Raw genomic sequence first — 130,000 nt, 5'->3', positions numbered from 1 at the left:
GCGACCATTTTTGGACAAAACACAGACTGAAATCCAGGGGGGTACATACTCTACCCATTGCCTACCTATATCTTTATACCTATACCCCTTTCAGATATCAAAGCCATCTGCAGAACACAGGCCCATCCGGACAGGAAAATAGGTAAATTCGTCTTTGTCAGAAGTCAGCAACCAGGTTTTAACGTACAGGGCTCATCCTAGCCAATAATGCCATCGTGACTAATGTCTTGGCGTGTGATGCGTTCTAGCTTGAAATCGCGATAACGTATGAGTGGTGCGTGATGTGTGAGGCTTGTCAACTTCAAATCGCTCACATGTATGAATGATACATGATGCCTGAAGCCTGTTTACTTGAGCTCGTTTCTATGTGCACGTATTTTTCGCGCATTTGAATGTTTAGTTAGATAAACACTGTGTAGTAGTCATGGCTGACAATTACTCCTTGTTTAATCCGCTGAATGCTGGTGACCTGTAAAAACTGTGGTTTGCTGTTTTAACAAGCGCCCGGGTGGCCGAACGGATACCCTTTGCTGGGGGGGGGGGGGGGGGGGGGGAGGGAGGGGCAATTTGACTTTCCCCTGGGATCTTAGGAACTTAGAAAGCTAGAGACACCAAATTTACAACGTGTGTTGGCCTGTACGTGAACACACTTAGGTCAACGTTTGAGCCTCCTAGGTCATGACCTTCGGGTCATATATGGTCAAACAATGTCAAACTGCAAGTTGGTCCCCAAAATGCTCTCAGAACCTAGATATCTGTTCCAAGCAAAAGGTCACATGCTTATTCATGGTCAGCAAAGTTGATTAACCTTTCGAAGGTCGTGGCGAACAAAATCATAGAAGACTGCTTTCAGTTTGGTATTTGAATAGGCGACAAAGATTAAGCTCCGCAGTATCTTCCTAACACGAAATGCTGACGTGGGTCATTTTAGGTCAGTGACCCATTTTAACCCACAACAGGTCCATGAGGGATGTCTAATACGGTCCCTGTTATCGATAAATCTGAAATAAGCACCCGAAACCACTCCACACAGCAAGCCCTAGAGTAATAAAACATGCTGGTCTTGACCTAAGTCTGAACTTTATACCTGACCCCAGGTCAATGTAATTTGGTTATTAAATTTCTGCGCTGCCTGCGAAAGCATCTCAGAGATGTATGGCTCCGACTGACACTCCGTTGTTTCATCAGATTGAACGATTCCCTTGAAATTGACTTCAATGAATCCTGGCCAGACTTTGATTTACCGTCGGTCAGTGACCTTACAAGGCACATCCAATTTTTGGATGTCACACGATCTGCTACTCAATTTTCTACTTATGTAAAATTTGGCGCGGCTACACCGCGACGTTCGAAAACCATTCCGGAAAAACCCTCGAGGGCGTGAATTTGACCCCCACACCGGGCGCGTGTTTAGAAAGACAAACGCAACCTGGAAAATCGAGTGGAATGGACAGGAATTTTGAAATCATTGGTGATAATCGCTTCAATTAAGGCATATAGCCGAAATATCAAAACATCCTCCCCCCCCCCATTCCCCTGCTTCTTTTACGAGGAATAATGCTATTGTTACTCTTATCCATTCGAAGGAAAAGACCTACGGCTGGTCCGTGACCAATGTTTGAGCGCCATTCAGTGATCCTGCACTATTGCCGTCAAACCCGGACGTCTCGTGGCTGCGTAGTATAGTAAATCATATGCCAGTATCGGCGCAAATTTTACGACTAGACCATGCGTTCACATGTTGAAATGTCATTTTTGTCGCCTAACACCGGAATGTGAAAAAAATGTACCCATAGGACACAAAAACCGGGCGCTTCCGAATTAGATTAATTTTCTCTCCACGTTTAGAGGCCGGAGTCCCACTCCAAATCGAGTTGGTGCACAACATTCGTGCAAAATTACAGAATGTGCTTAACATGCGACCTGGTGGCCAGCTGAATATCCTCACAGACGGTAGGAGGGTCAATTTGGCCCGCTGGGCTCTAAAAAAAGCAAGGCAGCTATAAGCACCAAATTCACAGAGTAGATTTACTTGCATGTAAACTCACTTGTGTCAAAATTTGAGATTCCTGGGTAATGAACTTAGAGTAAATAAGGTCAGATAGGGTCAATTCCAGATTGGTGTCTCAAGTGCTCCCAGAACCTCTTATGCAACCGTCGTTAAACTAGATACCCGTACTAAGCAAAAGGTCAATGAGGTCGATGACCTTACAAGGCACATCTATCTTTTACATCAAAAGATCCACTATCCAATTTTCTAGAACTATGTGAAGTTTGGCGCGGCTGCGCCGCGCCGTTCGGAAATAATTATGGAAAACCTTCGGGGGACGGTGCGGATTTGACCAGCTCCTGCCCCACCCGAGCACGTGTTAAAAGCTAGTTTTTACCAACAGCGTTCAGACAAGCGCACTAGAGCTGCATCTTTGAAAAAGCACATACCTGTGAAGGCGTTACATGTAAGCCGCACAACAGCGCAAAGGATGTTTTGCCAATCGAAACCTCCTGTTGGTATTTACGTCCCCTTGATCCCTCAATTTTGCTCTTAATGATCGTAGCATTTCTATTACAAATCGATCACGCTGACCATGTTACTGCAGCCAAACGTTTCATTAAATTTCGCTAGCTGCCTTGATGTTATCACAAGGTATGTCAGGCACTCAAAAACTGTTCGAATCGGTTGGCAAGCATGATGAGCATTTTCATTCCACACGTCACGACATCAAAAATGACAGTTGCAAAAACTCGAAACCGGTACCAAAGCTAAGTACAATACTGATAGGGCCAGACTCAAATTTCAGATGCTTAGAAGTAAGTTATCTTACAACTTGCGACCACTAAAATAACTATCTACAGTCCAAAACAACAACTTATAACCACCAAAAGTTGGTTTAATTTGCATAACATATGCCTTGTTGTTCGCATATTCTTTCAATTTCGAGAAAATAAGCCGTGAAAACTATCCGCCCGAGACGCATGCACTTCCCATCATCATTGCTTGTGAACAAAAAATAAGAAGAATTAAAGGAGAATAAATAAAAAGAAGAATTGTCTGTGGTCATATTCATGAGCGGTCGAGAAAATCAGACAGTGCTCTAGAATTGCAGACTTTAGGCGTAAACAACATCCTATGAGGAGGAATTTTTCACTCCTTTTCCCCGCATTTTATGTGAATTTTTCACTCCTGCCTGACATTGTCTAATCGCGCATGCCAAACTCCTATTTCTCTTTCTGAGGTTTTCAGGTGTCATCCAAAACCGAGCTCACTTGAAACCACCAAGCATAAATCATGCAAAAGGTACTGACTTTTTGTTTTGGGGAGCAGGAAAAAGCCAGCAAGTCTCCTGTGGACCAAGTAATTGCTCTGTTTTAATCCATCGAGTTTTGTCATAAGACAAATCATGATGCCACAAGGCATGCAATGGAATTATTTTGTTCCATATCCTTGATTATTTGCCCCAAATTTCTTGAAGTGGTCCTCACGGCTGCTTCAACCAGATGTTTTCTATAGTTATCATGGTTCGCTGCCTGGCAAATGGCTGTACTGTACATATGCACACAATTTTTAACACAGGGATACTCTAAGCTGCACAGCAAGTATAATCTGAGTTAAATATTAGTATGCAGCAAATAGGCCATCCCATTTAAATTGTGGAGCCAACATCTTAAACTCTGTCATTAAATATGAATAAGCAAGCCTAAATAGATGCCTTTGCTGCAGCTGAAAAGACAAGCAGCAGTACTGGCATGGCCATCTAAAAGGTATATTACTTTTGGAGAAGAGAGATTGTTTTGTGGAGCATGCCCATTATTGCCCTTGCCAAAGGTTAAGCATGGCAATCAAAATAAGTTGTTCAAAGTGATTTAAAGTGTTTTGATTTGTGTGTTGTCAACTTTGCCTGATGTCAACGAGCATGCACAAATGAACAATGAAAACGCAAGTTGAAACCAGTCAAAAATCAGCTTTATCATGTTGTTATCACGAGTGCTGCTGTCAACAGATAGGTGACCTGAGATCATGTTCAACATATGGGCTACTCTAAGTTAGGTTATGTTGGTTAAGTGCATGGCAAGTGGCAATAGGAATTGTGCAAGAATCATTAACTCACAACTGCTGCTGTGATCCAAATAGGGTAGACAGGATTATATGAAGTAAGGCCTCTTTAGGTAAGGCATAGTTAGGCTACTTTCATGGAAATAAGCATTGGTCTTTTGCCAGAAACAATGGAAACATATTCGTATTCCCTGACCCCATCTTAACAGAGGCCAGAGGCATGTTCATTGTGTTTGACTTGGTGATGGGCTGATGTGTAAGAGTCCAAGGTTGTTTTTTATTTGAGTGTTTTATGCTTGTGGAATTTTCTGTTGTTATTTTGTTATTGAATTCCTTTGCTTTGTTTTGTGTTAAAGGTGTTGTGGAAGGGAAGTGCAAAGTGCAGCATTAAATTATTGGTGTTAATAATTTTGTATGCTCATTACACTGTCATGAAATTACTATGCTTTAAAGCATTCTGTTTCACTTAACTGGCCTAAGATTTAAAAAGCAGAACAGTTTTGTCAGATTTCTGATATTATACCTTTGCCAACTTGAAATAGATCTCCTTGTTTTCTGAAGCATCAGTCTCGAATTCCATAGGAATTCCATAGGTTCCATCTTTTGTGAATTGATTTTTTCACTCCCGCACGATCTTTTTGCGATGGAATTTTTCACTCCCACCCTAGTTAAAAAGCGATTCTAGCTCCCTGAAATCAGAATGAGGGCGTGATATGTTTCACAATCAGGCCCGTGATAGCAGTTCTGTTCTTACTCACAAAGTAGGCAGTCCAAGACTATGCATCGAATTGTAGCAATGCAAATGCTGTTGACATTCGATGTGTGAGCTAACTATCCCCAGACAAAAGGCAATAGTCATTCTTCAAGGGGACGTTAAGCCGCTGTAATGTACTGAACAGCTTCTCACTTTCGACAACCGCATGCGTTCAGGGCTGGATGCCTGCCAGGACCAGTGGACCAGGCTGCACCGCTCAGTCGCTCAGGCCGTGTCGATTCCAGCTCAGCTCTGCTACATTTGACCATCTGCGCGTGACATCATTCCCGCCGCACACTGAATGGCAATCGCTATCAGCGAGCTGAGCATGGTCGTGATGAGGGTCGGAGCAGCGGCGATGCCGCTCGACCCGTCCAACCGCCACGCTGGCTGGCGCTGAGTCAACCTTTTTAGGCCTTCTTTTCGCCAGATTAAGCCAGAAAGTACATTTGGAAAAGATGTCGCCGCAGCGGGCCCGGCAGCCTCTGGGTGTTCTATTCCCTAGCGCAGTAGGCTGCTGCCAATGCTCCGGCTCAACTATATACAGTAAGAACCATTATTTGTGTCGATACCAGTTAAGTATTGCTTGCCAAAAAATCATAATAAGCATATCTTTCCTTTCTCGAGATAATGATTGATCTGCGACAATCTTCACTTAAAGTGGATTGTGGTGCTATTGTTCCATCGAGGGTGCTCTCCACCGTATGCGATGATTTCTCCCCAAGACGTGAGTCCCTTTCCTGAGCAATGCCTCTCCTGATCCCAACGCGTTTTCTGTTCAGGTACGGTGGTTGCCTGACGGGCTGGTGGTTAGTGGCCGTCGCGGTCATAGCACGCTTCGCAGCTCTGCGAGTGCAAGCTCGGTTATAGCCGTTGTTGTTGATCGTTTCCGTTGAAAATAGGCACATCGTCACCACAGGTATTTCCTAACCGCACCGAGCACGTCACATCGCAGCTTGTACGTTCAGTGCGATCACCAGCACTTACAGTCACTAATGCCGGTGTCGAGTGTGTGTTCATCGCCGCGATCGAGCAGCACAATGCCGGACCTGGCGCCGGCACCGGCCATGCATAAATGCATGAGGCCGGCCGGTGTCGGTCAGCGCGGCGGCCTGCACCGGCGCGGCGAGCACGTGGGGAGGGGGGAGGGGGGGGGGACCGGCGACCGATCGCCGGGCTGTGCTGCAGCGGGCGGCGACCACCGGCTGGCCGGCGCACAGATACTTTAATTGTAAATTATTCAGCATGGAGTGTATTGGATGTTGACCACGTGATCACCAATGGCCGGTGGCCGATGTGCCGTAAGAGAACAACAAAGGCACATTTTGGTGACGAGCGAGGCCGTGGCCCGGTCGTGTCTTAACAGCTCCTAATCGCACATTTCGTAGCTTCGTGACGCCCAAACCTGCAGTGGCCCGGACTGGCGAGTCACGCTATTCCCGTATTTATACCGAAACAGCCACCGATGGTAACGGCATCCAGTTTTGAGCCAAAAAGCGCATGTTTAATGAATGCTGTAATATTTTTGCAGAATGAACATTTATTCCGGTAAACAGCCTGTTATTTCCTGTCACTATACATCATCTCCATAATGTTACCTCCACCATCCTGCTGACATGTGGGACAAAACATTTTCTGATTGCAAAAAGGCTGAGGAAAGCTAGCTTTGGATCTCGTTTTTTCGGTGTGGTAGGATACAAGTCGGACACATGCCGGTCAGGGCGAGATCGGACAATCGTGCCGACAAAAACACGGGCCGTTACGTTCGACTGCTATCGCGTACCCTAGCGCAGACTATAGATTACTCCGTCTTGAAGTGTTTTAAGAACTGATGTCGGCATCCGCAACCAAGACGGATAAGGACTCGACACCATCTGTCAGGTGTAGATCAATGTAAGCTTGCTGCCTCCATATCCACAAACGCCCTCTACGCTCTTCAACTCAAAGGTGCGCTAATAATGGCTCGCCAAGCGGTCACTACCATTATAACACAAGCTGGCCCCGAACATGTCGCACTGTGGCCAAAAGTGAGAAATCGGTCACGAAAACAGCACCAACATTTACCCAGCATATTGTCACCAATGTTCACACAGACTCGACAAGCTTTGGGCACAGTCTCGGGAAACGCTAATAAGCCCAAATTGAACCATTTTGCTGGCTGCAATTACCATGCCAGGCACGCAACCAGACACTTTTGAAGTGTTCAGTGTAATATGTTCGCTAGTTCCAGCCTTGGGCGCAACTCTTCTTGCCTCAAAGTTAAAAAGTAATGAAACAGGCATGAGGAACAAGTTGGTTTTCCCATTGCTCTTGCATTGGTTTGGTAACCGATGAAATACGCAATTATTCGCTCCCCTTTCCCGACAATGGCTCGTCTTGGCGGCATGTGCCTGACAAAAGCGCCCCTGCCTGACAACAACAGCACTTCCATTAGACAACAGGGCCTAAAATGTTTCAGTTCAATTTTGCAAGAAAACTTGGATAACAGGTCAGGTACACTTGCACAGTATTAAGCAACATAGATAAAGTTGGGCCCCAAAATGTTTAATGTCGCTACAGTGCTCACTGCAATACAGGATATTGATGAACAATGTGTGTAATGATTTCCTGGGACACGGGATATCTTCACAAAGTTTCTAGTGGGACTAAAATAAGGCATCCGGATTTCCCCCGGAATCCGGTACATATTTAATTACGTGGTAAAATCCCCTGAGACTCAGTGTCCGCTCATGCGATCCGCATGCCTGTCAAGAAATGCGCTTCTAGAAAGTGTAACAGCAAGGCCGTCAAGTTGAAAACCGTGTCAATCTTTGTGAGATAACCACTCGACCAATGGCCTCGTTGGTATGCTCATTTACCTTGCCACCGCGCCCAAATTACATGCCACCTTGAACTGGCCCTTCAATCTACCAAAAATCCTCCTTTACCACGACCAACAAGACAAACGGATAACGTAAACCTGGTGCTGAAGTTTCATATCATGAATGAGACACGTTGCTTGCCTCACTGATGCACCTAAATCACACTTGGCTGTTTCCACCACCCCTTTGGAGTCACTCCGCTTCGCGTGCTTGCCAGTCGCCCATGACACAAGGCCCCACATGACACTGGATTTGGGGTATCAACGTTTGTATTGCCTTCTGTCTTGCCTGTACCGACGCCATTTTGTGCGAGCGAACTCTATGTTGGAATCACAGAGCAAACACTCCAGATGTGTCAAGTTCCGGTAGGATTGAGCCCAGAACTGATCAGTGCCCCGGGCCATGACAAAGTCGTCCTGAGCTGCCACAAGTGGTCCTGTAGCCATCCTAGATTGGTATGTGTGTAGTGGTTCCATCTTGCTGGAACTATGCATGACCAGCTCTAGCTACATCCACCACTCTTCTCGAGATCGTCTTCTGGACCTGACTATGCCGTTGTCCGTTGGCAGCAGCTGTTTCGTCCATCGTTGGTCCCAAGCGGCAAGAGTCCAGCAATAGCTCGCGAGCCGTCTACACGTCAATTTCTGAACTTCGGCTGTGAAGGGCTCACCCGGAAACGCCTTTCTGTGGTCACATTCCTCAATAACGTCTTTAGGTAGTCACATTCCCCAATAACTATAGCTCTGGGGGTTAAGGCTGCTGTTAAACTTGAAATCAGCTTCGTCAGAACGCCGGATCCGCTGCAGCCAGTCAGATTTTTATTTTGCCCTGCTTTTCTCGCAGTCCTCGGCGCATTCTCACCCTGTCTTGGTTTGCAGCCTACAGTCCATTTCTGTGAGAGGTGCATCTTACGAGGAAACATGCTTGGCTCCCCCATCTTTATCTCCAGTGTTCATACTGGGTGTCCATCGAGCTCTTGGGTTTAGTGGCGGTGGCACCTCGCATGGTTTTGGAGCAAAGGGTCTTACACTTTTTCATTGCAACGTCAGAAACAACTTGGGACGTTCAGCGGCATTGCTGCGAATGCCATGAACAGCACCATTATCTTTTAAATTCAGAACTGTCAATGCTGCGGCTTTCGTAAGGCGATGACATCATTAAAAATGACTTCAAAAAGATCGCAGTGTCGCAACAACGCCCTTTGTGTCTGGGAATGAAACGACAACAGACGTGATGAATCCCCACGAGGTATGCTGCGCAGTGTGCTTGGGCATTGAGTGACCTGCAGCCGTTTGAAGGGGCTCGTGAATGCAAAAAAGGGGAGCTCCACGCCCCTGCCCGAACAGTGGGCATCTGTGCCTGCCTCCCCTTCTCCTCATCCTCCCTGAGGCGCTGCACCTTTTGCTGCGCTGCACAATTGCAGACAAAGCCTTTCATGCATCTCGCCGACCAACCATCGCCAGCGACAAGTTCATGACGTATTTAGATGCGGCGGGCCGTGCGAGTTTAGGCAGCTTAGGCACCGGTGTATGCCGCGGCCGGTAGTATGTCTCGGCAGCGAATCGTGATGTCATGCAATTTTTTCCATGGTTGCAGTAGACGGACTCAACAATGCGGCCCATACGAAGAAGAATGCACGATGCAAGAATGCGTGATGATCGCAAGACATGTACGGCGTGAAGCTCACCGCCCTGAGCTGAATACCGCACAGCTGTCTCCCCAACTAATCTTCATTGGGCTTTGATAGCGTCAGATCAGAATCCTTTTCGAAAATCATTTATATCGTTACCATGTGCTCACAGCACATATCATCGTCATAGGTGCGCATTATAATGCTGTGCGATCGATGTGACTCATTCCAAGATGGCTGGCTGATAAACGTCAGGACGCGCCGTCGGCGAGCCGCTAGATTCCCGTGCGCGTACCGTCCGATGAGGCGATCGTGATGTATTTTTCGGAAGGATTTAGACGAGGTATTGGTATCGCGGATGGACCAACTGTTCGGGATATCATCCTCGTTTAGTGTGTTAGTATGCACACACTAGCATACGAGATGAAGGCTATAGTTCGAGCAGCTATTCCGTCCGAGATAGCTATGAGTTTTGTTTGAAAGTTAACTACGATACATTTGAATTCATGCAGCTAGCATTCGTCATAAGACGAAAAATATCTCCTATGCCAAGTGTGCTGCATCACATAATAAGCGCGAATAATATGATGCATAATATTTGTATTGAGAAGAGTTTGGAGGTGCAAGCATATAACAGCTGTCAAAAATCTTGAAAATTTAAGTAAACTGATGTGACTACCCAGAGCCTGCACGCATCAGCCATCTTCTCGCATGTAATTCACCTTGGCAAAAAGTCAAAAAGATAATGAACAGCCATGGTTCCCTCTTCAAAAAGTTCACAATGCAGACGGAACTTTTTAACCGGCTTTGCAGCCATATTTAATCTGGTGTCAAACAGTGAGCTTTTCGCCGGTTTGTGGACCACATCTGTCCGAGTCCAGCTAGTCGGAAATTTCAAAAATGCTTTGCAGCATGTAGTTTTGAGAGCGCGATATGGCATGTCCTCTTATAATCATACGCAACCAAATTCTCGGCAAGAATAGCAAACTTAATAAAATTTGTTAAGCACGCCGCGCATTCCATACAACATGGAAACGAACAGCAACAGCCCTTGTACAGAAATGAACCAGCTAACTTGGGGAGAGCAAAGCGTCAGGCATAACACTGAGGCTGGCGAAATGTGCAAATTTAAGCAGCCTTGAGCGCAACGCTGCAAGTCAAGCGATTCGTACTTGAACTATGAGAACTATGATGAACAAATTTCTGGTGGAGCGGCCCGACCGGGCGTCATGTTTTGTAGCGGTTAGTATTTTTCCAACCACGGCTCATGCAAGTTACATGCTTGCATGCTTATATCATTTACATGCGCCTGGGAGTCTAACCGCCGGGCTTTAACCTGCGCATGCGCGCTGGGTACCCGATCGGGGTCCCCCTTCCCACGGGGCTCCCGGCCCACTCGTGGCTGACGCGTGCGGCCTGCCCCGGACAAGCGGGGTGTCGCGAGGATGCGGGGTGAAGCGAAATAGAGGATAAGAGGGACGGATGACAATCACGAATCACTTTTCGTGTTACGTAATATAAGAAGCTGGACATGATTGGTAGTTGTCACGGAAATGAGACTTATATTTGAATAACTTAAAAAAGTGCCATAACGAGCATATGAAGGCAAGTAAGCTCCTTAAACTCATGAGAAAATGTGCAAAAATGCCACGAACAACGACCAAAACACGAGCATGTAACGATACTGAGCTCAGCAAACACTTCCGGCACTACCACCACCGTCTTTCGGCGAGTTGAAGTAGTACATATGTGTGCTAGGGTGGCAATCTCGCACGGCCAGTATGGCAGCACCTTAACGTCATACAAATGTTCTATGATGCAATCAAACAATGATGTATTGAAACACACATTACTTAATTGACGAAGTTTGTCATCTGGAGCAGTCTTTTCTATTAAAAAAATGTTTCAGTCGTTAGAAGTTAGCTGATTTCATCCCATGTAATGTTTGTTTCAACATCTTCGAACGTGGAACATTTCCTTCAAGTCAGCATTGTGGCGGTGGCTCAGGCACTCCAAAAGCATACAAAGTGACACCCCTCAATGGTCGTTCTCGTTTGTGACGAACTTTTCCTTCTTTTTTACCTTTTTTTGATCCGCCCTATCGAACACTAAAGAAGCCTCTCACCTGTTTTTGAGCAGTGGGTAGAACACCAGGGGCACAGTATGGCTCCAGGTCAGGGGCTGAAGGGCCGTTCTGTCCCAACCCGAGGTGCCTGCTGGCTGCCTTTCTGGCGATACAGGGACATGCCTGTATGGAGATTGGTCGCCTGCCTGACCCGGAGGTTCCTGACCCGGAAATTTGGGCTCGGATCGACGCAGGGCTTCTCATTGAGGCAAAACATATCACTTATCGGTGCAGGTATCTATTAATTGGCACAGAGACACCAGTTCAGCACACGGGTCTCCAGCTGATATGGAATGGAGAGCTCCCAGTTCTGTAATGAAATCTCTGACTGACTGAAACGCGGACCTGACCTTCTATTGTTTCATTATGGACTCTCATCACAAATGATCGCATCCACTTTCATCGCCAGAGGTCCCCACGCAAGAGCCTCCCTAGCATTCTGGATCCAGTCTCTGTCCCTTTTCAGCGAATGTTACCCTGGCTGACTCAGAGCCCCTTAACGGCACAGAACCCTCTGTTAGGCATTGCGGGCCGCTGACCGACACAGGAGCCTCATTGTTTCAGGGGTCCTGACCGATGTAAATCGCGGGTCCCGGCCTTGTAATTGCGTGGAAAACGGGCTCCCAGACCTCAGACCGACACGGAGCCGATTATTCGTTGTTGGTGGTCTCTGCCCAAAATAGAGACCAAATCGTCTTAGGGTATCGCCAAACGGCGTACGAGACTCTCTGACTGATTTATCAAGGGCCCGGTTCTGCAGGCAGGAGGACTGAATGTGACTTACAGCGAGCCCTTCGTACCTTCGAATCAAGCACTTGATCGAAGGCCCCTCTGTGGGCCCCTTCAAACACTGCCCTAGACCGATTCCGGGTTCCTTGTCATACATGACGCTCGTTACCCACTGTGATCCCCAGATCTACACGGGGGCCCCTTCATTGTCTCAAGGCCCGACCGATGTAAATCGTTGGCCAAATCGTAGGCCCCGACCTTATCCCTGCTTGGGAAATGGGCGCTGAATCCTAAACCTGACGTTGGAGTAATGTGGTGGCGAATCCGTCGCGTGTCACGGCCGATAAGCCTCGACCACAGAGGTGTAGTTTCGAAAAATAGGCTATGGGGGCTCAGCGGAGAAGCCCTAGCTTTATGTACATTTAAACAAGGTCAGATTTTCCGATTTGACCCACTTTCCTCTCAACGCAATGGAATGTGATTCGCACCCAACTGAGTAGCAAACTACAACACTGCTTTAATACGTTTCCTTCGCCCCGCCTCGGCGGAAGATGTTGTCGTTGGGTATCATCATCATTTTGCTTGGCGTCGATCGTCGAAACTATTTTCGATAACTGACGCAGGGTCGATGTTATCTGACTTCAGACGTTGTTGGACGTGTGCGGCTTTTGGAGTGAAGGGCGTAAGTTTTTGTGCGCGACAATTAAAAGCTGCCACGGAAACCTCCGGCTGGTAGCCGTAAGGCGGGCTGCAGACTGCAACTGTACAACGTAGCACTCGCGTTAAGCATGTTCGACACGGCTAATGCTGTTTTGGTGGTCATTGTCGGACGACTGTCACTACTGGGTTAGTCGGCCGTTGTCGATCGTCAGGTTTTCACCACTGTTTCATGGAACATTCACGTCGCGTTGGAAGTTGGTACATTTCAATGGTTCTTTTGAACGTTGCCGGCAAAAAAATTGTCCACGTTTTTGGATGCCAGCCTTCGACCGGTTTGTTTTCAATTCTCGATAAGACATGTTATCGTATCGTGGCAAAATAACGCAACTTACTGCGGTCCGTGAATCTTTAAACATCATTGAATAATACCAAAACACTCAGACAATAGCACAAAACGATATGACATCCAACACGACACATTAATCGTGCAACTAAAAACATGCATCATGCAAGAAACCCGACAAAATACTCAAGTAAACACGGTACGAACGCGGAGCTATCACGGTATGACTAACTCAGTCAGATGCACTCAATCAAACATGACATCGCAGTTTTCCTTTTCTTTGTTCCTTTGACCTGTGAAACAGTTAGTAGAAACCTTTGGATTTGAGATAATCTATACTTTTCATTTGTAATGCCTTACTTGTACTTTGGCTCCAGAAAGTTGGGGAAGCCAAGCTCACCGTTCGGGGCCAAATGGGATATTTGGGGGGGGGGAGCAGTGGCCCACCCAAAATAATACAAATCGACACACGTGGCTGAATCCATGGCATGACTTTGACCTCCCGTAGGTCAGCGTGTGTCTCAAGTCAATGGTCAAGGCACGTGTTGCCCTCAACACCCTTCAGACGTTATTCTAGGCTTTTCGGGGTCCCAGCGGCCGCAGACCGGCAGGCTGTAGCACGTGCACTTCAGAGTCAAGAATTTCGAGAGATTTGTTCGAGAGAGAAGAATTTCAGGGTTTTTTTATACAGCAAGCCACAGTTTTTTTTTTACAGGACACCAGCATTTAGGGATTAAACAAGGAGCGGTTGCCAGCTATTAACACGAAACAGTGCATGTCTTAGAGTTAGAATACACGTAAATACGCGTACAGGCAAATGAATGCAAGCAAACAGGCATCACGCATCACGCTTCACTCAAACATGCAAGAGCATCGAAGTAAATAGACACCATACATCACGCATCAATTACACATCCAAGTGATTTCGATTGAACAGGCATCACGCGTCACGCGTCATGCATCACTCGCACATGTACACGATTTTGAGCTCGTACACATCACACATCAGGACACATATCACGTTCGCCTAATCGGTCAGGATGAGCCCTGCACGTTGAGATTTGGTCGCCGACTTTTTATATGAATAGATTTACCTCTTTTCTTGTCTTGGTGGTCCCGTGCTCTGTAGATGACTTTGAGCTCTAAAAGGGGCATAGGGCCCATGCCTCCTTCGATTTCAGCCTGAGCGGGTTTTGCCAAAAACTGGTCACTTAGAGGGGTATTCCATGTTTTGTTTTGAGCGTCTCGTAGGTGTTTATTACATCTCAAACGAATAGAACGTATGCACTTCCCGACCTAGACTGTGTTCCTTCCATGTCTTTTTACACAGCTTACACTTGCTTTCGTAAACCACGTTTTTTCCGTGCAAACCCCATGAAACCCAGACTTACATAAGTGGCATCTATTGCCACCCGGGCGCTTAGGCTTCGGGATGGAATAATTCACCAGAGACTTTTTAAGGCTATTGACGTTTTTCCAAGCTATGCGTACACGCAGTTTTGATTTTTGAACGACGCGTTTGATTTTCCAAAGCACATACTCATCCATGTAAGGGAACGTTCAAAATCCGTCGTTCGATAGGACGTGTTTCCGCCTCCTACCATCCATCACCCCACGCGCTCTAAATTTTCTAAACTTCTTCCAACATTCTTCCTAAATGTAACAGAGAGTATCCATTGCCCAGCAGTTAAGTCCATCTTTTGTTTATGTTATTTCTTTCCTTTTCACTTGTTGATGAGTTGTTTAGAGCCCCATGGGACATGTTACGACTAACATGATAGATATCGTGATAAAGAGCTTCGTTTCTAACGTTGCGCGGATGTTCCTGCTTTCCACCGTCACAAGTATGAGTTGCTATCCGACTCGCCGAGCGCCAGCGACTGTGCTAATTCGAATCTGAATGTGCGGTGGTAGACCCTTGCTGCTCTGAAACGTTAATATCTCATTAGTACCTAGCTTATGACGTCACAGGGGTCATTAAGAACCGCGGAACCAAGTTCTCGTGTTCAGAACCACAAAGTCTGCGCACTAATTGCTAATGGCTTCCACCGATCTACACATTTGCGTGCGTAATTATTCTTGGACAACAAATTCACAAGACCGGACAAAACAGAAACAGTGCTGTCACGATCCCACCCCTCCCCCTCGTCTTTTCAGTAGGGCACACCTGTGCGCATTTTTAGCAACGTCGTATGACCCAAGCTAACTCACCCATCGACAGTGCTTTCTACGGGCGCAAAATGACCATTGCAATCGGCGTGTCCTAAAGCATAAATTAACAACGGCGCTTCCTAAAGACCATTTTCAAGAAGCATGCATGGCGATGAGTGGGCTCTTTCATTATATGTCTTTTGGTAAATGTCCACTGATGACGTACGGGAGCCCCCGCACGCAAAGTGGCTATGCGGTCGATGCGGCCCTAAACACCAGATTGAGAGCTCCTTTAAAACAACTATCTGCGCTGTAGCTCTTGCAAAAATGTACCCTCGCACAAGTGAACACTCGCGAATATTCCGCATCGGCTCTGCATGTAGACTGACTTGGGGAGAAGTTCAAAGGCCATCTTATGATGTTCGAACTTTATTGATCAAGTGAAGTAAGATATCACATATACCATAACCTAAAGGCGGTTCATTTCCCAACCCACTTGGTGTAGTTTGCAAACATGGCCTCCTGTTTATGCAACATTGAAACACCACATGCGAGTACCTTCAGTGCTTCGGGTATTACAAAAGCGCGTTTCGGAACCTGGCCCTAATCTCTTAAATCCTAAGCGTCAGCGACGCAAGACAAACACAGCTTTAATAGAACGGACTGCAAAGTCGCAGTGGTATAAGCGTTTGTGTTTGCACAAGGCAGACCACTCACGCTCGAGCGTACAAAACTCATCTGCTGGTTTGAGCCGTCTTGAAGAAAGTTGGCCGATGTAATGCGAAGCCAGGTAAGACACGGTATGTGAAATACTTACACAGGGTGGTTGTCTGATGTGACTATTTTCCGTCCGGTAGGAGTACGGACAGCCGTGCAAGAAGATGGGGAATTCTGGCTAGAAAACAAATGGAGGCACCTTGGACGACAAACGCTTTCGATCGTTGGTGGAGATTACAAAGTGATCTCCTGGGACAAGCTGCAGTCTCAGCTAAAAAAGAACATCCTCAGGCTGAGCGTCATTGCATGAAATCAGATTAGACCAACTAATTCTGAACTGAATGGTCACGATCAGCGGCCAGGATGTATATATATATATATATATATATATATATATATATATATACATGCATATGTATATATATGCATATATATACATATGTGTATAAATCTATTTCTCTCCCTCTCTCTTTCTCTCTCCATCTCCCCTCTCTCCCTCTCTTTCTCACTCATCTGCCTCTTCCGTTACAATAGATCATATCTCAACACTTTTGTTCGTCACTTCATCCTTAGCAAATAATATTCTGAGCTGGACTGCGGTGCCTTGACATTGTTGTATTTTAAATACAGATGAGTACAGTGACAAGAACATCATATTGATTGTCGACACGACAGGTCTGTCGTGTTCTTATGGCAGGGGAACATCAACACCCTCGACAGTGGGCAGCAGTCTCATCAATATCCGACCAAATTGAAGACAGTTGTTGGAAAAAATCCTAGCTGTGTGAAGCATGAGGAGAATTGCTTTATCATGGTGGACGGTGTGTAAAAAATGCGCCAAAGGAGAAAGGCAGAAGACCGGCAAATTTAAGCGAAACTCAATGACAATGACATGCAAATGTCATATGACCAGTAAACATTGCCAAAGCTAGTCGCCAGGAAAAAATGTCAACAGTAGATGGACTATTGGAAGGATTATTTATTACCAAAGGCTCGGTCACGACGCATTTATTTCGAATCATGTCGCAGGCAAGGCTTGTCCTAACAACAGCTAACCTGGCGATGTGTAGCCGCATTGATCGGTTAGCCACACACTTCAGTAGCTCGGCCCGGTCCGGTCCAGTGCGGCACGGGCTGATCCGGTCCGGTCCGCCCCGGTGCCCCAAGTTCTGGCGGCTACGTTTTTAAGGGGCTCATATCTGTGCAGCCGCTAACCGCCAGGTCGCTCAGCTTTCAGCAACAAGTACCACATTTATTTGAACTCTGGGCTGTAATTGTTCAAACTCTTGTGCGACCAAGCTTGTTTGTTTGTGTGCATTCCACCAGGTCTGCGTGGTCAGGCTTAGTCTACAGGGGCATTGCAATATCACCACAAATTAAGGCTCCCCATCCGCGTGCCACGGCGACCGGAAAAAAATCGAAAGTCGCTAAAGGACTGCAAAAGACAGGTTGAAACCGGAACGTCCTGATCTCGGCCACCCCGGGATGGCACACGGCCAACGCCGTCTCATGATGGAACAGCTGTGAGTCGATGGGCGAATCGGGCACTTGCGCGCGCGAGCCCAGCCGATGGATCCTCCGGCATTGGGACAGTTTGAACGGTCTGTGTGAAATCTCCGTAACTAGGAATGGTGAACAATAGATCAAGTAGATGATTTATGTGAGTGCACTGTCTGTATATGATGGTCAGCAAAGATGTATGGCATGCGTGGAAACATCGAACTTGACGTCCCAGTTACCGTTAAACCCGCGATGACGAACTTTTGCTGAACTGTATCGTGAATCACAAAGATGTATCGATGTTGGTAATTCTGTTGCAATGTTTATCTATGCGTTTCGGGCATATATAATTTCCTGGGACAGATTGATGAATACGGCATTTACGGGGCCCACTTTGTAGGGAACTTTCCCATGCGAAATACACGCCTCGGATTCAGTATGCCTTCTCGGCTTTCGAAAGGTCCGAGATGTGTATCATGCGGGCAGAACACATGCAACGGTCGAAGATGCACATCTAAACGAAGAGCATGTACGGGCAATGGGCCACTTACCCTGTCATAAAACGGGGCCGGCGTAATAAGTCTGTCGGCGGCCGGTCGGTGATTCATGGCTGCAGGCACAGGGCGGCGGCTGATCGGATGGCGGATGGGTGTGTGCAGCAACAGCCCGCCACGCTACTGGCTGCCGCTCCGAGCGACGCCGCCGCCATGTTTTTCACAACTGATGGCATCACACCGGTTCTTGTGTTGGAGGCTTCATTCGCCGGCGTTTTTATAGCTCTGAGACGGATTGCAGCCACAGAGGATCGCCCGTCATGGCTGTAATCGGATGCGTCCGTAATCCGCCGGCTCAGCTATGTAAAACAGCCAACAGCTCCAGAGAAGGACAAGGGGCATCATGACTCGTTCGAGCTCATAACAGGCTGAGATGAGGTATGATATGCGACGGAGACACAGAGCATTAGTCAACCAGCGCGTCAAACACTAACACGCTCATTTGAGAGTCAGCATCTTCTACCTCCATTGATCACGAGCAAGGTCGCAGACCAAGCATGCCTCAACATTAACTAGCTGGAATGTTGTGACTTCAGCGACTCGACCCGGCCGCGTCTGGCCAGGCCCGGCCCGGCCAGTCACGTTGACCAGCCGGTATCTCTGCAGTCCCTGATGCAACCGACCCGCAGTGTCCAGCATCAGGCTATGCTGAAGGCATTTGTGAGCAAGCTGTTGGATAACACCGTCTTTTGGGAGCGGGAGGTTAAATTTTTCAAAACAGTTTGACCTTGCACATTTAATGAAAATTAGAAACGTCGATTAAGGAGGGAAACCAGGAGGAAAGAGTAGGAAGGAAAAGGAACCTTCAGAAAGACCGAAAATGAATCGGAAACAAAAGCCACACATCCGTAGCTTTCTTAAGCCACGTTTAGAAAGGAAAAAAAGAAAATGAGCCGGGTCGATCCTAGATAATCGCCTTGGTGAAGCGAGCTCGCCACGGCATCAGATGAACAGAGCCCGACGGTGGGAAAAAACGGACAATCGGTTAGCCTATGTCTGAACACCTGCGCACAACCGGCCAAGCGCCTACAAGCGGGTTTTTAACGGGTAGTATCAGATCCCTACAACAAGGGAAAGTAAAGACACAAAACCAACTACGCCTTGTGCAGGCAACTGTGCTGTATACAAATCCGTACACCAGCTCAGCCCTGTCCTAACCATAACGACGCTTGTGGCCGATCGACAAGTGGCTAATATCCCTTTTTCGAGACCCTCTCTAGAATACGTTGAGGTCGAGGTACGTAAAATACGTTGAGGTCTAATACCGAGGGAGATGGCCCGTGATACATAGTAACTGTATCGCCATTGCACATATCGTGTCCGCCCCGGTGGCTCAGTTGATAAGAGCGCCTGCCTTCCGGTCCGCCCGCCCGTGGCAGGGTGGGTTCGAGTCACTTTCTGGCGCTCGCTATTTGCCCTTGGCAGGTATGGCCTGCGGCCGGCGGCAGCGGTTGCGCTAAAGGTCAGTTGACGTCAGAGGGCAGGACTGACCGTGCCGAGCATTGCAGCACGTTAAGCGTTCGCCACTGAATTTTGCCGTTGCCTGGAATTGTGCGATCGGATGGTGGAGTCAGGGCTCATACAACAAGCACTGCTTAGCGTGAGCGCTGACCCCAGAAATGCATGCATTCAAAGGGTTCGGGTCAAGTTTATGAAAAATAAAGACCACCATCAATCGCTACCCCCACATCACGCAGCAATGCTTGCTCACACAGTCGGCGGAAATGATGATCATTCCCGATTCAGCCGCTTGAGTGGCCGAATTGCCGGGCCCGACCCTTATCATGACTATGCCCGTGGTGAGCCGAGTTCCAAGCCAAACAGCACCGTTTGTAAATTTGTTGGCGGACGCTGTACGTGAGTGGCATGCTTTGGCTGCTGAAATCACGGCAGACTTACGTTCTGTCGCACTGATATGGACTTGTCTGTAGGTTTCCACAGCCGACTGCTCCATCCGATCGTGTTTCGATATCAGCCACCTGCGTGGTGATAACACCTACCACCTACGAGCCACCTACGTGGTGATAACACCTACCACCCTACGAGCCACCTACGTGGTGATACCACTCACATCCATGATCACTTCCTCTGTCCGTTATCGCAACACCGGTGATGCATATGTTATCGCTAGGATCGTTAACACATTTATACAAACGTTAAATTTAACAGCGAGGTCACAGGACAGCAGGGTGTGCTCCAGCAATGCATGGATATTTGTGACGGTAAGGCCTCTCCCCGATAATGGTTCTGGAACATGCCTCAACACATCGGCATTTTTGAGAATGCAATCTCCTCTGAATGATGTGCTTTGCATCACATCAAAGAAATACATGTTTTGCCCTATTTCATTTCAACTTTTCAAAGTGTTCGTGCCATACAAGCAGACCCAGCCAGGCGTTTACTACCACTGTTTCAGTCTGAGTACACCAGAATTGAGCTCCCTTGCACCGGCTCCAGGCGAAGCAGTGACCAAACGACTACAAGCCGCAATCAGTGCTTTTGAGGCTTGCTCCGGAGGCGGCCCCTCCGAGCGGTCCCATTCGCCGCGCCGGCCGGGGCGTCGGGCAGCGCCCGGCGAGCGGTGCGACGGCGCGCCCTTTTTGTGAGCACGCGGGCGCTGTGCTGCGTGGCGCGGCATGGCGCGCGACGGCCGGCCACGGTTACGCTTCTGTTCGACGCCGCATTCCCCGCCAGCCGGGGCGGCGTGCGGGCGGCGCGGAACCGCGCCGGTTTTTGTCCCGGCAGCCGACGTCGCCTGGGCGGCGCAGCGCAGCCCTTCCGCTGAGCCGGGGTACCCTGAGATCTGCTCTTCGTTGCGGACGACCCATCTGGGATGTGGATAGATGTGGTGTCACTGATTTGTACGCGGCCCGCACAATGCAGCACGCTGGAGCTCAAAATGGGGGCGGCGGTTGGAGCAGCTAATTCAATCACAGGTTGCATATAAAGTCCAGTGTTACCGCAGCCGCACATGGCTGCTTCACACCGTCATTGTCAAGTCACTAAGTTATAGCTATCGGCATTAATCACGCCATCCACAAGCAGGCGAGAACCGCCATTTTTCCGATATGCAAGAGCGGCAGCACGGGCTGGCCTGTTGCCAGCCGGAGCGGCATCAACCGCAGCGACCAGAGGCGACCCTGTGAGAGTGCGAAAACGAACAGACACCACCCCGCTCGTCATTTCCAAGGTAGCCAACGCACATGTTGTCCCACAAGAGGTCACATCGTGCCGACATGAGTCTCCAGAGGTCACACCATGGCGACAGGGTTCTCCGGAGGTCACACCATGGCGACAGGGGTCTCCGGGGGTCACACCATGGCGACAGGAGTCTCCGGAGGTCACACCATGGCGACAAGAGTCCCCAGAGGTCACACCATGGTGACAGGAGTCCCCAGAGGTCACATCGTGCCGAATGGAGTCTCCAGAGGTCACACCATGGCGACAGGAGTCTCCGGAGGTCACACCATGGCGACAGGAGGCCTCAGAGGTCACACCATGCCGACAAAAGCCTCCAGACGTCACACCATGCCGACAGAAGCCTCCAGACGTCACATCATGCCGATAGGAGACTCAGATAACCGGGATTGAGCATTCCATCAAATGAAAGAGGGTTCATGAGCACATAAGACATTTATGGCACACATCAGGCAGCATTTATTCCGTAGGAAGTTGAAAGAAGACCCAAGGGACGATCCAAAGAAGGCGCCTTTCATGCATAAAGTTTCCGTGAAGTCACAAAGTCATGAAAATGTAGTCACCATGAAAAAACACAGCAAGCCCTGTCAGCACAAGAAGAGGTCCCGATCAGAAAGACTGGAGGCGCCACCATGCCATTTCCTAAATTCCTTGTTCATTGTTTAATAGCTAGGAGGAAAACGGAAGCTGTACTGATACTACAGCTACAAGCCTTAGTCGGAGCAGCCAAGGCCACTCAAACAATTAAATTATCAATGGTTAATTCAAAACTGCTAACAGATTCCACTCGATTTTTCAAACATCCCCTTAAACCACGAGCTACAGTTTGAACAGGTCACCAGCACTCCGGGGACTACACAGGGAGCACTTGTCAGCCATTTTTACTCATCAGCGTACACCCAAATAAGGATGAAAAGGCCAGAACATATGCGCATACGCAAGAGAACTCAATAAGTAGCCATCACGAAAACCAACGAACGATTTCAAATAAGAACGCATTATGCACTTAGGCATTGGGTATCCATGGAGTATCTATTGACGAAAACTACACATTGCTTTAGTGCATGGAGTACAGACACGCACAGATTACGCGCTTGAAGAAGGTTTAGATTTCGTACAAAATCAGCTTCCCAACTTGGCCTGAACGATGAACCATACATGGGACGGAAAGGGAGTACCACATTTGGACACGCTTATAATGGTAGAAGTGAGAGCAGCCTATGATGTTAGAAATAAAGCTCTAAGTGAGGCCACCAACATCGATATAATTCTGCACTGCAAATCTGGCATCCAATCTCCACTACGCACAATACAATAATGACTATGTTTCTTGGGGCTTTAACAATACATTACATAGGAGAAAAAATAAAGCAAGAGCGTGAAAAACATATAGGCTTTGCTGTTGGGTAACTGATTTCCTCAACGACATTCAAGGAGATTATCGGGGCAGGTAAAAAAACATAAGGCATGCGGATGGGTGGCGAAGGGCGGTCAGAACCGGAAAAACGGTCTTCCAGATGACGGCTTCTCATCTCTTGACCTGCTGATAAGGGGGTCGATACGGACCCCTCTTCTTGATGTTTTTTTTTTTAAGGAAGCCTCTCCGGCATATCGTGCAATTGGGCCTAAATCTGTGGTAGCACACAGACACCAAAACGTGTCCATAGCTTTCTGATTTCTGGGTAGTTACGTGTTTCAGGAACATGGTATGGCAACCCAAGGCTGGATCGGGAAGCGGGGAGCGGCATACGAATCCGCAGACCGCACACATTGGGCCGGCATTGTTACATTACCGGAGCTCTACATGCCAAACTGATACTCAAATCACCAATACCAACTGTGAGGTATCTTGCTGAGATTTGTCCTCGTTTTTTCCACCAGACGCACCTTGGTTGCACCGTACCCCCGCCATCCGTCCGCGTTATGAAAAAGGCAGATCAGGGCGTGGCTTAATACTGCCTTACACGGATGAGTGCCTGTTTCTTCAAACTACAAAATATCGTTATAATATCAAACACATCGCTACTACATCAAAACATCGGTCACATATAGGCAGAAATGATGGAAATAAGCCAAAAAGGTGTCTACTGAAATCTCCCATCTCGAAGGCTTTAGCCAGTGCTGGGTAATTTTTATCACATTTTCAAGGAGATTGTACGCAGAAAATGTGATTTACGAAGTTAGGTGTAATTTGTGCGAAATAGTTCGCATGAGCGTGATCTTTATCGGGAAGTCTACGTCATACACGGAGCACAGGGCCATTCAGACAGGAGGACTCGTGAACTCGCTGCAAGGCTCATCACGGCTGGTTGGACGAATGTGATTTGTGCCTAAATAGATGTTTACGTGTAATGCGTAATTCTTTGAAATCGTTTGTATGCATGGGTCACGGTTACTGGATCTACAGAGTATGTGAACCTGGCAACCAGCGACGTATTCCCGGGGGAATGGGCTTTCTACTGGAAACGGCGTCTTATCGGCTAGATCGCTGTGCTGTTGCAGTTTCCCTTAATAATATGGCCTCGTATATAAAGTTGATGAAATACAATTCAAGAACTTGGTGTGTGCTGCAAGATGCTGGTTCAATTTCGCTGCTCAAATATACAACGAAGGTAAACCAGAGCAATTTAGTAGATATGTCTGTAATATGCCAAACATTTTAGAAGTGCTAAATTTGATACCGCTACAAAACCATTGTTGCTGTTGTTATTATGGTCACGGGCACGGGTCTCTGCAATCTTATAGCACGGCACAAGTTTGCGGAATAAAATTTAGACGATAAAAGCGTCATTTTTAGCTGATTCACATCGCTAACGATTTCCTGCGCGGAATCGTGGCGCGGTACACCATGAAACGAGAATACGGCGATGACCGTCTCATCATTATTTCACAATAAAATCAAGACAAGACGCGCAGTACGGCGTGGTTTTGTGCCTGGCATAAAGTGTCTTTTCAAGATTTCGGGGCTGGTTGGAAGCATTTTATTGCAGAATGGAAACGATCGTGCCCAAGTCTTTTGTGTCATATGGGGCATTCACTACTCGTGTCTGGACACAAAAAATGTGTTCATAGTATCTAGCTTCTGAAAAGTGATCTTTTTAGGAGCTCTACATGGCAATCTTCAGCCGGCGCGGGCGGCGGACGATAACTCACAAGGCTGCCGTTCGGCGGTGACAGGGCGTTAACTGTTACAGTAACAGAGCCCTTCATTATAAATTTATGCTCCAAACACACAAAACTAGATGTCATAGGCTCAGAATGAAACAGTTGACACGTTTGTGTAACTTTCGTGGCGGGTGCGTTGCGTCGATTCACCCTCCCCCTCCCCCGCCTCCATCAGTTTGTGTTTAAAAAAAATACAGCGAGTCAGAACAAGGTTTGAAGCTTTTAATCGGCATTCAGACGAATGCCTGGCTGTACCCTGCTCACTCATGCAGGTGCCAAAAGTGTTGACAAGCGCTAATTTTAAGTGTAAATGATGATGCCAAATAACTAGGCTCAAAATATCAATGGCTGGACAAGACGTTGGACAGAATCCTGGCCCTAAACAATACTTTAAGCCCCAAAACTGCACCTGCAAAGCTAGCAGCAGGTCTGCATCAAAGCATCGATCAAAACTCCGGACCACCGCAATGCAGCTAAAAATTGGCAGGCTAATACAAGCTTAGAACCTGCATCCCGAACTGCGAAAAGCCAAGTTGGACATGCAAAATTTGACGGGATATTTTACACCCAAACTCAACGTTTTAAAAAGCTTGGGCACTGGTATAGAGTACAGGCTTTGAACTTCATCAAAACAGTCCGCTCTTGTTGACCTTGAGCCTCAACATGAAATACTTCAGGCAGTTGTGAATACCTACTTTACCTTTTCAGGTTTTGAAATCGCGTGGGCATAGCGTTATTAGCCTTGCAATTTGTAGCGAGATCGTGAGCCCTGAATAATGATGTTCAGCTTGATATAAAACTGCTGCTGATTTGGCAGGCGTTCCAAAACTTGGCTTAGCCTGGGCCAGGCGTGCCATAGCGCTCAAGTTCTCGGCGCGCTGCCAGGCCATGCTTTTGATGGGACAAATCAATGTAAAATGCTATCAAGCTATTATTACAGGTATGCATGCTTACATAAAAAAACTCAGCGCAAATTTCGACGATTGCGTGGCTGATGATAGGTGTAGACGAGTACAGGCTATTATATCCGTTTAAAGTGCATCATAAGAAACGACGTTTGGTCGTCCTCTGAAATAATACATTTGTTTCGAAAAGATGCTACAGTGGGTTCTGGGAATTGGGTTAGGTGATGCTCAAAGTGCCTGAAAAGAGGCCCCGCCACTGACTGATTAATGTGTAAACATTTGACCAGCAGTCGCAGCTTCGAGCCGACTGAACTAGGGTCTCACCTTTCAGCTTGTTGGATGGAGAGAGAGGGGGGGGGGGGCCTAACCAGGTTCCACGTCCCGGCATGCTTCCTGGAGCTGGTAACCGCGCTTCTGGGCCGCGTGATCTGATGCGTAGAAGGCAGGCGACGCCTTCCCGACTACAGCGTGCTTTTCAGTTGACCTGGACGCAGAAGCTCCTGTGCATCCCCGTGTTTTCGATGGGGACAGTATGACGCCTTGCTTCTCCTCTGCTAATACCCTTTTGGTAATATCGCTGCTTCCTCCGCCTCCGTCACTTTGTGCCTACATCATTACCTGGCATCGTGTTATATGTCTGTGTCGTATTTCCATCTTACATGTGCTTCATATCCGGTACATCTCAATATATACACTGAAGTTACTAGTTTGCTGAGGCTATGATCTTTCTGCATATGGCCTGCATATCACACATGGGCAGGATTGTTGTTTGTCGGGACGAGTTATTCTGTCGCCAACCTGTTCACCTCATGTTAATGGTGAGTTCGAAATGTCACATGTCGATATCACGCGTTCAATATCCAGCCAATTTTAAAGGGTTAAAAGTCTCAGTCATGCCAAGGTAACTGTCAAGTTTCAAATTCAGCGTCAGACTTAGCAGATACACACATGTAGGTGACCAATGCAGTCACGGAACATCAGGTGACGCTTAGACTAGAATGTCACGCAGCTGAGCCGAGAATATGCCTCGGTGAGCAAGCAAAATAAAGGTAAGGCATTGACATGCAAGATGCTAAGATATTTCGAACCTAGCAAGCGCAGCTTGCATAGCGCAACACGCAAAAAGCTTAGAGGACCTAAGATGCAGGTTTCTAGGAAAACCGGATAAGTATCATAATCCCACAAAAAACACTAGCGCCAACTAAAAACCATGTGTTGGTATCTGTGGCGCAACCTAGGTTAGCGCTGCAACGCCTATGCAAAATAACTTGCAATACAAAGCTTGGGCACTGAGCTTTAAAAGCACACCTGGCGTACGAGAGAACACACGTTTTGTTTAATGCTGGAAGCATTTCAGCCGTCTTTACCTCCTCAATCTGCCCCAAGGCTATCTCTGAAAAAGACCCTTGCCTATGGGCTCATAATGCTGTGACTTGTCCAGGTATGCCGCGGTGACGTAACGGCGGGGATGCCAGATAAACTTCGAGGGACCCTGTGTATGCGCGATGGATTTTGAGCTTAAAATCTGTGGTATTTGCACGTATTTTCTAACATTTTTATCCTTAGATATACAGTAAATCATAATCATGGAAGCCAGTTACTTTCTGCATAGTCCCCGAAATGCTGACAACCTGTTGAAGTTGTAGCTTTCTGTTTCCAAGGAAGCTTGAAAAATCGAATAGAGTGGGCTGGCGGTTTTTAATTGAACTAAGAACAATTGTTTTCACAAATGTTTGTAGCCGAAATATCAACATCTCCCCTTTCATCTCAGTTATTCAACGAATAATAACGAAGTAGGTACTACTTTTATGCATGCATAATTTTTTTTAGCAGCTGCACTACACAACTTGGAAGTATACACGCATTTATCTTTCACCATGCGACATAAAGAATAAATAACGCTAGGTAGACATTTAGGACCGGTTCAAGCCTGCTGAAGCTAATCAAAATCGTACACGCCTTGAAGCATTCAGTGCCAGTATTTTGTCAACCTGGTTCTTGTATGCGGCTTATTTGTGGGATTACGAATAGCTAGTAACATGGCACACTTACGATTTGTGGTCATTGCGGTAATTGCTAAACTGCCATTTCCTACGGTTTAAAGAACAGATCCAGAACGCATCATCCATCTCTGACCAACGTTCTTTCGCATTTAAGGTCTTCTCTCTTTCTGTTCGTGCCGTGAAGTGGTGAAATATTGCAAATTTAATTATGCAAGCGAGCGTAACGCCAGCAATAATTTGGCATTGCGGTGTGCCGCCGTACCTGCTGTAAGTCAGCGTTTATGACGGGAGGGTCCCGGCAGCGGTGGGCAGGCGCTGACCGTACATCCCGCATCGGCCGATGAAATAGCGGCCCGGTTTTATCGTGTGCAGGGAGGCCGGCGGCGACTGTACGCCCGCTGCAGCCGGGCGCGGCACAGCAGGGTCACGGTCTCCACATCCCAGGCAGTCGGCCTCATCATCCCCGTCAGTCGGTTTCATCATCCCCGGCAGGTGGTCTCAACACCCTCGTAAGTTGGCCTGAACAGACTTCGGCAGCTGGCTTGAACATCTCCGGCAGTTGGCATGAACAACTCCCGATAGTCGGCGCGCACATCGCCGGCAGTTAGTCCGGTCTGAACATTATCCAGCAGTTGGTCCCAGCATCTCCCAGCCGCAAGTCTGGTCTGATTATTCCGGGCAGTCGGCCTCAACATTCCCCGGCAGTCGGTGTGGTCTGAACATTATCCGGCAGTTGGTCCCAGCATCTCCCAGCCGCCAGTATGCTCTGATTATTCCGGCAGTTGGCCTCAACATTGCCGGCAGTCGGTCTGGTCTGATTATTCCCGGCAGCCGGTCTGAACATCTGTCAGCAGCAGCTTTTGCTGACAGATTCTGCCCTCGATCTGGAATTTTACGATCGGATGGCGGAGACCAGGGCTCACACAGGGACTGCTGAGCATGGGCTCTGACCCTAGAAATCCATCCATCTGAAAAGCTCGGAAGGAATTTGTATGCAAAAAAAGAGGTGTTCATGACAGCTCGAAGAGGCTTGAAAGTCACGAATTGGTATAACCGTTAAAGAACGAACCATTAAAGCCGACAAAGAACGAACCGTTAAGGAAAGTACTCGGAAGTGACCTGTGGTGGGGGCGTATAGTACGCAAAGTAACAATGCGTACGAGTAGTCGGCAAGGTGTGTAAAAAGTGTGCAAAAGTATATAAAACATAGTTTGCTCTGGCCTTGTCTCGTCTCGTCTTCACGTTTGCTAGTCCAGGCACGGGCCGCAAGAGCACTCTTCCCGGGCTAAGCGAGGGCAAAGACTCTCTCAGCCTCCCGCACTTCGTGTGTCCCTGCCTGGCGGCTGACTGGAACTACTGAGCAGCTGGAGGGTCATCGTATGCATGGCTTCCGACGGCTGGAGTCAGTCTGAGCTCCGACGGCTGGAGTCAGTCTGAGCTCCGACGGCTGGAGTCAGTCTGAGCTCCGACGGCTGGAGCCAGTCTGAAATCCGACGGCTGGAGCCAGTCTGAACTCCGACGGCTGGAGCCAGTCTGAACTCCGACGGCTGGAGCCAGTCTGAACTTGCCCGTCAACTGAAGTTGACATGAACGACTCCGGACACATGAGGCCAGGCAGCGCGTTCCTCGACAATGACAGTGGGCATGGAAGGAGCTCGACTGATGGAGTCGACATAAACGTCCCCCGGCAACTGCAGTTGCTGGCGCAGCAGGAGAACACTGTTAACCTACCGACAAGCAACGTCCACATGCCATCGGGAGTGCATCAATGGGCTCCTAGCCCCTCAGTCCTAGTTATTTAGTTTCTGCCAGTTGCTCAACTACACAGCCCATTGGACCATTATGTATGGCATACGGGTAGATACATTTTCTGTCACACACATAATTCTTTAATTGGACTTTGCATGTCCAAGGATCCGAGAAACCAATTCAGTGCGTTGTCCAGAACCGGTCCAGTTGGGTCGTTTCTTTGATAACACTTAGCCTTGGGTTAACGATGCGTGCACCAATGTCGCGATAATTGCAGATTATGAAAGATGTACGTGCAAGTGGGCAGCATAATGCATTTTACGCGCGGATTGAGTGAAGGACTTTAACACGCACTCGGATGGGGTCAACTTGATCGCCCAAAGGTTTCTCCGGAATGGTTTCCGAACGGTGCAGCGTAGCCGTGCCAAATTTTGCATACCTGTAGACAGCTGAGAAGCAAATAGTTTTGAATAAGAAATTTCGATGCACCTAGTCGCCAACCTTTGGCGTCGAAGTCAGCCCATGGATTCAGGGAAGTCATTTTCTAGAAATCTCTCAATCTGATGCAACAACGGAATGTGAGACGAAGCCATACATCTCTGAGATATTATATTAGGCAACAATGTAATTAAGTGAGCAAATTCCATTGACCGAGGGTCAGGTATGAAGGTCAGACCAAGGTCAAAATCAACCTGTTTTACTACTCTAGAGCTGTATGGGGTGCTTCCTGGTGCTCATGTCGAATTTATTGATAACTGGCACCCCATTATGCATTTTCCATTGACTTTTCAGATGTCATAATAGGTCACTGACCTAGAATGACCGGGGTCAACATTTTGAACTAGGACCATACCGCCTAGCGTAGTCTTTGTCGCATTTTCTAATGCAAAACTCAAAACAGTCTTGCATTATTTTGGTAACCATGCCTTCAAAAGGTCCAACAAGGTCACTTTTCTGGTGCTCATTTCGAATTCATTGCTAAAAGAAACGCATTATGCATTTTCCATGGACTTCCTAAAGGCCATAATAAGTCAATGACCTAAAATGGCCCAGTCAACATTTTGTTTTAGGAACATACTGCCTGACGTAATCGTTGTCACCTATTCAAATGTAAAACTAAAAAAAAGTTTCGCATGATTTTGGTCCCCATGACCTCCGAAAGGTAAAACAAGGTCACTTTTCTGGTGATCATTTCAAATTTATTGATAATAGGAGCCCCAGTATACATCTCCCATGAACTTTTAAAAGGCCATCATAGACCACTGACCTAAAATGACCCAGCCAACATTTTTGTTTTAAGACACACTTCTAAGCGTAATATTTGCCGCTTATTCCGACGCAAAACTCAAAACACTCTTATATAATTCTGGTCACCATGGCCCTCGGAAGGTCCAACTTTAGCAGTCCCGAGTTTAAACTGTTATTGACATATCACACAAGTGGGGAGGCAATTGGAAAACTGATGCACTGGGTTCGACAGCACATTGCCACTTACGTAAAGGAATGCATATATACTCCTTTTCGCTTATGCAATAAGCGACAAAGATTACTGCTTAGCGTAATCTTTGTCGTTTATTCAACTGCAAACCTCAAAGTAGTCTTGTAATGATTTTGGTCACCAAGACCTCCGAAGGGTCAAACAAGGTCAATGACCACGTACCATTTTGCTTAAACAGGTAGTTAGTTTCTGGAGGCACTTAAAACACCAACTTGGGAGTTTGACCTTGCTTGACCTGACCCAAAGGCCATAACACAGGAACGTCAAATTCAGACTAAATCGAGTTCACGTAAAGGTCAATACACCCTGAGAATTTTGTGGCTCTGGCTCTCCTAGTTTCTGAGATCTCAGCTGGCTCAATTGGACCCCTACCCGAGCGAAGGGTATCCAGCCGGCTTCCCCAGAGAAAGGTATCCAGCCGGCCACCCGGGCACGTGTTAATGGACGCCAAGACTGCGCGACGACAAGTGCGGTGTTGCACACCTATGAACTGCAACGATTAAGTGTAGCGGTGGAGTGTAACGGCGGAGTGTAACTGGTGGAGTGTAAGGGTGGAGCAACAGAACAGAACACCCTTTGGGCGATATGCTGATGAAAAGAAACAAAACCAATCCGCACGTATATGTACACGTTTGTTAGAACACTCAAATATTATCACATTACAATGACCTGACAAAGCTGCTTGCCAGCATAACGTTTTGATATGGTGTCATAAACAATGCGTGAATGAATACAATGTATCACGTGAACGCGTTGAGCACGGGGAGAACGCTCAGCCACGAGCGTGTTTCTCAGGGGAGAACAGGGGAGAACGCTCAGACACGAGCGTGTTTCTCGCTCCCGTCGACCGCACCCGCGGCAGCCCTGGCGCGCGGACGCCGCGCCGCTGACAACTGGCGCCACTCTCGACGGGGTCCACCAGTTGGTGGGGATGGGAAGCTCCGTCAGCGCCTCTCTGAAACAAACCAACGACAGGGCGTCAGCAAAACTCTCCGGAACAGAGCAGGCTCGTGCACGCTATGAGGGCGTCGCACATCATGCTTCTCATTGACATGGTGCGCAGGCATTAAATATGTCGAGGGTTACCGTGCTTCTCAAAATATGTCACACGTATAATAGGCTGAAGCAAATATCGACGAGGTGAACTATGACGAACGAGTGTACACGAGCATCCCAGCCCTCAATAAAAGCTGGCTACATTTCGAAGTTAGACAATCAAGGTTTCCAAAATCATAGGCCACCAATGTGGTATAGCAGGGTTCAACGTGTAACGTTAAATGCGGCCTGTTTCCACACAGAGCCGGGACGATTTTTTTCTGTGACACAGGTTTCCTGCTACGACAAATATTCTGCTAGGCATATTCCTTTCCATCGGTGGTCACCACGCTCCACACTGGACTGGTCGCCACCAGACACGTTTCTCGGCTGGCACCACCGACAGCAGACAGATGTGCGGTCGAGTCGCACTGTACATACATGCTGATCCCTGGACATGTCTGGGCTTGCAGGCCATAATCAAAATGGTTGACTGCAGTGGGGTGACTGCATAACAAGCGGGATCAGAATCCATGCAATACGTGATAAACGGATACTGTATAGCGTGGACCCCAATCTGAAAGCCACACTCGCAAATATTTAAACAACCGATAGTTTTTTCCAGGATGGGTGGATAAGCGGGCATTTTTAGCGGGCGTTTTTGCTTTATACATCTGGCGACTCGGTATGCACATGGGCCTCGGCCGAGATGGTAGTTAAGATCGACGGGGATGACGACATAAATCATAGAGCCAACCGAGCGTGGCGTCCGGCCGGGCGGCAGAGACAAATAGTGTCGGCGTGCAGCCAGGGTCAAGCGGCGTCCAATGCGCGCCGCACCGCGCCGCGCCGGTCCGGCCGGCGGGGGGGGGGAGGGGAGGAGGCCGAGGCAGGAGCGGCCGCGAGCCAGCGCAGGGCCAGCGTCTCGAGCAGCGGAGCGGGACGAGGAGTGACGCAGGCATGTGTCAAGACGTGTAGCGCATGAGCTTTGCCGCGCCGGGATTGGCTTCCTGGGGGGGGGGGGGGGGGGGGGGCAGGGCGTCCCGCGGCCGATGTCTGCTCACCTGCCGTTGGCATCCGTGACCTCTGACAGGATCGGACACACCAGTCTTCTGCACAGCGAGATCGCTTCGGCTTGCAACCAACTCCGATAAAGAATCTCCCAGCGACGCAGCACAACGGGCACCATCCGTTTGAATGGTCCTTGGCACGATGCATCACGTGCAATTACAACATGCCGCCTTTTCACAGATGAAGACAACGTGACTAGATGATGCCATCACAGCACTCGCCAGCAAACAAAAGCACAGCACTTGCCGATAAGCTCGCGAGGGGCCGCCACCACCGTCGCGACGGCCTTTCGTTTCACCTTGCCCACAGCCCTCCGTGCGGAGGAGGCGGCGTCCTGGCCGACCGGCGCCGCCGCTGCACGGCCCGGCCGGCGCCGGCCGGCGTCACACGTACTCGGAGCAGAGCGGCTGCGGCGGCGGCGGCGGCAGCCGAGGCCGGCGGCCCGGCAGGCGCGGCAGCGGCCGCCGCTCCAGGCTGCCCGCCTCCGAGCCGGACCGGTTGCCGGAGTCGGCCGAGAGTGGCGCGCTGTCGGGCTCGGTTCGAGTGCGGGCACCGTGCGGCCCGCGGGCCGCTGCCGCCGCCGCCGCCTCCGTGGCCCCGCCTGGCTCGACCGGCGCATCGAGGCCGGTGATCGGCGCCCGGACGTCGGCGGCGGCGCGGCGGCGCGGGTCGTCGCCGTCGGCGCCGGACGGCGGCGGCTGTCGGCCGGCCAGCGGCAGGCGACGGCGCACAGCGGCGGCCGGCTGCTCGGCCGGCAGCGGCTCGGCCGGCGGCCGGGGTCGACTTCGCTCGCCGGCAGACGCGTCCGAGTAGTAGGCGCTGCTCGGGTCCGAACCGGCCGACTCACCGCCGGCCGGGCCGTCCGCCAGGTAGCCGGCGTTCTCGTACGTGCCGTCGGGCAGCAGGCGGCGCGGCTCGCCGATCTCGCTGTACGTGTTGAGCAGGTAGGGCTGGCCGGCCGGCCGACTAGCCGAGTCGCTGTTCAGCTCGGCGTAGACCGCGCTCTCTTGGTCAGACGTCGCGTACGGCTCGGCCGGGCGGCCGCGCTCCGGACCGGCGGCGGCGGCTGGCGGCCGGCGCGTCGCCCGCCCCCACAGCCGCTGCCTCCAGCCGGCCGGCCGTCCGGCCCCGGCCGATTCCGGGGTGGGCGGCGGCAGCGGCGGCGGTGGCGGCGGCGGCGGCGGTGGCGACTCTTTCGGTTGGTGTGTTGTCGCCAAGGGACAGAGACCTGTGGAGGTGATGCGACAGTGTGAGCGAGGCGACGCTGGCGAACGGTGACACGGTCAGTAGAAGCCTGCCAGAAGACGGGCAGCAGAAGGGGTGGGTGTGATTCTCTAGCACCACAAAACCAGTCCCTAATCACCCCGCCATTTTGTGGTCCGAAGCTTATCGTCTTTTAATAAGGTGCTTGTATTCGTGACTGGTTCGCGCCCGGGGCCTTCACGCTACGCCTGCTCGGTTATCTGGCCTTGATCCAGGAGCCTGCCGGCCCAAACACCGGGAGTCGCGGCGGCACCGTCCGCAGACCCGCAGCACTCGGGCGACGGCCGCCGCTGCCGCAGCCGGGGGCGGCGCCTCGGCTTCAGGCCGCATCGCGATGAAGTCGTCAGCGCGCCGTCCAACCGCCGCATCGATTCGCCACGCGGGATTAGGCGGGCGCGGAGCCGTCAGGCGGCGGCGCGTGCAGCGCAGCGGTTCGGCCGCCCGTGAGCACCCAGTCGCCCGTCTGCTTGGAGGGTAGCACGCTGGACCCGCGTGAGCCCATGCTGTCTGCACAGCAGACAGCGAGCTGCGCCCCTGCGGATTCTTGATCTGGTTGCATAGGGGACAGCGTGCTGATCCAATGTGGGCCCACACACCGCCTGTACAGAGAATAGGGTGTTGGAATCGTGTGGGCCCGCATACCGCCTGTACAGAGAACAGGGTGCTGGAATGGTGTGGGTTCACACCGCCTGTTTACTGCGACAGTGAGGGGGGCCCCAGTGGACCCTTACTCTGTCTGCACACGGAACAGCCTGCGGAAGCCGTCACGGCCTTATTCTGTGTGTATAGAGGACAGCGTGCTAAGCCGTTGTGGGCCCACACTCTGCCTGTATTGGGAACATTCTAAGTCCACGTTGACTCGCACTGCGACTGGAGGACCCGGCTCTCCCGCTCTCCGGCTTGCGTACCCGGCGTGATCCGCTGCGCGAGTCATAAGTGTAAGACGAATCAATCTCATATCTGTACTGCAGCCATGCCAGCCCTCCCCGAATACGGTCCTTTTGTAGATTCGTAACGAGAACTGAGGACGCCTTCAAGTCCGGGTCGTCTGTATTACTGGCTGCATTCGAGTGAATGAGCGTCATGTGGTCCAAAGAGCTTGGCCCGACAGGGTGTCTCCAATTAAACCGCGCGCTGCACGCGAATTAACATCAAAATGGCAGAATGGACGTTAAATCAGTCGATTAACCTGCGCGGACGGGATAAGCCAGGTCGAAGTGGCGCCCAATTTAGCAGTCTGGTAGTCGGCTCTTGATATATGCGGGTATGGGCTGCGTCAAGTGGAGACCCCAGCCATGATGCTCGGACAGCGTGGCGAGTGGCCAGGGCTGGAAGCTTTCTGCCGACGCCGGTTGACCATGAACGCACATCAGACCGGACCAGAGCGAACCAGAAAACAGCACAACAGAAGATGGCAAAGCGAGACGACAAGTGATACTCGGTTTCAGTCTGCTGTGGTCAGTGGTACCACCTGAACACACAAAGCTAAGGAATTCCGCAATTCTGAACACTTGGAGATATCTTACTTTTCGACGGAAGGATGCGCCACCTGAAAAAGAAAACCCGATCAAAACTATAAACCGTACAGTCATTATACGGGACATTTTCCAGACAAATCACGTGGAGTCAGGAAGCAACACAATATTACGCATTAAAACACAAGCACTGCAAACCCTACAGTACATATGACGAGACATGGCTGCCTCCCGTGACCGAGTCTGGGCTCCACATCTCAGAATGTCCTTTGAGTCGCGTGCAGCGGGAATCCAGACTCTGCAGGACCGTCCTATATCTCTGATCAAACCTTGGACCATGCAAGACTGCCGTGGCAGCTGATGTCATGTTCTGCTTAAAATAATCTTTTGACAAATTTGCTTCTGGTTTCCAAATCCACAGCATTTTAACGCAATTTGTAGCCAGATCTTAAATCTTGGAAGCATTTAACAAAGCCCTCTGTCCGTTTTAAGTTCGTTCTGAAAAATAAACACAACTCGCCGAGGATCTATCTGTGTCCGGCTGTCACGATGGCACCTGGATAACATCGCTCATCTGATGAGCGAGGAAAAGTCAGGTTCAAACGGTGAATGGCCAAGGTCGAAGGAGATGGTTCGATTCTAGTGTGGGATTAAACTTTTCAACGCATACTGAATGCACCACTTCACCTGGCTGCAAAATAAACATAAAATGCAGCATTCCCTTGAAACTCGGCCGCTGTAAAGGCACGGGTCCACGCGGTCCATCCCAGCTGTCACGGCAAGACTACAAAAATTGACCAACCGTTTAGGAATGAGACAGTAAGAGCCAGATGACAGCATTTTCAGTCACGCTTACAGCTGCAGATACAACAAAAACGGGCAAATGCTTGCGACCGCTGCAGAGTAAATCTCTCAGGCAAACGTCCCGCGAACACAGCACGTTTCGAAACCAAATTCGCCTCAATTTACGCGCCGCGCTCAGTGAAAGTCTCAATGCCGGTCCGACTAACGTCGCTGGACAATCAGCATGAACGGGCGCCTTCCCACGGGTGGGGAACAGTGCCCCGCCACCGAACACCCTCTCCGCTGCGCGACAGATCCGGCGTCGCCGGGTGCCGACCGCCACAAGCCCACGTGAAGCGCTCGGGTGTTTCACTCCACCCCGCCACCGAACACCCTCTCCGCTGCGCGACAGATCCGGCGTCGCCTGGTGCCGACCGCCACAAGCCCACGTGAAGCGCCCGGATGTTTCACTCCACCCCGCCACTTGCTTGTTATGGCAGCTTGTTATGGCTATGAAGCCGTGCCCCTGCCTGCGGGCGTGCCAGGCGTCTAGCCCGCGGTACTCGCCAGCAGACACATCTCGAGAGCGCACGAGAGAGCCGGGTCACAGTCAGCCGTGGTGTTGAGGAGGTCGGAACAGCAGCGTGACGTCAAAGGGGGCTGGCAGGCTGCGCCAGTTGTTACCTGCGGCACCTGATGACGATCACCATGACGACGGCGCCGAGCGCGGCCGACAGCAGCGCCACCGCCACCAGGACCGGGATCCAGGAGGAGGGCGCGCCCGAGCCTGCCGGAGAAGGACTGCCGTCAGGCGCCGGTCACGCCAGCGTACCAAACTCACTGTCCTGTCATGAGGCGTGTGCGCCCGTCACGGGAGCCGCAGCTGTCGAGCGTCGGATACGGATATGTGCCAGCCGATAATCGGACACAAAGACAAACGCTGCAGTGGGAGCTGAAACGCTCATTACCAAAACTATAAAACTTAGTATGAGCCACATCTGTTGGCACGTCCGTAGTTTCTCACACACAGGGGGGGGGGGGGGGGGGTGCAAGCTGGAATGTTTGCTCTTACAGGCCTCTTCCTCTTCCCAAACTTCCCGACCGGCTGTGTCCGCTTCAACACGAAGCGGGTTGAATGCGCAGCTACAGGTGTAAGCTTCCCGCTGATGATCCTGCTTCGTTGGAAAGTCCGACGACAGAACACTTTGCCCATCAAATGATCCGGTGAAGCTTCAACCACTGGAGTTTGTTTTCCATTTCGATCTAATCAAAAACAAGACACCCGCAAAAGTCAATAAAATAGTCACGTGCCGGTGGGGAAACACAGATTCCTTTTTAAATCAATTACGGTGTATCTTATAACTCAGTTTGCCTCTGACTATGCAGAGCCATAGCAAGTTGTGATCACCAGCCTCTGCGTGTTGACATGACTTCTGTAGTCGCTAGCGCCTATAAAGGGTTGCGCGACGACGTGTCTGAACTGCCTTTATAAGCAAAAATTGTGGACACCGCTTCATCACAACTCAACGAGTGCACGCTCGTGAAGAATATGATAGCAGGGCTCGCTTCAGCAAATAGGTGTCAGCACAAATTCAGCACGTTACCGCACATTGGTACCATTACAAATGTAGCAGGTTACTGCAACTAGGTACATTGGGAACAGAGCATGTTGCTGCAATTATGCTCAACTGCAATAGGTGTCAATGCAGAAAAATTAGCAATGTACCAATAAATACCAATATAACAAGTATTCTATCTATATATATATATATATATATATATATATATATATATACCAATAAATCAATAATACCAATATACCCATTTCTGTCAAGTCGGTCAAAATTTGAGGTTGAAAGGGTACGCAGATGATTTAATATGATTCCACGCTGACTAGTATCACCGATGAGCAAACCCGATTGGGGGTATTGGCACAGTCCACGACTGAGACTACTAGAAGCCACACCTTGGAGCCAGGACAATAAATCTTGAAAACAGACGAACAAGTCAATCCATGCATGCCAATGTCACAGAGCACGATAAATAAGGTCCTATCTGATGGCGTCGGCCATGGCAGACGGCCATATAAGGCCCATGCCGCTGATCGCAAGCTTGCATTATGTTCGGCAGTGAAAGGCATTTGAGTGGGTCAAGACCCGTCTCCACCGGTCTGTCGGAGGCGGCCGCTACCCACCGCTGACGGCGTATGACAGTAGGAGACCAGCCGTACGTGACAACAAGCCGTCAGCCATACACACGATCACCACTTCTCGAGCAGAGCCACGCATGACCCAGCAGCTGTCAGTGGACCACACTACTGACAGCTGGTCGCCTGCCTCCGAGGCCGGCCGTTGCCATGTTGCGGCAGCGCGCGGCGGTCGTACCCTCACCGCCAGAGACAGGCTTACAGCCTGCTCGGCGCCGGGCCGGTGAGGACCAGCGCGCGCGGCGTCTGGCTCTGCGCAATCACAGCACTATGATTAATAGGCGGCCGCGGTCTGGCGGCCGTGATCAATGATGCGACGGCGGCTCTGCCGGCGGCACGCCCGGCACGGCACGCGGCCGTCCGGCTCGGGCCCGCGCCATGCACCATCCACGCCAGCCCCGCGCACGGAGCGTTACAATGCATGAACAGGCCTGAACTTGGCCGTCGCACCCGTGACGTCGGCAGAATTTGGAGGCTCGGGGATGGGCAAAATGGGCGTCGTGTCATCAATGGTCACCGAGCAGCTCCCATCCGCTACCCACTCGTTAGAATTTTATCGTAATTAAAATTATGATTGTGATAGCTATTCTATGTTGCAATTGCCGGCAGTGACATTTTTAGGGGCAACGTGAAATACTGATTGCATGCCGTAGGAGGCAACCGGACATCTACTCCAGGAATAAATCGTTAAGATAAACACCGATGGCGTCGAACGGGGTATCCGTGTGAGTGTTTGGCGTGCAATCAATAGCACTTGTCATGCTAGAAAGCCTGCCTTGCCAGCAGGCTTCCAGTGTGTCCCGAAGAACGCTCCGGAAAATGTTAAAAGTACCCATTGTTTCCCTTACATCTTGATGCTATGTTCACTCTGTCATTCAGCCTCTAGGAGCTCCGGTAAAAGCCGGAGTAAACCGCAAAAGATGCCCTCTCCTCCCACCGATGATGTTAACATCTACAGACATCCAAAATACAGAACAAATAAGTACGTGTAATTCAACGCGCTTTGAAAACCGCTGGCTAAGGGTGCGTCCGGCTATGATCGTTCTGAGATAGACGCAAGCCCTGCGAGTAGTCCCGGTGTTGCAGTTTACGGAGCTGCCGCACACCACTGCTGGTCTCTAACACCAGCTGACGCGCACCACTGCTGGTCTCTAACACCAGCTGCCGCGCACCACTGCTGGTCTCTAACACCAGCTGCCGCGCACCACTGCTGGTCTCTAACACCAGCTGCCGCGCACCACTGCTGGTCTCTAACACCAGCTGACGCGCACCACTGCTGGTCTCTAACACCAGCTGACGCGCACCACTGCTGGTCTCTAACACCAGCTGCCGCGCACCACTGCTGGTCTCTAACACCAGCTGCCGCGCACCACTGCTGGTCTCTAACACCAGCTGCAACGTCCGCAACGTTCCGAGGGTCGAAAATAACCGTTTTTTGCTATCTTTTTTACCCTTAAAAACTTCCACCGCCGGAGATGGCCACGTCCGAAGGAATGTCGCAGGCAGTTATCCACCCGATTCACCAATATTTTCCGTTTCCAGAGTACTGGCTGATGAACAACTCTACCTTGGGGGATTCTAAAGTCATTAGGAGTTAGTACGTCAAGACGCGAGCGTTTGGTAATTTTTCTGTGTGATGCAAAGAGGAAGATAACCATACAGCCTTCCTCAACAAGGTCTCGGAACCACGTTGTGCTTTTTCTTCAGGTGGTGGTCTATTTCGTGATTCACAAGTTCTCAAGATGAAATTCAAATGCTAAAAAAGCACTTCGCTATGGGCATCATGGCACCAACGACAGAAACATTCTTAAGAAACCGCTTGCATGCAAATTATGCACACTTCAGCTTTTACACTGCTGATAAGCTTTACAGCGCAGATTCACTTCTCGTGAACAATGCTCTTAACCGGCGGTTGACGCTGTTACCACGGCAAAGACGCACACAACTCTCAGAAACCATAGAAAAACTGCAAACTCAACTTTTGTAAACAGCGAGCAGCCACGCTCATGCACTGCATTTTAAGTGATCGCAGCAGACGTAGGGATGTTAAATCGTAAGCTGCTCTCCCTGACCAGGCTCCACTCAAGACGTTTATCTCCGTTCAGAGAAGGTTTATGTTGCTTGCTTAACGCCTCCTGATCCAATTACCTCCGCTTCCTTCAGTTCTTGCTGTTACCGTTGACGCGAGCCTGAGTGGGAGTCAGGTCCTTAAGGCAAGTCCAACCGTGCTCTGCGATGACGGTCGTTTTAAAAGTTGGTCTTTAAGTAACGTGGGTTTCCCTACAAGTAGTGGATGTACGCCTGCAATGCTAAGTAAATAAGTCGTTTGGAAGTTGAAAATGTGTGCAATTTGTAAGTGATCAGGTTTTGGGAGTGTTTATATCTGGTAAGAATCATGTTTGGTATAGAGAAACCATATCCACACTTGTTCTGCTGTTTAGACTTCATCTTGAAAACTTCTGAATCGCCCAATAATAAACCGATGTCTAAAAAGCCCATAGGATGGTTCGAAAGCTTGGGCATATTGCATGTTTATATTCTTAAAATCACGGATGAAAATCCCAATAGCATAGTATGTCGAGATTGCCTTGGGTGCAACACGTCATTTTTATCATCATCCAAGCTGATGTGTGACCATGTGATAGATGACCATGTAACCATCCAATCATGTGATCCAAATATTTGTGTTTTTGTTTGGTAAGAGTTCTATTCGGCAACCATATCAACACTTTCCTACTGTTTAGATTGAATCTTGGAAACTTTTGAATCGCCTAATAGTAAACCACGACCTAAAAAGAACCGACAGGATGGTCCGAAAGCTTATGGGGCATATCGCATGTTTTTGTTCTTAAAATCACACATAAAAATCCCAGTAGCATGGCATGTCAAGATCGCCTTGGGTACAACGCAGCTTTCTTACCATCATATAACCTGGTGTTCAATTCCAGAAATATCCAGATTACCTTTCGGGCAGCAGTTACAAAATCCGAGCGTGTGCCGAAAACTGTGACGGTAGCTTTTAGTCTTGCGGAGAGCCTCGGACAGCTCGCGCCACTGCCGGCCCCTGACACTGGATGCAGCAGTGGCGAGCCTCCGAAGGGCGGACATTGTCCGTGTTTTCCAGCCTGTCGCAGTCACTAACAGATGACGACGCCAGGCATGATCATTTGAAATGCAGTGCAGCTGGCAGCTGTCTACTATATCCGCCTATCTATTAAGTACGTCTCCGCAAGTTCCGATGAAACGCGACGTTACGAGCGGTAAACATCCCGTCATTGATATGAATTTTGGCAAGCGAAATAATCAAAATAAATTTAATAGCAGAACACGGATTTTATCACATGCTCAAAACGTTGGACAAGGGTGCACTTTTGTACTAACGGGGAATATGATTGAAGTTTCAGAAGACGCCGGCTCCAAACACATTGCGCCTCCTTGCGGGTCTAACGCCATTCTAACCACAGCCGTGCTTCCCAGGGCGCGCAGCGTCCGCTGTCCCTGATTCATCGTCATCCTTCGGTCCGTGTCCGCACAACTTGTTGCACGGTCAACTGACTTGTCGCCTCGACAATCCACGCATCCAATCAAGCTCTTTGAACATGCGCAGGCATCAGTGAACTCCATTTTGGAACTTAGAAGAGCAGGTTGCACCACCGATTCCACCCCTTTCCCCCCTGTGACGTCCACGCACCACGTCTGACACCCACCATTCGAAGGTGAGCCTGAAATGGCCATCACAAGCCCGGAGGCCGCGCGGTCAGCCATCACAATACATATACAAGCATAAACGTAGAGCATAGCTGTCGTCTTAATCGCTACACATCATTTCATCTCATCAGCAACAACCTCATTATTGTCGCGTGCCATTTCTTTTACATCGTTCTGCACTTTTGTGGATTTTCACCGCGTGCAATCACGCTGTGACCGAGTCCATGTTGTATGATGTAGGTACACAACCAATCACTCCATGTCATTTTGACCATACCATAGGCACGCCCCCTTTTCGTTGGCTGTAGGCCAGTCGCGAAGGAACAGGTGCAAATAAAAAGCAAACAAATTGATTGACGGGTCACTCCACGATAACTCGAGCACTTACAGTCTCCGCTTAGCCAGCTCTTCCGTGCTAGACAAAAAGTTCTCTCATGCTCTAATCACACTCTGAAGTTTCTAGACCTCGGTGCCCAGCCGTTTTCCGTGGATGACGTTACAAAGTGACGTAATGACGGATACGCACTAAATGCAAGTAAGCAGCCATAGGATATCGCAACTATTGCTGAGCGGCATTATGTAGATAATATAATGTTCAAGTGGTAACATAAAGTACCTGTGAACAATTTGTCATCATCATTGAATAACTACGCTTTTCTGAAACAAAAATTCAACTTCCCAAGTTGATGACAGCTTCGATTCGTTAGAAATATCTATTTTCGGAATCTTCGTTTATATCGGAAAGCATCAAGAGATCATAGTTATGCGGATCAGCGTGGCGCGCTGCCCAGTCCCTGCCGGCCGGCCCAGCCCACGCTGATGCTACCGGCAGTTGTCAGCCCCCTTCCCACACCCACCCCCGGGCTGGTCCAGACAGACGATTCCGACGGCTCTAGTCGTTGCTTGAAAGATGATAGCGCCGCGGCAAGAGTCTTCTTCCCCTCATCAAATGACATCGACCGTCTCAGCTGTGGCTCAGTTATTGGCGTGAGCTTTGTCTGGATAGACGGTCCGTGGTCCCGAGTGGTGATGAAACGTTCCTATACTTCAAAAGGCAGGATGACGTTGGCGCGTTAGACCTGAAGCAAACCGCGACCAAGAGAGCGCTGCGATCTGCCACCAAAAGGCTCGTTGCTGGTCACCATTCACTTCTCGGACTTGCATCAGCTAGTGACAAGCTATGAAATGTAATAAAAAAAACAAACCCCGATGAAGGATTATTAGGTCATGTGGGTCATGCGCAACACGGACTTGTGGATCAAGCCGGTCCCGTCTCGGTCAGGCCCATTGAACATATCCGGCAGCCCGGCACGCGAGGTATACAGGACTCACCACATGTGCGATGTCTGCGATGCCGTATCTGCCATGTTCTTTTGTCACTGAGACTCTTGCTATAAAAGTTGAAATATGATGTTTCATTAATGCACCGTGCACACGTAAACATCAACAACGTGATGTAATGCGCATACATGTACCTAAGTACATACAAACATACACACAAATATATAATATATACATATATATATATATATATATATATATATATATATATATATTCATATATATTCATATACACAATGCATGGTTTTCTTCAGTGCGCTAGATTCCCTTCTGACCTAGGTTAGGAGTGAAAAATTTCATCGCAAAAAGACCGCACGGGAGTGAAAAATTCAGCTCACAAAAGCTACAACCTATGAAACAGTGAGAGATAATCCAGCAAACAAAGACAAACATTTCAAGTTGGGATGGACGTAATATCATAAGCATGACAAAAGTGTTGCTGTCTTTTAGCATTGTAGTTCATTATAGTGAAGCAGAATGCATTCAAGAATAGCAATTTCATAATAGTGTTCTGAGCAGCAAAAACTATGTAACACCAATGTTTTCATGATGCACTTTGCACTTCCCTTCCACATTATTCTTTAACAGAAAACAAAGCAGAGGAATGCAACAACAAAACCAACAACTCAAAATTCAACAAGCATAAAGCATTTAGACAAAAAAGCATTGAATTCCTGCACATCAATACGACAACAAATCAAACACAACGGATATAACTCTGGCTTCTGCTTAGATGGGGTGAGGAAACACTAATACTATGTCACTGTCTCTTGCAAAATACCAATCCTTATTTCCATGAAAGTAATCTAACTAAGCCTAACCTGAAGAAGCATTACCTCATCGCATCTTGTCTGACCTATTTGTATCACAACAGCATTTGTGAGTCACGGATTCTTGCAAAATTCCTACCGCCAGAGGAGGCCTGCGTGAGAAAGCAGCTTCGAAAGTGCACAATTTCGTTTCCAAACACTTCCGTAATAGCTCCATCAAGTCCGTCCCAAAGCCACGTCCGGCAGAAGAACCTAACGTGGTGAGGTAGGGAAACTGAAACGGCTTAGATTTATCGTTATTGAGCCCCGCCATGACCCCCTCGGCTAGTTGGGGCTTCAACAGGGCAAAAATTGCGGTAAAAATAAGTCCCGTGCTTCAAACTGACTCCTTCATTTCCAACCAACTGTTCACTTTGGGTAGATATCAAGCAGGTTTGGGCGGCTGGCGAATTAATCCGATTTATGTATAAAATATGTACAAGTGTGCAGTTGTCACATTTTGCAGAGACCTTGCTCAACATTCCGAGCCATAGATGGTATATTCAAAGCTGACCGAAGAGGAAGGAAAATTGAAGCTCTATCACACTCGTATGAGTTCATGAAAAACGAAAGTAATTAAATAAATATAAAAACTTATAGTTTTTGTCAAATTCTGTAATCAACTCATTTGACTACACATCTGTGATGATGAGCGCTCAAATTATGATATTCGGCTTTTGTATTTCATTAAGAAGGCATTTCTTGAATTTTCACGCCTACGTTTAGGGAGTGATGCAAGTTGGTGGTCAAGTTTCTTCTGGTAAAAGAAATACTCAGAGTAAAATTGTCTACCAGGCTTTGCTGGTGTCTGTTCCAGACTATGCTTTGCTTTGTGTGATGTTTGCATGGTGCGACCCAAAAAATTGGGGATCGTGAAAACCTTGCATTTAGCATACAGCTGCAGATTGTGGTGCATTTTGTAAACAAAGCAAACTTGATGCATGCAAGCGGCTGGACTCCCTGGGGCTCCCGGGCTTGGAGGTACCTGGTGCCCTTGCCCTGTGCATACATGAGCATGATCCAGATAAAGGTCAGGCAGAATAAAGCCAGTGGGTGTCCAGGTTCCTGAGACCCTTGTTTAAGCATGATGGTTTTAAGTGACCTCGGTTTTAGTTGACATCTTAAAACCTCTGAAAGGGAAATATGAGTTTGGTGTGTGTGGTTAGACAATATCAGGTAGACTGAAAAACTAGCATAACATATGGGGACAAGAAGTGGCAAATTATTTCTCATAGGGCGTTGCTTTACACCCAAAGTCGGCCATTCGAGGACCCTGGTTTTGTTAGTCCAAATTTTTGTCCCGCGAAAACCCGCAAGTCTGGCCCACATCCCGACCTGCCTGCAACTTCTTGTGGGTCAAATGTTGGCGGATTTAACGGTTAAAAAGTTGCGTCTCTTATCCAGGTCCTCACTGGCGATCAGACTGCCTGGAGTACCTTCAGGAGAAGATGCAGTGCTGTGGATGTTCATGAAGATCCATCTTCACAGTTGGCTGCTAAGGAGGTTCATGGATGTACACAAGTTCGTCGAATGGAGCGGGGCCTGGGCTCCGGCTGTGACCAATCTTCTAGATTTGACATGCTCTGCTGTGTGAGCGGGTTTGATGGGTCTGACCAAGACGAATCCGGTTTCGTTGAGGATTCTCGGTGTGGGAGATCAATGGCCTCAGAATTATTTCTCAGGATTTGCCTCCTGTATGCTGTGCATAGTTTGCCCCCGGCTGATACGGGCCACAGAAACGAACGGTAGCCAGCAATGAACACTTTGATGATAGATCACAACCCTCCATTGGCCGCTTTATGCGTCAGGTTAAACAGACTGAGACAAACCCGTCCCTTGTAAGTGACTGAACGCTTTACAGTCACTGACCACGCTGAACCGTCTACCTTGGCAAAACCGTTCATCCAGACGCCGCTAATTAGGCTACAGCTGAAACGACCGATGCCACTGGGTGTGGAGCAGAAGGCTCATGACCGTGACGCTACCATTCGTCGATATATCAGGCCAGCTGGAGTCACCTTCCTGGACCAGCATGGGAGGGAGCTGTCAGCTGCCGGTAGCATCAGCGGGGGCCTGGTCAGTCGGCAGGGAGCTGGGTAGCGCGCCAGGCCGGACGGTCGGGAGAGCCGCCTCACGCCGGTCCGGCCGGCTATAATTGGAGCCATACCGCACAGGTGTGTAGCGAGTCCCCACTTTCCTGTAGATAGCAGCTAATGTAGAACTGAACGACGATCCCGAAAATCGGGGGTTTCAATAAATATGAGATGTCAACAATTTGGCAAATTTGGTGTTTCTTATTGCAAAGCACAGCAATTCAATGATGGTGCGAATGATTCAACTTTACTTCACACCACCATCACGTCACATCACCACCATCACCATTTCCGCTATTAACATGGAGCAGTCATCGCATTGCGTACATATTGCCGTCTCCAGATCGGAAAATGTGCTTTGGTTGCAAAGTCATCATCGATAGTAATGCGCTAATAAAAATTTACGTATTTTCTTTCTTACGTCATTTTGTGATGTCATCACCGGCGGAAACTTGCTGGGTGCAAAATGTCAGAATCGTGATCAATGCACGCGATAAATCTACAGACAGTGCTGTCCTGATATGAGATGGTGGTATGGACTCGACTGGTTTAGCTGACGTAGAATGACACTAAGGCTACGTGTAGAAAACAACGATACCATGAAACACCGTTGGAACGTTCAGGGCTGAAACATGGAAACGCATGAGCGCATTCAGGGGGAGGGGGGAGAGCACAGGGGGCATGTACTTCCTCCCCACTTGAAGCGAATGGCGTCGCGAAACGATTGGGAAACCGGCGCTCCCGTGGCAACGAGCAGACACCGTAACGGAAAATAAACGCTGGGTGGTCATAGATGGTCGTCCTTCTCATATGAACAATCCCAAGCTACATAATAGGGAGAGAGGGGCATCCCTTCATGAAAGCATTCCCTTATTTGTGACATCAAGTCAAAAGGAAGCACAAAGTCCAGTTACTTAAAATGGTCCTCAGCTGTGTGCGTTCCGGACGTCAAACAATCGGCGTGCTTCAAAAGTATAGACTTCCGCCTGCATAGATGAGAAGAAATATTGACAAGGTACATGCGTGATGGTCAAGCGATGTCTCTTGTATACCTGGTCTTATCGAGTGTTACAACTTAGGGTCCATTTCATAAAAACTGCGGCCCGTGGCAACGACCGGCCCGGTGGCATGAACTGGGCACTCTTCGATCAATAAGCCCCTCTCAAATAAAAAATCCATGTTGCGCTATGGGCGCACTGGGCGTCCCCTCCATCACTCGTCCATGTCAGTGCAGTGGACCCTGCTTAGGATTATAAGGTGAAGAAGCAGCACCCCCGTGATCTTGAGAACTACGGCTACTAAGTGCAACTACTTGTGACAAACGAACATGCTAAAAAGACCGCCCAGTGGCATGCCAAGGAACTAGCCAGCTGCCGAAAATGGCACTTTTTAGAAGAATTTCTGTGTTTCTAAGCGCAACTTTTTTGCTCGCTGAAATCAAAACCTAACTCTCCTTTCGTAAATTGGTGTCTTGCAAACAAAAAATCAACCAGCGTAGCGCAACAGCGGCGCCGCCTCACACATATAGTGCATCATTGACAACACACGTGGCTAGCGACAGGTGATGGGTAATACAAATGACGCAAGTTTGATCTATAGCAGACCGTACGACCAAAAATTACACCTTCATAAATGTGAGCCATTTGACACAAAGCTGGTAACTTTACACACGAAGGGCACTCTTCATGCCGAAGAGGCTCCAGTAATGTCAGGAGAAGCTCATTTCCGAAAACGTGTTCCCCTTCGTAATGGACATTCCGTGAGTTAATTTGGAATCAGTACTGGAAAATAAGCTCCTTCTGACATGGCCTTGAACTGGCACTGCTTGCCCCTGATCGGTAATTTGCGACGGAAAATGGCGAAATTTAGTAAATGGCAGAGCATGAGAAACATGAAAAAATGTCCCCGTCTGAAGAAACTTCCTGGACCCGCCCCTGGTGAAATCTACCATTGGATTGCGCATGTCGGGCTGATACTTGAAATAAACAGCTCAGTGATAAGCGCTTTTGATCTCTGGGCAAGGCTGTACGCAGGGTTTTGCAGTAAGAGGAGGGGGGCACACTTTAAAGGTTTCACCGACAGTCCGGTCGAGCCTACTGCGGCCGCACGAAATTAGTCACGAAGCGTAAAATAGCATCGCATGCTCTCGTTCTACCCATTTTTGCGCGTCTACTCTGAGCGCTTCACCGTCAAAATTAATTCGCACACATTAAATACACGTGATAAATTTGATAAGGGAAAGGGAGCGGGCACGCCCTCCCTTCTCCTCTCGGGGACCATTATGTGAAAACACCCCTGCCTCTAGGCGCTGTTGCCAGCAGCTGCAGTTAAGTTGGGGAACTTAAATATGTGATGAATGATACCATCGTGAGTCACAATGCAAACATTAAATGACATCACGATCCACTCAGGAAGAGGATGCTGATGCCGTGATAAGACCAGCAATTATTTGGAAGAATCGTTAGCAATGCCCAACACATTCCCGTCGATGTACTTAATGCGGCCAGGATTGCGAACAATTACGCGATAACATCTCTCCAGCAGAATACCAAGGACGATACTCGGACTAACGATGTGCCCCTCTGTGTCGGCTTCCCAGTCGGCCGCAGCCACGCGCACTGATCGCCCAGGCAGACCACCGGCAGGGCGCGCCGGTCAGAGTGGTGCACGGCGCGCGCGGGCTGCCAGGGCGCGGAAGGCGGCATGCGCTCGCCAGTCACAGCTCCCGCCGCCAGAGACGCGGGCTGTCCTGCTGACCACAGCGCTCAACGCCAGTGGCACGGGCTGTCCTGCTGACCACAGCTCTCAACGCCAGTGACACGGGCTGTCTTGTTCACCACAGCTCCCGCCGCCAATGACACGCGTAACTACTAGATGGCCAGGGGAGCCACACTAGTCAGAGCATTTCCGGACGATTTCGCCCTAAACTGAGCTCTCATTATGCCCATCAAACACAGCTTATCGCTTCTATCTGATTCATCAACGCCGAGGATAAGGAATGCCGGTTAAACAAACGATCTCAAGTCACCATTCCAGACAAGCTGAACGACCGACGCTCATTTCCGGCGTGCAATGCCGCGTAACGGCCATCAAATCAACGACTGATTCCCGCTCAAAACGGTGGTTGTGGAGCATATGCCGGTAGATATTCTAGGCACTTGCTCGCTACTTGTATGACCAGACATGACATTTTCCTGCAACATTGCAAAGCTAAAATTGATTGCCGGTCGTGCGCAGCAGCACGGGGCGCAGCGGTCCGAGCATTTCCGGGCGATTTGCCGCCGCTGCCGCCGCCGCCGCCGCCGCCGCCACCTTGAGTCGTTACCGCCCACTCTGCGGCAAAACTGAGGCAGTTATGCCCGCCGCCGGGGGGGCTAATTGATACAGAGGATCTGGTCACGGGGGCGGGGCGGGGCCGGCGCACTGTACGGCAAAACTGAGGCAGTTATGCCCGCCGCCGGGAGGGCTAATTGATACAGAGGATCTGGTTACGGGGGCGGGGCGGGGCCGGCGCACTGTACGGAGACGGCGGCTGGCGAACCCCGTGGTCTGGTCGGGTCAGGGCCGGACTGACGGCATCCCCAGCAGCCTGCCGGGGTCCGCAGGCTCGAGAGCTTCAGCACGCCGGCCTTACTAGCAGAGCTGTTGCGCCGGCCGTAGCCTGAGAGGGTACTCCACGTGACAGCGATGCTATTCGTGGGTGGATGTGCGCCCGGCCAGCAGGGTCCACAGATCACCAACCGAGACGTCCCGCCTCCGCTCCTGCCCTTCCCATTCACATCAGCGCCCGGCCAGCAGCATCCACTGATCACCAACCGAGACGTCCCGCCTCCGCTCCAACCCTTCCCATTCACATCAGCGCCCGGCCAGCAGCGTCCACGGATCACCAACCGAGACGGCCCGCCCCGCTCCAGCCCTTCCCATTCACATCAGCGCCCGGCCAGCAGCGTCCACAGATCACCAACCGAGACGGCCCGCCCCCGCTCCTGCCCTTCCCATTCACATCAGCGCCCGGCCCGCGGCAACGCATCAGCCCACACGCGCGCACTCAAGCATGGACACGCGCGTGCATCCGCCATATTCGATGACTGATCTGTGAGATGGTGACTCCTGATTAATAAGAGCGATCACAGACTGGTGCACTGACAGGCTGGTTCGCTACGCATGGTTAATTTGTCAACTTTCAGCATCTGAACTCAGCTGATTTCTACGCTTTGCTTATTGCAGTTTCATTTTTCATTGGTTCCTTGCAATAATGTGCCACTCGATTCGATTAATTTTCTACTAAATTGCCGCCCCGCAGGTCCGGCCGCCGCACAGTGAGGACGTCGTTTACTGTATGAACAGGTGCACAACGGCTGGGCTGGTCGGTGGTGCGGCCTAGTCCGGCGTCTCCAGCACTCAGTCTCGCGCCAGACATGCCATTATTTCAGCCGCGAGCCTTCCGGTGGAAACGTCAGCCGTCTGTGGCCGGACTGTTTGGATCGTCCGCAACCGCAGGCCGCACTCTGTGCGCCGCCGTCTGTGGCCGGACCGCTTGGATCGTCCACAACCGCAGGCCGCACTCTGCGCGCCGGAAACTGGCGCAAGCCGAGGCCGAGTGAAAACAAAGGGGTACGTCGCCCGATAAATTCACAGCCGCTCAGATTGGCGGCCACAAGTGGTGAAGGGCATGCAAGCTTTTATGCAGGCCGATGCCAAAACTGCAGACCATTAACAACCAGTTGGAAGAGAAACGAGGCTCGGACATGCAAGAAGATCAATATAATTAGCACTCAATCCACGTTTAACAGCCGGGCCGTGCAACAAATCATTCGACCAAACCTGTATCTCAGGCAAATGCTGCAGGCTTTTTGCAAGGAAGGGCACTCCACCACACGTTCGTTGGAGCTGCAAACGGAATCAAAACCACAACAGCAACAGGAAAAACACCACCCAACGACCAACAGCCACGGAAGCATTGCTTAAAAATGGCCGCCGTACAGACGAACATGATCGTGAAACTTCAATTGTGCATCAAATAATGCACCAAACTTAAACTTCTTCTAGACAATGGCGTCATCAAAAAAACTACTTAGATTAAATGCTTGATTGTCCGTGACAAAATGCACACCAATGGACAGGCCACCGCCCGTGCACGCGAGAATAAGGAAACAGCCATTGATAAGGGTGCAATAAAAAGCACGTTTGCACGGCCGAATGGAGTGCATCGAATGCCATCAAATAACGTGGGCGCATACGTGCGACAATATTTACCAAAGTTCATTTGATACAAATAACGGTTAAGTTTTTGAGAACATGCCTGCTCAGTAGACGACTCAGAGAATTGAGTAAATAGTGAGTAACCATATGGAATGGGTAATGAACAAGGTTGGGTACGGATTTGTGGAAATTTGTGGGTATGGGTACCGGCACATGTACATGTATGCAATAGCAAGAGGATATTGCAGGAAACACTAGACAGAATTACTGCTGGCGTCTCTTTCGCTCCAGCTCGCCCCACTGACAATTTTTGTCACTATCAATGAAAAAGCAAGTCTGGATGTAAATTTTCTTGAACCCCTGTCTTACTTAAGAAATAAACTGTGGTAACAATACAAACGTGTGGACGGCGTTGGGTTCAACTGAAAGGAATGGGTAGCGGCTGGGTATGAACGTAGCTGGCGGGTGTATTGGGTAAAGGAAATAGCACCCGTGAGGGCCCATACCAACTAGGCTGTCAAACTCCAATCAGGACCTAAGGACTGCTCCAGCTTTCCATCTAGGGCAACTTTCTTAGCTCCTTCGCCAGTTTTTTTTCTGTTTGCCCTCCAGCCGCCCCTGAATTGCACATATCTGTCAAACGTTGGCACACGGAAACAGCCAACACCAACCAGCCCACCTCACACCCAAACCCGAACCCAAACCCACTCCCGTTCCTATCCCCATTCCCTCTCACACTCACACTCGTACTCCCCCTCCCGCTTCCATTTCAATTCGCGTGCCTATTTCCGCTCCCACCCTCGTTCCCATCCCTACCCCTAAACCAGCCCGCACTGATACTCCCACTTCCCTCATCCCCACCTCAAACCCCTCTCACCCACACCCACAACCGCAGCCATACGCACTGGCAGAATGGCTATAAGGTAGGACAAACTAATATGCATGTATACATGCGCACATTTAAGAAAGTTAATCCATGTTTTGGATCCATTTTTTCATTCCCGTCTATATTGGGCAAAAGTAAAGATTATAACTATGCAGTGTGTGAGCATACTGTGTAAGCGAGGATTACACAAAACGCTCCTGCTTACGCACTGAGTATTCTCGTTATGTGAAGATAATCTTAAAGTAATATCAATTTTACCTTGTAGTTCTATATCACTTGTCCCACATTTTTGGCGGGAGGCCCTCGTGGGGTGCTCGAAGTACTCCAACGGACGGTCTTTCATGTGCCAACTGAGGAATGCTCAACCCCGTAACAGCCCATCATGACCGCGCTCTGCCCTATCTCCACCGAAGTGACAATACCGTGCGCTAAGACGCGGACGAAAGCGCTCAGTTAGGAGAGTGCTTAACCACCATGTGGCAGACCCGGCTCAACTTCCGGCTGCTACCATTGGCTAATGCGATAACTGGCGCTTCCTGAGGAGCTGCGCGGATGCGCACCGCGCAATCATTGTACACTGAACTCTGCGGCGCAGGCGAGGCAATCCATGGCGCACGCCGCCGCTATCGCGCTGAGGCAACGCAGCAGATGCATCCCGCCGGCCGATAGTCGGCAGTCGACGAAGACGGCCGTGATGACCGGACAGGTTTGCTGCCCACATTACTGCATGGCCGGCCGACTGCACCCCCTGTCAGTCAGGTGCGCGGCCTCAGCCAAGGCTGCGCCCCTTTGTCAGCCAGGTGCGCGGCCTCAGCCATGGCAGCCGCCAACAAAACCCCAGTCTCGAGAAAGCCTAGCATTTGCCTCCAGTTTTCGTCAGTGCGAAATCGCACCTACGATCCCTCTATCCGCTGCTGTATATGATCTTATGAAAAAAAAATGTAGGCAATAAAACAAAGTCAATGGTAGTTGGGCTATCACCGAGGCTGGTGGCGTCTGAGTTCGGCCACTCCCGGTACAAGCGATCCCAGGAGAACGTCCTTTGAAACCAGAAAACACAGCTAGAACCGAAGCCTATCGCGGACGGCCATGAGGCATGCGCGCCAGGATGTCTGCCAGCCTCCGCCAGCTCACTCGACAGGAGCGTCGTCTCGACAGGAACCTTCGGCCTCGTCACCGTGGCTCGTGCCGGACGGGCGGGCGCGGCGGCGCGCCTCTCGGGGCGGCCCGTGACTGGTGGGCGCGGGTGGAGGCCCGCGCGACGCGCCGCTCCAGCCGCGCCGGTGGGGAGCGGCGGCCGGCGCGGCTCGCCTGTCGCCGCCGGCCGCCAGCGGCCTCCTCGGGACCCACAGCCGCCGTGCTCATACGCCGTCTGGCTCACGCGGATTGACTACCAGAAAGGTGGCTGGAGCGGCGCGACTCGTTCGCATGGCTTGTTGAAGGACAACTCTGGCTGGCAAATTGGTTACCTGGGTATGTGTCACTTGACACGGTATGCGCGCTCAGCAAGCATCTGCGCATGTGGCATTTCGTTCAAAGTTTACGGAAGGGGTTATGTGGTATAATTCCAAGTCGATTACTTCCACACCCCACCCTAGGACGCATAGATGAAGAAGCGTGCAATGCTTAACTATGTCCACTGCTTGACACATGGTCAAAATTGCGGCGTGCTCCAACGCCGAACAACGCCAAAATCAGCATTCAGCGATGAAATCCCGTGGGCAGTCAACTCGCTGAGGTCTGAACACTTTTTTTTTGGTCTCGATGGAATCTAAGGGGTGGTGGAACGCTTTTGTAGGACCGGCGTCTTCAACCAATCCTTCTCCAACCCAACTAACCACATTCTCAGCCATGGGCCTGCACGGCTCGGGCCGGCCCTTCACGGCCGGTCTCCGAGGCGGGACGTCTCGGGTAGGACGCGACCTGCAGGCGACTCGTGCCTTTTTCACCGCCCACTCCGACCAACCGGTGGTCAAAGCCCAACGCCCATTCAGCCCCCACCACCTCATCGGCAAAGAAGGCGGGTGAGCGCATCAAGCTGTCAAATCTGAGGGTGCACCCCACCCGCCGATGGCGGAGGGCGCGCTGCCGGACACGTCACGCAGCGCCGGGCGCGCCGGTCCGCCGCCGTCTCCGCCGGGAGGGGGCAGCCGACGGCGGCCGGTCAGCCGTGTCCCACCGCTGCCGCCCGGTGCCGGTGCCGGTGCCGGTGCTGGTGCCGGTGCCGGCGCAGCGCCAGCGCCACCTCAGCAAAGTGGAGTGGAGGTGTCCCGCAGCGCCGCCAGAACGCGTACCTACACCCAGCCCGTCCGGCTCATCCAGAGCAGCGCGGCACGATTGCTCTTCAGACTCAAATTACTGCTGGGAGTAACTGTGAACGAGCGTAGTGCATTGCCGAGCGATGGCAACCTAACAGCCGGAAGAAATACAACCAGGTCGACCAACGATCTGGACCCACGTTTTCGCAGCCCTGGACACCACGTAGGAGCGTCGCGAACCTGTCCCCATGCCGTGTCAACGGACACAAAGGCGACGCCCCAGGATAATGGCATTCGTGAGTGCTCCGGACCGCCGGGTGTCTGTCGCGGATTCCCCGGACCGCCGGGGTCTGCTGCGGATTCCCCAGACCGCCAGGTGTCTGTTGCGGATTCCCCGGACCGCCGGGTGTCCGTTGCGGATTCCCGTACCGCCGGGTGTCTGCTACGGATTCCACGAACCGCCGGGTGTCTGTTGCGGATTCCCCGGACCGCCGGGTGTCTGTTGCGGATTCCTCGGACCGCCGGGTGTCTGTTGCGGATTCACCCAACCCCGGGTGTCTGCTACGGATTCCGTTCTGGCCGCCGTTCGCCGCCCGTTCATTCGTGGCTTGGCTAGTCTGAATGGCAATTTACACAGTTGCAAGCCGGTGATTACCTTTTGATTAGCGGTGGAATGGCCAAATATATTAAAAACCAACCACACCGTTTCAATTTGCAACATGATGAGTTGGCGGTGGTGGTATTAGAGGTTTGTACTGTTGCCGGACAGGAAAGTTTTTCAGATTCGCTTGGTGCTGAAGAGGAGGGGGGGGGGGGGGGGGGGGAGGGAGCCCACAGATACCCGCCATCTCAAAACCAGAGCAAGGCGGAAAACGGCGAGGGATTGACCATACAAAACTGCCTGAGAGTGTTGCAATTCTAAGACGGCGTAAACGCATTTTGGGGGCTTTTTACGGTCATTGCAGTTGGCCTTATTGGAACACGTTGTGTTTTCTATTAAAGAATTATTGCCTACAAAAGCCTTTTGAGGGTTAAATACGGTCATTGCAGTTAGCTTTATTGGAATTTTTTAAAGATTTATTAAAGGAATCAATATTTAAATTAAACTATACTATATAAATACCATATATATATATATATATATATATATATATATATATATAAAGGAATTATTGTCTCCAGAAGTCATTTGGGGGTTAGATATGGTCATTGTGGTTAGCGTTATCGGAAAAATGTACTTTTTATCCAAGAATTATTGTCTTTAAAAGGTTGTTTTCAACGGTTTGTATCTCTACCGACGTTGTGCCGCCCAGTTCAACGGAAAATTTTGCTTCAGTCAGCTCGCCAGATAAGAGTGTCTTGCGTTCCGCACAATGATGACAGCATGGTCGTCCATTAACTGCATTGACAAAACTGGTGACTGTCAGCAGTTAAATGGCAGTAGCATAAACATTGACATGATGGGATGGATACAGCACCACATGCTGCTACAATTTGCACCAGCGTTCTAGTTCTAGGTTAGTTGCAGTGTTACACCGTAATGTAAGTTGAGTAGCAGCGTGCTATGAATACTTTAACCGCGCTTTGATATAAGTTGTGAAGCATAACGTACTGCACCCAGAAAAGTTATTGAACAACAAAGGTTGACAATAGACCAGAATGGTGGCATGCCAATCTGTTCTGGGTTGTCCAAGCTTGGTGGGGTGGTGGAAGTCCTGACCGCAGTTACGAAAACTTGTGCTTGTGCATGTGTGCAAAAGAATCATTTTCATTTATGGCTCTTGGCCCAGGGATGTTAGACGCTAGCAATGCCCTCGCTTTGTTTCTCTTGAGTTTGCCATCTATGTACCGAATTCCAGTTAAAGCACGAACAAACACTGTCTTTGCAACGATCCAACTAAGGCACAAACATAACAGTGAGGGAGATCTTCGGTCTGGCGATCAACGTAGAGCATCACAGACCTGACTTGCTATTGGCACTATCACGGCAGAGGGCAGATCATGACAGAGGTGTGACAGAAACCACATGCCGGTCAACCTGTTATAACTGTGTAGCATAACCCTAAAAACGATATGTCTACCCTACTGTCGCCCGGCCTGACGCACATTTTACAAGGTTTCCTACCACCGCATGAGAAACCGAACGACGTTTCAGAGAACATGATATGCATCATAATTTTCAAAGAATGCTCCAAAGCAAATATAAACGGATTCAAGACCTTAGAAGCCCTTCAGGAACATCATAAAAATAGACTAAATCCCAGACGATCTTTCGGCAGCATTTAGCCATGGGTCATGTATGCCAGAAGATCGCTCACTCATGACATCGTTTCAAAACATGTCCTGATCACACAAATGCAGTCTCGGAATCAAGGATCCGACCCCAGATTCCTAACTGAGATTTAGGCACATGCCCGTACTGCATATCAAACATACTATCACCCTGTTTGATCTTACGATTTAAGTTGTCTCATTTGCCTTTACCGCATTAATTTATTTCCACAAATGCCCAAATTCCTGTAGCCTTCTTATGGGGGTTCGATTTTTATTAGTATGATATCGTGGAAAATGGTATCGTTCTTTTCTTGATATGTGATGTTTTACCCTCATGAGATGTCCCCTCTGTGTCACGAATTGCAATTGACTACACAGGGATTAACTCTAATTGATTTCTCCAGATGATCTTCTCTAAAAGCTAAAAAAAATCCCTGATTTCTGTTGCGTTCTCTTGAGCCTTCCGAACTTCAAAGTCAGTCAGTGGCCAGTGGTCAGCCATTCTTTTTCTAGCCTGAGAAGTTGCTGTATAGCTCAGTATTTCAGGGCGTTGCGTTTTCGGTAGCTGTATTCCCCAGCATTCCACTGCCGTCATGTTTTCGGCGGCTGTGTACTCTCATCTTCCAGTGCCCTCGTGTTTTCGGTAGCTGTATACCCCAGTCTTGCAGGGCCGTCGTGTTTTCGGTAGCTGTATACCCCAGCATTTCACGGTCATCGCGTTTTCGGTAGCTGTATGCCCCAGCATTTCACGGTCGTCGTGTTTTCGGTAGCTGTATGCCCCAGCATTCCAGGGCCGCCGTGTTTAAGGTAGCCCACTCGGATGGGGCTGGCATACATGCTGCGGGATCGCCGACATGCCGACGTCCCAATCCGGTACATTATCAGCACCGATCGCAGCTCACACTCCCCGTTGTCACGATTGGAGGAACACTGAAGCCTCACCGGTCTCGTGTTCACTCAGTCGATCACAAGCAGTAACACGGTATGAAGACGGCACGCTGTCGTAACAACAGATTGAATCCAAAACTGTCAAGGTGAGCAACAGCGGAAACCCATATTTTGCTCAGAACATGAATACAGGCGCCACAAAAACCGGTCTAACTTCATGTATGACATCAATAAGCAGACGAGTAATGCAAAAATAAGCATGATTACAAAGTGCTGCCTTTTAGTTGTTCCAGCTCCCTCACCATTCACTCACGTTATCTGTGCATACACAAGTCTCCTATAATCATACAGATCCTTTTGGGTCTGTACCGGACATGTCGATTGGTACCAACGGAAGCGCGGCACTGCGCTGCAAATCATGACCCTATCTAGCCAGTCATATTTCTGGAGACTGCAGAAAGCGAAATGCTCACGCTTGCGATTAAGATCCCCCACGGATTGTTCGTTTGGCCGTCCAAGACATTGTTAGGTCAATCTTGCATCGATATTTTGGTCTGGTGGGGGCCTAGTGCACGTCGTAGGAGCTCACAACATTGAAGTTGCAATTTTCGATTCGCTCTGATGGCTACAACGTTATATGGCGCGAGGTGGTACGTCAGGTCAAAGGTTGAAATCTAGAACACATGGAGTTTTCGTGTCTGACGGCGAGATTGGCCCATGCCAAACATGCGTGAATATATCTTAATGATCTAGGAACAGAGGTCAAAGAGAGTGCGCTCGCCCACGAGCGCCTGCAGACGTGGTATCAACGCCTGTCCACCATGCAAGAAATTGAAACTCCCACATTGTTCAAACGTGTATTAAACGTTTTTCACATGTTGAGTGCGATCAAATCGCGCGCATTAAAACGCTTATAAAAACTTTTCAGTGACGCAGACCTTTTCAGCACGTGGCGAACCAGCCTGTGGGCGGTCTGGCACGCCCCAGAGTATCCCGATTTTTTGAAGGGTCGTTTCAATTCAGTTTTCAACGTGCTCTTCGTCCTTACTGCGCAGTCTACTCTGCGCACAACATTTTGACTGCTCACTGAAGGTGTAAACTCACCATATGTGCCCATATGACGTCATGCTTACTGCCAAGCTGAGTTTGTACATCAGACCTGTTTATTGAAGGAATATAACAACTTATTCAATTTATCAATACAACTCAAAGTACACTTTGTATTGATAAAACACTCATACTGAATCAACTTGAATCGCTGCACATATAGCGATTCAAAACTAGTGAAGCCATTTCATCTGTTGTACATAGCCTCATTTATGTCGGAGTGGCGCGGTTTGTCTTAAAGTACGACACTGCGGCATCAACCATTGCCAACATCACCTTGGTTCGTGTTCTGGCGTGTGTTAGCCGGAGGGATTAGGGGGAGCTGGTAAGCGCAGGTTGATCTGAATGTAACTTCCGATGGTTGAATAGCGTGAGTGTGAGAAATGTGAGGAAAAGCTGGCTTAGACAGGAGTAATAGCCTATTCCAGAAAAAAGAGGAGAGAGGAAGAGGAGGGTGAGGGGAGAGAAGCGTCCGAGAAAAACGAAGGAGAGAGATGAGAGAGAGTGAGAGAGAAGATGATAGAGAGGGAGGGAGGGGAGAGAGGAGAGAGGGAGAAGATTTAGAAAAGAGGGGAGAGTTGAGAGAGCAGAGAGAGAGTGAGAGGGGGGAGGGAGTGAGAGGAGACCCGAAGAGGAGAGAGAGAGCGGGAGGCGAGGGGAGAGATCGAGAAGAGAGAGAGAGAGAGAGAGAGAGAGAGAGAGAGGAGAGGAGAGAGAGAGAGAGAAGAGAGAGAGAGAGGAGAGAGAGAGAGGAGAGAGAAGAAGAGAGAGAGAGAGAAGGGAGAGAGAGAGAGAGGGAGAGAGAGGGATATATGTGTATATATATATATATATATATATGCGTGTGTGCTTATATTTCGGCAACATGCCTTTATCGAAACAATAGTAGAAGACTTGCGCTGTTGTTTTGATAAAGGCTTGTTGCTCAAATATCAACACATCTATATCTACATTCTCCCGGTTTTTCTCCAAGGAATGAGGCTCTCACTGCTATCTTATCTATGTGAATAATGCTCCTTGCAAATGCGCTTAACAACTTACGCAAAAGCTGACTACACACATTTGTGGATGCATGTAGATAAGGCATACCTGAGTTTGCACAGGTGCCTGTCCAACAATATGTGTAATGTAAATGGTTGTGAATGGGCCATGAGATTCAATATGTCTGGATGTTGATTACTTACTCTTTCTTCGTGTGACGATGGCCAGTTCACGGCTATTCCCACCTGATAGTACAGTTCCAACATCGAGTCTCAGTATGGGGACAGCATCATGCGGAATTTATTTATTTATTCTTTGAAAGACGCTGAAAAGTGACCAGATTTGAAAATATATTGTTGGGACAGAATATGACCAAAATTTCACTTCATTTTTAGTATGTGTAACTTTTGGGGATAAACTCAGCAAATGAGGGCGAAGAGTTTGATGTCCATTTCCAAGTTGAAACTTATCACTGCATGACGGACGGCGCCATAAAAGACGCAAGAGAGTGTTGCGTTTTGAGCAAGATTTAGGCTTGCTGATCCATTCCATTGGCATCTTCATCACGTTTGGTCAAGTGGGAAAAACTGATGTCAGACACCTACTGATATTTTAAATCAAAGTGCCATCCAGCATATGTTTGAGATCTTCCAGTATGCATATTTGAAAATGCTCTTGAAAAAAATGCTCTAGTGCATGAACTGAAGGTGCGATTTCAAAATTGCTTTTGTGTCTAAGCTTTGGAAACTTTTGTGGTTGAGTGCCAAGTAGTCTAAATTTGGTGATAGATCATATCTTGGAGCATGGTAGCTAAAAAGAGTCATAGACTGAGGATAGCGTATTCCACATTTGGTGCAAGATTCAGGATATTTTCAGACTTAAAATCTTGCCGACATATTAGCCACAGCTTGAATGCTGGTTGATTGCGTCAGGAAGATATTTCCACCCGGAAGATTGACGTGGTGTGTCATGAAAAGCAAAACACCTTATGTGTGGTCACATAGTGTCTTCATTTATACAAGTAATGCATTATTTGCTATGATTTGTTTTGCACAATATGGATGCCTAGAGCATATCAAATCAATATGGTAAAGTAGCGTTGTGTATGTGAAGTCAGGGAGTTCTGCTACGCCTACTTTTCAGTGGCATAAATAAAAGGAAGTCCTTGAAAACATTCCCGTTTTGATACTAAAATAAGTTCATTGGTAGAAAGGAAGGAGGCACAGTTAACTTCCCCAAAAGGTTAAAGTATGAATACTGGTTTTGAATGTAAAACCAAAGAGCTGTACCTTTTAAGTCTCGCTGAAAATCATGTTAAAAAGACGATTCAGGTCATTTAGATTTTGTGGAAGACAGTAGCAGGCTTTTTTTACCTCCGTCTCGGAATGTGCAAAGAAAATGCCAGTCGCGTGATCGACATTCTAGCCCTCTTTCCGCGAGACTGCGCGGGGGCGGTGGTTGCCTCGTGTTTCGGAGCACCCGCCCCCCCCCCCCCCCCGACTGCTGTTACTGGTGGCATGCCACGATTGGCACCATGGTGTCGGTGCCACACGTGATCGGCGGCCGGGCAGTGGTCAGTCGCCCACCGATCACGACCCCGTATTGATGAAGATGTTTGTAAGCGGGCCGCGCGGCTCGCCTGCTCTCGGCGCGTCGTTGACCTCTGACCTGAGCGGCCGGCCGGCGGCCAGGGTCCAATGGTGATGCCCTCACGCCGTCCCCACACTCGTTAGCGGAGCACCGATAAATCCGGCGGCTACAAAGGGCGGTGCGCCCTCGGAGCGGCTGGTACGGCCGGGCGCCGGGCGCCGCCGGCCGGCCGTGAGCGATGGCCCCATCGTGGCGCTCACCCGCCGGACAACAAACACGCCACGCCGCCGCCTCACGCCCGCATCTCGCAGCGGCAGTCCGTGAGAAAGGCGGCCGAGGCTGGGCCGCCGCGCCGTGATGGAGGCCGCGAGTAATGGGCAGGTGGGGGGCTTTGCATACGAGATTGCTGACCGCGCACGGGGCGAAGGATCCCGGAAGCGCAGTAACGGATGGAACTCAGCCGTGACATCGTATGTTACTTACCGAGCTGTCAGTGATGACGCGAGGCTCGGTATAAATTGCACGTCCGGGAGTGGAAAACAATGAGTGATCCTCCTGTGTGGAAGAGCTGGCAGATGGCGCGTCACAGTATGATGCAGACGACGTCCCATTTCCGTCTCAGAAATTATTATTGACAACACGGAGATGACGGTTTGGCAAAAACAACCGGTTACATCGATTTGTCAACATTATAATTGATTCAGCAGTGTTTCAATCCCGCTTTCAAAATGCAAGGTGTTGCTTTAAACGTCAGAAATGAAGTTACTTGATTAGCTCGCGTCTGGGTGGCCGGCCGAACGCGGCGTGCATAGCTGGGGGGTCAGTTTGACCCTCGTGCGATCCCAAAGACTGAGATAGAATTAGTAAGATTTAAAAAAAATTGCTGAACTGATGAGGTAAGATAGGCTCTATGCGGACGTATTTGCATCGATTTTTAGGTCCCTGAATCATGACCTTCAGGTCAAATAAGTTCAAAAAGGTCAAACTCCAGACCGGTGCCCAATGTGCGCTTAGACCTCGTTAGTTATGGGGTTTTCACTGGTGATCCATTAATCGATTAACGGGGACACGACAGCATAACCAATGTTGCGTGATGCAACAGTTATGTGTTTCCACTGATGGCCTGTTCTCGCCGTCGGCGTGGTAAGACGATACACTCAGCTGCTGAGGATGTACAGCGTCGCTTGCATTTCACCCTGGCAGGAAGGCGGGAGCCACGGAAATCGAGCCCCTTGCCGCTGATGTTCCAGACGCGCAGACTGACTGACTGACTGATTGGCTTTTCAGACTGCACTATCAGATCCTCTGTAAGCCCGCTGCACCCCCCACAGCCTGACTTTCATGGACACGGCCGCTGAGTATACGAGTACGCAACGTACACAAGTACAATAGCACACTGGGTACACGACGACTGAACTGACGACCTGTCTTGCTGGTCACGACCACCGGTCTCGGTGCTGGCCGCTCCTCCGGACCGGTGTTTTGTGGACTAATGACTTGTGCTCTGTGCTCACCACCACCTGCCTGGTTTCACGTTATCCATTGACACAACTGAAATCATGACCCGTACTTGCGGTCGTGACCAACAGACTGACGACACGTGTGTTCCATCAGCTCATAGTTCCTGTGAACGTTAACATCGAAATATGGAATAATACCCCTGTTTGGCTGTCGTGACAACCAAACTACTTGTGCATTACAAAAGTGCTGGCCCGTTTGATTGTCAGCAACACATTTGTTGGCATACACCCATCCCCCATGGTTCATTTTCTTAGCATGTTCCCTGCCTTACACTGCAGCGCTGCCAGCGGTGCACCAGTCACTTCATGGCCTCACCGGGGCTCTACATGGGACTATGTTTGCCACATCAGAATACGACCGATCCCAGTGCGGACTGCGATGGGAAGGCTAGCCCCCGGAAGGTGATGCTCCATTGGAGGGAATAGCCAGCACCACCGATCCCAGTGCGGAGAGCGATGGGAGGGCTAGCCCCCGGAAGGTGATGCTCCATTGGAGGGAATAGCCAACACCACCGATCCCAGTGCGGACAGCGATGGGAGGGCCAGCCCCCGGAAGGTGATGCTCCATTGGAAGGAATAGCCAACACTACCGATCCCAGTGCGGACAGCGATGGGAGGGCTAGCCCCCAGAAGGTGATCCTCCAGTTGAGGGAATAACCAACACCACCGACCCCAGTGCGGACAGCGATGGGAGGGCCAGCTCCGGGAAGGTGATCCTCCAGTTAACGGAATAGCCCAGCCCCAGGATGGTGATCCTCCAGTTGAGGGGATAGCCAGCACCACCGACCCCAGTGCGGATCGCGATGGGAGGGCTAGCCCCCGGAAGGTGATCGTCCACTTGAGGGAATAACCAACACCGCCGACCCCAGTGCGGATCGCGATGGGAAGGCCAGCTCCCGAAAGGTGAACCTCCACTTGAGGGAATAACCAACAGCCATCTGGGGCGAAAAACGGCAAGTACGGAGGGTGCTTCAGCAGCTCGATGCCGTCGTCAGCCAGAGTCTCAGCCACATCAGCGGCACGACAGGGTGTGTGGGGCGTTGGCATGGTGAGGAAAGGACCGGCCGCGTGTCTTCCCTGAACGGGGCTTGGCGATGGCAGGCAGGGTAACGTTTACTCTAAATAGTTTCGTACAATCGGTCTGTGACAGTGGTACATATGGGAATTGAGTATGCTAATTATTTGTTCTCGCGGTCCCAAAACGTGGCGTACATCACCTTTTGGAGGATACCTGCATGCTAATTTGTTGGAGGTGTAGAGTCCGCGTATTTCCACTGCGTCGATTACCTCTTGGTCCTTAGCCTCAACAGCGGAAACCAGCTTTCATCTCAGGTGAACAGTGACTCCAAAATGCAGCCTCCCTTCTCTTGATTGCGTTGCAGGCCCTCCAGTGCCAACATCTGTCTGCTTTGCTTCTGCTCATGCGATAACTATTTTGGTACCCATCTTGAGGCAGCTTTGGACATCTTCAGGCTGTCATGTCGAATGCTTCGTTGGTCATACCGAGATTCTGACCTACCTGGTCGTACCGAGAGTCTGACCTATCTGCTTGATCATCATCCGACGATCTTCCATTATCATAGCCTTCGCGTGGGTCACGTGTGCGAGGTCAGTCCACGCTGCGGGCCTCCCGAAGTGGAACACGTCCCGCACGGTCCACCCAAGGCTGCTACAGTAAAAGGCCAAGCAGACGTGACGTCGGGATGGAACTAAAGTCCTGTAGCCCGCAGCACGGCTTTTGGTTGATGCTACGGAAAGGTTGATATACACTATTTGCATGATTAAAAACAGAGATTTCGCCAATGAACTGGATGGCAATCCTATTCTATATCTTTATTTCAGTGTTTTGTAAATAAATATTGTAATTGTGCATTTCGAACCCTCTAAAGGCAAATCAATACTAGGGTCTGATTCCCAAGATAGATCCTACTAAACAACGTTTTCTAGTTTCAGCACCCGCGCCATATGCGTCGCGACAAACGCGCCTGAATATTAATATGTAACGCGTTTTTGTAAAAACAGTATTTATATGTAGATGAATAAATATCGTATGCAATGTTGACATTAAATTCATAAATGGGCAAGATTGCCAATATATCTTCGTACTGCAGTACCTATATGCAGTGAAATGTGAAAATAAGGTAATGTGAGGAGGGCAGGTGCCAAGAATTCCGATGCTGATCTGCTATGATCTTCCTAGGTGCTGGTTAACTTGCAGATCTGTAATGCCGGATGGGTTTCATAAGAATGGTGCGCAGATAACAAAGCCCCGATCGTCCTAATATGTCCCCACGTTGTATTTAAGTCTCCTGAGGTTCACCACTCACTTCCCCCCTCAGGGCAGGCTAACCCTGCATCCACCCTGACAACGCTCCACCTAAGGTTACAGGATGAGCATTCCAACTTCTCAATGTGCGTCCCAGGGTGCAGCGAGCCCGTCTGACCTGCAGTATCTCATCCCCACCACATTTTGTTCCTGTTGTATGTTGTACTCTTTTACACAGACTGTTTCTAAGCACTTCCGGCTACAGTTCTTCGGGATAAATCACTGGTGAATGGCTTAGCTCAGCTCTTAGTGGGGAAAGGGGGGCTGGCTGGAAGCGCATTTCAGCAATAATTTTGTAGCTCTGGTGCAAACCAACGTCATTTCCCAGCTGAAATGCTCCATTCAACGTGCTAGGTCAAAACAAATTCGGTTTATAGAAACATTCATGCTTAAACCAGCCCGCACAGAACAGCGTGCTCACGCCGCCGTAGCATTGGTACTATATGACTTAGCCCCAAGATGACGTCACGGCATCGCTACCCAGAATGCAGTTATGCGTGGGCTTGGGTCTACCAACACTCCCCGAGCGTTGGCACCCACTTACGCACCTTTGAGTAAAACAGGCATCGTCGACAAAAATTTGGATGAACTCCTCAAGAGTTTGCACATTGCTTTTCTTTGGTGGCAGTTGCCATCTGCAAAAAGGGTCAAAACTAAAACAAAATTCGCGATAGTGTGCAAAGCAGACCTCTGAAAGAGCGTTGCATCTATAAAATCAGGGGAGATGCAGCGCTGGAATCTTGTGTACAAAGAAAATAACTTGAATCTGAGTAAAGACAAAAGAAGCACACGCTACCTCTAGTGGCCCTTTCAAAACAGCTAAACAAATTTACTTTCCGAATCCAACTTGCATTATCTATAATTTTTTTTATCTGTGGGCACCCGCGTCCACGGAGCAAGGATTATCATATCAGTTGGTTGATCGAGTCCACACGTAGCGCATCACCAGACGGATGCGTATATCCATCACCCACGGGCTCACGCTTTCTTCACAGGTCGTGCCTAGGGGTAACCAATCAGCCCGGTGGGCGTGTCCACGGAGAGCGGTCGTCTGTCGTGAACTCTTTCTGCAGTTGTATTACATTGTTATCCACAAGGATCGGAAATGCCGATTGCTGCACAAAACGTATGCGCTTCGCTACTGGGAAGATGCGATCCCCCGAAAAGGAGATCCTCATATATTTCAAGATCATTGTTGTTTTGCATCATATTACAAATGGCGTTTTGCGCTATAATAGGCACGCTCCTCAAGGCCTAGACGCTATTATGCGCGACCTATAACAACAACCATGGATATGCGCTTGATGACGATCGTGCCCGGTGGCATTTCGGATTGATCCGTCCGCTGGTGTCCCCGCGGCTCTTCAGCCAGGATCTCCTGGGCTAATATTGCTGAAGACCGGTTGTGCCTGGATGACTGGATGGGCTGGACGAGTAGTTCTTTCTGATTGCCAATGGTGGTCAGCTTTACCAAGCACAAACGTAACACTCTGCTTCAGCGGTAAAGGTGCACTTTTTGTCGCCGACTGAATTTCCTCAGACAAACTTGTCACCAGCAGCGTAATGCGATACCATATGGCATAAAATGGTACTTAAGTCCACACCCAGAAGCGCCATCAAGAACCAGCCTATCACCGAAACCCTCTTTCATTACTATGACTTTCAATATCATGCACGCAGCCAAAACGCCCATATACACAATGCAATTCATCTAATGCAGGGAAATGTGCTGCTGTTAGGAAAGCAGACACGCCAGCCCTGGATAATGGGATAGCCCAGTCATAAAAGTACCTTCTTCCAACGTCGGGACTTGCCTGGGCCTTACGTTTCAGCTCGATCTACCGCTAGAATTTCTTTTCTCGACCGCGAAAAACTAAGAACCTCGATGGCCAGGGCAGCTAAATACATGGCAGAATTTCAAACGGTGCAGCAGCACCGGGGGATGACGTACCTAATGTGGGCCTCCCTGCAGCCATGTCCCCTTATGAAAATTATGTGTGCGTTTCGAGACCCACTTCACCTGTCATCAAAATCTCCGTCATACCTTAGCACGGACCCGGGTGGCCGGCTGAATACTTTTCGCTCTGTTGGAGGTCAAATTGAACTCCTTGAGATCTCAGGAGCTAAGAGAGCTAGAGACACTAAATTTATAGGAAAGGTTGGCCTGTATCTGAACTCACTTAGGCCAAAGTTTGAGATTCCTGGGCTAATACCTTCGGGTCAAATAAGGCCAAACAAGGTCAATTTCCAGGTTGGTCTCCAAAGTGCCCCGGAACTTAGATACCTATTCTAAGCAAAAAGGTCACATGATTATTTAGCCATTAACCTTGTTCGACCCTTCGAAGGTCATGGCGACCAAAATCATACAAGACTGCTTTGAATTCTGCATTTCAATAAGCGACAAAGATTACGCTAGGTAGCATGTTCCTAAAAAAATGTTCACCTGGGCCATTTTGGGTCGGTGACCTATCCTGAACCTTGACAAGTGCATGAAAGATGTATAATGCGGTTCCTGTTATTGATAAGTTCAAAATGAGTGCCAGAAACTATCCCCATACAGCAAGCCCTAAAGTGCTAAAACGGATTGGCTTTAACCTTGTTGGCCTGACCTTCAGAACTGACCTTAGATCAATTGAATTTGCTCAATCAGTTGTTGTATTGCCTAATAAAGTACCTCAGAGATGTATGGTCTCGTTTAACACCCCGTTGTTGGATCAGACTGAAAGATTCCTTAGTAGTTGACCTCGCAAAATCCTTGGCCTGACTTTGACCTGCCTTAGGTCAGCAACTTTACACGGTGCATCTCAATTCTTAATACCAAATAATCCGCTTTCAGTTAGCTAGCTACAGTTTTGCAACATTTGGCGCGGCTGCCCTGCACCGTTCGGAAACCATTCTGGAAAAGCCTTTGGGGGGGGGGTAATTTTGACCCCCCATCCGGGCGCGTGTTAAGCGTGCTCCAAGCCTGGTAAGATATGTGTTGTCTGGCGGCCACCTTTCGCCGTGCCCCAACAAGTAAAGTGAACGAATTTTTTTAATAGCTTCACATCAAGCTGCTGGCTGTTTTTGAGCAGCATACTCACCCTGACAGAAGGGGGAGGAGAGAGGGGAGGGGGGGGGGGTGATACGACGCCCTCTTTCCATTCTGAGGTTTTCTGAAGATAGGGTATTCTGAGGATGCCAATCGGGCATATTGTGTAGTCGCGCTCAAATTTTTGACATCCCCTGGGGTATTCATTGCACTTGTGCTGACACCACAAACGTGTCCCTAGCCTTTCTGGTTTCGGAGTAGCGGCGGTTCTTACGAGCACTGAAAAGCGATGCACGGCCCGCGGGTTGGCGGGCGGCAAGTGACGATTTCGGAGATCATACAGATAACACAGAGGCGATGCACGGCCGTCTGGGGTGGCGGGCGGCAATCGACGATTCCGCGGACCGCGTGCAGAGAGCTGACACTTCTACATTAACGAAACCCTACATTATAAAGATAGGCTCGAAACGGACAAAACTACATATCACTGTACTCATAATTGAACAATGAGCATGCCTCTCTATGTGATATGTCCTTAAGGTGCCTGATTTCGCACACATGAGCATGCAAAGCTTATACAGTTTGGAATTAGCTTCGAAAGGAAGCTAATTCCCAAAAAATTGAAAATTTGAAGATTTGACTCTTCTTGTGGTCTTTTGGGTCAGTTTATAAGATGATATTTTTTGCCAATCGCGATATCTCGTTAAATATTTGACAGTTTTTTCCACGTGGCTGAACCTTTCTTAGTTTGCAAACGGCGAGGCGTCCTCCCCTTCCTATCAGCCTGCGTTAAGAAAACTGGCTAGAGAGGGCAAGAGTTAAAATGATTGGCTACCATCCTATCTCGTTTATTTTACAGATGATCTTGTAGGAATCCGCATTTCAGATTATCAAAAATCAGGAGGTACAGCAGAATGACACATTTCGTTACGAACATCCATGCATTGGCAGAAATTCACTCAACAAGCCAAAATTGTCCTTTGCACGCTAACTAGCATGCGAATTTGAGCTCACCTGTGAGACTTGCTATGCATAATGCCTACGTGTCAATTTAAGCTAATTTCTGGCGCCCTACCCAACTCCCACGTTGAGCTGGGTCCCAAATATATTTTCAGTAAGATAACAATTAAGTTAGGAATAGAAATAGCCTGCAATCAAAACAAAGCAAACTAAGTCTGATGACAACCACATTTAGGAGTGGGGAGATTGTGTGGCCGATGGGTTGCTGCCTGCCCTCTTTATGCGTAAAAATTGACACATCCGTCATTGTGTCACCACCAGACAAGCTATATTGATTTGCATTATCGACGTAGGCTGCATAGAAGTCAGGTTGTCCGCCTTAGCAGCCTGTACTAATATATGCAGCGATGGCTAGGGTTCCACCAGGAAATTTTTAACCTCAGTGTTAACAAAAACAGTAATGAATTATATCATATCTGCATCCATGCCGATGCCATGCCCACAAGCAAAAAGAAAATATGCTGATGAATAAGCACCTTAGAATGACTTACTTTCAAAGCTTTCATGTTACAGTAAGGGTACCGGCATTAGCAATAACCAGCATTTTACTCGGGGAGAACCAAATGTCAATCTGTCACTGAACTCTTATGACAACTGGAAACTTGGCAAAAGTGGAGAGGGCCACGGGGGAGCACCTGTATCCCTCCCCTCTCTCGCTCTCCATTGTTTACATTTGCTACACCACCTCATTCCTCACTTCTCATTGCCTTTCCATTGCGTACATCATTAACAGTTGTTTAGACTCCTGCAACGAAGATACATATTAACAACGGGTCGAACTGTGAATAACTGTGTTTTAAATGCCTACAAAACACTAATGAATCGATTGTATTTCAAGCCGGATGTTTGTAGCTTGTAGTTTTTGAACTTTGAATATAAGTTGGGGGAGCAATGAGAAATTACGCAATTCATCCCCACAATGTGGATATCTCTCTAATTATCACACTCCTTCATGGACTAGAGGAGAGGCTGGAGCCTCGAACTAAATGGAAAACTAAATACACTCCTGATTTGAAGATACATGTGATTGGTAACCATTCTGAATCAGGACAACAGCACAAATGGCATAAATGGGCACTTCAGAACCACTCTCACCTTGTCATTCCTGTTCATGAGGAGTGCCAACAGCCTTCAACATCGAACCCATGGTACTTTTCAAGGGGAGAATGGCTGGGCGGTCGTTAGCGCTGCAGCGAGTCATCAGCCTTTTCGGTGTCTTGAAAAGGCGGTGTGAATGATCACAGGTCAATATCTACCTCGATCGGATCATCTCGCCGACTTACCCTAAACATTCAATGTCTATTGCAGCTGACGACAGGATGCTGAACCGCGGAATCGAACGCGAACTAACGAGGCCCAAAAATTAAGCCTCTGACAGGTATTCGTGACACTGCAAAGCGCATGCCACTCGCAAAGTCCCCGTGTACTGAAGGTCTCCGCCCACCCCATATCAGTCGCACCGCAACGATTGAAACATGCCATTGCAGCCAGATGAATTCTCATACTAAGTCTTTTTCAGCATTTTATACTGTCTAGTTCTGGACACTGAAAGTCGGCTGGTAAAAAAGCGAATTGGCCGGCCAGCTAAGGCGTAGGAAATGCGCTGGTTTGTTGCCTATCTGTCACCGAGCTTAGTGACCAACTAGAAATCATCGGATACTTTTGTCGCTGGGCTGGGATGAAGCCTGAAAAGATACTATGGTGCTGCATGGTTTGGTTAAGGGTCTCTGCCGAAAGGTTTGTGTCGTGTGACGAAATGTATTCCCATGAAGGCATAATACCTATGTATGGAGCTCTCATCACATGTTGTTTGGAGCGCATTGTGTAGTGGACGTCACCAAAATTTTCTGTGAAAAGCATTTGTAGCACCAAGCTTCTCGTGAAAATATACAGCTTTGTCACCGACATTGGCCACCAAGCTGGCAGGTTGTACCACCTCTGTGAAAATATGCAGCTTTGTCACCGACCTTGGCCACCAAGCTGGCAGGTTGTACCACCTCTGTGAAAATATACAGCTTTGTCACCGACCTTGGCCACCAAGCTGGCAGGTTGTACCACCTCTGCTCTGCTTGCAGGCTTTACGAATCCAGCGCCAATTATCGTCCGTTCCAACTGCACGTGACATTGTGCTCGTAAATTCTATACGAATAAGTGTTTGCAGAGACCTTTGGCAAATGTATTTTAAGGATAACAAACAACGCCCGGATCATCCGCATTAGCCTCCTCTCCCGGTCGCGCAGCACCCCTGATGACACCGATAAATTTCAGTCGACGAGAGCGTGCTGGGTACGCTGCTGATCGCACTAACCAGTCGCAGTGCGTGATGAGGCGACGGTGAATTCGGTAAACCTGTCGGTTGACAGGCGGTTATTAATGACTGCTGATGGTGTCGCAATTGCAAAGCTATGAGCTATGTTCGTTAATCGTTGCAAATCGCCCAGTCCCGGGTACACGGATATAAGCCGATTATGAGGGAGTTATTCAAAATTCCCGAATAGGTGGTCGTGTGCAGACAAGCAAATGGCCACGGCAGCTTTCGCTCATATTTGTTGACTGAAGGCAATTAGTTTAATCCCATGCGCAAGCGTAACGTACTGAAATGCAGCCCGTGTACCAAGGCGGTTCGTACAGTAATCCAACGTTATTCATAACAGGAGAGTTGAGGTTTCAAAAATTAAATTTAGGTATGAGTGATGTTATGGATCTATTTCCTTACATGCTAGCAGCGTTAAGGAATCCTGTCCGCACCATAATGTTAGTTGAGCTTGCCCACGGCCTTCAGCTCCAATCGCCATGTGACATACCCAGACGTCACGGCTCATCAGCGCTTCTGTTGTACATCCACAGACTACCATTCAGACCACTGAGCGAAAATTTCATTCTCTGTGGGCACAACTGAACCCGTCGTTGTCACTGGGGCATTAAGATGCACTCGCCTGCCTCTCACTCTAGCAGAAAGGGGAGTTCAACCACCCCGTGCCTATGGTTTACCTCGAACCCCGTACTTCGAATCCCGTACCTCGAATCCCGTACCCCGTACCCCTTACCACGTACTTAGAACTCCGCTGTTGGCACTACTCTCTAGCCGGCCCTGTCCCGATGCCGGCGCCGCTCTTCGGCCGGCCCTGGCCCGCTGCCGGTACCGATCTCCAGCCGGCCCTGCCTCGCTCCTGACGCCGCTCTCCGGCCGGCCCTGCCCCGCTCCTGACGCCGCTCTCCGGCCGGCCCTGTACCGCTCCTGACGCCGTTACGCTCCGGGCGCATCGGCCTAGCTCTGCCCCCCCCCCCCCCCCCCCCCCCCCCCCGTCTCCCCGCCACCTGCACCGCCCACCGAGTGGCGCTCGAGTCACCAGGTGTCCACGGGATTATGAGCGGCTTTTGCCGGCGGATGACCAGTTCTTGTCATTGCATCACAAAGATGTGGGTCGCACGTGATCTTACGAAACCCGCAAGTGGTGACGAACTCGAATCGCGCGACGGCACAGAAGTGCCGCTCTTGTCAGGCATCTTCATATTATTTCCCGGACAATGCCACACTTGACCAAGGTGTACAATACGACAGCGGGCTGTCGACACAGCCGCAGTGTGAATTGCGGAACAATTATTTGTTAGTCTGTGAAAACCAGCTATCTCATTCAAATGCCGACTGGCCTCACACTGCACTCAAATGCAGGCCTTTGGTTCCAGCAGCACCATAGTGTAATCGCACCCATGTCACGCTATATACCCATCTAAGAGTTCTCACAACAGTGCGTTACGTAATGCAGTATGTCAGCATTTCGGCACCTGATGTGAGAGTTACACACAGCAATCAAGTGAGATGGGGTACCTGAATGGTCGCCGCAGCATATCAGAGAAAGTCACCAGCCAGCCAGCCACCGCCGCAGATCAGAGGGTGAGCCCGGCCGGTGGCCACCCGTTCGTCAGTGGGCGGCCAGGCCCGCATCGCGTCAGCAGAGGGCGCCTGACCGGCTGCGGCAGCGGGTCACAGAGGGCGCCTAACCAGCTGCGGCAGCGGGTAACAGAGGACGCCTGACCAGCTGCGGCAGCGGGTAACAGAGGGCGCCTGACCAGCTGCGGCAGCGGGTAACAGAGGGCGCCTGACCAGCTGCGGCAGCGGTTAACAGAGGGCGCCTGACCAGCTGCGGCAGCGGGTAACAGAGGGCGCCTGACCAGCTGCGGCAGCGGGTAACGGAGGGCGCCTGACCAGCTGCGGCAGCGGGTAACAGAAGGTGGCTGATCAGCTGCGGCAGGGGATCACAGAAGGTACCTAACCAGCTGCGGCAGCGGGTCACAGAGGGCCTCGAACCATCTGAGGCAGGGGATCACAGAAGGTGCCTAACCAGCCGCGGCAGAAGGTGGGGGGCCGTGCCTAACCAGTCGGGCCAGCAGAGCACGGATCCCTGTGACGGCCCGGTAAGCTGCTGCCACAGAAGCACGTTAATCTGATGGCACGGTGCAATGCACACGTGAGGCCCACAAACCACCCGGGTGGTCTTCATATCATGCGCTAATTCGACATAAAGCTGGTGCCTTGATATTTCAATTTCGCTAGACCACCGGCGTTGTGACATTAGGCGCTATCGAACAACTTACGCGCATTGCCCCCGGCTTACGTTTTTTTTTTTAATTATCTTCATCGTCATGAGAGTTTTCGTGCAGCCCCGATAAGTTACGGGCATATGGATATCAGCAGGTGTGTTCAGGGTCTGGTATTTGAGCGAGTTTACCGCGGTCTCACAGTTACGCGTCACGTGTCCCATGTCCCGAAGCTAACTCTGACGAGGAAGATTCCAGCAACGCATCCACACACGCAACAGTTTCCATTTGCCTCCATTATGTCAGGCTTTTCGGGCAACTTGTCTGTAAGTCCGAATGTGCCGAGGCATGCCTGCGTCCGCACGCACCCTGTAGACAACCTGGTTCCCAGCTGCGCACAGTGACGAGCCCAGCCCAGTCGCCTGCCAGCACGTCCCCTAGCAAACCAGCACATACCGAGGTCTGCCGGTCGGCGCCCCGCACCCCGGCACTCACCGCGGCCTGCCAGCGGGTCCGAGTCGTTGGCGGCGGCCCAGTTGCAGAGCAGACACTCGCCGCTGGCCTGATGCAGTCGCTGCACGTACTCCTCCATGAACTCGGGCACGGGCGGCGGCGGCACCAGCACGGGGAAGTCGGGCGGCGGCTCCGGCGCGTCGCAGTCGTAGCTCCGCTCGCCGCCGCAGCTTGGCGCGCCCGTGACGTCATCTGTGACGTCAGCGGCGGCCGCGGCGCCGACGAGCGAGCAGAGCCATGCTGCCGGCCTCTGCAACACGAGGCGCAAGGAGTCAGTGCCCGCCGGCCCGGCAGACCAGGCCTCTGCAACGCGGAGCGTGCGGAGTCGGTGTCCGCCGGCCCGGCAGACCAGGCCCCAGCAACAAGGGACGGGTGGAGCCAGTGTCCGCCGGCCCGGCAGACCAGACCCCAGCAACAAGGGACGGGTGGAGCCAGTGTCTGTCGGCCCGGCAGACCAGGCCTCTGCAACAAGGGGCGGGTGAAGTCGGTGTCCGCCGGCCCGGCAGACCAGGCCTCTGCAACAAGGGCCAGGTGGAGTCAGTGTCCACCGGCCCGACAGACCAGGCCTCTGCAACAAGGGGCAGGTGGAGTCAGTGTCTGCCGGCCCGGCAGACCAGGCCTCTGCAACAAGGGGCAGGTGGAGTCGGTGTCTGCCGGCCCGGCAGACCAGGCCTCTGCAACAAGGGGCAGGTGGAGTCAGTGTCTGCCGGCCCGACAGACCAGGCCTCTGCAACACGAGGCGTGCAGATTCAGGGTCCGCCGGCCCGGCAGGCCAGGTTTGGGGGTTAAACCTTGGACTCGGCTCCCCACGAGCGGCACGGTCGAAGGGCATGCCACTGCAGAGAGACTACAACTCGGTGCACTTCTCCGCCGCCAAAAATCGTTCTAGGCTGGAACAAATCGAGGATCTGAGAATAGCCTATCCTGTGAATGGATCCGGACCGTGGCTCATAGATAATAAATATTGCATCCTGCACTATGCTCTGGTGTAGACCACATTTCGCATATGTGCACACAGTATGGGCAAACCCCAAAGAACCATGTACCACCAAACTTAAGCCCTCTTCACCTGGCCCGGAAATTCCAGCGGTCGCCGTACCATGGCAGTCTATCGAAGCACGACCTGTCTCCAAACCTCTGCAGACAAAATGTGAATAGCCACTGCATGATGCATGCGCTGTGCTGTGCTCATTGGCTGGTTATTGATAGTTGGAGTTTTAAGACGCACTCAACTGCTGAGGTATGGCATCGTCTGCTTCTCACTCTGACAGGGAGGACGGGCACAGCGGGGAACCAAACCCTGCGGCCTTACAAACACCCAGTAAGACTGCTGAGGTACCGGTGCCATGTTATACTGTGTGCTAAAATTTCCTTTTGTAGCTGTTCATAACGGTCCAAAAGGTTACGTAATGCACGCAACTAAGCCAGACGTAAAACTGAAAGGCTCCTGGCCTCTAGATCGCGAAGCAAAAACCGTGGCAGGATTATGACAGGGTCAGCGTCAATGCAATTGGCAGTAATGCCAGGACGGGTATCCCTCAAATACCAGCCATAGTAATGTTTAAGACGTTTTGCAGTGAAGTAATACCACTGTCATACGCAATTAAATGTTATTCTAGGTGAAGGTCATGATAGGTCACGCAATCATCCACGACCACCACCGGTCATTTTTTTGACACATAACTAGTGGTTTAGTTGACTTGAACTATGTCATTTACCCTGAAAGCCTGTGGAAGCTTCCGACTATCTGCGAACAAAATTTACGTCAATCTGTTTAAATCAACTTGCCAGATCAGCTGTAGGGTATATAGCTTAACATGAAGTGTACAAAAGCTGAGGTTTTATAAGGAAAATGTTTAATTCTGTCAATCAGACATATACGTTTTTGCTCGGAACTCGTGGGTACCGTAGCAAACTTTCTGAGTCACCATTTACGTTTTGATTTATCGTACAAAGGCACACCGCTGTGATAAGGTGGATGTTGGCTTCTATTTAACATCATTATATGTCTGATATCTGATCACGATCACAAGGGTTTTTGACATCATTTCGTTGAAAGCCTATGTGACGCGCCACAGGTTGAAGCGGAAGCTGGTTCAGGTGCCGGGACTGTGCCCGTACCTGGCCGCTTTCAGAGGAAGAGACCGCCCGGTCCGGACGTCATCCAGTCCCCGGGGCAGGACCCGTGGCCGAGGGCTGAGGACACAGCGGAGCCTGCCGCCAGCCTGGGCGGCTACTGGACTCCTCAGCGGAGCCCGCAGCCCGGCCCGGAGTGGCGCCGCCAGCCTGGGCGGGCCTATCGGGTTCGGCCATCGCGCTGTCGCCGCCTTCATACACGGATCAGCGGTCCGGCATTCGCAAGGCCCCGTCTAAACGCGGCAGATTATGGGCGCAGGGCGCGCTGCAGCCCTGGGATCCTGCAGCAGCGAACGCAGTCCGACCAGTCGGTCACGTCCGTCGCAGCATTCGGATGGTGGCGCAATGGGGGAGACAATGCGCTTTTTCGTCACTCGTATCTAACGCAGCTAATGAGGGACTAAACTGAAAGTAGTCAGAGAAGCTAATGAGGCAGGAGTGTCCATATTTCAAGTAATGGTGGAGATCAAATATGAAATTAGGAAAGACATTTCAATCACCGTAAATTCCAGAACACCACGACGTTGTATAACTAGGCGATTCACTGAAGCCTAAGAACTCCATAACGCTCATAGAAGCCTTAAATTCGGACAATAAATTGACAAAAATTAATATAATAACGCTTAAGGAGGCCCCACAATGTTATAGGACTAAGCCCAATAGAAACAACTTTTCTGGGACAATGGTACTGGTAAAAAAGTGCGGCATTTTTTCCTCGTTTTGAGCCATATCTCTCATTTAAAGCCTTTTTATCACAGCGTTGCAATATATTCGAGCCTTGCCGCCTCCATGTGGAGCCTGATCGGAGCCCAGCACACCTACAGTGCTCCGGCATAGCGGCGTGGTGCACTCGCTGGGCGACTCAAATCTAGCGTCAAAGGACTTCATCAGATAATTCTAATATTCTCCTCGCAGTCTAATGGACTTCCAAGATGACTCCCAACTAGGTGAAAAAATAGTGCCGATTTGTTGGTATCTGTGCAGGTGTTTGTCTTTGGCAGGCAATCGAATGTTGTTTTTTTTTATTTTGCGACTTCAGGTTTTGGTGCTCGAGTACTCACTAACAGCGAGGTGAAATATTGGAATGTGAATGTTCATCTTTGATACAGAGGCACAGGTCCATTACCAATTATCTTTGTGGGGCATCTTTCTTTTATTTTTAACATGCCCACGGGTGGGGGTCAAGTTGACCCCCTCCCCCCCCCCCAAGGCTTCCCGGAATGGTTTCCAAACGGCGCGGCGTAGCCGCGCCAAATTTTGCATAGCTATAGACAATCAAATAGCGGATTGTCTGACAAACAAATTTAGATGAACCTTGTAAGGTCGCTGACCTACGGCAGGTCAAAGTCAGGCCATGGTTTCATCGAAGGCACGTTCTAGGAAATCGTTCAATCTGATCAAGTAACGGAGTGTTAGATGAGGCCATACATCTCTGAGATACTTTATTAGGTAACACAACAATTGAATTAACAAATAGCATTGACCAAGGGTCAGGTATGAAGGTCAGAACAAGGTCGAAACCAACATGTTTTATTACTCTCGGGCACATTGTATGAGCTGGTTTCTGGTGCTCATTTCGAATATATTGATGGCAGGAACCGCATTATCCACCTTCTGGATTGGACTGAACTTTTTATAGGTCAGAACAGGTCGCTGACATAAAATGACCCGGGTCAACATTTTGTTTTTAGGAACATACTACCTTGCGTAATCTTTATTCCTTATCCAAATGCGAAACTCAAAGCAGCCCTATATCATTTTGGTCATCATGATCTTTAAAAGGTCAAAAAAGGGCACTGACTTTATCTGAGAGTGTGACATCTTGCTTAGAACAGTTACCTAGGTTCTAAAGGTCCATTGAAGTCCAGTCCGGAATTTGACCTTGTTTGACCTATCTGACACGAAGGCCATGGCCTAGGAATTTCGACCTAAGCGAGTTCACGTACAGGTCAACACACCCTGTGAATTTGGTCTATCTGGCTCTTTTAGTTCCCGAAATCTCAGGGGAGGTCAAATTGACCACTTCTGCTTGAGTGAAGGGTATCCAACCGGCCACCCGGACGCCCGCTAAAAGGTTTGACAAGGTCACTGACCTTAACTGAGCGTGTTATATTTTTCTTAGAACAGTTGCCTGTGTTCTGGGGCCCTTTGGGGACCAATCTGGAATTTCACCTTCTTCGACCTTATTTGACCTGAAAGTCACAACCCAGGAACCTCAAACTTTGACCTATGAGAGTACGCGTACAGGTTAACACACTGTGAATTTGGTGTCTCTAACTCTCTTAGTTCCCGAGATCTCAGGGGGTCAAATTCTCCCCCCCCCTCCCCCCCACCCGGGCTAAGGGTATCCAACCGGCCACCCGGGCGCGTGTTAAGCTTCATGCCACTCAAACAGTCACGGCACTACATATGTGCATAAAGGAATATTAAAATGTCACATTCATACCAGTGCACCAACCATTTGCGGCCACAGTGATGATCACTGAATTCGACATGTGACGGGCTAAGCTCCGGGCCATCAGCCTCCCCTCCCCCTCCCCACATGCGATTAACAAAAGCAATTTCATTGCGACCTCCGACGATTTACGATGCGTTCCAAGGTGCACGCGGTGGGAGCCTTGCGCCAATCAGCGGGCAGCCGGTCCGCTAATATTGGGAGGGGAATGCACAGCGGTGTCTGGCTCAAGTTAGCGCTGCTGATGTACGACTGCGATAAATCCCTCTCGATGACAGCCGCGCCATGCAGAAGATATCACCCCTCTTTCCAATGACAAATTCCACACAGTGTGACGACCAATGTCATGCCAATGCAACGCTCACTGAATCTGTCAGCTTTCAATCCAAACGCCGAGGCTTGCTGAGTTGTCGTTAGAGCTGCACCCCAACGACTACATCGTCTTTTGTATGAGATGCGACTCAAACTGACCACCCCAGGTCATCCGCTGGTTCTCCCGAAGCTTTTGCTGGCGCCCACGGGACGTCTGCTGGTGCTCCCTGGCCGCCTGCTGGTGCTCCCGGGTCGTCTGCTGGTGCTCCTGGGGCGTCTGCTGGTGCTCGCGGGACGCTTGCTGGCGCTCCTGGGACGTCTGTTGGCGCTCCAGGGCCGTTTCCTGGTGCTTCCGGGGCGCATACTGGTGCCCCCTGGCCGTCTGCTGGTGCTCCCGGGCCGTTTGCTGGTGCTCCCGGGGCGTCTGCCGGTGCCCCCGGGGCCTTCTGCTGGTGCCCCCGTGCTTCTGCTGGTGCTCCCGGGCCGTCTGCTGGTACTCCCTGACCTTCTGCTGGTGCTCCCCGGCGTTTGCTGGTGTTCCCTGACCTTTTGCTGGTGCTCCCGGGCCGTCTGCTGGTGCTCCTGGGGCGTATGCGGGTGCTCCAGGGACGTCTTCTGGTGATCCCGGGACGCGCAGTTCGCCCAGCCAGACGGTCGCGGCCATTAGTGGAGTTTCTCACCATCGCTTATCATCAAGTCAGTATCTCCAGCCCACGGAATCCCGGCAACCAGCTAAATCCGTTAGCTCATCGAGCTGTGCCGGAAACACCATCTGATGTTGCGCTCTCCTCCCGGCCATGTTCCCGGCCTCCGCGATAAGACAAAGCGGAGCGAGGGCTCGAGCAGCGAGGGCCAACGGGGGCTCGGAGGACCAGCTACGGCGAGCGCCCATTCACAGTCCAGCTACGGCGAGCGCCCATTCACAGTCCAGCTACGGCAAGCGCCCATTTACAGTCCAGCTACGGCGAGCGCCCATTCACAGTCCAGCTACGGCAAGCGCCCATTCACAGTCCAGCTACGGCAAGCGCCCATTCACAGTCCAGCTACGGCAAGCGCCCATTCACAGTCCAGCTACGGCAAGCGCCCATTCACAGTCCAGCTACGGCAAGCGCCCATTCACAGTCCAGCTACGGCAAGCGCCCATCCACAGTCCAGCTACGGCGAGCGCCCATTCACAGTCCAGCTACGGCAAGCGCCCATTCACAGTCCAGCAGCGGCGATCGTACTGTGCGGAGCTCACAGCTGCATCCCCGCTGTAACGTTAACCAGCCCCCACCCCGGCTGGTTCCCACTTCGACGATGTACAAAACTGTTCACCGCTTTTAGAGGAGGTATCCCAGCCCACTGTTACTAGACGTGGGATTAATGTTGCGACATAGAAAATAGTACACTACTTGACGTCTGCGTTGTTAACCTTCGCCATTATTCGTCGTTTTTCATAGCTCAGACTAAGGGGGGAGGGGCATGCGACCCCACTGTTGAAAATGAAACCTAATTTCAAAAGGCAAGACCATATTAGATTATCCCAGCTCGAGGAAACTCAAAGCTAGTATTGGTCTGTATTCACTAACGCTTGCAGCGTGCGCACACGTCAAAACGCTGACGTTTTGCTGTATGAGCAAGCTGAACCAAGAAATCCTGCCAAACGTATTAGTATTAGCCAAAATAGTATCAGTCAAACTAAATAGTCATTGTTTAAATATTGGTGAACACTTCCCTTAAAGGGAGTGTTCCACATTTGTATGGGGTTTTAAACTGAAAAGTCCTTAGAGATTATTTGGCGCATTTCACAACCCTGCCCCTTTTATGATATAAGTCCCACCAGTTTCTGAGATATACGCCCGTGAAAAAGGGAGAGCATTCGGGGAGAATATTCCAAGATCGCCTTGGTAGTTATGGCATCATAGTAATGCCATTCAAATCCTGCCATCCCATAAGCCACGCGGCGATCAAGGCCAATAAAAATATAATTGTCGAGTCGCTCGTATCTGACGTTCGTGAATATATCTATGTTCATAAAAATATCTGGAAATTGTGAGCACGATTTCTAGATGTACCGACAGTCAATTGACTCTCAATCAAGGCTATGCAGGGCATGATGTCGCAGTCAAACAAAGACGTGGGCAAGACAAAATATGGAGGAACATATTTATTAAATGGAGAAATCGTTTTGTCTAGAGCAATCGATTGTATCTGAGAGTATATCACTAGTTATAAGCAAGCTTACTGCATCATATCTGATGCTTGCTTCAATATCGTTGAATATAAAACGTTCCCTTTAAACAAAAACCGCTCGCGGGCCGAATCGCACCGGAAACACTGCACTGGGAAACTGCACTGGAAACACTGCACCGAAAACACTGCACTGGAAACACTGCACCGGAAACACTGCACTGGAAACACTGCACCGGAAACACTGCACCGGAAACACTGCACCGGAAACACTGCACTGGAAACACTGCACTGGAAACACTGCACCGTAAACACTGCACCGGGAACACTGCACAGGAAAACTGCAGCAGGCCGACACTGCGTGGTTTGCAGTTAACCTGATCAGTTATGCCTAGATCGTACCACCAAAGGATGACTCCAGTGGAGTGCGGACATTAGGAGCCCTCCCAAACAGCATCAGAGCGTCTCAGGGTCCGCCCTGAGACGCTTCGTGACGGATTTGGCACACCATTCTGCGGCATCGGGTAGTCTGATGAGGGCTTCATAATCAGTGCGCTTGACATGAAGAGCGAGCCTCCTGCGCGTATTGTCAGAGCGAGAGCCCCGCCCGCGTGTTTGAATGAACGCCTCCGCGTGAAATCCCCCGAGCCCCGCACAAAATTATACGCACGGCCTCTGGACGCGTCAAACACTGCCTCACCTCCCAAAAGTCAGTCACATTTCCTGACCCAAACCTTGGGTGGTGCCGTCAAGGTGGAAAACATGGGCGTCACTTTCGATTTAACTATATCCTCGAACGCCTGCGCTGGTGTCGTCAGCCAATGCTGCACTGTTACTTCAGTTTGGTCTCTCGCACTGACGCCGTCATGTTACCATGACGTCACCAATGTCCGCGTTCTTTCACGGGTCGGGTATAGCTTTTTGTAAATGTTAATGGGTCAAAAGAGATGGGCATCATATACGGACGCTTTGCATGCGGCGCTGGAACAATCGCACCTCAAATCCGCGGAGAGGCCGGGCTGGTTGCCAGCCTAGAAATTACTCGACGTTTAGGGTAGTAGAGCGTTGATTATTCTAAGCCATCGAGGTGTCGTGCTCTGATTCACTAAGCTCATCTTTATTGCAAAAACTTGCACTGCAAAATACTTCACGGGATGATGCTCAAAGTCCCTAAATATTTCGTTTTTTTCCTTCCGGCGTTGAAGTTGCGCTGTGTTACTTTTTCCACCAGAAAACCTTAACTTGCAACTTGCATGTAAAACAACTGTGCAAATTGCAGCATGTAACTTGTACTGTTGCCTAAAAATAGCCTTTTTCTTTTATACATGATGTTCAATACCAGCTGTAAAGTGGTCGAAATAACACGCTACCAACAACACGCCGCTAATAACACGCTAACAACAGCAAGCCACATTACCTAGTTTGCAGCCTATGTAAGTCGGCAAGTCCTTCGGCAGCACCATATCAGGACCGGCCTCAGGGGAACTGATCGGTTCGATACGGCCCCAACAGAGCCAGGACAGCATCCAGGCTAACCACATCCAGCGTGCCGGCCGATCCCAGCCGGCCGATCCCAGCGGAGAGCGTACCGGCCGATCCCAGCGGAGTCGGGGCCGCCCCGGCCTCATCCGAAACAGCGTAGCGGTCGGTGATCTCTTCTGGATCTCTGCCGGAGCAGGGACAGCGGCCGGCCTCACCGGAGCCAAGGCAGCCAGGGACAGCGACCGGCCTCACCGGAGCCAAGGCAGCCAGGGACAGAGACCGGCCTCACCGGAGCCAAGGCAGCCAGGGACAGCAGCCGGCCGTACAGGGGCCGAGGCAGCCAGGGACAGCGGGTGGCCTCACCGGAGCCACCACAGCGACCGGTCCCACCACTTACCAAAGCCAGGCAGTGATTTGTACGCAACAACGTTATGACAGAACCACTTGTGTTACTTGTCTTATCCGACGGGATTCAACATATAGTGGCTGGAACACCAGAAAGGATGTCATTCAAACTTAAGATGATTTTATCAGCCGTTCCTTCTGCCTCAGCTTTGATGGCGCCTCGGCGATTTTTTTTCGCGTAATAGAAGATAATGGAAGGGAGAGCAGGCAATGCCATATCAAAATACAAAACAAAGTGACTTTGGACACAAAGCTATTACGAGTGGTGAGCCCTAGTAGCCCTAGTGGTTGGCACACGCACATACCTCTCATAAATAGACAAACACGCCAGCAATCAAGCAGGCAAGACCGGTTACGCACATACCACAGTCCACAGCGGAGGCCAGAAGAAACGGCTTTACTCAAGGGCTCCCTCGCTAAACAGTCCGATTCTACTAAAGCTCAACCCAAGGAGACAGCGGAGCTTCTTGCATGCCTTGAACCTGGGAACGCTATAGTAAACACCGGAACAAGCATCCGTCGGCTCCGATAGCTCAGCTAGTTAAAGGGCTTGCTTTCCGATCCACCGACCCGTGACGGGGTGGGTTCGGGTCGCTTCAGGTTCTTTCTGTTTGCCCTTGATTGAGATGGCCTGCGGCTGGTGGAAGTGTGAGCGCCAGTTGACGTCAGACCAAAGGACGGACCGTGCCCAGCATTGCGAGACGTCCAACTTTCGCCACTTAATTCTGCTGCCGACCCGGAATTTCACGATCGTGTGGTAGGGGTCAGGTTCCACGCAATGAGCACAGCTTAGCGTGAGCTCTGCTCCCAGGAATCCTCCATTCAAAAGTGTCGAACCCACTGATATTCGTTTTGATAAAGGCATGTAGCCGAAATATCACTCCATCTATCTTTTCATTCTCTTGGCTGTTCTGCGTGGGATAAGGCTATTAGTGTTGTGTTATCTATGTGCATCATGCTCCTCGCCAATGCACTTAACACCTTATGTAATTAATCCTGTTTTTATAAAATGGTGAACTACATGGGCATTGGTTGCACTATGTTCCACATTTAACTGGGGTTTTGAACCGAAATAGCCATCTTGAAGACCTTTCAGTGCAGTTCACATCCCTGCCTTTCTTTCTGCCACAGACCTAAGCCCCTCCATTTTCTGAGCTACATGCCCGCGAAAATAGGGAGAGCATTTCGGGGAGAACATTTCAAGATCACCTCGGCATTCATGACATAATAATGCCGTTCAAATCATGTCATTCCATAAGCCACGCGGCGATCAAGGCCGAGAAAAAATATAGTCGGGTCATTTATATTTGGCGTCCGTGAGCATGATTTCCAGAAATAATGGCTGTCAGTTAGCTCTCAGTCAGTGTTGTGCAGGGAGCGACCACGTAACCAAATAGTGACGTGTCGCGGAGTATATCTACTAAACAGAGAAATGATGTTGCCTAAAGCAGTCAGCTATATTTCAGAATTTTGCAAAAGTTAAAGGCGAGCTTATTTTGTTATATTCCATGCATGCTTCAATTATTTCATATGTGAAACATTCTCTTTAAGTATTGTAGTCAACTACCCGGCGATGGGTAATGGACTCGCAGTGTACAGCTGCTTCTGTGTGTGCTGGTCCGTGGCGGTCTTGACGCGCGGTCCCACGGTCGCACCAGCAAGCATACTCCTGCGATTGCAAAGCACAAATACACGTACAACTTATACCGCACTGTTTTCAATTTTCTAACAACGTTGCAGCTTTTGTGTGCGTGGGCGAACCGTTGTAAGCGCCCATACAGTACCCTGTTACCCAAGTCTAATAAATGGAAAGCAAGACAGCTTAAGGGGCTCAAAACGAGAACACAGACCCAGGTAGCCCGATGGTCACAAGGCTGATGTGTGAGGCCTAACTGAATCGGTTAAAAAGAGAGAAGCTGGTGATATAAGTGGCGGACATTGTAAGAACTGAGCATTGACTGCCTGAAGTTTCCTATCTATATCAGATGCTCCCGAAGGTTATTTATCGAATGTGTTGCGGTTTCAGTTGTAAATGTCATGGTAGCAAAGAAAGAGAAGCAAACACAAATCGCGTTCACTGCATTGCTTCATCTTCTGTAAGTTTATATGATGGAAGGGTGAGTTTTCTTGATGGAATATGGTATACAAATAGAATGGCAATTATAAAAATGCATTGCAATGCAAAAATACAAAAATCCACTGCAATCCCAGAAGCCTTCAACCATAATGAAAAGGTCACTTCCGGTTGTGTTACCCAGACAGCCCTGACGACCATGATGGACACAACTTTGTCATGTAAACGGAGCACCCACCTCAAAATGAACACAGCCGTTGGCGCACGCGCTTTCAAAACCGCAAGCCCAGTGCTCGGCTGATTTATTTCCGTCTTTCACTGGGCAGTTCAGTTTGCTAAGGTAAAGACGGTGAGCTACGCCCTACAGCAAGTCTGATGGTATGTGCAGACAGGGGCGGCGCACTCTGCGCGGGGCGGGCAGACCAATTTTCAGGATTTGGCTGTCCCTTTGCGAATTGGAAGGAGCCTGTCTTAAATGAAGAGCCCGTCATCGAAAGGTACTTCATAACTGGCCTAAGCTCAATATAATTAGTTGAAGCCTTACCTCAATTGTCCTAACAAAGTGGGCTAACAAACTAGGCGCAAAACAAGAAATACTTTTCTGGTTATTGCATTAACGTTGGTCGGAGCCCACATGGTTGTTTGGAACATTGCATCCATGCAATATAAAATGAAAAAAGCGTAGGTGCGTGCAAAAAGGCATGCAGTATGATAATTAACCAAAGGAATGTTCCGCATTTATGTTATAAACTGCTTGTTGTTGTTGTTTGCCCCTTTTACATAAAATGGTGTAATATACTGTGTCTATAAATTTTTGTCGGGACATGCGAATGGGTCTGTGCGACTAAATGGGACAAGAAATTCTGAAAACCTCTTGGGCGAGCAGAATTTGCCTCTCCGTATACCAACGTAAACTTCGCAACTCGCAGGGAAAAAGATTTAAACGGCCGGCACATAACGGCTTGTCATCACTTGATACCTGCCCATTAACACTGCATGCCGCTGCAATGAAGTTACGTTCTTGCACATAAATTGCTGTGTCATGGCATGCCTATATTGCGTTGTTTGATGACTTCAAACGGTTCCAAACCGCAACGCATTGTTTATTAGCGAAAGCATTATTTGTAATTCTAAACACCAATGTAGCATTCACTTGCCGCATTCATTGTTTTGTTCAGGCGCTCTTGACGATTGGCAGTGCTCTACCTGCACCTGATCTTTGCTTTACCTGCTGTTAAGTGCAGTGTAGTCTGCTGTTAAGTTACGCTTCTATGCAAGATCTAGTTCTTTTAAGGCTGTCACCGGCTTCTGTGCGCTGGCTTGATGATTGCCAGATGTGGACACGCTGCAGGCAATAAATGTGATAAATGCTGCGTATGCGTGCGTGATTGGGGTCATATGCAACGATAAACGAGATAACAGCATATGCTGTCTTTTGTCAATGCAGCAGCATTATTTTATTTATTTTGTGTTCTCAAACTACGCTGTTCATTTCCCGTCTAAATCAGTAACAAATACATAATGGCCGAAACAGTCTTATCACAGGCGACAATTTGTTGATCAAATTTTCAGTCTCGCGAAGTGTTCATTAGTCAGGGCTCGGACCCATGAGCGTCAAATGGCATTGATGCCAATGACAAGGCGTAACAGAGTGGACGCAGAGTGGAACAATCTAAGTTTCAGCATATGAACTAATGCTAATTTGGCCAGCCCTTAAGTAGAAATTAAAAGATTGCATAATATTGCCTGCATGGGCATGGGATGGTATTCAATAGGACTTAAAGAAAGGTTGCACTCTAAAGAACCCTTTGATAAATTTGTTAAAATACCCGAGACCTTGGTGCATTTTTCGGTACAATTTACAACGAATGCTAGATCCCAGATCATGCTGAAAGTTTCAAAACTTTCATCGGAGCATCTAGGCTCCAGTTCTCAGAAGTCTAGCTTCAGGATCCACATCGTGAATCCACCAGCATGCCTGCTATAATAATCGTGAGACAGCTTCGCACTTTCAAAAGACTTCACGACAGTTAGTTGATCATCTCAGCTCTGCTACCATGGCTTTCATCGCATTACATTGTACGAGGTAACACCTGATGGCATATGCATGATGATGTGCTGCAAGAGGAGATTCCGAGAAAGGATGATGGTAGCGAACTTGGCGTGAGGCTTTGCAGGGATTGAAGTCATTGGCGGCAAATGAGTGACCCTGCGTCCCGCAGTTTTCGGGAAAGTTTCGTTGTTATGTCGTTTGGGAAACAGATCGACTTCAATGCAGTTCGTCCAATGTTTGTGTATCATTGCACATGACCCAAGCAATTAACCCGACGAACGACTCCAAAAAATCACACTGCACCAAACAACTCTGCCTGTGCTCTACTTACCATCTCAACAGAGAGTGGTAGAGCAGGTAGAACATTACCACCACCTTTCCCTCATGCTGGCACACCTGACTCGCATAACACGGCCGCGCTGCGCGCACTGAGGACGCACCCGCCGCACCTCTCACACCCGGACCCTGCCCAGCAACTGCAGCCCATCCGAACCACAGGGATTTAGTTGCAGGTGCGCGCGACAGGTGGCAGCACGCTAAGGCTAGCATGAACTGGACGGCCCAGAAACGCTGTGCCTGGACGGCTATTGGTGGCCTCGATAAGAAATGAGGTTTACGGCTGGGTCTAAAACTCTGGGGGAATGCAAGATTTGCGTTTGAACACCATGTTACATTTCGTGGTGCGCATAAGGTAGGGTATTAAGACTCCATCTGATATTTATCCCGTGCCTCACATGCCCAAAATGCAAAAGAAGTTAAACAGTATGTTTCCAGAAACTACTTCAATCCCGCCTACAATTTTCCACATTTCCATCGTAGTTTACATTTTCCTCATGTCCTTGCACTGGAAACCATCGTGCGCTTATAGCACATGGGGCTTTACACAGTGGCCAAGACAGCACGAGGCCAGGCTTTCCTTTACCGCCAGTTCATGCGTCCCAATGAGTGGGTATAATTGGTAAGAGACATGCCCCTTGCGCGGCAGCGCCTGAGGTCTAAATAATGAACGTCTGAATTGCGCTGTCTGTTCATTCCTGTTCAGTGCTTATGAGTATGTCTTGCGACCACTTCATATTGACAAAACATATATCACAGAGTAGAGGAACAAAAACGTGTCGTAGTGCATAGTCAGAGAGCCCCAAGGAGCTCCTCCCCCCCTCGTGAGGCAGTGTACGCTCGGTTAACTTACAGCGTCAGGGTGCTAACAACTCTCACCCCACCTTCTCTATAAGGTGCCCTGATTGCCTGGGTTTCACTTCAACCAGCGGTTATGAGGAGGGTTCTCTGAAGATTGGGATTTCCCACACAGTGCAAGAAATCTCTGACAGCTCTGTCGAGGTCATGTCGGGCCCTGTGATGCCACGAGTCAAGAGACCACGGGGCCTGACCCATTGGCTGATCCATACCTCTACCTATGGGACGTCAGCTGGCTAATCCAGGTAATTTTTGAGTCACGGCATCGCAATGGATGAATCGTGGATCGCTCTCGAGACGGTAGAAACATGAGGATTTGCCGCCAACAAAAAAGTTTAGACCGTGCAAATCTGTCGGACAGGGCTCCTACGCCCTTTTTCTGGAATCAGGATGGCGTTATCCAAGCCCCTCTAGCTCCGAATGGTTTCACCGTCACTATCAAGAAGTACAAGGGTCTGATCTTGGAGAAGCTGCTAAATGCGCTCCAGCGAAAGCTGCCTAAGCTAACAAACAGAAACTTTCTGCTTTACCAGGACAATTTTCCACCTCACAAGACATGTGCTGTGATGGATTTCCTGCTCAAAGAGCAAATCGACGCCATCCTGCACATCCTCCTCTCGAGACCTTATCCCGTCTGACCTCTTGCTGTTTGGAAATATGAAGGACTGCCTCTGCGGACGTGCTTACCCATTCAGAACAGCGCTCAGAACGCCGTTTCCCGCGGGACGAATATATCCCGAAGGATGAGTTCCTGTAGAGGTATCGTAGTTGGGCAAAACGGTATGAGTGATGTCTGGAGGAAGAGGAATACCGTGTTTGTAAGCGAGGGAAATTTCAGCTCCCCGAATGAACAAATCCATGTTTTTAGAGCAAAGCGAAGCAAATGTCTATGTCAGGTCTCACCTGTGCTAACGTGCGGAGCTCTGTATCTGCCGCTAAAGGCCTAGAAGCTCGAACTTAAATAGAATTTGAGGCTCCTAGCCTCCATCGAGCAGCTCTATCAACCCGCCAAGCAACATTTCCCTTCCGCGCTGCACCATGAGATATGCAGGAAGCGGCATTGACTTAGCTTCCCTAAGCGGGATTCTCCAGATGACGCGCGAGAAGTAGCATCTGAGTTTTTTTGGCAAGGTTGTCGGCGCACATGAGAAACAAGTGTCTTGTGTGGCGCAACGTGAGATTCACTGCCCAGTGCCCGGATGCAGTATTTCGCAGCGCATTTTGTCCGACGTAGTTTCTGCATTCCAGCTGTTTCTGTTATTCTGCTACTGAGCTCATAATGAGGCGTCAGTCCGCGCATATGTACGAATGTGTATGTGCCCCTTCTGTGAAACAATGTAGCGGCTCGCCAGCAAATGAAGGAGACGAGGTGCGGAGCCAATTTTGGCGCCTGACCGGTCTGATGCAAAATTGTTCTCGATGATAGCTTTAGGTGCGTGTGTCGAACGTAACGCACATTAGGCATGACTGTCTTTCTAGGTCCCGTTGGCGACTGGTCGGCGACCTGTAGCACGTGCCTTTGAAGATGAGGATTTCGAGTAATCGCTGAAATAACATCTGAGCTAAAATAAAATAGGAAGTATCCTACGGCACAATCCGTAGACAGCTGTATGGGATGCGTTGAAGGAAGATGAAAGCTAGTTTTCATAGTTTAGGTTGTCAACGTACGCCCATCTCAGCACGCTATATATGAGCGCACTATATGCGACTCCACTAGAGCGCTTGCCTTGGCAAGAAGACACCGGCTGCTGCCAAAATCGCTCCCATGGCACCAGTTCGCAACGAAATTATGTTTAGGTGGGGTTCAGTTTTTTATTACCCTCAGAATATTGCTGAGGCACTGCCTGTTTTTTCTAAGAAACCCCTTAACACTTTAAATGTGCATGATTTGGATACGGTGCACTCGTATGATACTTTGAGACTCGCCCATAGACGTCTCGAAAGTCGTCATTTCCTGGGAAGCCCGGAGTGTTAGAGACAAGAGAAAAGCAGTTTCATCACGGGCAGATTAAAAATGTTCGCTAGTATAAATGCTCTCTGTGTGCGGAAGATATTATCCTAGCGTGCATCATGAGTCTGCGGTTTTAAGTCGTGGTGTGGAATTTTGTCAGCTCCTCGCGGCAAGCTGATATGTGACATTGAAATCGGACGCATTCTATTGCAGTTTGACTGACGGCGAAACTGCTATGTTTAGTCTATTACTTATCATCATATTCTGGAATACATACAGCTGGAGGTGAGAAGTGCATCACTGCGGAAGAGAACGCAGTTGATTTGAAGTCAAAATGCTGCTGACCAATGCACCTGACGCAAACGATGCTATTCCATAAGCCCGAAAAAGCTTTGGTGACCAAATGTACACAAAATATTCGTTATTTTGAACAACGTGCTCCAGACATAATGAACCCTTCTTCCTCGCGTGCATGCTGACATATATGCATTGCATTCAAATGTGGATTGGCGCCCGACACTTCCGTGCGAGTAGTGAACCCCGCTATGACAATGCGTTTGTATGATACAGAGTAGTAGGGGAGAGTAGGGAAGCTGCATAAACTTTTACTATCAACGCTTTCCTACTTTAAAGGGGAGTGTTCCACATTTGCATGGGATTTTGGACTGAAATAGTCATCTTGCAGATCATTTGGTGCAGTTCACAGCCCTGTCCTTCTTAAAACTTCAGCCCCTCTACTTTCTGAGTTACATGCCTACGAAGACGTGCGGCCTATTTCGGTAAGACCATTCCAGGGTCATCCAGGCATCCATGACGTCAAAAAATGTCATTCAAATTTTGTTATTCCCTAAGTCATGCGGCGATCAGGGTCAATAAAGATATAATTGTTGAGGCGTTCGCATCTGACGTTTGTGAGCACGATTTCTGGATATAACGGACGTCAATTGACCCTCAGTAAATGTTGTGCAAGGCACGATGGAGTAATCAAACAATCACGTACTGAGGATTATATCTACGAAACAAAGAAACTGTGTTGCGTAGGGCGGTCTTCTCCATTTGAAAGTATATCAATAGTTATAAGTAGGATTATTTCATCACATCTGAGGCTTTTTCAATATCTAAGAATGTCGAACACTGCCTTTAACTAATAAGGATGGTATTAAGATGCGTACGTCTGCAGATAGCTATAACTTTCAGGCTACGTGAAGCAATACAATTTTGTAGAGCGCGACTTCGTTCTTTTGATAATTGACCCTTGAATAAAACCCTTTCGAATGAAACAACCTGGCCCAGGTCTGGGTAAGTTGCATCACGTGGTGGGGGAAGCTGTATTGCATTGTATAGAAAAGGTTACATCGAAAGGAGGCTGTATAGGTTACGATACGTCCATAAATGATGCTCTCTGCTGCTGTTTCGTCATTCCTCATGATTACGACATGGTGGATGTTCACCCTTTCCAATCGGTCAGCGTTTGCTTTACAAATATGGCCACCCCGGTTTTGGTTGGTCAGGTAGGAATCATGGATCTCTATGTGTAGTGCAAATGCTGAATTGTTGCCTGCATCACAATAAATCATGGCAGTCATGTAGGGCGATCATTACCAGTAAAGCAGTGGGTGATGTCATTGTCGGTGCATGTTATAACTCATCCATCATGTCCCTTGTATAGATGATACAACATGCACCCCCCGGCATCTGGGAAGAGTGTTCTCGCAACCCCTAAATCCCTGACCAGTGGGCTTCAAACATTTCAAAGCATATGCGGCACACGCACTTCTCATCATTCAGTCGGGCATACAGGTAAGTCTGGGGATAAGACCTTAAGCACACATCTCCACCGATCGCTAGATATCCCAACGATATTCAATAACCATGTTTGTCGCGCTCACACCGAGTTTCGTGCATGTATTCTGCCGGGAGAAGACTTAGCGATACAGGAGGCTGCCGTGCGTCAGTCGAGTGACTTAAGACCGACATCTGTCGCATAAATTTAGAGTAAATCGCCCGGATACGATTTGGACTGATGCAGCTCGACCCACGCTCCACGACATGGGCCTTAACCTACGTATCGTGCATTGCCCGTCACATACGCCTGCCCACTCGCTGCGCTGTAATTTTGTTGAAACCTATTCGCAAAAAACGCGCAGCTATTTGTAGAGCGAGATACCACAACAATGCTTGCTTCATGCAGGCTTTTCATAGAAGGGGTTGGCATTTTGTTCAGTGCCCACCAAAAAGCAACTGTATTCGACTTTGTCGCGGTAGGGAACTTGTGTTGCTAAATGCAGCCAGTTTCGATACCATATTTTGCTATAAATACATGTGCCTGATTCGCAGGCACTTGCGAAAATTACGCATTCCCAAAGGCCGTCAAATGGTGCCAAAGCGCTTTCCCGAAGTTATTCGCGACACGTTTTTTTACGCCAACCCCGTTTTGCATTCAACCCCGCCTAGTTCTACACGTACAACAGCTGACAGCTCAATGAGTGCCATCCGGGAGAGGATGACGACCGGGACTGCAGCGCTGATTTGCACGCCAGCTTGACTGCAAGCCTGCCTGGTGTGCATACGGCTGGTATGGCTTCACACGCCAGTAGTCCCATCCTTACTGCGCTGGAAATAATCACACTCAGATAGCTGGATGACGGTTGCCACCATCAGACCATATATTACATGGTCATATAGCAGTGAATTCAGTGCGCTATTCTTGATCATCTGCGCACAATGTGAATAACTGTAGCCCAGGTGTTAGGCGTCATTTTAACACGCGCTCGGGTAGGGGGTCAAATCGACCCTCCTTCGAAGATTTTCCGGAACGGTTTCCGAACGGCGGGAAGTAGCCGCGCCAAATTTTGCATAGCTGTAGACAATTGAAAAGCGAATCGTCTGGCATAAAACATTTAAATGTACCTTGGAAGGTAGCTGACCTATGACAGGCAAAATTCAGGACAATATTTCAAAAAAGGCACTTTCTAGGGAATCGTTCAAACTCATTCAACAACGGAGTGTTAGACGAAGCCATACATCTCTGAGATACTTGCTAAGACAGCACAACAATTGAATGACCAAATTGCATTGACCTAGGGTCATGTATGAAAGTCAGGTCAAGGTCTAAACCAGCACAGGAACCCCATTAAGCGTCTTCTATGGGCTTCTTTAAGGTCAGAATAGGTCACTGACCTAAAATGACCCAGGTCAACATTTGCGTTAGGAACATATGGCCTTGCGCAATCTTTGTCGCTTATTCAAATGCAAAACTCAAAGCAGTCTCATATGATTCGGTCACCATGACTTTTAAAAGGCCAAACAAGGTAACTGACTGAGTGAGCATGTGACCATCTGCTTACAACAGTTATCTACGTTCTAGGGGCACTTTGGAGACCAACTTGGAGTTTGACATTGTTTGACCTTATTTGACCCGAAGGTCATAACCTAGAAACCTTAAACTTTGACGTAAGTGAGTTCACGTACAGGTCAGCACATCCGATGAATTTGGTGTCCCCAGCTCTCTCAGTTAGTGAGATCTCAGTTGGGGTCAAATTGACCCCCAGCCGAGTTAATGTTAACCTGGTCGCGTGCTATCAATATTATTATTATTAGTAGAAGAAGTAGTAGCATCAGTATTAGTACATTAGCCGCATAGTAAATCACTCATTTGAAAGTATCAAAAGGGATACACGCACTTCATATCATTGCAAGTTTGTTAGCCTTGTTTATAGCCCCAGCTGCATGCATGTTTAAATACTTTAAGCTACCTCTGTGCGGTCCGCTGAGTTGAACCGTTATATCTTAGCTATAAGATAGTTGTATAAGAGTGTTGTTTGAGAACTCCGCGCAGGTGCATTCAATGAGCCAGTTGTGTGCTTCCTCTGGTTTTCTTATTGCTGTTGTCTCTTTATCATTCTCACTAAAAAGTAACTCGCCGATGTTTGGTATCTATTGGTTGGCCTGATGTTTCGGAATTACATATTTCATTTTCGGAGGTACACATATGCAATATACAAGCGACGAACATCTGAGAACATGCTCCAGCTTGGTATAACTAGCTGGGTATAACATTAGGTATAACAAAGCTAAGTTTCATCATCAAACTGTACAGAATCTCAATTCGTGGTGGAAATTGTTGTGAGCATGAGAATTCAGGGGGCAAAACATGTACCGAATGGAAAGATATACCATCTACACTAATGGCAGCAACCGTCCGTAAGTAAAGTGAATAATGACCGGGGGGTTGGTTGGTTTGTTCAGCTCCGGTGACGCTGTTTGATCGTGACCGCCTCCAGAACATCAAGCTTCCACCCGTTTGATGATCTATGATGCTGGTGTTTCTGAGGATGTCGTCTCGGGTTTTGTGCCGGCCTTGTTCTTTTCTCGTGCGCTCTTTTGGCGCACCGTCAGGTAAATACATCGTCGACCGCCTTGGACGTGTGGTGACAGTGACACCAACCTAGTTTGATTGCTTTAGCAGTCTACAACTTCATGTGCCACAGCGAAGATGGCAAGCCTACGTTGGCTCATTTCAAGAGTCAGATGTGACCGTGAGGCTATTTTTCATGATGAGTTGGGTGGCCTCTCTATTTTTATAGTGGATGGTGAGCGTTATCTTGCCGCCCTGGCTGGCTGGCTTGACGTTGTCAGCTACTATGTCGTTCAGGATACGCTCGCATGTCCTATGACTCTGAGACGGTTGCTTCTGACAGCGATTATTGATTTGATTCGATCGATGTTTGATGGCATCAGTTTTTGTCTGATATCGTGACATAGAGCTGCTGATCTTATGATCGATGGCACTGTTGAAGAAGCCGTCATTAAGAAGGACTTGTTTGATGCGATGCAGTTTAGAGTGTGGTTGCGTCCAATCAGAGCACAATTTGAAGGCTTTTCGGAGATTGGTGGTGCACCTTTCGTGCAGGAGATGACAAACTCTACCGACAAAAGAATGTAATGGCCATGAGGTATCCAATGGGAACACTTTCTGCAACGCCAGCATGTGCCATGTGGGAAACAAAGTCCTTCGAAATGCATCCCTCTGTCCCACACTTTACCCACGATATGTCCACGACATTTTTGTACTCGTCAGTGACAAAAGCGAACTGATTGAATTAAAGCAAAACAATGCGGCGGAACAAGTTTCAGTTCTCCGGTTCACCTACGAACTGAGGGTCACTAACTGCATCCCGAGTTTAAGCATAGACATCACTGTTGACCAAAAACGACTCGTGACAACAGTGCACAAACAGCCAGCGGATGCTGGACCATGCCTCAGTGCCACAAGCGAGTGCCAAATAGTTGCAAAACCAGTGCAGTGCTCTCCTACCTCCGAAGATCCTTCAAACTCTGCCCTGATTAGACGCAACTACACGGTGAACTGCATCGCATCAAACGAGTCTTTCTAAATGATGGCTACTCCAACAGTGCCATCGACCATGAGATCAGCAGCTCTATGTCACGATATCAGACAAAAACGAATGTCATCAAACATCAACCAAATTAAATCAGTAATTTCTGTTAGAAGCAAGTGTCTCAGAGTCATAGGACATACGAGCGTATCCTGAACGACATAGTAGCTGACAACGCCAAGCCAGTCAGCTAGGGCGGCAAGATAACGCTCACCATCCACTATAAAAATAGAGAGGCCACCCAACTCATCATGAAAAATAGCCTCACGGTCACATCTGACTCTTGAAACGAGCCAACGTAGCTTGCCATCTTCTCTGTGGCACATGAAGTTGTAGACTGCTAAAGCAATCAAACTAGGTTGGTGTCGCTGTCACCACACGTCCAAGGCGGTCGACGATGTATTTACCTGACGGTGTGCCAAAAGAGCGCACGAGAAAAGAACAAGACCGGCACAAAACCCGAGACGACATCCTCAGAAACACCAGCATCATAGATCATCAAACGGGTGGAAGCTTGATGTTCTGGAGGCGGTCACGATCAAAACAGCGTCACCGGAGCTGAACAAACCAACCAACCCCCCGGTCATTATTCACTTTACTTACGGACGGTTGCTGCCATTAGTGTAGATGGTATATCTTTCCACTCGGTACATGTTTTGCCCCCTGAATTCTCATGCTCACAAAAATGTTCACCACCTGTTTGAGATTCTGTACAGTTTGGCGATCAAGCTAACTTTGTCATACTTAGCTTTAATACCCAACTAGTTATACTAAACTGCAACATGCAATCATATGTTCGTCGCTTGTATGTTATGTGTGTGTGTGTATTTGAAAATGCAACATGTGATTCTGAAACGTTGGGCCAACCAATAGATGCTAAACATAGGCGAGTCACTTTTTAGTCTGAATGATAATCTTTTGGAATAAACAATCGTAATAAGAAAAGAAGAGGAAGTTCAGAAATAGCTTATTAAACGCACCTACGAAGAGGTCTTTAACAACACCTGTGTGGAATATATATATATATATATATATATATATATATATATACATATATATATATATATATATGTATATGTATATATATGTATATATATATATATATGTGTATATATATACATGCATAGCTTCTATCACTATGTACGTAGCTGCTTGCCACCATATAGCTATATATAGCTCGTCACCCTTGGAACAAATATATGCATTAAGCAAGCCTCTTGCGTTGGTGCATCTGCCTTCCAACCAGCGTTTCAAAGTTCGTTCATGAATGTTAGATGTTCTGCTTGCTTTTTCCTCTTCACTGTTCATGTTCATTGATTTTGATCACATTGTATCGCATGCAAGTTAACGCTTTGATGTGAAAACACAATTTTTACTTACGAAGCATGTATACGAGTAATAACAATGACTGAATTAACACGTGGGTATGACAAAGGCATTGTGACAAACAGTCAGAGGCATTTTACGTGATGTAAAAACGGGGCAAAGTTGCTGCTGAACTTAGTAATCTGACTCACAACAGGAACAACTACACGAATCAGACCCCATGTCTCCTGCTGGATGATTGTCCTTTCTTGCGTCTTCCACGTGCTCAACAAAGTCATCTTCATAAAAACGTACCGTTGGCTTATGTTCAGAACGCCCTGGAATGTAAACACGATTAATTAGGACTTGTACTCAATGGAGACATGAAATCTATGGCAGGTTATAGGTAATGTCAACTTGGTGGATATTTCTAGCTTAAATGTCATTCGATGTTCCCAAAAAACAGAGAGCCGATTGTTTCGCTCCACCCTGAATGCATATGGAGTTGCTTCAATTAGAATATAGATCAACGAACATTTGAACGATGATATTTCTCCCACGAAGGCGCTGCTTAGGTGATAGGCACCAGGGCAGCAGCTCTTATCCCCCCCACCCCACCCCCCACCCCCACCCCCACCTCAACCTTCCCTAATGTGCGCTAACGGATCGCGGGCATGCCCATGTGTATTAGCCGCTAGGACTATTACCATGCAACTTGTCGTGGACTGTCGGACTTTGTGTAATAAAAAATACGTCCAAAGCAACGAAGATATTGAACTTCGCTTGCCGTCTGGCAAAAGCATTAAACAGGAGTGCTGTGCTGCTATGCTGCTTGGATTGCATATCAGCTATCGGCACCAGCATCAGCAGAAGAAGAAACTAAAACACAGGGAATACCAAATGAAAATTCTTACTTCGTAGTATATCATCGATCAGCGTTTGTATAGACAGGATCATGAGGGTGACCGAAAGAAGTCGGTCAAATTCCTTCTCTTCAGACGACATCTCAATATTTGCATCCATATATCACAAATAACATGCACAAGTATTTATGTAAAAGGAGAAATATATGGCGGAGAGGATGTTTGCAACAGCTATGTAAAATACTCCAGTTATTGTAAACCATATACGTACTGAGAATTTACCAGACTGCTTCACTAGAAAGAAATATCCGATTGACCGATTTAAGCCAAGATCAACGACAAATATGAGTAGAAATTAAGCGACTGCACGTTGCATTTAAGGAAGCTGCTGCCACGGAGAATTTAGCTTTCATGTTGAGCTGGAAGTTCTTCTGGAAATTTGGTCAACATTCGACCTCTTCTATCGGGAGAGGTACGTTAAGTGCACTACAAGCCAGCATTGGTCATATCGATAACACAGCCTTGGCGTCTTGAGTTTATCAACAAAGCCAATGATTGGTTGATAATGTACTTTTGCCGGTGCCGTCCCGTTTATTGAAGTACGGTTCCTTTCAGAATAAGAACTATCGATTCACGTGGCCGAAAAACCGAGAGCTGCTGCATGCCTTTATCAAAACGAACATGAGTAGCAAGTTCAATGCATCCATTTCTCCTCTTTCATGCTTGTTTTTCAAGAAGTATGGCCAACAGTACGGACCTTAGCTCAGAACCTTGTCAAAATTATTTGTCATACTTGATTACCTGTCCTAATGCCTTATCTTTTGCAGCACTGTCCCTGGGCCCCCAGTTTTTTTCAGGATTACGAGTTTTAAGACTGAAAACGGCCGACCCTAACTCTGCTACGAAGTGCCGTTCAAACGGCGACCATGACTCATTCTAAATTTTCCTGTTACCTAAAAGATGCCCGACGACACATTCTAAACTTTCGTCTTCCTCCTTGGGCACAATCATATTCCTTGCTTATTCTTCTTGGCCGTTGAGAAGTTAGTAGCTGCACACCAACAATGACTTCCGGTCTAGTGAACTATAGATCTCTTATTTTGCCCATTCTGCGCTTAGCTATTTTCCATTTATTTGCCACGCACATGTAATATTATCACTTAATTGCTATGGCCTGCAGTGCGTAAACTATTGCTGTTCCCACCTATCGATTTATGTAATATACTTCACTTACTTTGGTGTATTGCTTCGGTACTTCTTTCGGGCATTCACCACAGTACACCTCGCGCATTTATGGTACTAAATCCTTGATGGCACTTACCCATTATGGCCATTACCTTCCAAGGAACCTTGCAGACCCGTGCGTTTGCTCACGAACACTTAGTAATGGATATTTTGATCGGTTTCTATCATGAATCTTATCGATGCAAGCTATATACATTAGCATCCATCACCAATAATTTGATGAGGTCTCTGTGTACAGTGATACCAAATTGTCTTTAAATTACATAATCAAACACGCATTGTAATGCTCTTAGATCACAAAATGCATCCCCTTTGTATGCATGCATACATGTACGCGTTTCCAACACGCATTTCCGTCCACGCATTACTTGTTCTGGGTTCAGGGCATCATCTGCATACACGCATAAACTGGTGCATCAGGTCACTTTAGGCCTCACAACACTCGGCTGGGTGCACGATGAGTCTTGTAAGAAACGTCTGCCGGCTTGCCCCCTGTGTATCTGCAGCAGACATGGTACAAGCATGTAAAGCGACGGCCGTATAGCAGCAGAAGTGTGCTGCGTCGAGAACGGTGAAAACCCATTGGTCGGCGGTTCACTAGCCCTTACAACCTTTTAAAAAACACAGACCTTTCTAAGCAGCCATGTGACAACTGTAGTAACGTTTATGGCCATGGTGTTTAGTAGATGCAAAACTGAGCAGTTCAGCCACACGTGGCAGGCACTGCCCGGCGGTTCAATCCGACGTGACAGACGCTGCCCGAAAGCTCTGTCCCGCGTTGCAGGTGCTGCCCGGTGCTTCAATACCACGTGACAAGGGCTGTCCGAAGACTCTGTCCCAGGTGATAGGTGCTTCGCGGCGATTTAATCCCTCGCGGTAGCAGCTGCTGGAAATTCTCACCCCAGGTGGACGGACGTCATGAAGTTGGTGGAATAGCACATGATGCAGATCAGGAGATCGAGGACATCAGCAATGAACCGGTACTGGGTGGAAAAGTTTCAGCGATGCCAAAAGTATTGACAGAGGATTTTCGAAATATTTCGATATGCTTAAGCTCCATGTTTCTTGCGGATTTGTTCGATCAGTATGGCTGCTAACATTGTTCATGGCTAATGCTATGCCTCCGTGAGCGACCGTGTCTCGGGACTGCAGCGTGCACGGACTGAAGAGTGTATCCATGCACCAATGCCAGGTTGGGTTCCTCTGCACATGTAATTTAGAGCAGCACGTTTTAAAACTTGCCCTGTTCTGACTCATTTGACTTGTTTGAATGAAACCAGGGTTGGGGATGGAAGATCAACTAATCGACGGGCACCTGCAGGGGAGTTGGTGACGTCTAGCGTTGTTGACGCCACCGGTGACTTCTGAAAACAGTGGTGGAGAAGCTGGGGCTCATCCAGGGCAGCTGGGGGTTTTCGAGGAGCTGGGCAACACCGCCATGTCAGATCTGATATGACATCGCCACCATCTTATGATCTACAAATGGGATATCTTGCGTTCACGATCGTCGGCCTAAAGGAGGAAGGAAAACATTTCGGAACGTGCGCACGCGCTGCACGCGGTTGGTTTTTATCTCAGCACAAGATGATCGACACAAAGCGTCTCATTTTATCACACTAAGTGAGCAACCACCTTTGGTCATTGCGATCACAAAGAAAACACAGTGTGTCAATGTTATTCCACGTATCCCTACAAAATGGCCGAACGACGTTCATGTCTCACGCGGCAAGGTCAACTATCAAAATCATGCCTGGTAAAAATACAAAATGAAGTGAAGTCCGTATCATTTTCGGCCCGATCGCTTCGATGTCCGTACAAAGGCGTGCCTCAACCAAACCTCACACAGGTGAGACACAGCTATCAAGTGAAACCTCATTCCATTCCTATTGCAACATAAAAATCACTAGGTATTCGTTTCCACTATTTGTCGGGCGTCACAGCTTCTTTCAAAGCCTTGCCATGCTTCACTGGCGGAAGCAGGGGCGCGCGCAATGGTGGCTTGACAACGCATGTTGTAGCGAGCACGCTCAACACCGGCCGCGAGGCAGCGATGGCCGCTGACTGATCTCAGGCGGAGGCTGCACCCTGAAGCAGCGTTGCTCTGCCAGAGCTGTCTCGAACGCAGCGCGCGCGCACAAAAGCAGATTTCTCGCAAGGGCAGGTGCCTCCGACTCCAGGTGGTGCACCTGCAGCATCGAGCGCAGCTGGAAGAGGTACTGGCCCATCATGAATGCGCCGTAGCGAGCAAGCTTGCGCGCCTTGTCGTGTAGTTCGGCGCGCGTGCACGCAACCCAACTGCTAAGCAGCCAGTGCATGAGCTGCCTCTCGCCGGGTCCCAGCTGGGGCGCCCAATGGTACGTACAATCGCGCAGGATCACGTCCACCCTGCGCTGGACGCACGTCACGAACTGGGCGAAGCTCTGCGATTCCACGAAGAAGCCGATCTCGACGTGGACGCGCACCTCGGCGGGGCTGGGGTAGCGGCACTGGCGGAGGCGCAGGTCGGCCAGCGGCGCGCCCAGCATGTACACGTCATGGTGCAGGCGGACCAGCGCGTGGCGGCCGACCGAGCCTTTCAGCACCGTCTCGGCTCCCAGGCTGCACAGAGGCCGGTGGCGGCTGTGGGTGCGCAATCCCGAGTACGTGGTGCCACGCTCGCCGAATACGATCACACCGTGCGAAAAGAACCACTCGGCCTGAAGGGACTCGTCGAAGACGTTGGACGAGTCGGGCGCGGCCAGCACACGGGGGTGGAAGATGGGGCGCTGTTGGCCGGCCTCGCGCGCCCGGCGGCACATGTCGCGCTGCTCCGAGAAGAAAAAGTGCTGGCGGCTGGCGAACGCTTCCATTGCGTCCTGCGTAATGTCACGGCAGTTGATCATGTCGCAGAGGAGGTCCACTTCCCATGGCTCTTCCATCGGGAACAGACGCGCCATGAAGCGAAATGGCGAACGCTGCGTGAACATGGCTTCCGGGATCAGGCTGAAGAGGGTGGCGCTGTTGATGATCAGGTGCATGCTCTGTGCCTTGTCGATGACGTGGTCCAGCACCTGGCGCACCTCTGCGTCGTGACATGTCACTTGACGCAGGTACTCGATGAAGAAAAGAAACTCGAATGCGTAGAGGTAGGCGTAAAAACAGGCGACCGAGTGGCCACGGTAGTACTGGCCATGCCTTATCAACTGCTTGGCGGTCGCTCGAGGGATGGTCGTTGGTGCCAGGAACAAGTCACCGACGACGTGTACGGGACGCCCGCCGGACCGTAGGAACTCCTCCACCGTCGTAGAGCCATACAGACTGTGGGGAGCTGCATGCATGCGCTCCACGTACAGGGCCGGGTGCAATCGGTGCATGACGCGGCCGATCGCACCGTCGGCCGTGTCGTCGTTGCGCGGGTTACCGGGGTCTGAACGAGCCAGCCTGAGCGCCGCGAACAGCTGCTGGCGCCGCTTGCGCTGGATGGGAGGCGGCCTCCAGCGCGGCGCGCCCGTGTCTGGCTCGACAGGGCAGACGGCGTCGCCGATGTCCGAGCTGCGCGGCCTCGTGCCGGCCTCCGTCTCGATAAGCAGGGCGATGTGCCTCGCGAGGAGGGCCGGTGACCCAGCCTCTGAGCGCGCCGGACTCTCCGGGCGGCGGGAGGTCGGCTCCGACTCGGCCCGCTCTTCGGCGGCCGCTGACGCCATCTCCCGCGCCTTCAGCAGGGACGGCTGCGCCGAGCGGGGAGATAACTCGTTCGTGCCGCTTTGATCCGGCGCCTTGACGCTGGTGAGCGGTACGGCTGCGACCTGCTGCTGGAAGCTGGGCACACGGCTGCGCAGTAGAACACTGTTGGGCTTCATCAGTCACGCATTCGTTGCTTCCTTGCTGTCCTTGACTGCATGCGCCCAACATAGATAATGTACTCGTCTCAGCAAGTGAATCCTTTCTTGTAGCATCATGCTTGCTTTCCATCTTTGCAAGGCAGGTAAAACCCGTTCCAGATTAGACCTGGAAAAGAAGAAATGCTTCAACGGGCGGCAGTCATAATTGCAATAAATGCCACAGGTGTACAATCGTGAACGCACGCTCCAAGAATGTAATGCGTGCATTTGGCTGTGTCACATTGAGGGATACGAGCAATGGGCCGTGGACAGCCCATATCGCACGCGCTCAGGTGGGAATTAATCTGCATACCCAAAGATTTTCAGAAAAGTTTCCGAACGGCGCGGCGTAGCCACGGCAAACTTTGTGCCACCTTAAGCAATGAAATAGGTAATATTTTGGTTTGAAAGATTACACGCATGCACCTTGCAAGGTCGCTGATCTATGCCAAGTCTAAGTCAAGTTACAGCTGTCTAGAGAACGCGTATGGATGCATGGAATCGTTAAATGTAATACGACAGCAGAATGTTAGACAAAGCCATAAATATTTGAAATGATTTATTGGTCAAGTAGGCATTTGAATTTAAGATGACGATTAAGTTCATTCATCTCGGTTTAGGTATGAAAATCAGATCTTGGTAAAAAATACAAGCTGTTTTTGTACTGGAAAGCCTACTTAGTGGGGACAGTTTTTACGCTCCTTTCCGAAGTTATTAATCGTAACAGACATCTTAGTCGGCTTCGTAAAGTCCAGCGGACGTCATTAACCTACCACCACCACGATAAACATGTGTTTAGAGGCAGTGCCTAGTCCTTGACGCTTGTTGAGAGTATAAAATCAAAACATGATCACAGATTTATAAAATCACAGATTTTTGCCGCCGTTACTTTCTTAGGGTCGAAGGTCATTGATCGGAAATGAACATCAGCGACCTTTTGCTTAGAAGAGATGTTCATATTCCAGATGTTGCATAAGGTCTGAGGGCACTTCAGACACCAATATAATGCTTGATCTTGTTTGGCCTTATTTAATCACAATACTTTTATAGCTTAGCCACGCCAAAGCTTTACACAGGTGAATTTACATACAGGACCCACCTGCCTTGTGAATTCAGTGCTTTTAGCTCTTTTAGTCTTTTTACATTTCAGAAGGGGCCAAATTGATCCTCACCCGAGCCCGTCCATCCAACCGAGCACCCGAGCGCGTGTTAATAAGTATAATTTGATGTGGAACTCAATATCACCTAGAAGTTACCGGCCGGGATTTCATGGAAATGTGGTTAAAAGATGAACGGAAGTATATCAATCTGTAAAAATCAACACCGGCTTTAAGTGGGATATCCCAAGATAAATTTGCAAGTGTCTTACACACTCATCCCCCGGATTCTGATAAAATTGCGTCATGATGTTATGATGTTGGAGTGGAGTTGTTATGAGCGTTGAGATCACCTGCGACATTTTTAGACACCTCAGACACACTGTTTCGGAGTTAAGGACTTTGGCAATTTCGAGTTGCGCGGTTACAAGGCTGCCTTCGGTGGCGGTTTTTTCCCCATTTGCTTGCAAGGCAAATGGGGAAAAAATGACCAGAAAACTTTTTCAAATATGTGTATGCAACTCTTGAAATCGTCATTACAAAATAAATATTGATCAGGGCAATATGAATTTTTGCAAGCCACGAAGACAAATTTTCCAACGTGTTAATGGTGTTTTCTCATTTGCATGTGAAGGAACGTAGTTTGGTCGCCAAAGGCCGAATACAAAAAAGGTGGTTATTCGCTTGGAAAGACATGGCCCATGTACCGACGCATTACGCGTGACGCAAGAATACGGGGCGCACGGCGCACCACCGTAGTCAGCTGCCCCTCCCCCTCCCTTCCCCCGTTTACTGTCGGGGCCGGGGTAATTTGCGCAATGGGGAGGCGAGTGCGTACTGTGAGGATGATGTCGTCTGTTGTTCATGTGGGGCGACTCAGCAGTCAGACAAACGCCCAGCGATCGGGCCTTGGGCTAGTGCCTGTTGTGCATCACGAGCGCGACGATGTACTGGCAGTGTTTTGCTGCAGTGAAACGCTCAAACCAGCCCAGCTGTGTCGATCCATGTGTGAAGCACAAAACGGAATCAAGGGGTTTGAGGGGGGTACGAAATAGCAGGGGCATTAAAACAGCCCAGGAGTGTTACATCCAACCCGTAACAGCTGATAACAACTCTCAGCAGATTTTGCCGTCGTCATGACGAAAGCGGTTGTTATGACGGTGGCGGTCGCGATGGCCGCGGTTGTCGCGGACTCGGAATCCACTCTGGGGCTACCAAGAAAGGAAGAGAAGCGATGTATTGTTGTTACAAAGCGTTCACAGTGTAATTTGGACTCGGCATTAATTAAGATGTAAAAACTTATCACGTCTTGATGGTGCTGCAGAGCTCAGTAATATTATACTAACTGGTCCTGAGGTTTCACCAGAGAATGTTTTGAAAACATGCCCCAAAGGTAGGACACTCCCTGTAAGCACCGCATCGAATTAACTAGTTAGTCGTGTTCAGCACCCGCGTATTTTCCAGATGTGTAAGTCTTAACACTTCTGTGGTGCAAACGCACACCAAACTTATTGAAGATCCTGGAGGTCATACTGGGCACGATAATACGGAGCCTCTTGCGGAACCGAAATGTGAGTTATTCATATCGCAGTCCCAGGGTCTTACAACCAATGAAGTGCGCAGAATTTCATTCGATTTTTTTTCCTTCTGGGCTGTCATCACCAGAACACGGAGCTGATGGCTGAATCTCTTGGACTGCGAGATGTTACATAGTGACATCAACTGAGTCACGCCGTGTGTGATGTTCAAAGGGAGCCTGCATGGTGCAGGAACGTGAGAACTGTTCGCGTTTAGGATGGTGTGTGATCGTTTTTGATTGCCGCAATTAATGTGCAAGCAGAGGACATTTGGGACTCGGTCAATGAAATCAAATTTGGCCAGTGGGTGAGCACGACAGCTGTCCTTTAACTGAACTTGTTCGATCAATCAATGAACGAGCGAGAACGAAATTTTGATCATTTTAGACTTTTCAGAAAACCATGCTTTCGTTGTCCAGCACGAAATGCATCAGCTTCACTGAGATGCATCGCAACGCACGCTGCATCTTTTTGCGGTTTATTGACCAAGACCTGGACAGATCATGCTTGAAGTTATTACGCGCTGCCAGTTGCGATGAAACATAACACAGTTACGGTCCATAATTTCGTCAGTAACTTTTACCGTAAGTGAAAAACCTTGATTCAAATATAGAAAAGTGTATTACTTTTCAGATAGATCAGCAGGACAGTACAAGAACAGGTTCAATTCTTTAAGCGTTTTGCTTTCATGAGGAGGACTTTGGTGTGAAGTGCCAGTGGCATTACGTTGCCATATCCAGCGGGAAGAACGCTTCCGACGGCGTTGGGGACCTTGGAAAGGACTGCTGTCAGTGCCAGCATGTCGCACCTTCATTCCTATCATATTCTCTCCGCTGAGAAGCTACGCCAGTTCTTTGAGGGCAAGGCTAATGTGCAAAAAACATGTTTCTTCGCGCAACAGGGAGAAGTCTTTGGGCAGAGGATGAGCTTATCATCATATTGGTTGTGGTCAAAACTGTCAAAGGCGCACGTAAGGCTCACAGAATAACCCCAGTGAGTGCTCCGACTAACATTGTTGTCCTTGAGTTAGCATCGGAAGTAGGGAGGGAAGCTGCGGTCGGTTGATTTCAACAGTTTTGGTAAGTTAGAGTGACCTAAACTAAGTCACGAGCGCATCGAGTGGACTTCCACATCTATGCGAGCTGTCGTGGTATTTAGCCTAGTGTTGTCTTACACTGCATTCATTTTCCACCGCCTATGCGGAGACGCGTGGTAGATACTGCGCCGGCAGGCAACAGCGGGTGGTGCAAATGAAGTGCAACCCCTTATTGTGACATTGTTTCCAAATCTTTCCAAGCCGATAACCACCTTTTTGGATTATGGGGCTCAAACTACGTTCTTTCACATGTAAATGACAAAAGGCTCAAGATCGAGTTGGGAAGTGATGCTGCTTGCGTTACAAATGCTCATATTGTCACAAACAATATTTCTTGTGCAACGACGATTCCAACCACGAAACACAGCAATCTGGAAGGTTTTTGAATCATTTTGACATGTAGGTCTGTTACATTTGTTCATCGTAGTGCAAAATCTCCGCCGAACGGAGCCCTTCAATCAGACGACACGGAAATGCTGGAGGCTATTACTCCAAAACCACTGAACTGAGAGGTTTGAAAATGTCACAGACGTCTTCGGCGCCGCTAACAGCCCCTGTGACTAATTTGTATCAAAATTCGTGAAATGAGGATGTTATCCGGGAAATAAGGGTGTAAAGTGGACCATTTGACCCGCCGCTTTGTCGTGGAATGCCCCAGCTATCGGGTCATATGGATCTACGTGTCATTTGACAACTCATATGAGAGATTGCGGTATTTCCATACGCGGTAGCACAAGTACTGAAGAAGATTCTGGGCCTTAAAGATCCGAAATCTCCCGGCAGATTTCGGGGATACAGAGCTCCCAGCTATTTTACCTTGAACGTGACCTCGAAGCTTGCTCCTGAGAGGGCGGGGCTTTTACGGACGCTAGTTAACGCGCTGAAAATTCTAAGGTTTAAAAATCACAAATGAACAGTCGGGCTTTAGGGGACATGGAGTGTCCTGTCATTGGACTTAGAATTTGACATCGCAGCTATATCTTAAGAGGTTAGGACTTTTCGACGGACGCAATAGTTTATGCGCTGAAGATCCTAATGCTAACAAATTTGAGGTGGGCTCGTCAGCAATTGGCCATCTTCCTGGATTCACATGCGTTTTGATTCCAGCAGGTGGTTTTCAATCACTTTGTAGTAATTTGGCGAAACTTTGAATCTGGTGCGCGCGTTTTGGGAGATGAATGCGCGTTAGTGTTGCTTTCCGTAAGACAGTGTTGTCTATGAGATGAAGAAAGAAAAAGTGCAAAAGTGGCGGCATTCTAACTGTTTTGGGCCTGCGCGAATGAAAAGCTTTTTGGAATCACAGTTTTTGGCACGTTGTTGGCAAACATAAAATCGGAAGACTACTTTAAAAGACTCAATCCTATATGAGCATATGAGCCAGACTTGAGTATAACACAATGACTGAGGTTTGGGCGACCAGCCGAACAGCTTTGAAAACTATAAGATATTAAGACCAAAGTATCTCTTGCTTTTATCACACTTTCATTTTGCTCGATGAAAATAGCAACACGTGGCGTCGTTGGAATGGGGCGTAGAAATGCATTGCCATTCTGTTCGCATCAGAAAACAAAGTGCTCACAGCGCGTTGTAAATTGTCTGACGACACGTTCCCTCCGAACACAGCAGTCAGCGAAGCATAGAACAGTATGAGGTTTACAGCACTGAATCTATTACCTTGCTCTCCATCAAGTTGCCAGAGCAGCTGAGCCATAGCTGGCACGAATCGTTATGTCTCTGCCTGGCACTCCGAAGCATCTCCATGCCGATCACTCACCGTCAGGCGGCTGGCCCCGGCACGGTATTTACAGGGTTTGGACGCAGATGATGCATAAAAATAGTCTAAAATGCGCTGCAGCCGTGGCCACCCGCTACCGCCCCCCAGGAGTGCCCGGCACTGAAGCCAGTCATGCGGCCGCCCCACACGACCCGACCTCCGCCCCCAGGGCACGTGACGTCACGGCTCCAGGTCACGGGGACGGGCGGCGGCAGTGGTGCAGCTTTTCACTCCGGAAGATGCCGCCGCGAACCCTAGGGCGTGAATTAGATATAAATGAAGGGTAAAAGTCGCATCCCCTTCTATCGTTAATCACAACGCTCACCTTATGCACAAAAGCATAGCTCAGCTCAGAAACCAGTGTTCATGGGTGGGATGCACTCAGTCGGAATAAAAATGATTGCTGATTTAATTGGCCCGATAATACATTTTTAAGATAGACGAGCTCCAAAGAAATATCGGAGCGTAAGAGCTAACCATCCAAGGTACGGAGACTTGATAGGGTTATACCAAAAGTTGGAAACATGTGGTAGCTGCCGATACAGACAACTAATTGAGCGCGACGAAGACGGATGCACCATTAGTTCCGCAATGCCTGGATAAGAAAGTCGAAAATCCCTAAACTACGTAGCTCTGGTTTTAACCTGGCTGAACTACGAAAATCGATCCGAATGGATCATTGGGGAATTATACCTTTGGACAGTTCTCCAATTTTCCTCATTTACTATTATTCTTTGGCGGTAATTGGAAAGTGAGATGGGTGAAGGAAGAATATTGCTATAGAAAATTGGGCAGAAATATTACAAATTCCTTGTTGGTGCACGCAATCTACAAGACTTCAACGTCTGCCATACCGAATTCTGCACCGATACCTACCTACTAGGCGTTGGTACGTTAGGAAAATAGCAGGGAGTCCAGTGTGCTTGTATTGTGGCAACAGATGCAATGTCTCAATTCTTGTACGATTGTCAATTAGTAAGGCAGTAATGGGCACATGTGTATCAGAAAATGAATAACAGATAAGGGAAATCGCATGGCAGTTGCCTTATTCGGGAGTATCGATGACCGCCACGCAGGCAACCTAATCACTATCTTGTTTAAGTAGTGAATCGTGACGTTAAAGATGGGTCATGATCATGATATGCAGAAGGTCATAGTGTGAAACGAAATTATCCGGCTCTAAAGGGGATTATAAGCCGTTACTTAGTGAGCGAATGGTTTATTGCCAACAAAAGTTACGGCATGGAAGAACTCAGTGCACAATGACATCATCTCGTACACTAGGAGGGCCGAATGAGACTATGACGTTAAGAACAAGAAAAGATGTAAGGAGGGCATCAGATCGACAAGGATGTGTGTTGCGTGAAAGAGTGAGGGCTGAATGTGTGGGGGAAGGGGATCATCTTGAGTTTTGAAACTGGTATATTGGGAGACGGATGTGGCGGGGAGCATGGCATGTATATGCTGTGATGATGTGTGTAATGATGATGTATGTGATTTGATGATGACACGTGATAGCGGTCATGTGTCTTACGGTGTTGACTTGGTATTTTTCAATAAAAGATGCAAGCGTTATGATGTTGATATCAATTAATGGAAAAGAAGTGACTAATGACATGCTTAGAACCACTCACCGACAAACCCTGTCAGACATCAGATGTGCCTAGGAGTAGGGATGAAAAACCTTCTGATTTACCGGATATGATCGGTGACAAAAACACACTTTTTTGCTAGCCGATTGGTAACGAAATTGCGGAAATGCAAACAAATCACAACAGACCAGACCATATTACTACAGATCTTTTCGGCTGGACGAATCTCAAAGCTTAGTACTGGTCTGTACTCGCTAACGCTGGCAACGTGAACAGGTGCAGTGCACGTGTCGGCTGACGTTTCGCTGTATGAGCAAGTTGAGCCATTAGATGTTGCCAAATATAGTAGCTTTAATGAGGACAGCTTTAACCAGGCGACAAGAAAACGTTACAAGCTATATCATATTAGTGCTGAAGTCACAAATCCTTGGTCGCACAGTTTTTTTTCTAATGCCTCTCAGATCAGTGCTTTTTACAGATTGTTTCTCATAAGTGATCAGTTTGATATGCGGCGATTTAAAATGTGTTATTTGAGACAGACGGGTTCGAATGCTCGCCACGCGGCAATGAATAAGGTTCAGTGTAAGGCTGTGAGCTGCCGTTGGTTGCGTTCATATCGTGAGAGGCTGACTTACTTGAAAAACGTAGCTAATAGTTATTTAAGGTGCTGTGCGGATTTTCTAAGGATCTACCACGGATATCATTTCTGTGAATTGCGTTAAAAAGCCCTGCCGATCTAGGATTGTTGTTTGTGGATATCTGAGCTGTAGATTCAGAGATACATGGAGGACGTTGGAGCGACAGATGTCAAAGATTCATCCCAGGCCTCCTGCTGCTGAGAGGAGACCCGGCTTTGACGTAAGAGGCCGAGCATCGCTGGTGTAGACCTCTCACATTGCCTACTGCACCTCAGACTCAGCGCACCGATCGGTGGACAGACGTGAAATAAAACGCTTTTAGTTTTAGCTAAAACTTTTAAAACGCTTTTGTTTTTATTGATCATATTACGTTTTTGATCTAAATGAAGGTGTTATAGGTGTTCAAAAATGTCGTTTGCACCTGCTGTTACCAATATTGTATGTGTTTCGCTCTACATTATCATGTACGAGTTCGGCACCGGCAAAAATTGTGCCAAAATAATGAAGGTCGTCAACCTTTTCAGCTGATTGTATGATAGCGCCGCGAAAACCAAAGTGATATTATTTCAGGTGCTTGTAGAACCATATTACCGGCAAATACAGGCCCACAGGGATGCAGTTTTGCAAAATGCGTGGTGGTGGGAAATGAAAGGGGAAATGCGGGGGCGGGGTGTTGGAAGAAAATATGTCTGAGCCTGCCCCCGAGATACATTTAAAAATTTTCCCCCAGATTTGCAGCAGGCAGCGGTGGTGTAGTTTCTCAAATTTTCTGCTGTTGCTATGACTTGCGAGCACGCATGTTCAAAACCATATTACATAGTTGTTTTTTATCAGTAACCAATTCTGATTGAACCTTGAACATTTTAAGGCGAACATGGACCAGCCATGTTGATACGAAGTTGGGACTCCATTTCAGGTACAATCTACGTTCAGTGATTTTTCAATATCTTTGAAAAATACAGAAAACATGGAACTGAAGAATATGTGACGATTATTGGACCACCTGCGGCGATCATGGATGTTTTTGCTTGTATGAGGGTTCCTGTGCTGACCCGGTCCCAACTACGTGGGTCAGAAAGCCTCCCGTGTTAGGAAGGGTAAGAATGCGATATGATATACCCTTCTAATGGCCTCCGGATCGACCAGGAGATCTCGCCCCATGCCGCCAGAATGTCAGCCAGAAGACAGTACGCGATGGGACGAGATGGGCCTTCAGCTCTTGACTAGAGCCAGTTATGTGCCCCTGGTGTTCTACTCAAGGGGCCCCTTGCCCGGAAGGAAATGAGGGGTCTTATTATTAAGTAGAGTGGGTGTCTCATTATAGTTGAATAGAGTGGGTCGAAGCGAATTTAAAAACTGAGCCAGGCCATCCCATGTTTGGCTGAGAACGGCCATTTTTTCAGAATGGATTAGTGAAAAAATATACCAAAAGGCTTAAACATGCCTGCCCACAACATCGAGAGCAAGGATAGTGATGGCTTAGGTTGCAGCATCCGCAAAACCGATTGGCGTCGGCCACTGTAAGTGCCATCGGACGGTGGGCGCTGTGTTCATCCGTCTTCTGGACAGATTCATAGTTACAGAAACACACAAAATAGAAATTTTGCCTTTACTCTTCCAGTTCCAACACCAGATTCCAGCGCCGCTTTTAGGTGTTTTAAGGGACAATCCGTTCCTATCATGGGCCTAAAAACTGCACACGTGAAATATGTGCCCAGACTGCCTTATAAATGTTTGATTTGATGTCCTGAAGTGTTTAAAGATACTTCTTTCAGAGCATCATCATTTTCGTCCACCAGCTGGCCACGGTTCAGGAGTGTCCTAGAATTGTTGACTTTGGGTGTAAAGCAACACCTGTGAGGAGTTTTTCACTTCTTTTTCCAATATTTGATATGAATTTTTTCACTCCCACATTTCGCATTTTAATCTTGTAGGCTGCTTGGCATGACTGATCTTTATATTTTGTGGGTGGGATGAAGGACTGCCTGTCAGCAAACCATGTGAAAAATGCTGACTTTTCGTGTGGAGGAGCAGAAACAACTTGCCCTTAAAAAGCCAGAAAGCTTCTCCTGTGGAACAACTAGTTTCCAGCCTCATCTGCTTTCATTACATGATTTGCAACCATATTTATTCATTTTCTGTCTAAATCCACTGAATTTTTAACAAGACAAATTACGATGCCACGAGGCATTTAATCAAACTATTTTGTTTCTTACTTTGACTATCTGCCTCAGATTTTTTGAAGCTGTCCCTCACGTCTGCTTCAACAAGATGTTGTCCATAGTTGCCGTAGTTTGCTGACTAGCAAAAGACTGTACCGTGGATATGCGGCGTGTTCTTTTAACACAAGAATGCTCTAAGCTGCATGACAATTACAATAAGAGGCATTGTTTTGGTTTGTTTTGGTTTACATATTGGCTTTGGCAAAAAGATGATCCTATGTAAAGTGTGAAGCCAACATTTCAAACTTTAACAAGCGCCCGGGTGACCGGCTAGATGCCCTTCGCTCAGGCGAGGGTCAATTTGAAACCCTCCCCTGAAATCTCGCGAACTAAGAAAGCTAGAGACGACAAATTTGCGGGACGTGTTGATCTGTGCGTAGTCAAACTTAAGTCAAAGTTTCATATCCCTAAGTCATGACCTTCGGGTCAAAAAAGGTCAAACAAGATCAAGTTTTAGGTTGGTGTCCAAAGTGCCCCAGAACCTAGATAACCGTTTCTAAGCAAAACGTCCCATGCTCGTTCAAGGTCAGTGACTTCGTTTGACCTTTTGTATGTCATGATGATCAAAATCACACAAGATTGCTTTGAGTTTTGCATTTGGCTAGGCGACAAAGATTACGCTAGGCAGTATGTTTCTAAAACAAAATGTTGACCTTTGACATTTTATGTCAATGACCTATTCTCTTCTCTAAACAGTCCATGGAAGATGCATAATGCAGTTCCTGTCATCAATAAATTCGAAATGAGCACCAGAAATGATCTCATACAGCAAGCCCTAGAGTAACAAAACAGGTTGGTTTTTAATCTTGGTGTGACCTTCATAGCTGACCTTAGGTCCTTAGGACCCTAGGTCGATTTAATTTGCTCATTCACTGTCGTGTTGCCTACGAAAGCATCTCAGAGGTTTATGGTTTCGTTTAGCACCCCGTTGTTGCATCAGATTGCAGGATTCCCTAGAAATTGCCTTCGCTGAAACCATGGCCTGACTTTGACCTGAAATAGGTCGGCATGAATGGCCAAACATGAATGGCCAAACCTTAATGAATGCCTTTGTTGCGGCTGAAATGGCAAGCAACAAAACTGGTTTTGTGGCCATCTATAAATTATGTTACGTTTGGAGGGTAGAGATTGCTTTTGGAGCACACTCGTCATTGACCTTGACGGAGGCTAGCTATGATAATCAGAATAAGTTGTCTGGAGTGATCTTAGGGGTTTTGACTTGTGTGCTGTCAACTATCCAATGTCAACAAGGTGACAAAAATAACTGAACCAAAACGCAGGCTGAGACCAGCCAAAAATAAGCTTGATCATGTTTTTATGACAAGTGCTGCTGTGAACGAATGGGTGGGGTGGGTTGAGATGATGTTCAGCATATGGGTTCCTATAAGTTAGGCTAAATTGGTGAATTGCATGACAAGTGGCGGTAGGAATTTTGCAGGAATCAGTGACTCACAAATTATGTTGTGATACAAAGAGGTTAGGCAGGATGAAATAAGGTAAAGCTTCTTTAGGTTAGGCTAAGTTTAGATAATTTCATGGAAATAAGCATTGCTATGCTGCAAGAAACAGTAATTTTCATTTCCTGGCCCCCTCTTAACCGAAGCCAGACGTATGACTGTGGTGTTTGATTTGGTGACCTGCTGATGTTGATGAGCTAAGGGCTTTTTGTTTGAACGCCCTATGCTTGTTGAATTTTTTGTTCTTGTTTTTGTTGTTGAATTCCTTTGCTTTTGTGTTGAAAAATCCTGTGGAAGGGAAGTGCAAAGCTCAGCATCAAAACACTGGTGTTACATAGCTTTTTATTCCTATTTCACTATCGCAAAATTGTTTTTCTTTAATGTATTATGCTTCACGTAATGACCTCGGATGCAAATAAATATTTTGTCATGTTTCTAATATTACATCCGTGACAACTTATAATGCATGTCTTTGCTTGCTAGAGCATCTTTTACGGAGTCATAAGTTCCAACTTTTGTAACTAGACTTCTTCGTTGTCGTACGGTCTTTTTGCGATGGAATTTTCCACTCCCATCCTAGTTAAAAAGTGATTCTAGCTCACTGCGTCTCAGCTGCTGGGTGGACGTTGCGCGGCCTACGAAGACTGCAACGCCTGACGTCGAGGTTTTTTCAAGATATGTGAGTTTGCATGCTCAGAATGACGTCAAACGACTTGCATTACTAACTGACTTTAGTGATTAAGGGTAATTATTTCATATGCGTCGTCATTTTTGTCTACCGGTAGGCCGCAGAGAAAAGTAAGCCAGAAGGCTAACGCTCCGCGGACTGAGGAGACTGCAACGCCTGGTGTCGAGGCTGCTAAGATTTGTGGGCACGCGTGTTAAAAAGCCACGTTACATAAAGTGTGTCAATAATCGATTCTGACTGAATGCCAGACATTTACAGGCAAACATGGCTTGGCCACGCTGGTACACATTGTTGAACACCCTATCTACAATCAAATTTCATCTTAAAATGTTGATCAAACACATCGAACTACAATCTGCCTTCGCGAATTCTTAATGTTCTTGATGTCTGTAGAAACCAGATAAATCATTCTGACAACTGTTCTGAATTCTATCGGTTTACGTAGTCTGCTAAACCATTGTAAATGAAGGACATCGTTGATTTATTCCATGCAGTCGTACAACGCCTCATTTCTGCAGTTTATTGACTTTAAAATACAACAAAAAATTGATATCACGGTAGCTTCCGGTTTTCATTCTTGTTACATGGAAAAAATAACAATGAAATGAAGAAAACCGTATTTCATGTTAACAAGCAAGTTATATCCGGGGATTTTTGGGGTAGGGTTACCATAAGAGGGGCTTTTGTCAACCCTGTCTTCCCTTAGCAATGCTCTAGCTACGCCCTTTTTACACCCAAAGGCGGATCAAGTCGTCCACGTTGAATGATGGGCAATTAAATGTCTGCCGACCCAATTCATACGTCAGGCAGACAGCTTACCGAATACTTTTTTGTGGGATGGTGTGGTGTAAGGGAAGATAATTCGGAAAAAGATGCTATTGCAGGTGTCCAGCATATTTTTTATACACCAGTTAGTAGTGATGCTGATCCAGAAATATGCAACAAAGCAGACATACGACCAGTTTGCAGTCAGTTATGCGGGAGACAGCCGAGCCAGGGCGGTGGCCGCCGACGGCGGACGGGAGCAGGGCCCAAATGAGGAATGCATGACAGAAAGGCCTTCATTCTGTGGCTTAGTTTTTGAGTGGGGAATCTCCAGCTCTGTGGGTTTTGTTACATTGCTTTTGGCAGTTTCAAGCTTTGGAATTTTTCGCCGAAAATGCTACGACAAGCCTTATTTCTTGAAAAGCAGCCAACGAAATGAAGGTTCGTGAAAAAATATGTGGAACTGTAAGTCAACGTTTCATTTTCAAAGTTATCACTAGCCTATGTCCAGGCCGTATCTTGGTATCTACCCTGTGGAGGCAGATACCTCCTCAGTGACCCAAGATACCGCTTGTAGAATTTCGTGTCCCTGGGAAAGACAATGTTGAAATGGACGAATAATCTTGGGAAGCTGGATAGCCTTATTTGCCGAACGACACCGGTTAGTCGATAGGCAAGATTGTGCACTACTGGGAAGCAGTTATAGGCGCATATCTAGCATAGCGGTCATCACATCTGAATAAAGAGCGATAACAACCTCATCTCTACCCCTCTCCCCCCCCCCCGTCCGGTCGTTGGGCTTGCTTTCCAGAAAAAGAACCTGACCTACGCTGTAAGCTTGGTCTCCCACTTTTTGAAACTTTCCTACGCCTGTGGCTCCAGACAACAATACAGACGGTTCCAAATTTTGTCGGTGACTGAAAAGACACTTTTTCACTGTATCGTGATGTTACTGGCTTGCGCCTGAGTCCGCCCCTGCTCGCGCCGCTAGTGTTGCTGTGCCTTGGTACGCCGCTGCCTCGACCGGCGGTGTACTGCCTGAGGCGCCGCCCGCCGGGGTCGGCGCCGTCTGCTCGCCTCGCGTGTAAAGATAGTTACCGTCTCGCAGCGCTCGTGTCTGGTCTGAATGACCGTGGTATGACTGAAGGGAGCGCGAGCAGATAGAACACGTAAGACTTGAATAGTCACCCCTGCGAAGGAGGTCTGGCGTGAAATATGCGAAGACCACCGACAAATCTAATAAGTGTCGCTTGTCCCAGAAACACAAATAACAATAAAATCCGATATATAATTTACGTTTGAACTCCACCTGTGATTCCTGGGCGGACATTCAGCAGAGAAGCGCTGCCGTGGGGCTCGAGATCGTCTGTGACGTCAGTGATATGACGATCGTGAGGTGCCGATGGCGGCCGGCTCCGGCGGCGAGGAAGCGGGGAGGCTGCTGGCTCATCACGGGACAAAGGGTCACATACTTTCGTGAGAACAGACGTGAGCACGAATACACAAGGCTCCATGATCAAGCTGACTGCTGAGAATTGGTGCAGGCAGCGGCCAAGTTCTGGTGTGAGAACGGGCTTACAGAGCTCACCAGCACGCGAGGAGCGTGAGCAGTTTGCTGCCATGTTAATTTAGAAATGTTTATCGTCCATGCAGTCACGCTCGTGTGTGTATTTAGTTCCGTAGCGCTGGCGGTGGTTGTCCGCTTTAATTGGTAGTGGTTTGGTCACGATGGTTTGATAGGCTGTGAGCCACCGATCCCCCCCCCCCCCCACCCGTGCCGCGCCATGACGTTGAAGTCTAGTCACTGTTCGTTATTGATATTGTCATCTTTTTTGACACATCATGGTCTCGACTCGTAGCCCAGACGTCGGCCAGCTGCGCTGGCCCGTGGCGCCTGCTGTGGTAAAAAACGCCGACATCGGCAGGAGTAGACGGTGAGGAAATTAAAGAGGAGCTGGGGCGCGAGGGGTGAGAGTGACGGATATGGGGGGAGTATGGGCCGTAAAATCGATCGTGTCCCATGGTCCCATGATCCCGTGATCGTGTCCCATGGACGGGCGCTGCCGGATAGTGCGGACACCGACCTTGTCGTCCGAAACGCGTCGCATCAGAATGTCAACTATTAGTGGTTTATTTAACCGCCCTCGGGAAAGAGGTCGCTAAATATATGGCTCATTCACCGGCGATGTTTTGTTGTCCGCAGTCATGTGCCGCAATGGCGCTCGTTTTTTTCCTGCACCATATAAGCTGCGCTCTTCAGCGATGATGCGCTAGTGTCATGACCTATGACGAGAGGCGCTGAAATATGGGGCTGAGACTAATGCGACGGACCACATATAAAATATTACGTCATTCAGACCTTGATGATTGGCCTCTGGAGCATCATCAGCGCACAATCGAGTGTAATCGAATCGCCCATCACATCCACGATCCGATCCAGATCCAGATCTGACGTGCAGTGGAAACCAGATCTGATGCGATGCGGAAATCGTAAGTGACTGTCCAGTGCCCCTCAACACGTCTAGAAGGCCGGATTTCGGAGTGCAAGTCCAACTGCCGCTCGCATATGGACCATTTCCTGATCCTGATGCAAAGTGAGTATCTTGACACGCGGGCCAACACGAACGCGTTGCTGACAATACCCCTTCCACTTCCTTGGATCCACGATCTGCTATAACCGTTGAAGCTGGCTGGAGATATACCCAATTCAATTGCTGGTCGCAGTGACTAGCTCAATATCAGAGATTCGAATGGAATATGTTTCGGGCCATTGTCCTCTGGTGTGCCAGAAGTTATATACACAAGACTGAGATACAAGTTATGGTGTGCTAGGAGCCACATACACACGGCTGAGACACAAGACGAGGATGATAGCTCGAAACAATTCCTCTAATCGCAATGCTGGTGCTCTGTCTCAGTTGCTTCATCAAACCTCGTCAGGGGCTCTGCCAGCTTACTCATCAGAACAGAAGATGACAGAAGGCATCTGGGTTGCATGTTCATTATTGAGCCGCATTACATTTATGCTGGAGTTCGACCACGAATTCTTCTTCTTTGGCAGCAACATCAAAACTTTCATGATCTCTATCTCAAAGCAGTCACCATGCTTACCATGGTTCTGTGAGCTCGGCGGAGCCGGTGCGTATCTCGTGAGCTGGTGGCCGTCTGATCAGTGCATGTGGGTAGCAGGCTATGACTGAGCGGAGAGAAGACGCCATATTATCCGCTAAGCTTTCCGAGGTGTCAACGCAATGTCCACGATGAAACGTTAGTGGTGGTCCGTTCTCAGTCGCATAAGCGTGATGTACAAGATAAGACAGTTGTAATAGCCTCATTTTACGGAGAAAAACCAGGAGAAAAGAAATATAGATATGTTGATATTTGGGCAACATGCCTTTATTGAAACAATAGCAGAAGTGAATTCAAAATTGCCTGTCGATGATCCTGCTCGATGTGTTCCTGAAAAAACGGAATATCAAACAGGACCATCGACAAGCAATTTCAAATTTACTTGTCCTATTGTTTCGATAAAGGTATGTAGCGAAAATATCAACAAATCTACATCACCATTCTCCTGTTTTTTCTCCGAGGAATGAAGCTATTTCTACTGTCTTATCTATGTGAATGATGCTCCCTGGAAATACGCGTAACAGCTTACGAGATGTGCAAGATCTCTTATTTCTAGATTCCTCCCCTTTTCTTTAAAGGTGTTCCACACGTTTATAAGATTGTGAGCAGAAAGCCACCTTGCAGATCAGTGAGTGCAGTTCACAGCCCTGCCTTTTTTTAGACCTAAACCTCTGTAGTTTCCAAATTACAAGCCTGTGAAGATATCCAGACTATTTCGAGAAGACTTTCAAGATCACCCAGGCATCCATGACGCCATAACAACGCTATTCAAATCATGACATTCCGTAAACTAAGCGGTAATTAAGGCAAAATAAATGTAATTGTCAAGCGTTTATACAAGGTGTTCTTGAGCACGATTTCCAGACATAACAGCCGTCAGCTGGCTCTCAACCAATGTTTTGCAAGTTACGATGACGTAATCAAACAAGGAGGCATCGAGGAGCATGTTTACTGAACAGAGATATTGTGTTATCTAGAGCAGTCTTTTCCACTGATAAGTATATCAATAGTTGAAAGTGAGCTCAGGTCGTCATGTTTGACACTTTCTTTAATATCTTCTCATGTGGAATATTTCCTCCTACACGTGCCTGAAAATGAACTGGCTAGGTGTGCTCATTTCAAATTTCCTGATTACAGGGACGTCAACACACATCTTATGTGGACTTCATAAGGGTGATGGGAGGTCACTAGCCTCTGCGGCCCACAATATCCAAAAACAAGTTGGAATCTGCTGCAATCAAATGCAACATAGGCTTCACATGCATCGCCGTCACAACGTGCATGGCCTCGTCAATGCGCATGCGCATCGTCACAGCCAGTTCTCGTGTCATCTGACAAGTTGGCAAGCAAGGCATCTGATGCAGCTTGACATACCGAGGCTCAACTTGCACGAATGCCTCCAGCAGCAGCAGCAGATGTGTCACGGCCTCAGCATGGCGCAAGCATGTAAACGCCATCACCTGTCTTCTTCTGCCTATTTACACCTGATTATCTGTCAAAAAATGCATTTACCATCATGGTATAACCACATCGCGGTGCACAGGGCAGGTCGTAGCACATTAATCAAACTATGAAGAAACCACTTGCTAGCAAACCAAAGCTCTCTATAATATCCCCGTCTAGGTAAAAGTAAGGCTTCGGAAGTTCGAGAGGAAACCGGAGACCGTTGTCTTTGTGTTTTTTCGCTCCTTTTGCTTTCAGAAACTGTCTCAGGTCATGACGCCGCAACTATCCAAGACACACACACACACACACACACACACACACACACACACACACACACACACACACACACACACACACACACACACACACACACACACACACACACACACACACACACACACACACACACACACACACACACACACACACACACACACACACACACACACACACACACACACACACACACACACACACACACACACACACACACACACACACACACACACACACACACACACACACACACACACACACACACACACACACACACACACACACACACACACACACACACACACACACACACACACACACACACACACACACACACACACACACACACACACACACACACACACACACACCAGGAATGTAGTATCGGGATTAGTCCAAATCATAGAAGAAGTCCTTTTCTGACTATCAAGGAGTCCACAGAAGGTGTATAATGCGGTTCCTGTCATCAATAAATTCGAAATGAGAACCAGAAATTACCCCATACAGCAAGCACTCCAGTTATAAAAACAGGTTATTTTTTACCTTGGTCTAACCTTCATATCGGACCTCAGGTCAATGTAATTTGCTCATTCCATTGTTGTGTCGCCTAAGAAAGTTTCTCAGAGATGTATGACTTCGCCAAACGCACCGTTGTTGGATCAGATTGAACGATTCCCTAGAAACTGCATTCACTTAAACCATTGCCTGTTTTTAACCTGTCCTAGGTCAGTCACCTTACAAGGAACATCCAAATTTTTCTGTCAGACAATTTGCTATCTAATTGCCTATAGCTTTGTCAAATTTGGCGAGGCTACGCCGCGCCGTTCGGAAACCATTCCTGAAAACCTTCGGGGGTCAATTTAATCTCCACCCCCACCCGAGCGCGTGATGAGGGGTCCCGACCAATCCAAATCGCGGGTTCCAACCTTGTCTTTGATTGGGAAATGGGCTCCCACGGCTCAGATTGACACGGTGCCGTCTGTTTGTTGTTGGTGGTCTCTGACCAAAGTAGAGGCCCTCACCGTTCTATGATGTCCTCAAACGGTGCAAGAGACTCTCTGATATTTCTAGGCGCGCCCCTGCATATCGGGGTCTTTAGTGTGATCTGCAGCGAGCTTTTCGTGCATTCCAATCAGGCACTTGATCGAAGGCCCTTCTGCAGACCCCTCGAACACTGCCTTAGGCCAATTCTGAGCTCCTTGCCATACATAACCCTTGTTATGCAAAGTAGTCCCCAGATCGCTACAATGGCTCTTCACTGTCCCAGGGGCCCCAACCAATGTAAATTATGGGTACCGGTCTTTTCCCTGCCAAGAAAATGAGCCCTCAATCCTAAAACTGACGTTAGAGTAATCTGGTCGCCAATCCGTCCCGTGTCACAGTCGTTAAGCCTCGACCGCAGGGGTGTAGTTTTCCAAAATAGGCTGGGGAGGGGCTGAGCGGGGAAGCCCTAGCTTTAACTTCAATAAAAATAGGTATCTCCCCGATTTGACGCACTTTCCTCTCAACCTAGTGGGGGTTGATTCAAATTACGTAGGAAACTTCGGTACTGCTTTAATACGTTTCCCTCGCCCTGCCTCGGTGGAAGATGTTGCCGTTGAGCGTCATTATTTTGTGTTTGGTGTCGATCGTCGAAACCATATTTCGGTAATCGACGCAGGGTCGATGCTTTTTGGCTTCAGACGTTTTAAAACGCGGCTTTGGGAGTGAAGAGCATAAATTGATGTGCGCGACTATTAAAATGGCGCATATCAACTACTTACACATCAATCAACTCACACATCAACATGCATTGTTTACGTACGTCGCAACTAAGCTGCGACGGAAACATCCAGCTGATAGCCGCAAGACAGGTTGAAGACTGCATCGCACAAGTCGCGTTAGGCATGTTCGACACAGCTAGTGCTGTTTTGGTGGTCATTATCGAACGACTGCTGCTATCGGTTTAGTCGGCTGGTGTCGATCACCAAGTTTTCATAACTGTCCCATCGAACAATCACGTCGCATTGGAGATTGGCACATTTCAAAGGTTTGTTCTAACGTTGCCGGCTACAAATTTGTTCACGTTCCTGGATGCTAACATTTGACCGCTTTCGTTTCAATCTCCGATAAGACATTGTAGCGTACCGTTACAAAATAGCGCAACTTGCTGCCATCTGTGAGTGTTTAGATATAATTTGATAATGCCAACGCATTTACACAAAAGCACAAAACTATATCAGAGTCAACAAGGGATATTAATTATGCAATTAAGAATGTGTATCATGCAAAACAAGACAACATAATTGAGTAAACACGATACGAACGCGGAGCTTTCACAGTATGATTATCTCAGTCAGCTGGATTCAGCTGAGCATGACATCGCAGTTTTCATTTTCGTTGTCCTTTTGCCTGCGAAACAATAAATAGAAATCTTCTATGAAAATGACATAATTTCTATTTTCCATTTGTACTGTCCTGCGCGTACTTCGGTTCAAGGAGCTTGGGGTGGCATACTTACCTCTGGGGGGCAAATAGGACATCGGGGGGGGGGGGGGGGCAGTGGTCCAGTCAAAAGAATACAACTTGGCACCCGTGATGAGAAGCATTAAACTTGTATGGAAATGGCAGGTACGGCGTCCGCAGCAGGCAAAATTACCTTCGACAATTGCGCGTAAAAAATTCATCGGCGCATATCCGACTGCTGCTCTTAGGTTAAGGCACCCAGGTCAATAGGGACGAAACCTGGAAACGGGATAGGGAGCGCCCCGAATGATCGAGTGTGTCCGAGCAAGTTAGCATATCGGGCCCCCCGTCAACAGCGTGGGCCCTCCATTCAAATGGGAAACACCCAAGCTCCAATGCAAATAGCCACTGAACGATGGGACGTGCCCGAGCAGTTTATCAATAGGGGCCCGACAATAGCATAGAGTCCTCCATTTAAAGCAGGAGTACAAAGAACCCAATGCGGAGGCCCTCCGAAGGATGAAGTATACCCGAGCAGATTATCAGACGTCCCCCGGCAGGAGAAAAGGGCTCAAAATTCACAAACCAAGACCCAATATACAGGGCCCCCGAAAAATCGAGTTTGGCGGAGGAGGCGAACGGATGGGACCTCCTTCTAGTGCATAGGGCCCTCCATTCAAATATGAAATACCCAAGACACAACATTGAGGACCCCCGAAACAATCGAGTGTGCCCAAACAGGTTAAGACCCCGCAGCTAACACTAAGCGGTGGCCAGTAGGTGAACGAAAATGGTGCCGCATCTGAAAGAAGTGCCTTCAAACGCTTTAGACATTTAGAGATATTTCGAGCGTCTATTTCACCAGTGCGGTTTTTAGATTAGATGACGATAACGCATTGTCCTTTGCAGCATCGCGAAGTCGTGCTGGAATCTGGTCGTGGAACTGGAAGAGTGGGGTAAAATCTTTATTTTCTGTGTTGCTGTAACTGTTAATTTGTGCAAAGAACAATCTCAAAGTTGTAAAAAAGTGTCGCCCGGTGTAATTTTCTGAACCGCACGAATTCATTTTTTAAAAATCATTAAGAGGCGTTATTTTATAATCGCATTGTTGCGCGCTCGGTGCCCGCCCCGTGGCGTTGCTTGGAGTGGCCACGCCGCTCGGTTTCGCGAGTGCGTACCAAGCCATCGCTACCGTTGGTGCCCGAGATTACAGGCGTGTCATTGAGACCTTATGAAGCACTCAGCTGCTGGGCTATATGGCGTCGCCAGCCTCTCACCATGACGGGAAGGGCGCGCACCGTGGGGAATCGAACAATGTACCTGTGGTTTCCCAGACGTGCAGTGGGTAACGCAGGCGCTTTAACCACTGCACTAGCGACACCCGGCGCCCAGGCTCAAACCCTTTGATGGTGTTTGTTTCACTCGTCGATTCTGCAAAATCATGAACATTCCCAGGGAAACATGGAGGAGGGGGGGGGGGACCTTGTACGTTTTAAACTCATTTCTCCCCACTCCATTCAACACTAATGAGACCCTTTGTTTCTTTACGGTGAAGGGTCCCTCTGAAGAACAGCACTGCAGGCCGCATTATTACTCGCGGTCAAGGCTGCAGGGCGATGCTGTCCTACCGTGGTGTGTTTTCCGGCCGTTATTCTGGCGACACAGGGTGGTATTCCCTGGCCGATCCGGAGGCACAGAAGGATGATATCGGATGGGAACACATTGACACAATAAGGATGAAGAACACATTGAGCTGCTCCCTGATGAGGGGGGCCTTCTGACCCGCGCAGTTGACCCGGATCGACGCAGCGGCCGTCATTAACGCAACAACATTCCTGCTCGCCGTAGGTGGTCAAATAATTGACACACCGACTCCAGTTTGGCTGAACGGGCGCATACTGGAATGGCGTTGGAACGCCCATCGCTCGGTGCTGGGGGCCCTGATGGGCAAAGAACTCATGTTGTACATCAATGTGAGCACTCATTATCCCAGCTGTCAATTTATATCCTTTTGGGTGGACTACTGCCCCCCCCCCCTCCCCAAAGTCCAATCTGCCCGCTCCCCAAGGCGAGTTTACCCCCCCCCCCCCCTCCCCCCAATCTTCTGGAGCCCAAGTACATGTAGCAAGTTCTACTTACGAGCTTGGAATGATATCAGACTTGAAGATGATTTAAGAATTGTTTCACTGATAAACAGCCAAAGAAATCCGATGGCATGTACATTTTAGAGCCCCTTACTGAGTAAGTCACACTTTAAAGCTCCAGGTCGTATCGTCTTAACTTGAGTTTTGTTCCGTTTTTCCCGCATGATGCAGGCTTTTATTGCACAACTTATATCTCTCGCTAACTGCGGTCAGGTTTTGTACTCTTGCGAGAGTATTTAGGCATCACACGACGATATTTTAATGATACAGACCGCAGCATGCTGCGTCTCATCACGAGACGAAAACAAGCGTTGAAATACGTGCACCCAAAACGTAGCCAAGTTATCAGCCGTCTGCATTATGAGGAAGTTTTGAAATGTGTCGGCTTTCACTTCGACGTTAATATTTTATGAAACAGTTGCAAAAGCTGACGACACAGGCATCGTTTTGCATTCCTTTGAGCGGACCACGCCCCCCCCCCCTTCTCACCCCCCCCCCCCCTCCCCCGCCGTCCAATCTAGTTACCAATGGTGGGTTGTCCCATCCCCAACCTTCTGGAGCCTCTGCACAAGCAAAACATTACAAGTAAGAACTCAACAATTTGTGAATTTTAAAGGTTTCTGATGACTATTTCCTTCGACTGCAATGTCAGTTTCAATTGAATACAGCCGATGGAGCTCGGCAAACTGTGTATTGAAACATTTTTTACCACTTCAGCGTGAATATTCATTGATACAGTCACGAAAACCTGACTGTAAAAATCACCCGACAAAACCTTTAGCGGAAGTCGTCTGGCAATGCTGAGCAAAACAACACTAGGCGTTTCGAACATGTCCAACGTGAGTGCTGCAATGCAGCCTAAACTCCGCCTTCCCGCTATCTGCCGGGGTTTTTCGTGGCAGCTTTTAATAGTCGCGCACGTCAGCTTGCACAAGGTATTTTTGAACCACACGTGTCCAACAGTGGTTCACGCCTTAAGCCATATGACTTCGACCATACGTCGGTTTCTGACACCCAGTTTCGTCCATCGAGGCGCAACAACGTTATTATGATACCCGGCGCCAGCAATCTCACACCGAACCAGGGCTAGAAAACGTGTCTGAAAAGCTTCCTTTTCAGCTAGGTGAGACTTCCACCCCAAACTTTAAGAGTAAATCCAGTCAAATCCGGGCAAAAACATGTGTTAAACTCGTTTTAATGGCAGGCTTGGCTATTTTTCCGACCAGAGCTCCAAATCTGTTTCGCTAAAGTACTCTCCTGTGGCGGACACGTAATGGCCAAGACACGCGACGGATTCGCCACTAATAACTTCACCGTCCAGCCTATATCTCAAGTGGAAAGCGTCTGAATCAAGGGACATGTCTCTTGAACATGTATTGAACATCAACCACCCGCAGGTGGCTTAAAATCAGTGTAAGGCGATCGGCAACTTGCACTTCTCCGAGTGGCAGCAGCGAGATTTTCAAGGATGCTGACCGTGTTGAAGGGGGAGCCATCAAAACGTCCAGGATCGTGGCGTCCAGTGGTCATATCGTCCAGGATCGCAGCACCCAGCGTTTAAAACGTCCAGAATGCGTCCGATTCCGTGCAGATTGGAGGCGTTCATAGGTCCAAAGACAAACGTCTAGATTCGCAAAGTCCATAATCGTAAAACCCAGTGTTCAAAACGTTCAGTGTCCTATGGCAAACAAGCTAGTTTGGATTATTGCTGCTAGATAACATTACAAAAACATATTTGAGTCCTGCCGCTATTTCCCCCTTTTGTCAACAGATGGCAGAGTCAATCTGACATTCCACTGATGATTACGTGATGCGTACAGTCAAGCATGGTTACTATAGATTACCTAGACGCTGGCGGCCTTGTCCGGCCTGGGCGCGGCCACAGCCCCGGGGCTCACCGGACCGACTGGGCGCAGACGCGCCGGGCGGCGGCGCGGCCGGAGACATGGCGGGGCGGCGCGGGCTCAGCGGGGACCGCTGCGCCAACGAGATAAGCGGGCTCTCCCGCCCCGCCGCTGCTGCTGGGGCCCCAAATGCCGGGGTACACTCGGTTGCTCAGGGCCCTCCATATTGGTATCGGATTCTTCATATCGGGATCTTTCCACTTGCTTGGAGGACCCCGTGCTGTTGCTGGGGCCCCATATGAGGTAACACTCTGAGGTCCTCGATGCTCAGGGGTCCTCTTCTTTGACCTATGGCTCTTTCCCTTTTTGAGCTTACTTGCTGAGAATCCTTCAATTTCAGAGCTCCCTCTGTTTACCTGCCCGGGCACTCTTGATCACACAGGGGCGTTAATTCATGTACATTGATCTTCGGTTATTGCCTTTGTTCGGGGATCCTGTACTCCGGCTGGACCCTATATGTCAGCCTACCCGGGTGCTCCCGATCGTTCAGGGGTCCCACCACATTGGTGTAAGGTTCTTCTCGCCTATTATGAGGACCCTTCACCTGTTCACTGGACCCTCTTTGTTAGCCTGCCACGGAAGTTTCCATTGTTCTTATTGGTCTCGGGTTTTTCCAATTTATAGGAGGGCCTAGGCCGTTGACGGGAACCTAAATCTTGATCATTATTATTGGGCCTCTACTTTCTACCGACTGATGACTGAATTTGCGGCTACACCGATTACGCCGACGAATTCCTTGTTGTCATTGTCGAACATAATTTTACACGCCGCCGACGTCGTGCATTTTATTTCCGTTGTTTATTGAATTTGTGACGATTATTACGCCTGCACATTACTTCTTAATAGATTTAGAAGGATAGGTTATTCTGTATTCCTTCGCAACAGAAAAAGCAAAAGCCCTGTATTAGTCCTCAGCCATTAGTTGATCTCATCAACTACCCGGCTAACCGTGTAGAAGCTAGGAATCAAGCTTGTGCTTGATTTTGATGGCATTTAGCGGCCAATACAAGTGTGTGCTGCCATGTTTTCTGCAGAATGCTTGGCCCAAAAATGACAGGATCCACCATGATCCGACGAAAATGAGCAAGCTCCATGTATTTGCATACGAATCACGTCTGGTTTTCGACGGCTGTGCGCAGTAAGCTAAGTTCCTGTATACAAACCGCATAGCATAAGACATGATGATACATCAAGATGATGTCGCCCAGCAAGGACGGTTTTGTGTCTCCTTGCTCAAGGGTCCGATCCAGGATTTTATCAGGGTGGAAAGCGCAACATAGTTATTCCCCAGGAATTAATGGCTCTTTCAGAATAAAGGTTTAGAGCCCTTCCTGGTATTCTATAGAGTTGGGTACTTCATGAAAATAAAGGTTTATGCTGCTTGAAATGAAGGATTTGGATGCTTTCTGACCGCATGGGCCGAGGCAGGGTTTCTTCGAGGCCACGGCACAAACGTCGTGGTGCCCCTACGATTTGATGTCTCATAAAAATATAGGTTATGTGGTTCCGAAATGAAGGTATTGTTAGTCCCCTTTCGATGGTATTTGGTGCCTCTTCAGGGCATCCAAACCTCCTTTGGCCCAGGGGGAGAGGAATGACCCCATGGCCCTTTCCTCTCTGGACCCGCCCCTGCTTTGTGGTACCTCAGGGAGCGCGTGCCTCCAGAAAATAAAAGCTTAGATGCCCGGTAATAAAGTTTTTTGGTGCTCGCTCGTGGTACAGACAGATTGAGAACTTTGCAAGGATGAAAGGCATAGCTATTGTGACGTCCATGGATCTTAAACCCTGTTTAAAACCAAGGCCTTGGGAAATTGGAATTTCCCACTTAGATAGAGGGGCTCTATAAAATAAAGGTTATGATGCCACAAAATGAAAGTTATGGTGCCCAAGCTGACCATTTTGGTGCCCCCTAGCCCAGGGGGCAATCCATGATTTCGCCAGGATGGGAGGCACAACAATGCTGTATTCCTGAAATTTGATGCCGTTAGGGAGTGAAGGTTTTGGGCCGATTATGGTGTACCCGAATTGCAATGCCTATCGAAAATAAATATTTGTTGTCACTTGTGTTTCCTGGGAAATTTTGGGGCCTTTTGAAAATAAAAGTTATATGGATCCGAAATCAGGATTTTGCTGCCCCTTCACCATGATGTTTTGTTGCCCCCTCGCCCCAAGGGATAGGGGACATAGCCCATCCCACCACCACCCCCTACCACTCTGGGTCCGCCATTGGCCAAGGTCGGTGGACGAGACACATCTCATCGCCTCATCGCCTCAAAGTGCATCTCGTTATTTGTTCCTAACTTGTCATTCGGCTCCTCGAGTAAGCCCCATT

The 130,000-nt window shown here is 48.9% G+C and overlaps 1 protein-coding gene and 2 long non-coding RNA genes across 3 annotated transcripts; all 3 read right to left on the bottom strand.

Moving 5' to 3' along the window:
- Nucleotides 1-31,199: 31,199 nt before the first annotated feature.
- Nucleotides 31,200-33,009, bottom strand: LOC119113067 (uncharacterized). Its single transcript, XR_005095821.1, has 2 exons — nucleotides 32,693-33,009; nucleotides 31,200-31,548 (listed from the first exon to the last, which is right to left on the bottom strand). It is a non-coding gene; the product is annotated as an uncharacterized LOC119113067 (long non-coding RNA).
- A 73-nt stretch (nucleotides 33,010-33,082) lies between these two features.
- On the bottom strand, nucleotides 33,083-74,635 carry LOC119108850 (uncharacterized). Its single transcript, XM_037232397.1, has 6 exons — nucleotides 74,495-74,635; nucleotides 36,905-37,007; nucleotides 35,489-35,511; nucleotides 33,864-33,927; nucleotides 33,467-33,665; nucleotides 33,083-33,106 (listed from the first exon to the last, which is right to left on the bottom strand). Exons 1-6 carry the CDS (start codon nucleotides 74,589-74,591, stop codon nucleotides 33,083-33,085), a joined length of 510 nt encoding a protein of 169 aa, XP_037088292.1. The 5' UTR covers nucleotides 74,592-74,635.
- Nucleotides 74,636-97,514: 22,879 nt separating this feature from the next.
- LOC119112859 (uncharacterized) lies at nucleotides 97,515-98,633 on the bottom strand. The gene is made up of 2 exons (XR_005095795.1): nucleotides 98,365-98,633; nucleotides 97,515-97,788 (listed from the first exon to the last, which is right to left on the bottom strand). It is a non-coding gene; the product is annotated as an uncharacterized LOC119112859 (long non-coding RNA).
- Nucleotides 98,634-130,000: the final 31,367 nt, after the last annotated feature.

This window comes from Pollicipes pollicipes, unplaced genomic scaffold, assembly GCF_011947565.3.
Source record: "Pollicipes pollicipes isolate AB1234 unplaced genomic scaffold, Ppol_2.1 Scaffold_2555;HRSCAF=2994_pilon_pilon_pilon, whole genome shotgun sequence".
NCBI classification, from domain to species: domain Eukaryota; kingdom Metazoa; phylum Arthropoda; class Thecostraca; order Pollicipedomorpha; family Pollicipedidae; genus Pollicipes; species Pollicipes pollicipes.
Note: the sequence above shows the minus strand (reverse complement) of the source record. Positions and strands in the feature narration are given on the sequence as shown.

Coding starts and splice junctions, on each gene's coding strand:
- LOC119108850 (XM_037232397.1), bottom strand. CDS start 74,591: ATGGAGGAGTACGTGCAGCGACTGCATCAGGCCAGCGGCGAGTGTCTG. Junction 35,512..36,904: donor ATCGTCATCAGGTGCCGCAG/GTAACAACTGGC, acceptor TTTCTTTTTCAG/GTGGCGCATCCTTCCGTCGA. Junction 33,666..33,863: donor CCGCCGCCGCCGCCGCCACC/GCCGCCGCTGCC, acceptor CGACTCGGCTAG/TCGGCCGGCCGGCCAGCCCT.